Raw genomic sequence first — 104,814 nt, 5'->3', positions numbered from 1 at the left:
CTCTCTCTCTCTCTCTCTCTCTCTCTCTCTCTCTCTCTCTCTCTCTCATTTTTCATGTGACAGCATTGACTTGGCCTAAGAAAGCTTTTAGATGGGGTCCCTTTTAAACCTTCTAAATGTCTATAAATATCAAAATAAAGTGCAGTTCATGTTAATTATGTTAATTTTATTCATATTTGATTGGGATTTTATATACAACAATTCTGTTCAATTTTATTATTTATGAAAAAGTTGAACTTTTACTTTAAATTTCAACTTTAATGCTGCTAATTAGAGTTGGTAAATTAAAAAGAAAAAGTGACACTTTTTATTTTGAAAATTCTATATCAAAACAGAATGATTAGTGAAATTACAATAAAATTATGAATATGAAAATACACAAATTCCTTAAAAATTACCAACTAATGTAACTTCTTTTGAATTTCCTGTCACATATATGCCAAGACAAATTATTCTTAAGTATTTCAGACAAAGAGAATCTAATAGCATAAGCCTTCCAAATGAAATTTTTATAAATATTATCAACATATCCATTGGAATAAATTGCATTGGGAATAATAGGATGACCTCTTCCCATTTTTAGCTTCAGAGGAATAAATGAAATAATTTAATTAAGTATTAATTAGCAATGAAATGCCCCTTCTCTGATGACCATGGAAATCTTTCAGGTCTATCATGGTACTTACTTGTATAATCATAAAAACACATGGGAGTAATGAAGTTTTGACATGGAAATAAAAAGTTCATCACTTACCACTGATTTTCAAGAAAGATGGAGCACCTGATATATTTTCAAGAATATGTAATTTCTGGATATTAAGGGATCTGGATGGTATAGTTTGTTGTTGTTGTTTTTTTTCAGCCGACCTATTTACTATTTGGGGCATATGGTTGTACAATTTTGCGCATTGTCAACGTGGCCCTGACCAGGATTTGTCATACCATATCTGGAAACTATCAACTTATAACTAGTTGTCTGACATTGCAGCAGAGGTAGAATTTGGTATAGTGTAAATGGATTATGAATAGTAAATACAACGTGCCTTGAGGCTATAAAAACCTGGATTCAAGTTCTGCCTCTCACAATATTGATTTTGTAATCTTGGGTAAATAATTTAACCTCTCTGTGATTCAGTTTCCTCATCTGTAGAATGAGGGATTTGAATCTGGTTGTCCCTTCCAGCTCAAAAATTAGACTTCAGCAAAACCAATCAACATGTCAGCAAGGCTGACATACTATGTAGTGTTCCATATTCACAATTCTTCACATCTTCGAAGAGAGGGTAACAATATATTCTCATATCTCATCTTTAGAACCAAGCTGTCATTGTTATTTCAAACATTAAGTATAAATTACTTTGTTCTCATTGTTCTTTCCATTACATTGTTAAAGCCATTGCATAAATTGTTTTCCTCAATGGGCAAACCTCACTTTGCATCAGTTCATATAAGTCTTTCCTTATTTCTCTATATTCATCACATTCATAATTTTTTGTTGTTGTTCAGTCATTTCGGTTGTGCCTAACTCTTCATAACCCTATTTGAGGTTTTCTTGGCAAAGATAGTGGAGTGGTTTGCCATTTGCTTCTCCAGCTCATTTTACAGATGACGAAACTGAGGCAGTGAGTTGCCCAGTCACATAACTAGTAAGTGTTTGAGGTCAGATTTTAACTCAGGAAGATGAGTCTTCCTGACTCCAGGCCCAGAACTCTCTCCACTGCACCACATAGCTGCCCTGCAATTTCTTTCAGAGACAATATTATTCTATCAAACTCATGTGCCATAATTTGTTTATATATTGCCTAATCTATATGTATCTCCTTTTTTAACCATAATTATCATCAAAAGAGCTGGTACACTCTGGTGTTTGTCAAATTTTGTTTCTTATCTTTGACCCCCTTGGGTCATATTACTAGAAACAGAATTCCCAGACTCAGGAAAACCTGAGTATAAATCTAGCTTCTGACATTTACTATTGTGTGACCCTGTAGAAGTCATTTGACCTTTGTCTGCCTCAATTTCCTCATCTGTAAAATGAGGATGAAAATAATACCTAACTCATATGGTTCTTGAGAAGGTAGAGACAGAAACTGTAAGGTGCTTTGCAAACCTTAAGTGCTTTATAAATGCTACCTATTTGTTTTTTATTCACTGCAACATTAATTTACCGAAAAGTAGAGAAAATGATGGTTTCTTAAAGATTAAATGATTATGCATAGAGTTCTAGTTGAACTACATAATCAATTAATTATATTGTGCTTTTGGGGGACAGGGTTAATTAATGGACTAAATCTTGTTATGTATATGGAATTAATTGTAAAGAAAATATTATAAGTTCCAACAGGGCCAGGATTATGTCACATATTATTTTTGCTTTTCTATAGAAACCAGCACAATGCTAGGCACATGGAAAGCATTATTTGTTGAACTGAAATTAAATTGAAGATAAAAATAGCATTAACTGAAGTAAATAAGTGAAGGAAAGGACCCTGAAAGGCAAACTTCCCACTATGTCCAAAGTATAATGCCTATTTTGGACCTTCGTCTGCCGTCTATGAACTGTGTAACTAAATCACAGAAAAATTGGAAAAAGATATTAGAGGGCCTAGATCTAGATAGTAATCCTCTTTATAACTGACATTGTCATGTTTGGACATTATCCTTGGAGTATGTAGAATTTCTAATTAAAAAAGAAAAAGTCAAGAAGCCTCATGAAATACCAAAGAGAGAGAAGTTGACTATTGGAAAAACTTCTATTTGCCATTAAAGTCTACTTAAGTACCTGATATTAACATCCTTCTATGCTATACATTAAAATAAATATTCCTCATCAGGTTGCCAGTTTATTAAATTTCAGCATAATTTCCAGTATAATTTTTAAGCTTCATTAGGTAATTCTCTTTAATATGAGCATTCACTGAAGTCACTGGTTATATTCATAGGATAATCCCTTTGAGACTATGGATAGAAAAATTATGTTCTTTGACATGTACAAGGACTATAGGAATGTAACTGAAAAGATTTCAAAAAAAGGAAGTTAAGTTCTGAGTAAATGAAATCATGCTTCCCAAAGACAGCTAATAAAACATGTCTCCCTCTTCTCTTTAGAAAGGCAGGGAACTAAAACGTGGATGTCTGCAAGTTTTGCCAGATAAGGTCACTATATCAGTGTTTATGCTTAATTATATTTTATTGTTATTTTTGTTGCTGAAAGGAAGGGGTTTGTTATGGGTAGAAGGGATGGGGTAGAAGGGGACTTTTTCAGAAATAACTACAGCGAAAAAACAAAGGGTTCTTCTAAGAAAAACCATCATCTTCTCAATTAGGACATTTCCCATATACCTGATAAGGTGCCAGTAGTCTTCAGCACACTGCCAAAGAGGTCTGTTACACAAAAATTAAGCTTAAGATCCAAAAAGCTTAGAGGAACCAGGCAGGTTAAAGCTTTGAGAAATAAGCATAAATGACATGGAAAAAAGTCAAGTTAAGTAACATTTACTAAGTGTCTACTAGATTGTGATAAGTACTGGCTGACAAGCAACAGAAGCTGAGATGGAGTAATAAGACAGGGAAAGAACCAAGAGGGAGCAGGATCAAGGAAACCTGGAAAGAAGATATTATCCAGGGAGTGATCAACAGCGTAAATTCATGCAAAAAGGTCGAGAGAGACAGGCAGAGCCAGAGACAGACAGAGACGAGAGAAGAGAGACAGAGACAGACAGAGAGGGAGGGAGCACAGATGATAGTGGGGGCGATTTGCTAGGGAAGAAGTAGAGAGTGGCTGGAATTAAGGGGTCATGTAGAATGGATAGTTGTGGAAAAGAGAAGGGGCCCCCTTATTATTAGAATCTAGAATGAAAAACTAAATAGCAGGGGAAGAAATCAAGTTAATATGAGATGAAGAGTAGGTAGAAAAGAGAATAGTCTATTTTTACTTGTGTGAATTATGAGGCAAGGTCTTTAAGAGGGTTTGAGGGTTGGTATGCTTTAAGAAAGTTGAGAAAAGTTAAATTAGTTCAGAACCACTACTTCAGATGACAGGCTAGCACTTCAATATTGAGGGAAAGAAGATTCCTTTGCTTCACTGAGGGGTCAGTGAAGATTAGATACTGTAAATTTGTAGTGGACACAGTCAGTACAGTTTGTTGATGTCGTTCAGCAACATATGAAAAAGCGCAAAGTTGGGGGTGGTCAACGTAATCAAGTGCTGGAGTTTGGGAAGAAAGGATCAGCAACAGGACAAAAAGGGAGGGACTTAAGAGCAGATAGTGCAATACTGAGGTGATTCACCAAGGGATTGATGTAAGAAAGAGAGGAGAGTGTAGGCAGTGCGGTGTGATGGCCTAGGAAAGAACATAGCAGGTGGAGGGAATGGAGGTCACTGTGAAGAAAAGAGTAGGGATAATCAGACAAAAGGTGATATGACATTTTAAAAGATTACAATCAAATAAAGGGATTTTGAGAACTAGATATAAACTTTCCTTTCAAATTTCATCAAATACTTTTTTTTCTTGTACTACTCTTATACTCTTACTGTATTTTAGCCAGCTAAGTGGAGCAGTTGACAGAAGAGTGATGGCTCTGGAGTGAGGTATTTGAATTCAAATACTGCCTCAGACACCAGCTAGTTCTGTAAAACAGAGCAACACACTTCACTTTTCTGTGCCTCAATTTCCTAATCTGTAAAGTGGGAACAATGATAGCACCTACCTCTCAAGGTTGTTGCAAAGATTCCAATGGGATGACAAATATAAAGTACTTTAATAACCTAAAAAAGATAATTTAAGGGCTAGTTCTTATTATCGTTATACTTTCCATCATGTTTCTTCTGAATGTGCATATCCCCACACCCATGCCCACCATCACACTGTAGACTCTGTAGGGTGGTAAAATGGATAGTGTCAGGCCTGGAGTCAGGAAGACTTGTCTTACTGAATTCAAATTTTGCCTCAGACACTTATTAGCAATGTGACCCTGGGCAAGTCACCTAACCCTATTTGCCTGAGTTTCCTGATCTGTAAAAGGAGTTGGAAAAGGAAATGGAAAACCACTCTGGTATCTTCACCAACAAAAACCCAAATGGGGTCACAAAGAGTCAGAAATGACTGAATTGGGGCGGCCAGGTAGCACAGCGAGTAAGAGCACCGGCTCCAGTGTTGAGAACACCTGGAGATCGAATCCCGGGCTCAGACACTTACCACCCACCCAGAAACACCTGGCCGTGTAACCTTGAGCAAGTTACTTAACCCCAATTGCTTAGGGGTGGCCAGGTGGCTCAGCGAGTAAGAGCACCGGCTCCAGTGTCGGGATGACCTGGATCAAATCCGGCCTCAGATACTCAGCACCACACCCAGAAATAACTGGCCGTGTAACCTTGAGCAAGTTACTTAGCCCCGATTGCTTTAAAAAAAATAAAAAAAAAAAAGAAATGACTGAATAGCAAATCTTACTCTCTTTCCCAATCAAGCAATGTGCTTCATACAAATTAGGCACTGGGTGTCTGTTGAATTAAATAGAATGTAATAGAAAAGAATACCTTATGTGCCCATAAGCTTTGTAGGCAGGGTATCCTGCAGAATCAGTCAAGTAAATGGGGGAATAAAGCACCAACAAGCAATGCTTGGCTCAAGAATGTGAACTCTATGTATTGAACCTGGATGACTTTGCAGATCTGTCCATTGATTATCCTTTTCTTGGCTTTGAAATCTTTGGCTTTTTGCTCTGGTATCTATCTATCTATCTATCTTTCTATCTATCTATCTATCTATCTATCTATCTATCTATATATATATATATATATATATGTTTGAGAAAAATCAGGCTTGTTTGTATACTTAGAATGATACAATTCTAAAACTGGAAGGAATCTCAGAAAATAATTGTGACAACCTCATTTTATAAATGGGGAAAGAAGCACAGTGAGTGGAACTGATTGACCAAGATCACATCATTGTACCATCAAGGGACCTTTGTTAAATTCTTAAAACTTCATTATTTTAGATATAATATGAAACCACTTTATTGATGAAAAAAGAGATTATAAGAGATTTGGAGGACTCAATAACAATATTTTATGTTACTGTGAAAGCATTTTTATAGTTATTGAGCACATGAAAGTATTCCTGTCTCTCTTCCTTTTGTGGTCATGTTTTGTAGTGTATGAGAGAAACTTGCTCTCCAAGTTTCACAGGCTTAAGAGAAGGAAAGGAAGAAGGAAGGGAGGGAGGGAGGGAAGGAGGAAGGAAGGAAGGGAGGGAGGAAGAAATGAAAGAAGGAAGGAAGGAAGGAAGGAAGGAAGGAAGGAAGGAAGGAAGGAAGGAAGGAAGGAAGGAAGGAAGGAAGGAAGGAAGGAAGAAAGGAAGGAAGGAAGAAAGGAAGGAAGGAAGGAAGGAAGGAAGGAAGGAAGGAAGGAAGGAAGGATGGAAGGAAGGAAGGAAATAAGCATCTATTAAATGGCTACTATGTGACTGGAACTGTACTAAATGATTTCAATATATTATCTCTTTGATCTTCAAAACAACCTTGTGATATAGGTGCTATTACTGTTCACGTTTTACAGCTGAGGCGCAGACAGAAGTTAAGTAACTTGTTCAGGATTACTTGTGATGACAAGATGGATGGTCAATTGAATGTGTAGTCAGACCTGGGATGTGTTCAGAAGGCATTAACCAGAAAAAAACAGAACTTGCTCTTGATCTGACTCCCTTACACAGAAATGTTCTAGTGAAAGACAAGGCTATAAGGGGAAAAAAATCAAGAAAAGGTTCTTCAATACAGGGATCTGTTTATCTCTTTCCTTTACTTTTTCCTGTTTGAAGTGAAGGAGTATCAAAGATATAAATGACCTTGTGAACTTCAAAAGATCAGAAAAGTGAAACACCAGGTATATTAGGGTTAATATCCTAGGTTTTTCAGCAAGTCACTTGGACCAATATCAAGACCTTGAAGAATGACCTTAAAGAGATTGCCCAGCAATGAGGCCCTGCAGGATAACCAGAGGAACTGAACCCAACAGTACCTGACATAAAAACTCATCCAGATGCTATGTCTGAGTTAGAAGTAAACTAGGTAGGTTACTGACATGGATGAACTATGTTAAGTTTGTGCCCACTCTTACCAATGACAATGATGGTATTACGGAGAGTGTTAACATTTGTGTAGTAGGGAATTATTTATAACTTCTATTCTTGATGTATATTTAAATATCCATTTGTAAAAGCAAATTAATGTTAATTAAATAAATAGAACTGTAAACTAATCATTATGGACTAATGGTATAGGATAGGAGGGCAGTTAGGAAATATACTAGAATGGGTCCTTGAGCCAATAACACAGAGAAGAGTAATCCTTTCCCTTAGGGGTTTAGGTAACTGGCCCCATTCTACAACTGTGAGTTCAGAGCAGTTGCTACAAAAATAAAAGCAGATAATGGACAAAAGCATGCTATGGTTCTGTAAGAAAAGTGTCAGAGGAGTTAAAGATGAAAATTAATTAAGGCTGGCAAGTAAAACTCAGGATGAATATGTTTTTAAGCCATCTGGGGGGAAAGATCAGATAGGACTGTCTAATCAATGGGATAAGTGTAACAGAAAATGGAAAGATAGCCAAACTAACTCTTTATTTTGCTTTTTTTCCTATGAAAAGGAGTGATTTTTGTATTGGAAATGACCACATCAAAACAGTTAATGGGGAAGTGAAACTATAAGAAGTAAGGTAGTAAGAGACCAAATATTTGATAGTCATTTCAGGTAATTAGGCACAGACAAATGTATCCTAGGTTTTAAAAAATGGAGCTAGAAATTATAATTAATAAACCAGGATCTTTGAGAAACAGTAGAGACATTCCATTGGACTGAAGGAAAAATGTAATAATTTTTATTTTTTTAAGAAGAAAGTCTGTATATGAAAAACCAGTGACCTTGAATTAAATGCATGGGTAGATTATATAATGTTCTATTCAGGGCATGGTTAATGAATATCTAAATAAAGTGATCACAAAGTACAAGTTCAGCTTCAAAAGGACAGGCTATACTAGATTAACCTTATGTGCTTTTTATGACAGAACTATGAGACTGCTAAATCAGGGAGACTCTATACCTAATATTTACCAATATTCCAATGAATCTTTTTTTTAAAAAAATCTTTCATGCAACTCTTATGAACAATATGAAGAGATGTGAGCTAGATAATAACATTGTATTTATAACTGGTGAAATGTTTAGACTCAAAAGGGTGTGTATGAGGGCAGTCAAATATTTATGAAGAGCCTACTACTTGTCAAGTGCCCTGCTAACTGCTTTATGAGTATTTCATTTGATTTTTCAATACAGTCTGATGAGAAAGACAATATTATTAACCTCATTTTACAGATAAGGAAACTAAAGTTCACCAAGAGTTAAATTACTTGAAAGGTTACAGAGCTAAGCAAAAATTTGAGATGGAATTTAAACTCAAAACTTCCTGAAATCATTCAATTTCACTAAGCCTTCAGTTTCCTCATCTGTTGGACTCAACAGACTTATGATCTATTCGTTCTAAATTTTTGATACTGTAAACTCTACTACTAGACTTAAAGAGATGACTACTAAGTTATTATGGATTGCCTCTGTTTCCCAAATATACAAATTAAATGTGGTGTCTTTAGTTAATCCTCCCAGAGCAATTAATGCTTCTAGGACAAGTTTCACATCCCTGAAGTAACATAGAGGACCAGAAGGACTAGACACACAATGGTTCTGCTGCCCTCTGGTGGTGTTCTTTAATTATGTCTTGTAATTTATTCTGTGTACCACTTGAGGCCTCTGCAGCTCTTGCTAATAATTCTCCTCATGGTAACAGGTCTAGTCTTATAGTTGGGGGATGGAATCATCATGGATGTTGACAAGAAGAAAGTGAGGAGGGGGATAGTAATGATAAAGGTCAAATGGTAGTTCTTGTCATGTACCTCAGTTCTAGGTATCATATCCCACCCTGATTTTGGTTACTATTACCAAGTTTAATTTAATGTAAAAAATCGCTTTGTCTTTTTTATATTGTTTCCTCTGAATATAATAATAGATATAATATATATTACATATATATTATATCTATTATTATATAAATAATATGATATAAATAATACATAATAATATAATATCCATACATAAATTTAAATTTTAAACAGTGTTCTATTTGTATTATCTCTACATTACCCTCAACCCCAAAATCAAACCTTCCTTTACAATGGAAGTATCAGTTAAGTAAAAACATGTGATGCAGTAGCTAGATCTAACAATATATGTGACTTACTGCCCTCATGTTCTCCCATCTCAGTGAAGAAGAGAAGGAAATTTGACTCATTATCTATTATCTAGAGTCATTGATACTTTTTTAGCTATTTAGAATCCAGCTGCCATTTAGTGATGCTTTTCTTTATGTATAATAGCATTGAATTGTCCAGTAGGGACCAATCCTTGAAAGTTATAAAAAATATACTCTCCCTTATTCTGGTCAATATTGTCCAAGGATATCCAAAAACAAGCTACTGGGCTCTTCACTTGTATTATCCTTCCCATATTTGAAACATGAGGACTGTCAAGAACTTTACCCTTAGAGTCAGGGGAGGGGAAGGAGAAGTTGAAAAATAAGCATTCGGGGGGGGTTTTAATGTATGAAAATGTGACTCTTAATTGTCCTAATAGAGGAAGCCTCCCTTAATACTGCACACAGCCAAGTACCAACAACGTGGGTAAAGAGGAGAAGCAACTAATCTAGCCCTTTTACTCCTTGCAACACTTCCTCTATTGTAGAAAATAAATGTAATCATGTAAATTGTTCTTGTTCTGCTTATTTCACTAATTATCAGGTCATAGAAATCTTCCCATGTTTCTTTGAATTACTTATATTTGTTTCTTTTTGCCCTTCCCTCAAATATTCCATTACATTCACATTGATTGGCATTTTTCCTGTTATTTTTTAAAAAGGTCAATGGATAATTTGACACACATAAGATTTTTTTAATTGCTTTGGGAATATGCCCAGTAGTGGGTTTACTTGACCCACTAAACAGGGAAGTCAATTTCTTCACAGAATTCCCAATTGTTTTACAAGACAGTTGAATAAATTCCCAGGTTCATCAGCAGTATATTTTTAAGCTTGTCCTCCATTAGCCCCTCTAACAATAACTGTTTCCATTTTTGTTATCTCTTTAAAGTATATGAGGTAAAAAATTATAAAGAATTAGAACCAAAAGAAAAAAAAAACAAGAAAGAAAAAAAAAAGAAAAATAGTATGCTTCCATCTGCAGTCAGACTCCATCATGAGTCTTTTAGAGTTGTCTTCAAACGTTGCATTGCTTAGAAGAGCTAAGTCTATCAAAGTTGGTCATCATACAATGTTGCTGTTACTATTGACAATGTTCTCCCAGTTCTGCTAACTTCACTCAGTATCAGTTCATGTAAATCTTTCCAGATTTTTCTGAAGTCTACCTGCTCATCATTTCTTGTAGAAAAAATACTATTCCATTACATCCATATTCCACAACTAGTGCAGTCATTCTTCAATTGTTGGATATCCCCTCAATTTCCAATTCTTAGCAACCACAAAAAGAGCTGCTATAAATGTTTTTGTACATGTGAATCCTTTTCCCATTTTTATGATCTCTTTGGGATACAGATCTAGAAATGGTATTGCTGGATCAAAGGGTATACACAGTTTTATACCATTTTGATATAGTTCCAAATTGTTCTCCAGAATGGTTGAATCAATTCACAACTCCACCAACAGCACATTAGTGTTCCAGTTTCACCACATCTTCTCCAACATTTATCATTTTCCTGTTTTTTCATGTTAGCCAGTCTGAGAGGTGTGATGCAGTACCTCACAGTTGTTTTAATTTGCATTTCTCTAATCAATACTGATTTAGAGTGTATTTTCAAATGACTATAGATAGCTGTAATTGCTCCATCTGAAAATTGTCTGTTCATATCCTTTGACCATTTATGAATTTGGAAATGACCTTTATTCTTATAAGTTTGACTCAGTTCTCTATATATTTTGGAAATGAGACCTTTATCAGAGACATTGGCTGTAAAAATTTTGTTTCTAGCTTTCTACTTCCCTTCTAATCTTGGTTGTGTTTAATTTGTGCAAAAACTTTTTAATTTAATGTAATCAAAATTTTCCATTTGAATTCCCTAATGTTCTCTATCTCTTTTGGTCGTACATTCTTCCATTGTCCATAGAACTTACAGGTTTTCCCTGCATTCCTAATTTGTTCATAGTATCACCCTTTGTGTCTAAATTGTGTACCCATTTTGACTTCATATTGGTCTATGCCTAGTTTCTGCTATAATATTTTCCAGTTTCCCAGCAGTTTCTTTCAAATAGTAAGTTCTTATTCCAGAAGCTGAAGTCTTTGGGTTTATCAATTCAAAACAAATATTAAGCACCCACACTATGCAGAGTGCTGGGAGGAGGGGTATAAACAAAAAAAAAAAAAAAAGACAGTGCCAGGCCTGAGGGATCTTTCATTCTACTGGAAGCCAGGATAGGAATTCCAAAATATACACAGATAAACATAATACAAGAAGTTCTTATCTGGGAACCACTGAAAAGGCCCCTTAAAGTGAATCCAGTTAAAACTGGGGAACTAATCTTTCGGAGTAAATACTGAAAATATGGTTCTGCTGAGGACTTCATCTTGAATAATCAAACTAAATGTAAAAGTAGAGTTGGCTGAATAAAGAAAGTTGCCCCACCAACTAAAGAAATGTAGTTGCAGTAAAAAGAGTGACATTGACCCGAAGTGTTCGAATTGGCTGAGGAAAATTAGCCATGTCCTGTAACTCATCTATAAATAAGACCAGTTTAGAACCCATGTTCATTTGAGCATCCAGCAGAGACTCCAGCAGAAGGACAGGACTGGTTCCCATCCCAATCTAAAATCCTTAGGCTCCTTTGAAGCTCACAAGGTCTTCTACCAGCCGAATGGAGAGGGGAGGGTGGGAGAATGGAAGGACAAGTCTATGGCCAAAGTGCTCTCCTTCCCTCACCACCCTCCAATCTACTCCTCAGGGAATTTGGCTGAAATTCTCCTTGTTTGCCTGTGTTCAATGGAATATGAATCAGAAAATTGGCTGGAGACTGACCCAAAGAATTTAGGGATATATTTTGTCAGTTGATTGTCAATAAACATTAAGCATTTACCATGAGTTTATCAAAAAGTAGATTACTGTAGTCATTGAGTACTCTGTCTTGTGTACCTAACCTATTCCACTGATCGACTGCTCTATTTCTTAGCCAGTAACAAGTAGTTTTGATGACTGCTGCTTTATAATACAATTTTAGATCTGGTATGGTTAGGCCACCTTCCTTTGCATTAATGCTCTTGATATACTTGGCCTTTTGTTCTTCCAGGTGAATTTTATTATTTTTTTCCAGCTCTATAAAATAATATTTTGATAGTTTGATTGGTATGGCACTGAATAAGTAAATTAATTTAGTATAATTGTCATTTTTATTATATTAGCTCAGCCTACCAACTTATGTTTTCCCAATTATTTAGATCTGACTTTATTTGGGTAAAAAATGTTTTATAATTGTGTTCATATAGTTTCTGGGTTTGTCTTGGCAGGTAGACTCCCAAATATTTTATATTATCTACAGTTACTCAAAATGGAATTTGTCTTTCTACCTTTTGCTGTTGGATTTTGTTGGTAATATATAGAAATACCAATGATTTATGTGGGTTTATTTTATTTCCTGAAACTTTGCTCAAATTGTTAATTCTTTCAAGTCATTTTTAGTTGATTCTCTAAGTATGTCATCATAATGTCTGCAAAGAATGATAGGGGTTTTTTTGCTCATTGCCTATTCTAATTCATTCTCTATTTTCTTCTCATTACTAAAGCTAATATTTCTAGTATAATATTGAATAGCAGTGGTGATAGTGGACACCCTTGTTTTACCCCTGATCTTATTGGAAATGCTTCTAGCTTATCCTCATTACATATAATGCTTGCTGGTGAGTTTAGATAGATGTTACTTATCATTGTAAGGAAAACTTCATGTATTCCTATGCTCATTAGTGTTTTTATAGGAATGGGGTTTGTATTTTGTCAAAAAGTTTTTTTTTCTGTTTCTATTGAAAAAATCATATAACTTCTGTTAATTTTGTTATTGGTATGGTCAATTATTCTAATAGTTTTCCTAAAATTGAACAAGTTCTGCATTCCTGGTATAAATCACACCTGGTCATAGAGTATTATCTTCATGGTAAGTTGTTCTCTTCTCTTTGCCAGTGTTTTATTTAAAAATTTTTGCATCTATATTCATTAGGGAGATTGCTCTATAATTTTCTTTCTGTGTTTGGCTCTTCATGGTTTGATATCAGGACCATATTTGTATCATAAAAAGAATTTGGTAGGATTCCTTCTTCACCTATTTTTCCAAATTTCTTATATAGTTTTGAAATTAATTGTTCTTTAAATATTTGGTAGAATTCACTTGTAAATCAATTTGGCCCAGGAGATTTTTATTAGGGAGTTCATTGATGTGTTGTTTGATTTCTTTTTTTTTCTGGAATGGGTTTATTTAAGTATTTTATCTCCTCTTCTGTTAATCTGAGCAATTTGTATTTTTGCAAATATTCATACATTTCACTAAGATTGACAGATTTATTGATACAGAGTTGGGGAAAATAGGTCCTTTTGTTCTTTTAATTTCCTCTTCATTGGTGGTAAATTCACTCTTTTCATTTTTGATACAGGTAATTTGGTTTCTTCTTTTGTAATCAACTTGACCAAAGGTTTATCTATATTATTGTTTTCCCCATAAAACCAATAGCTAACATAATACAATATCTATCTAATATCATAATACAATAGCTATCTAATACAATACTGAATAATAGTGGTGATAATGAACATCCTGGTTTCTCTGCAATCTAATTGAAAGGCTTCTAGAGCATCCCCATTATAGTTAATATTTGGTCTTGATTTTAGAGAGATACTACTAATCATTTTAAGAAAAAAACAACATTTTTATAATGTTTTCTAATGCTTTTAATTGGAATAGATTATGTATTTTGTAAAAAAAAAACCTTTTCTTCATTTGTTGATAAAATTATATGATTTTTAAATATATACACATATTATTGATGTGGTCATTTATGCTTATAGCTTTCTTAATTTTGAACCAGTTCTAAATTCCTAGTATAGACTCTACCTGGTCATAGTACATGATCTTTCTGATATATGCTGTAGTCTCTGTTAGTATTTTATTTTTTGTTGTTGTTGCCTTTAAATTCAGTAGGAGGAGAGGATTCTGGGAAGATGGTACAGTAGGTCAGAAAACTCCAACCTCTCCAGACCTCCCTCACAAACAAGACAAAATAATGCCCTAGGGAGAATGTAGTACCATAAAAATAAATAAGAGTTGGGGAAGAACAGTAGTCCTCTGGGGACAAACTGTAGAAGAAGAGAAGTAAATTCTCAGGACTGAAGTTTGATGCCTATGAAGTATAAACACTTCAAGGCTAATTCTACTGAAATAGCAAGTGGGGAGCCCTGGGGCTAGCTGGATTGGGAAGTAGCCTGAGCTTCAGCCACAGGAATTTTTGACTTCTGGACAGTGTGAGGAGTCAGGAGAACAGTTCAAGAAGAAAAAACATAAGAATAATGGGACTACGTGAAAGGTACAATTTTAAAAAATGATATAAGAAATAAAGAATATTGTCCTGAAGTGTTAGAACAGGGGAAAGTAGAAATAGAAATAGAAAAAAATCCACCAGTCACCACCTGAAAGAGATCCTATGAGGATAACTTACAAGAATATGATAGCTAAATTTTCAAACCCCTAGCTAAAGGAGAAAATGTTATGAGAAACAAGGGAAAAAAATTAATATACGGGAAAGCCACAACTAGAATCACACAAGATCTAGCAGCACTGATGCCAAAAGACCACAGATCTTGGAACACTATACATTAAGGAACAAAAGGATTGCGGTTGCAATCAAAAATATCATACTCAGAAAAGTAAAGTATAGCCCTAAATGAAAAAAAAAATGGATATTCAATGAATTGCCAGACTTTGGGGATTTTTTTTCAAATGCTTTGTTAACTTCTGATTTACATCATTCATTTCTGCCAGATTTTGAGTTACAAATATTTTCCCCTTTTTTCCGCTACCCACCACCACAAAATAGTGGTCCCACAGGATATCCCCTCCTTCAATCTGCTCTCTACCATATCTTCTCCCACACACTGTTTGACTTTTCCAGTAGGGCATGGTGGATCTTTATGCTCCAGTGCCTGTATATCTTATTTCCCAATTACATGTAAAATAGTATTAATAACAGTATAAATATATACTATTATAATATATAAACATTTGATTTTAAAACTTTGAATTCCAGATTCATTGCCTTACTGGGAAGATAAGCAATTCAGTATAGGTTGTACATGTGTAGCTATACAAAACATTACCATAGTAGATATATTGTAAAAGACTGACTATATTTCCCTCCCTCCTATCACACCTCCCACTTGTTCTATTCTCTACTTTGATCCTGTCCCTTTTCAAAAGTGGGTGCTGCCAACTTCCCTCCCCTCCCCAGCCTGTCCTCCCTTTTATCACCCCCCCATCACCTTCCCCCCTACTCTTCTGTAGGGTGAGATACACTATTTAGTATGTATGTATTCAATGAGAATAAGGTTTTGCCTTTTTCCCTTCCTGTTCTTCCACTCCATTGTGTCAATTTTCCTTTGGCATTTCTATATGAGACAGTTTACCCCATTCTGTCTCTCCCCATCTCCTCTCATTATATTCCTGTCTCACCTCTTAATTTCACCTTTTAAGTATCATCCTTTCCTATTAAATTGGTCCTGTGCCCTCTATGTATACCTTTAAACATATATACACACATTCACATATGTATTCATATGCCCATATACCCTCCTATATACATATATATATATATATATTCCGTTCAACTATTTTCATACTGAAAAAAGTTTCATCAGTTACAATTATCATTTTTCCGTGTAGGAATATAAATAGTACAACTTTGAGAAGTTCCTTATGATTTCTTTTCCCTGTTTACCTTCCCATGCTTCTCTTGCTTCCGGTATCTGAATGTCAAATTTTCTATTCAACTCTGGTTTATTCATTAAGAATACTTGAAAGTCCTCTATTTCACTGAATGACCATATTTTCCCCTGAAACATGATACTCAGTTTTGCTGGGTAGGTGAGTCTTGGTTTTAATGCCATCTTCTTCAATCCCTCAGTGTAGAAGCTGCCAGATCCTGGGTTATCCTGATTGTGTTTCCACAATATTCAAATTGTTTCTTCCTGGCTGCTTGTAATATTCTCTCCTTAATCTGGGAGTTCCAGAACCTGGCTATAACATTCCTAGGAGTTTTCTTTTTGGGATCTTTCTCAGGAGGTGATCAGTGGATTCTTTCAACCTCTATTTTGCCGTCTGGTTCTAAAACATCAGGGCAGTTTTCTTTGAGAACTTCCTGGAGGATGCTTTCCAGGCTCTTACTTTGGTCATGGCTCTCAGTCAGTCCAATAATTTTTAAATTATCTCTCCTGGATCTATTTTCCAGGTCAGTGGTTTTTCCCATGAGATATTTCACATTGCCTTCTATGCTTTCATTTGTCTGGATCTGTTTAACGGCATCTTGATTTCTCTTAAAGTCACTAGCTTCCATTTGCTCCAATCTAATTCTGAAGGAATGATTCTCCTCATTGAGCTTTTGAGATTCTTTTTCCATCTGTGAAATTCGGCTTTTTAAGGCATTCTTCTCCTCATTGCCTTTTTGAGGTTCTTTTGCCATTTCAGTTAGTCTGTTTTTTAAGGTATTATTTTCCTCAGTCAGGTTGTTGACTCTCATTTCATAATTTTCTTGCATCTTTCTCATTTCTCTTCCCATTTTTTCCTCCACTTCTCTTATTTGCTTCTTGAGGTCTTCTGTGGCCTGTAACCAGCTAATATTTTCCTTTGAAGCTTTTAGTGCAGGTCTTCTGACTTCACTGTCTTCCTGCTGTTCCATGCTTTGATCCTTTTTGTCCCCAAAATAGGAGTCTAATGTTGGATTCCTCTATTTGCTTTGCTTCCTTTGCATGGTCATGTTGCCACTCAATTACTTGACTTTTGGGCTTTTTGCCACAGTAAGACTCTGCTACCAGACAGGGGAGCTTCGTCCCAAACACTAGGGTGTTCTCAGCTGCCGAAGGTATTACTTGGGTGCCCTCTCTGAAGCCTCCACATTCTCTGGCAAGCTGGTTGCACACCCCAGGACCTCCACCTTAGTCCATAATCCAGGTCCAAGCAGGTTAAAACAAGAGTGATTACCCCTCAGACTGGTTGCTTGGTCCCCCTACACTCTGCAGGCTAGGAGCTGATGCAGCCATATGTCACTGCAGCTGCAGGGCCATGGGGCCTCAGTCGCTTCTTGCCCTGGGGGCAAAAGCCAAAGCATTCCCAACTACTGGATCCCAAAGTCCACACTGCACTGACCTCTCACTTTGTCCTTAGCATCTATGTATTGATAATTCTGGAAACTGCCACAGCTGCTGGTGATCTGATGTCCCTCCAGCCGGTGGTTGGTCAGGCCTGCCCTGGGGCCAAAATCTCCAACTTGTGCAGGCTGGGTCAGCTCCCAGAGAGCTGTGCTGGCCACTTGCTGCTGGCCTGCCAAGCTGTCCTCAGTGGGAGGTTAGCTTCTCTGTGTCATTTTGTGGGTTCTGTAGCCCCAAAGTTTGTTCAGAGTCCCCTTTTACATGAAGTGGGGGAGGTGGAAGCCAGAGCACTGCAGAAGTCCTGTTTCTACCCCGCCATCTTGACTCTGCCCCTGACTTTCAGGATTTTAATTTCAAATAGACCTGAACTTAATAGAAAATTTGACATACAAGATCCAAGAGAAATATAAGGTAAACATCAAAGACCCATTACAAGGGACTCAATAAGGACATGTTGTTTACTTTTTATATGAAAAATATTAACTGTATGTTTGAGATTGTAATTTGTAATTGGTTAATTTGAAAGAAAGATTGGGGTAGAGTTGAGTATGATGTGATTCTAAAAAGTAATACCATCTAGGAAAAGGCAAAAAGAGTAATTAACTTATAGAAATGAAATGAAAGAGGAAGAACAAATACAGAGAAATTAAATGGGGGAAGAGGGCTGGTAGTTCTGAAACCTGCTCTCAGTAGGAATTGGTTAAAGAAGAAAGAATACATACACACATACATACATATGCATATGTGTGTATAAAAGACTTTAAAATTCAGAAAGAAATAAAAGGTTAAGGGGGGAGGGAAGGGGAGAGATTTTTGAGGGAATTCTACTCACACTAGATCTGAGGTAAAGAGAGAACAAAATGTACATTTAGAAGGGGGAAAAGTTTTCTAAATTCATAAAGAAGTAAGAGGGTGAGGGAATAAGATAAGGGAGGGCATAGAAGAGTGTCTAGATTAATGTGAATGGAATAAAAAGGGGAAAACATTTATTTGGAAGGCTATAAAAGTCTAAATTCCCATAGAAACAAGAGGGAAGGGGGAAAGAGTTGGGGAGAGAAAATAAGGGAAAATCTATGGAGGGAGGGAGGTTAAGTAATAGAAGGGCAAGGGAGTGAGTAGAAGGAAAGTAGAAAAGTGAGGAGCAATAGGAAATAAGACACACACAAAATAAAGTACACAGCAGAGAACAAATGAAAAACTACATGAAAGCAAAGAAAAAATAGCTCTCAACACAATGCTTAGTATTTACCATACAGGCATTCTTCAAATGGAAATTTATTGTTCTATATTTTTAATCCTCTCTTACCTTCTGCTGTGCATATGGAAATGCTTTTTTTCTTTTCTGTTAAAGTTTTAGGAGCGGCACAGAGAGTAAGAGCGCCGCAGGCCCCAGCGTCGGGAGACCTAGAATGGGTTCCCGCCTCAGATACTTGGCAGCCACACAAAAATAACTGGCAGTGCCTTGAGCAAGTTACTTAACCCCAATTGCTTTTTTAAAAAATAAAATAAAATAAAGTTTTAGTATTTAAGCTTATGTTTCTTTTTCTTTATTGTGTATTTTAGTATTTAAGTTTAAATTAAATTATTTTTTTTTTAATTCCTTAGGGATATTTGACTAGTTTTCTTTTTCCTCTATTTTTGCTGTCCCTGGTTTAGCTATCAAAATTATATTTGTGTCATTGAAGAAATCTGGTAGGACTCCATCCTTACCTATATTTTCAAATAGTTTATATGGCATTGGAATTAATTATTCTTTAAATATGTGGTATTTTATAGGGAGCTCATTTATGATTCATTCATTGTCTTTTTCTAAGAGAGGGGTTTTTAAAGTATTCTACTTTTGTTAATATGCGTAAATTGCATTTTTATAAATAGTCACCTATTTTACCCAGTTAATGTTTTATTGGCATATAATTGGGCAAAGTAGGTCCAAATAATTGCTTTAATTTCATCTTCATTAGTGATACAATCATGATTTTCATTTTTGATACTAGCAATTTGGAGTTTTTCTTTCTTTTTTAAAATAAAATTAACCAAGGATTTATGTATTATTTTTTCATAAAAGATGCGCCTAGCTATATTAGTTAAAATTTTTAAGTTTCAATTTTGTTAATCTCTTATTTGATTTTTCAGGATTTCTATTTTGGTTTTTAATTGGGAATTTTTAATTTGTTCCTTTTCTATTTTTTAGCTGCATGCCCAATTAATTGACCTGATTTTTCCTTTTTCTTGCTTTTAACATGTGTGTGTGTATGTCTTTGTGTAATAATTTCCCCTAAATATTGCTTTGGTAGCATTCCACAAATTTTGATATGTCGCCTCATTCTTGTTATAATTTTTAATAAAATATATTGTTTCTATGATTTGTCCTTTGACCTTATATCTTTAGAATTAAATTACTTTCTAAACATTTCATCTATGCTTCAAAGGTCTTTTATTGAATGTAACATTTGTTACATTGTGATCTGAAAGGAATTTAGTTTGTTTTTCTGCCTTTGATTTTGAGGTTTTATGCTGTAATACAAGGTCAATTTTGTATCACAATACATGGAATAAATTGAGTTGGAATAGGAAGATGTATACCTTTTTTTCTTTTCAGAGATCTATCATATCTCCTTTTCAAAAAATTTATTTTTAATCTTAACATCTTTCCTATTTAGTTTATGGTTAGATTTATCTACTTCTGAGAGAGGTAAATCAAGGTCCACATTAATATAATTTGCTGTCTATTTCCTCTTGTAATCCATTTAACTTTTTCTTTTAAGAACTTGGATGCTATTCCATTTGATGCATATATGCTTGGTATTGATATTACTTTTTTGCTGATGGTACCTTTTAGCAAAATGTAGTCTCCCTGATTATCTCTTTCAGTTAGATCTACATTTTTTTAAATTTTGTTTTCTCAGAGTGTAATTAATGAATCTAAAAAATTTCTCTAATGAATATTGATGCAGAATTTTTTAAATAAAATAAAATACTAGCAAAGAGATTACAAACACTTCTCATGAAAATAATACACTATAACTAGGAGTGATTTATACCAGGAATGCAGAGCTGGTTGAATTTTAGGAAAACTATCAGAATAACTGACCATGTAACAAAACTAACAGAAATCATGTAATTATCTCAATAGATGCAGGAAAAGCTTTTGACAAAATACAACACCTATTCCTATTTAAAACACTTGAGAGCATAGGAATAAATGGAGTTTTCCTTAAAATAAGTAGTATCTTTCTAAAACCATCAGCAAGCATTATTTGTAATGGGATAAACTAGAAGTTTTCCCAATAAGATGAGGATTGAAACAAGGATGCCCATTATCACCACAATTATTCAACATTGTATTAAGAATATTAGCTTTAGCAATGAGGAAAAAATGAAGGAATTAGAATAAGTAATGAGGAAACAAAATTATCACTCTTTGCAGATGATATGATAGTATTCTTAGAAAATCCTAGAGAATCAATTTAAAATCTATTTGAAAGAATTAACAACTTTAGCAAAGTCTCAGGAAATAAAATAAATCAACATAAATCATTGGCATTTCTATATATTACCAACAAAGTCCAGCAGCAAGAGATAGAAAGAGAAATTTCCCTTAAAATAACTGTAGACAATAGAAAATATTTGGGAGTCTACCTGCTAAGAAAAACCCAGGAACTATATGAACACAATTACAAAACACTTTTCATCCAAATAAAGTCAGATCTGACCAATTGGGAAAATATTAATTGCTCCTGGGTAGGCTGAGCTAATATAATGAAAACAACAATTCTACCTAAATAATTTATATATTCAGTGCCATGCCAATTAAAGTACCAAAATGTTATTCTATAGAGGTAGAAAAAAAATAAAATTCATCTGGAAGAACAAAAGATCAAATATATCAAGAGAATTAATGAAAAAAAAATGTGAAAGAAGGTTGCCTAACCATACTAGATGTAAAACTATACTATAAAGTGGCAATCATCAAAACTATTTGGTACTAGCTAAGAAATATAGTGGCAGATCAGTAGAATAGGTTAGGTATATAAGACACTAATAAATTACTACAATAATTTATAGTTAACTCCAGCTTCTGGTTTAAGGACTCACTATTAGACAAAACCTGCTGGGATAACTAGAAAATAGCATGACAGAAACTAGAAAGAGACCAACATCTCATATTGTATACCAACATAAGATCAAAATGGTACATGATTAAGACATAAAGCGTGATACCAAAAACAAATTAGTAAAGCAAGGAATAGTTTACCTGTCAGATCCATGGAAAAGGGAAGAATTTATAATCAAAGAACAGATAGAGAACATTGTGAAACTCAAATTTGATTACATTAAATTAAAAAGGTTTTGCACAAACAAAACCAATGCACCCAAACTTATAAGGAAAGCAGAAAGCTGGTAAACAATTTTTCTTCCAGTGTTTCTTATAAAGGCTTCATTTCCAAAATATATACACAATAGAGTCAAATTTATAGAAATAAGAGCCAGTCCTCAACTGATAAATGGTCAAAGCATATGAACAGGCAGTTTTCAGATGAAGAAATTAAAGCTATCTATAGTCATATGAAAAATTATTCTAAATCTCTATGATTAGACAAATGCGAATTAAAACAACTCTGAAGTACCACCTCATACCTCTCAGATTGTCTAATGTAACAAAAAAAGAACATGATAAATGTTGGAGATATGTGAAAATTGGAACCCTAATATATTGCTTATAGAGTTGTGAACTGATCCAACCATTCTGGAGAACAATTTGGAACTATATCCAAAGGGTTATAAAGCTGTGCATACCCTTTGATCCAGCAATACCACTATTAGGCCTGTATCCCAAAGAGATTGTTAAAAAGGGAAAAGGAGACATATATACAAAAATATTTATAGCAGCTCTTTCTGTGGTGACTAAGAATTGGAAATTGAGGGGATGACCATCAATTAGGGAATGACTGAACAAGCTGTGGTATATAAATGTAATGGGATATTATTGTGCTATAAGAAATGATGAACAGGCAGATTTCAGGGGGAAAAAACCCGGAAAGACTTACATGGATAAATGCTGAGTGAAGTGAGCAGAACCAGGAGAACATTGTACACAGTAGCCACAACATTGTGCCATGATCAACTAGTATAGATTTAAGTCTTCTCAGCAATACAACAATACAACACAATTCCAAAAGACTCTTGATGGAAAATGCTATCCACATCCAGAAAGATCTATGAAGTCTGAATGAGATTTAAGCATACTCATCACTTTTGTTTTTCTCATGGTTTTCCCCTTTTGTTCTGATTCTTCTTTCACAATGTCAAATGTGGAAATTTATTTAATCTGATTGTATAAGATTTTTACATATATCACATAGCTTGCTGTCTGGGGGAGGGGTCTGGGAAGAGAAGGAGAGAGAAAATTTTGGAAATTAAAATCTCATAAAAGTGAATGTTGAAAACTATCTTTACACGTATTTGGAAAAAAGTAAATAGTACTACATGGGAAAGATAAAATGGAAAATAACAAGCAATTACTCTTTGAGAAAAGTAAAAACCATCAAAACATCGAAAAAGTGCATATTTTCAGAATTAATGCTTTGTGGGTAAAAAGCTGTGTGCAGAAAAAAATAATTTTCAGCAATCTCTAGTGAAAGATCAGTTTTTGGTTGTATAAGAACCTAACCCCTTATATCCCATAGGCTCAATGCATCAACATTCAAATTTTTTTACCTTTAAGTCATCTTCTACAAATATTGCCCCCACAAAAAATAAGGATTTACTGACATACATATATGCATGTACACATACATACATGTGCATGTGTACATGCATGTGTATATCTGTACATATTACAGAAGCAGCTAGATGGTGCAATAGATAGAGCACTGAACTTAGAGTCAAGAAGACTTGAGTTCAGATCCAGTCTCAGAAACTTTCTAGCTGTAGATCCTTGGGCAAGTCACTTAACTTCTGTTTTCCAGTGGAGAAGAAAATGGTGAACCACTCCAGTATCTTCACTAAGAAAATATCATGACCAGAGGTCCATGGTGTCATAAAGAGTCAGACATGACTGAAATGACTGAACAACACAAATATATTTGTATGTATGCATGCCTGCATATGAATATGTGCTGTGTGTGTGTATAGATGGATGTAGTCTTCTTTTTTAATATTTATTTGTTAATGTAACCCCACAACTGCTCAAGTCTAGAATATTTTTGCTTAATTTTTGGTTTTTATTTTTCAAATGACAGCATTGTGACACTATGTTTCATAGTTAGAGAGAGAAATACTCCTGATTGGTGGAAGGACATCTAAGAAAATATCTACATTCCTTTTGGGGAATGTAGGGGACAAGAAGAAGCTTCAAAGGAATCCCAGAGAGATGGGTTGAGAAGAATAAAAAGAGCACAAACTTTTGAATAGTGGACAGATTTCAGAGTTATAGACATGTGGGGGTATAGGAGCCCCAATTTATCCCTTTAGCTCCAGCACCTGCAAACCCAGAAACGGATGGATGGAATCCAATCCCCCATTCCCTTAATATTCGTCTTTTTTTTGCCTTTTTTTTTGGAGGGGGGTAGGCAGGGCAATTGGGGTTAAGTGATTTGCCCAAGGTCACACAACTAGTAAATGTTAAGTGTCTGAAGCCAGATTTGAACTTAGGTCCTCCTGACTCCAGGGCCAGTGCTCTATTCACTGTGCCACCTAGCTGCCCGGATTCCTGTCTTGAGCTTCTAAATTTATTGTTAGGATAAAATGGGATAATATTTGTAAAGTGTTCTGCAAATCTAAAAGTTCTATATAAATACTAGGTGCTATAATATCATTTAATAAGACGTATGTATAATACAGAAAATCATGTTATCATTTACATTATTGTGTTATGCTTACTTCTTACTTTGATAAACAGGTTTACTACTTATTTATGATTTTTTGAAACTAGTCTATTTGTTAGGAAAAAGCTAATTGATAATGGTAAATCTAAGGGTTATATACTCCCCAGGAAAACAAATAGGGAAAATGTGTTTTATTCTGAACACATCCTACTCCTAGACTACATAGAATTCTTGAACCATAATTTTCATGGAGGTAAAAAGGAGGCACTTCCCAGCCTGGCAGTTCTGAATCCTGTTTGCCCCTCCCTCATAAGTTACTGGTAGTGGAGGTAGAGACTTCCTACTCTCTTCTAAGGTAGAAGTTACTGCTCCCTTAGGTGTGGAGGGTTACATTCCAGATCAGTTATCTACCTATGCCACATCTAGACCAGATATATTTATTTCAATAGCAACATCTACCCTATATTAGCACTAATTTTTTTTAAGATCATGAAAATATTAGATTGCTACATGGCTCTTGAATGCAAATCCAACTTCTTATTTAATTTTACCTTAAGATTACTTTTTCCTACTTATCTTCCCCACTCTCCCTAGCCCCACTTACACTGAATTACTGTTAAATATTGGTGATACTGTCCTGCTAAGCCAGCAACATAGCAGGGAGTATGTCCTTTCTTTTCCCCCCTTTCTCTTCTGCCTTATATCTCCTCCTTCCCATCCCCAGACTAATTCAACTTAATAAGCAGGATTACATCAGCAGTCTAAGGTTACAAAGTAACTCTGGAAATCACAGAGAAATAGTGAATATCAAGGCTTTTTCTAAACCCCTACTTAGCATCTATCTAGCAACTGCCAAAACAATAGGGGAAGTTTGGGGGCAGGGAAACTTTTAGTTTAGAGAGACAGGGTCAGAAGTCCTCAAATGACTCAGAATGGTTTTCACCATGGACTAATGATATAATTATATGTGTACTACAGGGTGATTGTGGAGGAGGGAGGGAGGAGTTGAGAAGGATGCCATCTCCAAATTAAATCATAGGATGTCTTAGATTAGCATGAAGTTGTTCAGATAGTAATCTGAATGCTGTATTTCTGCTCTTGTAATGCTACTTTTAATAATCAGAACCAATTACAGGGGAGAGAGGTAAACACAACTAGAAAAATAACAGCTCTATCCTAGTTTCAGCAGACTATAGTCAAAAAAACTCTGTTCAACAATGTCTTGTGCTTTTCTTAGACTCAGAGGGAATGAGGAGCAAAGTTGCAAAAAAGTAGATTTCAGCTCCATATGAAAAACATGTCCTAATGGTTAGAGCTCCCCCAAAATGGAATGGGCTCCCTTGAGAGGTAATGGATTCCCCTCTACTAAAGGTCTACGAGCAGAGACCAGATGAACCAGAGTCAAGGTTATTCTTATAGGGATTCCTGTTCAAGTCAAGTGATATATTAGATCACCCCTGAGGAAATCTGGTACCTGTTTGTCCTTGAAACAACTATTTCTCCCTTCTGTTTGCCTCAGTTCTTATTATCTGTAAAATGAGGTAGTGGGACTAGATGGCTTCTAAAGTCCCTTCCCTAAATTCAAATCCCATTAACATTATTCATAATGTAGTTCTACCTTAGTAGGAAAAAAAGGATTGAGATAGAAGATAAAATATAATTTTGAATTTTTTTTAACGATTTTTCATAAAATATGTGCCAGAAATTTTGAGGTTACCAAAAACCTGTTTTCAGCCTTTTAGGACATCTCTTCCAAGTGAAAATTCACATTTTTTCCATTGTATTTGGAATTTTCACAAACAGGAAATGGTTCAATGAGCGAAGTATTGATTCAACAATTGTATTGAAAGCTCAACAATGCCTAAATACCAAGGCTTGGAGGAGAAAGGAGACCAGTATTCCTCCTTGCATTCATGGGCAATCAAATATCAGTCAAGATTTTGATTACCATAAAACAAAACAAAAACATCCTAAAAATCCCACATTCTAATGGTTATAACAAAAGAATGAAATATCCCAGTATTTGCTAATCACAAAGCTGACCCTGAAACATTTAAATGACTTATACCTTAACTATTTCATACTACAATATTTCAAGACCTGCTAATTCTATCCCCACCCATTCAAAAATGTCAACATAGGTTCATCTTTTACTTCTAAGATTTTTAATCTACAAACAAAAAATTTTCTATCCCCAATGACCTTACCCTAAACCCAGCTACTGTTCTATCTGAAATAAATGTTCATCTTATACAGAAAGGTAATAAATCTTTACACTTATGTTGTTTGAGAATAGGAAAGGAAAAATCCGATTGATTTAAGTATTTAATAAGAAAAAAAAATCATGGTGTATGTACAGTGAAACAAACAAAATTCTCCTGTATCCCCAAACATTTTTCCTTTTTAACAGTTGGTATATCTAAATGACAAATCCAAGTCCCAAGGCTTGCTATTCATTCAAAATTATTTCATTTCCAATTTGCTCTTGTGAACTAGGCCAAGAAGTGCTAGAATACATACAAGTTGAGAAGTGTAACAGTAGTAAAGTAATACATTGTGCTTGATTTCAACAAGAAGCCAGATTGTTTTACTGATAAGTTCTTCCAACAAAGTTATTTTCATTGGGTATAAACCCTCAAAAAATATTTCAATGATAAGCACAAGAGAAAAGACAAAATTACATCTTGCTTCTTCTAAGGTCAATAGGATGTAATATATAATCATAACTTGTAGTTCAACATAGACTTTCCTAGATTGTCAAGAGGGTTACAACTATCAAATTTAAATAATCATCAACAATCATAATCAATCATCATCATCTTAGCACTTTAATCTTGAGTTTCTTTGGTTATTCATAGAATTGACATACTCCTAAGATAAGCAAACATAACCACCTTATCCTTAGCAAGCTCTCCCCAAGCCTCCTTTTTAGTGGATTTGAATTCACAATGGCTTCCCAGCTTCCTCTTCAGCAGGTTTTTCCACTTTTAAAGGTCCCCCTCAATTTCCTTCTCCAAGATTTTTGTCTTTCTGAGACTAGTCTTCTGCTCTTCAGAGTCTTCCTTAAGTGGTTTTGCTTCAGTAGGGTCCCTCTCATTCTTCCCTTCATCAGCATTCTCCTTTGGTAGCTTTTCCTCACTAACGTCTGCTTTGACCTTCTCCTTGATGCATTTTTCGTCCTCATGTACACTCAGGGGCAAAGGTCCTGTGGAAATCTTAGCTTGGTTAATCATGTCTTTTAGCTTGTTTTGGGTGTCTACCAGGGCAGTCATTTTTTTTATGAAGCTCTGCTTTTTATGAGTCAGGCAGAGCATAACATTAGAAATGTGCTCCATCTTCTTACATACATACTGAGAGGATGATACAAAGTGGACTTCCAAGGAAGCATCTCCTGTTTCCAGGACAAGGGACCTGAACTTTGTTACTTCAGCTGTGAAAATGTGTAGAATATCGATACACCAAATCAAGTAATCTTGGCTTATCTGAAAGATTTGAGAGAAGTTTTGATTATACATGAATAATAAAGTGTTTACATTATTTGTATTACATTTATAATATAAGGTCTGTGAGGGCTGGACCATTGGTTTGTTCTTCTTTGTATTTCCAGGGCTTAGAACTCATCCTAGCATAAATAGTTATGTTGGGGCAGCGAGGTAGCACAGCTAATAGAGCACTGGCCTCAAAGTTAGGAGGATCTGAGTTTACATCCAGGCTCAGATACTTGACATTTACCAGCTGTGTGACCTTGGGCAAGTCACTTAACCCCAATTTCCTTGTCTTCCCCCTTTCAAAAAAAAAAAGAAAAAAATTAAATGTTTGTTGATAGACTGACATTGTAAAAGAGCTTAAATTTTACACTATGTGTGCCTGTATGCATGTGTTTGTGGAGAGGGTGACAAAATAAGTCATGTTCAGAAGTGTTCTAGATTTTGACAGAAGGAAATCTTGAATTGATTATAGTAGTTTCTCCAAGAGATCCATTTCTTTTTAATACAATTTTATTTCATTTTCAGTTCTGAATTCTCTCCCTCCCATTAAGAAAACAAGATAAACAAAACCCATCACAAATATAGTCAGCACAACAAATTTCCATATAAGCATTAGCCATGTCCAAAAAAAAAAAATCCCAATGAGAGTATATCATCTCTATCTGGAGGTGGGTAGGAATGGCTTCTGGAAATTATGGTTGATCTTTGTATTGATCAGAGCTTAATGACACCATTTCTAAAGCTGTCAAATTATAGTAGCACTGATCTCAGATGAAAAAATCCAACTCTGACTTAGTCTTTAGGATTGCCTACAGCTAAGCAACCAAGAGATAATCATTGGAATAAGAAAAGAGAATTCTCTAATTCTAAAAAAGGTTTGATGCTACACTATAGCAGAAACATGAATAAGGACACATTACGAAGAACACTAACCTCAAGGGCAGCATAATCCAGAATGCTGGAATTATAGTCCACAAAAATGGCTTCGAAATCTGGCTCTGCCACTTACTAATGGAATAACCATGGTTAATTCACTTCAATTTTCTAGGCCTCTATTTCCTTACCTGCAGGATGAAAGTTGAACTAAATGCCCATTAAATTCTGTTCAAGGAATACCTCCATGATCCTATAAATTCTAATAAAAATGTCAAATTTATTAAGCACATGCTATGTGGCAGGCACTGAGCAAGGTGCTATAAAGAGAAAGACTACTTTTTGTTTAAATCAAAACATCCTTTCTCTTTCCTTTTCTCCTATTCAACCTGCACTTATTAAGAGAGGTTCAGCCAAGATGCCTCATTCCTCAAGCATTCCAGTTAGTGAAGGTTTCACTATGGCAATTTGCTATCATTCATTATTATGTTTGATTATGTTGAGTAATAAGGCAAGGCTCATGCCCATAATTTCCAAAGGAGAGAACAGCAAAATCAAGTCACAAGACTTCAGAAATCAAGATTGTCTTCATAAGCTCCTCTTTGGGGGAGATGACATGAAGTGTCATCCATATTCTCTTTTTACTCTAGGACAGGGGTTCTTTATCTGGAGTATATAAATGTATCAAAGAGATATACAATTATTTCAATATGCTGTTGGGTTTTTTTTAATCCCAGATATTTTAGTATATACATGTAAACACATTATTCTGGGAAGAGGTGAGTAGGCCCCATTAGATTGTCACAGGGGACCCAGACACATAGAATGTAAAGAATTCTGGTTCTAGGAATCTCTTAGCTGGGAAGTTTCACTTAATTAAATAGTAACCATAGCAATTGTAGAGGGGCTAACAAGACATGAAAGAAACTTATAAGAGACACTAGCGAAAGAGCTTTTAATGGTTGTCACTTCTTCAGGGAAAAGGAAGAAAGCAATTTATAGTGTGAAAAAAGGTAGAAATACATGCAATCCTAAAAGAGTCAGAGGACAGTACTTGTGGACCAAGAAGAGAGAGAAATTAAGGAAACTGAAGGAAATGAACATCTCCTTAGCATTAGTTGAGATCAAGTAATATCGAGAAAATTCAGATTTCTCGGTATATTTCAGTGCCGCATAACAGGAACTGGAGAGAAAGAAAACCTATCTGGAAGACCTAAAGGATTCAATGATGCATAATTATAACACTGACTTTCCTTTTCTAGTATGGTATTAATATGAAGGAGTATGAAAGACTTACTTTTGAATAGAAAAATGATGCCATCGTACTTAGGTAACTGTCTTTGACCACACTTGACAAGACTAACCTTCCAGAAGGCACTGCTGAGGACAAATATGAGAAGATGACCACCTTTTATAAGGCAGTGAGGCTTTCAAGTCTTCCTGATCCATAAATTCTTCTCACCTGTGCTAGAGTATTTAGCAGGCCAGTCATGAAAGAAAGGGGCTAATCCTGCTGAGAAAATTGGATTCAGCTCCAGCTAATCAGCTGTAATGCTGAAGATGGGGTGGAGACTAGAATTCAGAGCCTGAATCTTCTGTCAGTGATTTTTACTGAACCCTGAATTCAGAGGTATTCCTTTTTCCTATTGGGGGTCTTCTTAGAAGGGCATTTTGGGTTGTTGAACAAAACTCTGCCAGAGCTATCACTGATGAGTTAGATGGCTAGCTAGAGATAAGATTTCAGAGATGATGGAATGAATTTTACTCGTCTCCAAATTCCCTCTCCTTAACTTCTTGGATTTGACTCCACCATCATCATGCTCCTAGGGGGAAAAAGCTCATCCTTTGAAAACTCATTATCCTGAAAATTGCCTCAGCTTTGTTACTCAAACCTCATAAGTACACTCAGTGACCTTTTCCTCTCTGATTGTATGACTGAAGTATGGGAGCAAAAATCCCTTCCCATAGTTTCCATGAAAAAAGGGCTCACAATTCATCCATTTCCCACTAACTGTTCTGTCTTTAGCCTGGACCTGATTTCCTTTGATTAGACTCCACCATCATCATGCCTTCTGACCTGGTATGCCTCCCCTTTTCCATGCCTCTTGTTCAGCTTTGTTGTTGTTGATTGTTGTCTTCCCTGATTACATTGTAAGCTCCTTGACAGCAGGGACTATTTTCTTTTTCTTATTTCTATCCCTTAGAGCTTAGCACAGTGTCTGGCACATAGTAGGCATTTAATAAATGTTTGATGAACTTAATTTAATTAAACCACTTCCACCCACCTCATCTACACCTAACTTTCCACAAATACTGTTTCATTTTGTTGATTAACCTTCCCTTTAAATGTAAATATTCAAACAATGACTACACTGTGATGAATGAATAGAACAAAAATGGAATAAAAGGAGTGGGAAAGGAAATTGGATCCTGTTTGATTAATAATGCTCAAATTTGGTCCCGAGGAAGAAAGAAGTAAATTTCTTTCCCTTCCTTCTTTGCAGTTAGGGGACTATGGGTTTGGAAGTCTCTTTTTACTGTAGATGTGGTTGATATGTTGGTGAGTTTTGCTGAATATTTTCACCTCCTTCTCCCCATCCCTTTTTTTAATGAGGAATTGCCTTATGGAGAGGAGAAAAGAAGTGAATATATTTTAAAATGAAGGTAACTATCACAATTTTTAAAGGAAAATCTTCTGGGCAGGTTAAATACTGAGTTTCATCACTTTATAAACCTGAACATCAGTTTATATAATACTTTCTTGATAGATTTTGATGAGGATTGGACCTAGTGGTTTTCAAAGAACAAGAAGATCTAGAAGAAAGAAGCTAGATAGTGCTTAAAACAAACTTTGGTTATTTTACAACTTTGCCCGGTCTCTTACAAACTAAGCTTTGGAAACATTTGCCATTAGAAACAAAGTAAGTGATTTGTGACTATATAGCTATAAGTGATTTGATGACTAGCTATACATCATCAAAACTGTTTGGTAATGGTTAAAAATAGAGACCAATGGATCAGAATAGACAAAGGATAATCAGAAACAATGAAACTCATTAACCCAGTATTTGATAAAATAGAAAATATTAATCACCTAGGAAAGAACTCCTTGTTTTATTGAAAATTTCTTGGAAAACTGAAAATGAGTGGCAGAAATTGAGCTTGGACTAGCACTTAATACCATATTCTATGATACATTCTAAATGGATACATAATCTTAATATTTAATATCAGACTATATGCATTATATCAAATTTTTCTGATAAAAGTTTAGAATACAACTTACTTGAGCTATATAGAAATATATACATAAATACCTATACACAGAAATATAACTAATAGCCATTCCCCAATAGATAACTCATTAAAGGATATAAACAAGCAGTTCTCAAGAGAATTGCAAAATATATGTAACTATATAAAAGGATTTTCTAAATTGTTAAGAAGAGAAATACAAATCAAACCAATCATGAGGTTTAGCCATTTGGCCTCCTACCCTGCAACTTGGCAAAGATGACAAAAAAATCAATAGTTGGAGGACTGGAATGATAAGCACGCTAATATATTGTTGGCAGACCTGTTAAATTGTATGACCAAGTTGGCAAACTTGGAATTATGCAAATGGGATGAGTAAAATGTCTATATCTTTTGACCCAGAAACTTCATTACTGGGATTATATACCCCAAGGAAGCCATTGATAAGAAGAAAGTCCCCTTAAACACAAACATAAACACACACACACACACACACACACACATTTATAGAGGCACTTTTTGAGAACTAGAAACAAAACAGATGCTCATTGACTTGAAATGGCTAAAAAAATGTGGTAAATGAATGCAGTGGAATATTACTGTGGTATAAGAATTAATGTAATGAGTACAGGGAAACACAGAGTGAAATAAACAGAGTCAAGAACATGATATATATGACTACACCAAAGTAAATGGAAAGAACAGCCACACACCAAAAGCATGCAAAAGTGAATGTATCAAATTATAAAGATCAGGCACAATTCAAGAGAGAAGACATGAGAAGATATCGACAACCCATCCCTTCAGGGAGATAGAAGGTCCACAGGTATTATATAGTGCACATATTTTCAGAATTTTTTCAATGTATAGATCAGTTATGTTGAATTTTTTTCCTCTTTTTCATTCTTTTTGGTTTTTTAGCTTTAAAAAATAGTGTTTTTATATGGGATGGCTCTATGGGAGAAGAATATTAAGGAAACTATGATAATGTCAAAAAAAGATGTGAATAAAAACTTATTTTTTAAAAAAAGAAATGCTAAAATTAGAAGATAATGAGGAAAATCTTTTCAGAAATTTTCTTTACTAAATCTCATTTTTGAGATATATAGTGAACTGGTTCTAATTAATAAGAATGAGACTTATTCTCCAGTTGATAAGTGATCAAAGGATATGAATAGGCAGATTTCAGAGGAAGAAATGCACAATATCAATTGCCATAAAAATGTCCTAAGTAACTAACAGACAAATGCAAATTAAAATAACTTTAAAGTACTGCCCTGCAAATATCAAATTGGGAACGTTGACCAAAAAAAATGTTAGAGAGACTGTGTGTGGAAAGGGTGCAACACCCTTTGACCAAATGAAACTACTGCTAGGTCTATAACCCAAAAAGCTGAAAGAAACTGGAAACCACCCTATATAGAAAAAAAAATTTATAGAAGTTCTTTTTGTGGTTGCAAAGTATTGGAAACTGAGAGATCTTTTGGGCAAAGGCTGTACAAGTTATGGTCTATTAACATGATAGAATACTATTGTGCTATAAGAAATGATGAAGGCAATAATTTCAAGGAAAATGGGAAGACGTGTGAACTGATATGAACTTTATTGAAACTAGGGAGTAAAATCAAGAAAACATACAACTAGTGTGTTTAGAAGGAGAACCTGAGGGATGACTTAAAACCAGTTCTGGGACACATAGAGGTTAAATTACTTGCTTTTGACTACCCTGCTAATATGTGTTAAACACTGGGAGTCAAAATACTTTGAGCTTCTTTGCTTCATGTACAGAGCTGACCAGGAATTGGGATAAACCCAGATTCCACTCCAGACTGACATCTTGAGAAGATAGTTTGTATAATAGACTGCTGGACTTGGGATCAGGAATGTTAGAGTTCATAATCTGCCTCATGTAGTTACTAGTTTATTCCTTTCTTCAATTCAAGAAATATATTAAGCACCTACTGCAGACAAGCTGACAAAATGTTTCTTTACAAAAAAATATACACTAGTTGTGCAACCAGAAGCAAGTCACTTAACTTCTCAGTTTCATGTAGGAAATATTCTAAGACCATGAGTACAAACTGATAAAATCATGTGCAATATGACCCTGCATTATATCTACATTTTAACAAAATATTTATTTCCCTTTGTAAGTTAGCAGGCATGGTCAGTGCTTCAACCTTTTTTTTTCTTCATATAGAAGCACCAGAGATAGAGGGATAAATTTGATAAACCACATACAGGCAGCATCCCCAATGCTTATTGTTGGATCATTCATTTCAATCATGCCCAACTCTTTGTGACCCCATTTGGGTTTTTCTTGACAAAGATAGTAGTGTGGTTCGCCATTTCCTTCTGCAGATCATTTTAAGGCTGAGGAAACTGAGGCAAATAGGGTTAAATGACTTTTCCAGAGTCACACAGCTACTAAGTGTCTGATGCCAGGTTTGAACTCAGGAAGACGAGTCTTCCTGAATCCAAACCTGCCACTCTATCCACTGTACCACCTAGCTGCCCATACACTGATATACCTGCCCCACAAATGGGCAAAAGAGGAAATAGGACAGGAAAATAGTGTAATGCAGTAGAAAGAGCTTTGGCTCTGGAGTCAAGAGAAATGAGTTATAAATACCATCTTTGATGGACTCTGCATAAAATACACTCTCTGGTTCTCACTTTCCACAACTATAAATGACAGTGTTGAACTAGATGGCCTCAGAGGTTCCTGCCAGTTCTATATCTATAGGTCTATAAAGAAAGTATCAATATGCAGAAGCCTTTCTGTGTCTCTACTTCCTAGTTCCTTGGCCCAGTCTATGTTTTAAAATAGTAAACTATTCACATATTTCAAAAATTTATCACAAATTGGTTCATTTGCCTCCACACAAAGATTTAAGCACTGGGAAAACCTCCAAATACACCTTATGCTCCATCTTCCATTAAGATTCGGATCTAATTCCCAACTTCACATGACTCAGAAGGACAACACAAACACCTAGTAGATTAAAGGATGTTTGTTTCACCAAACTGGAATTTAAAAGATACAGCAAGAATAAATTCTCAAATGGCTAGTACTTCCAGTAAGACCTAAGTTCCATTATTTCCCTCCTTGTGCAATGTATTCTAACCACACCCAAGAGATGTTGTTGTTCAGTTCTTTAAGTCATGCCCAACTCTTTATGACCCAATTTGGTGTTTTCTTGGCAAAGATACTGGATTATTTTGCATTTCCTTCTCCAGCTCATTTTGTAGATGAGGACACTGAGGTAAACAAGGTTAAGTGAGCTGCCCAGGGTCACACAGCTAATAAGTGTCTAAGGCCAGATTTGAACTTAGGTCTTCCTGACTCCAGGTCTGTTGCTGTATCCACTGCAACAATAAGCTGCCAAGAGACTTTTTAGAAGAGCATAATCCCCTTGAAAAATAAGTGGTGGAAAGAAGAGTAAAAGCCTCATCTGTATCTATTATTCTTGTTGGTATCTCTGTTTTGATAAACAGATCATCCAAGGATTATAGGGTTTAGAGTCATTCAATATTTTTTTCCAAGTAGGTGTGTATTCCCTTTAGAACCTCCACTTAACATTCTGCTGTTCTCTTTCCACCTAGACTCTTGGGTCTCCATGGGGCTTTGTCATCCAGGTAGCAATAGATTCCAATCCCTGGAAATTCAAGAAATGGAGAAGAAAAGACCAAGAGTCAGAGAAACTCATGCTGCATACTGAAAGGTCACTAAGCACTGGGCCCTATCCAGTGTGTAGTAAATACTGCCTGACTTGGCCAAAACTATCTAGTTTCTTATTGTTCTTGATTTTTAATGTCCTATCAAAGAACTAAAGTCTCCTGATGCAACTCCTTTTATGTTAATTCTGAGTCTGTGTAAGTCTCTCTCTCTTTCTCATACACACACACACACACACACGCACACACTTTCTCCTCTGGTGAAATCCAAGTGATAAAAATATAGGAGAATTCTAAAGGTAAAATGGACATATCCAGTAAGTATGTCAACCATTATGCCTCCCTTTCCAACCTATTACAGAACAAAAAAACAAACGAACAAATAAAAAAACTAGGAAGATTCAAAGGAAACTGATGCATCTCTCCTTTCTCGGAACTTACCTGCAACCTGATTTATATTTCTTTTATGACCCTCAAATTATTCCCTTCTTTGTATGATAGTTGTCTCCACATGTTATTTCCTGTATTACACTATAAGCTCTGAAAGGCAGGGACAAAATTTTGCAAACACTTTTATTTCCCCAAGCACTCAGAACATGTTGTCTGATGCTTACAAATATTTGATTAATGAATGAATACATAAATGTATATATATATATATATATATATATATATTGGAAGAAATATGGAGCAGAATTATTTGGTGCAAGTATGAGAATATAGAATTGCCTAAGCCGATGTGATATTTGGCTAACATATCTTCCAGCTCTAAATTCTAGGATCCTATCCCATTATAACTTTTTGAAGTATTAGTATTATTCTCATGTTTGTTGATCTGCCTATTGGATTTTTTTATATTCTTTTTTTTTCTGAGTTCTAAACTCTCTCCTTTTCCCTGTTGCCTTTCCCCATCTTATTATAATGTTTGAAAACTTTTTCTAGCTTAACTTTTCTGACTCTCAGGTAAAAGAAAGACTTCTTTACTATCATTAAAACTGTAAGTATTCCTGACAGAGAATTTTCTTTAATGGCTTGTCATTTTTTTAAACAAAAAAGAATAAAAATGAAAGAGAAATTAAATACCTATAAAATTTTAGTGAGCCTCACATTTCATCTATTTTTTGAAGATTCATCCTTTATATCACGTAATCTGTTGAATTTGGAACAAAAGTCTACATAAATTATTTTCCCAAAGATAAAAAAAGGAAACCCATTAAAAGAGGGAAGAAATCCAGCATATATTTCATGGCATCCCACCGACATAAAGAGGTAAATATAAGTCTTTCCCAATGGTCATTACTGCAGTTATTTATGATAAATTGCTGAAAGTCCTACCCATATTAATTGAGCTCAATGACACAATGAAACAAACATTTTACATCATTCCTGAAGTACATGAAATACTTTTTAAGGAGCTTTAATATTCTCCTTGACACATGACTTACACCTTGTGCAATATATAGTGAATAAACAGGAAGGAGGATGCCTATGCATCCTAGGTATATATTGCTGTGCTAAAGCCCATTCTTAATGCCTTGATCTTCTCAAAGACACAGGACCTTCTTTTCCCTCCTAGCTTCCTATTACAGGTAAGACATCTGATATATGATCCAATGATATCAATTGGCTATAGGTTCTAGGTTTAGAGTTAGAAGAAACCTTAGAGATCATTTAGTCCAATCCCCTTATTTTACAATACAGAAACTGAATCACAGAAAGGGAACAGACTTTTTCCACCTTGAATGGCATCTTCTCTCTTTCACCTCAACATATGATTCATAGATAAAATATTAACGAATTGATTATTGAAATTAGTTACTTAGGTTTATTTTTATTTGGATGAACATATAAATATATCATACACACTGGAATGGATTTCATCAGAAGCAGATGACTGATGCTGACTTGACATCAAACTAGCTCTCTATCATGGTATGATGAGAATGAACAGAAGGAGGAGAAGCAATTGTCCCTGAGAATTAAATCATTGTCCTGGGGGATGAAACATAACTAATATAGGAAAAAAGAATCTCATTAAGCCAGTTTGCTTTCTATAATCTTCTTTGAGCTAATCTTTTTACACAATGTAGCAATCTGAAGGAGGATGCTGAAGTGGATAGTCAAGAAAAAGTGAAAGGACAGCGTATCAAATGCACAAGGCACTGGAATTTATTTCTCAGTTAATATATACCTTGAGCAGGCTGATCAAGAGAAGTTTATTGGGAACAGAAGAGCAGAAAATGTAAAGGTTTCTCTGGTAGGTAGAATGTGATATTTGTTCATCAAAAGCAACAACATCATTTCAGAATCTACTAGCAATTTTAAGGAAGATCATTGGATTATAGATTTCAAGCTTGAAGGGACATCAGAGGGCATCTAGTTCAGTCCTCTCATCTTACAGGTGAGGAATAAGTTACTTGCCTAAGGTCAAATAGGTAGGAAGTGGCAGATGCAGGATTTGAATCTAGCCCCTCTGACTCCAAACACAACACCCTTTACACAGTACTATGTTGCCTTAAATGTTAAAAATTCTTCTCCCATTGTCTTCCCCATTTGCAAAAAGAGATAATAACTTCTGCCAAATGTCATCTTCAATAAGGGATGCTATGAAAATGGATGAGATAAACATGGGGAGTGCTTCAAATATAACTTTCTATACAAATATGAAAATTTTCTGAATTCATTTCACTTAACAGTTCTAAGCTCTCCATTTTTTTTTACCTGAATAGTATGTGAGAGTCTCTCAAAATTTTTGGAGAAAATATATAAATTCTGGAGTGGGGGGAAGGCTCTACAGCAAGGGTTACAAGGAAAACCTTCAAGGATGAGTGAATATGTCTCATTTATCTCTACTGAAAACAGAATAAGGTGAAAGTTATAACTGAAGCAAAAAACATTTGGATTATGCACATGAATAAAATGAAATCTATGAACATTAAAAATTAGAAACAATAAATAAATAAACATTTAAGGACTTATTTTGTACCAGGTCCTTATGATAGAAACATAATAACCCCTAATCACAAGAAGTTGATAATCCAGTGGTGAAGACAACAAGGATGCCAATAAATATATACAGTATGTAGATAAAAAAAGAATGATGTCGTTTGGGAGGGAGGGGACTAGCAGCTGGAAGAAAGGTTGGGAAATGCTTGAGGGAGAAGGTGTTACTTGAACTTGAAGGAAAAAGAGGAATCTCTAAAGCACAGGTGAAGAATGACTTCTAGACATGAGGAGCAGACAGTTCAAAGGCATGAAGAAAAGAAGAGTGTTATATATGAAGAAGAGAAAGAAGGCCAATTTGACTTGATTGCAGAGTGCAAGAGTAGGATCAATGTATGAAACGTCATAAAAGATAGGTTGGGACCAGGATGCAAAAGGTTTTAACTCTAAGCAAAGTAGTTTACACTTAATTCTAGAGGCAATAGAAAACTACCAAGTACAGTAGGGGGATGATAGTCAGTTCCGTGCTTATGAAAATTCACTTTGGCAGCACTATAAAGGATAACTTGAAGTGAGGAGAGGCATTAGGCAAGGGAGATTAATTAGAAGGCTTTGGCAATAATCTAGGTGAGGTATGATAAGCACCTGGTTTAGAAAGTAACTGAAAGTAGAAAGGTGTTGAATGTGAGAGATATTACAGAAGTAGAAATAGCAAGTGATTTCATCCTTGTGAGTACAAAATCAAGGATAGTTCCAAGGTTATAAAACTAGGAGACTGGAAGAATAGTGATGCTATTTACAAAAATAAGGAAATTTTCAAGAGGGATTGATTTGATGGAAAATGTAATGAGCTCTACTTTGCACATGTTGAGATATCTACAGAACATGAGTTTGGGATGTGCAAAAGTGAATCAGTAATGTGGGACCTTGGCTCAGGGGAAAAACTGAGTCTGTTTATACAGATTGGTGAGTCACCTACATATAGGTGATAATTAAATCAAGGAGAGCTAATGAGGTCACCAAGAGAGACAGGATAGAGAAAAAAGAGAAGGACCAGTATGGATTCTTAGGGGATATCTATTAGTGGTTATAAGATAGATGGAGAACCAGCAAAGGAGACTCAAAAGCAATCAGATGGGTAGGAAGAAGACCAATAGAAAGAAATGTCATGCAAACCCAATTGCAAGAGTTTAGGAGGAAAGCATGACCAAAATTGTCACATGTAGCAAATATACTGAGAAGGATATAGACTAAAAAAAGACCATTAGATTTGGCAATTAAAAAATCATTGGTAATTTTGAAGAGATTTATTTCATTTTAGAGGTGAGTCCAGAAGCCAGATCACAAATGTTTAAGGATTGGGTAAGAGGAGAAAAAGTGGAGGCAATTAATATAGATAGTTTTTTTCTAAAAGTTTGATAAACAAAGGAAAAATTTAAGACAATAGCTTAGAAGTATGGTTAGGTTAAATGCTTTTTAAAAGAATAGGGGAGGCTTGAGTATGTTTGTAGGCAGTAAGGAAAGAACCAATAGAGAGAGGTTGAATATTAGATAAAGAAGAGGGATGACTATTGTTGCAGACTCTCATTAGAGATGGAAGGGCAAGATCAAGGTAATTACATGCAAGGAAAAAAGCAACCTTATTGTCAAAGACTGAGGGGAAAAGAGAGTGTGTGGTATGAAGTTCAAAGAGTTTTTAGATTAAAAGAAGGGTATTAAAAGATGGTAATTCAATGGCCTCAGTTTTTTCAGGTTCTCAATGAGGTCCTGAGCTGACAGAGGAGGGAAAGAGTATTGTGGGAGGCTTGAAGAGAAAAGAAAACATTTGGGATAGCTTCCTTAGGACTTGAGTTAAGTTATCAATTAGGGAGGGATAAAAGGATTGTCTTGCTGCAATAAGGGCCTAATTGAAGTTGGATAACATGGATTTATAATGTACACTGTAATCAAAGTTATATGAATTCCTCTAGCTCAATTCAACATCACATTAGCAGGGATAGAGGAAGCAAATTATAAGAATGAGTCAAGGCTGAGGTTTGTTAAGGAATGAGTGATGGTAAGACAAGGAGAATTCATTCTCAACAAGTGAAATAAATCCCCATCAATAAAATCATGAATAACTAGTTATAGTGTTGAGATGGAGAAGGGAAGAAAGTGAAGTCAGAGCAAAAGTAATAACCTGAGAAAATGCTGAGGGGTAGATGGATTAAAAGCCACAAAGGTAGACAATAATTTTAGGAGGGTTGGAGAATAGGAAGCAATGAAATACTAGGAGGTTATGGTCAAATAGATAATTGATAATTTTTAATTAAGAAAGTAGACCATTTGTGACTAGTGGTGAGATCCAAGGTTTGATCATTCCCGTACCTGGCTGAAGTAGAGTGAAATAATAGGCTATGGGACTAAGAAGATTAAATCATTGAGAGATTAGAGAGTTTGAAGGAGCATTAAAATGGAGGCTAAAGTCTCCTTGTATAAAAGCAGGAGTTGAGAAAGAAAGGAAGATGATAGGTTTCTGCTATGCACCTTTAAAAAGGAGCAAGTATGACCTGGTGACACTACACAATAGCCTCCATGATGTAGATTGGATGGAAAATATGAATTATGTGAACTTCAAAGAAGGAGATATTGATGAGTGATGGCAGTAAAGGTGGAGTCTAGAAGTGGCAGTGCAGAGGAAGGAGTACCCAGTTGTGCCTGTGGATTTGAGAGAAGGAGCCTTGAAGAGGATGCCAGGAGATGCTGGTGTCTTTGAGAGAAAGCTAGATTTACAGAAGATGAAAGGAATACAAGAGGAAGAATTTACTCATCAGGCTGTGTATATATGTATGCATATGTCTGTCTCTGTTTTGAAGGACTGAGGGGGTGCAAAGTGAAGTACGGCAAGAGCTAGAGGATGATCCTCTGGATATAGCCACATCTAAGTAAAGGTTAATAGATGAAAAGAGTTCAAAAGAAAGAGGTATATAATGAGGGGAAGTTTGCTGACTAGAAAACAGGAATCCAAAATGGGAAAAGTAGAAGGACTGGACAATTAGGAGGCTTATGTTGGGGTATAAGGGGACTGGAGCTAAGTAATACAGGGATAAAAGATTGGGAGGTGGGAGGTAGATGTAAATTGTTCCTATTATGTTCCTTCAAACCCTCTACTCCTAATTGAGTAATGCAGGGATAGGGAGGACAATGGATAGTAAGATATTATTAGCCACAGAGGTAATAAAAAGTGGTAGATGAATAATACCTCAGTCTCGGAAGGGTCTTATCGCTGGAAAAAGAGCCAGGGGTGTAGGACCTTAGCCATTCCATCACATTCTTCCTGTGTGACATGATGCTGATTATATTTGAAAGTAATTCTTGTTCTATAAAAGGCATCTTACCAGTAAATGGTTATACAATTATGGGAAAGGGACTTTTTAAGTTTAATTAGACTGGATAGTTACATGGGGAGTTCCTAGATTTGCAGCTTAGGTAAATTCCATAGAGCAGGGGTGGGGAACCTGTAGCCTCAAGGCCACGTGTGACTTTCTATGTCCTTGGGTGTGGCCTTTGACTGAGTCCAAGTTTTATAGAACAAATATTTTTATTAATGGGATTTGTTCTGTGAAGTTTAGATTCAGTCAATGACCCAAACTTGAGGACCTAGAGGGTCACATATGACCTCAAGGCTGTAGGTTCCCCACCCCTGCCATAGAGTCTCCATGGATGTTTAACAAAGTCATTGAAAATATGCTCATAAGTAATTGGGGTAGGGGTGATTAGTGCTATATTCTCTGACTAATAATGGAATCCCCTTTTCATGAAAGTGAACAAAAACATGTAAATTTCATACTGCCTAGCAGTATGAGAATAGACAAATTGACCTTTGGAAGTCTCTGCCTATTTTGTGATTGTAAGTTTGTCTTCGTGGTACTAGGGGTCAGAAGACTTTGCCTCTGGAGCATCTAAGCATCTATTCCCAGCCATTATCATCATCATCATCATCATCATCATCATCCATAGGTACCTATCACTTACACATGAGAGTGTCACATTCCACATTAGAATTTCAAGTTGACTCAGAAGTTCAATTGCTTCTGGAAAGTAAAACTTCATATAATTTTAAAAACACACACACACCAATAAATCCTACTTATTGTCTCATTTTCTTTTTGATCACTCTGACATACTCTTTATTTCTTCTCAGAGATGCTGCCCCTGGCACTTATGTGTTGGGTGATATTGCTCCAAGAGACTATTGGGAAGGTACGTATCTATCATTATGAAGCATACTCTTATGATTTCACTCCTTGTAGGATACTAGGAGACTAAGGATAAGACCCAGGTCTAGAAATTCACAATTATAACACTGAATAAATAATACAGCTACTGGAATCACTTATGTATCTGTTATTCAGAATAGCATCACAGTTACAAAGAAGGAAATTTCAGTTCAATCCAAGGAAAAATAAACACAATTAGAGTTACTCAAAAGTAGAATGATTGAATTTCCCTTCACTAAAGGTTTTCAAGAAGAGGTTCAATTACTTGACACATATAGTATAGAAGACTATTGGACTAGATAACTTCTGAGGAAACTTTCTACTTATGGGACCTTGAAAAATCTCTTCCCATTGTCCATCAGCCTGGTGTGGTGTGGTGTGGTGTGTGTGTGTGTGTGTGTGTGTTTTTAAAATAAGTGTTTTGGACTAGTTCAGACTAGATGTCCTCAAAGTTCCCTTCCAACTCTAAATATATGTTTCTATAATACCATGACTCTTCCACCTCTGAGATTTTATGTTTCTAATATCTTTGCTTTACTTAAAGGAAATCACTTTCAAAATTACAGGAATTTTTGTTTGTTCAACCCTAGGTAGATGCTTTCTTTCCTACTTTGTCAACAAGTGACCCAAAAGTCCAAGAAGAAATTGTTGGAAAATTCAATGAAATAGGAAGAAATGTAGAACCAACTACTGGGAACATGCTGAAGATAGTAAGTTTGTTTTTTTTTAATTCAAGGTTCCCTTGAATTCCACCCTTGATAGTAAGTTATGGTGACGTTCAAGTTATTACTTTAATTAGTTCTTGTGTATAGACCTTTTCAGAATCTCAATCTTGAAACCCCAGTAAGAATAGCCAAGAGAGGGGAGAATATACTTCACCTTAAAAAGAATGAATGTTGTTTCATCCCATAAAAGACTGCTTTCAATGTCACATTGTTCTTTACAGGATCCTGGGAGAAAGAAACTAATACCTATCTCTGTAACACTGTTTTTTTTTTAAATAAGAGATAGAAGTAAAGATAGTTTCGAGAAACAAATAAGGCAGTAAGAGTGACAATAGCTCACCTTTGCCTTTTAAAATCCTTGTTTTCTTTTGAAGCTCAACTCAAGGATACCTCCTATACAAAACCTTTCCTGATCTCCCCAACTGCTAAGATTTTCACCAGTAAAATTGCCCTGTATTTATTTTTACATATTTTTGTTCATACTTCTATGTGTATATATAATCTCCTTTGTTGGAATATAAGCTCCTTGAAGTCAAGAACTATTTGATTTTTGTTGAGATGCCAAGCCTATCCTGTCTAACCCTTCCTGAACACTAGGATAAGGTTCGTCATTTGAAACAACAATAATTGGGATGGTCTTTGACTAATTTTTCTCCTCAAAATCTGGATAGTCATCAGAAAGTCAACTGGCATTTATTAAATGCTTACTATGTGCCAGGAACAACTAGATCTTAAAAGCTGTATTATAACAGAATACTGACATGAGTCAATGGAGATCAAGTTTTATTGACTTTTTCTCATCAGATCTCCAGAGACAAAATTATAGTACAGGTAGCAACCTCAGAAAGCCATTGAGTCCACTCTTTCAGAGTCTAAGCTGAAATCATCTAAAAGGGGACTTTACAATATTTTTTAGACTGAGTTAGGGGTTGCTAAAAGAGTTAGTCATTTTAGTTCAATTTAACACGTTTGCTCAATATTCCTTGTATACTCTGTACTAAACCTTTTGTTAGACACTGGGGAAATAAAGTAAAAATAATTAGCTTTCTAATACTTTTCTCTAATGCTAGTACTAGGTGGTAGTCTTAACTCTACAAATAGACAGTAAGATCCCAAAAGTTTGAAAGAAAAAAAAACATATATTAAGCTTCCCTTGAATTCCACCCTTGAATACAAGAATGTTAGGCACATATATTATCAATAAATACTTTCTAATTGATTGTTTTAATTGAAGACACAGTAGAATTGATGAAACAACTTAGATTTTCTACATTGAAAGGACTTTTTTATGAAATCACTAAACAATCCACAATAATAAACTCCTACTCTTTTCTATGGAGAAAGAAGTGACAGGGCACTCCAATATCTTTGCCAAGAAAACCCTGAATGGATTCATGAAGAGTCGTATACAACTTAAAATGACTGAACAACGTTTTCTAGACTCTGTGCTAGTTACTAGGGATATAAAGGCAAAAATAAAAATACCCGATTTCAAGGAGTTTATATTCCATCAGAAGAGGTATACATGTAAAATTTGAACAATATATGTTAAAAATAAATACAAGACAATGTTAGTGGGGAGACACTAGTGGCTGGGGAGGCCAGGAAAGGCTTTGTGTAGGAGACATCCTTGAGCTTCAAAGGGAAACAGATTCTAAGAGACAAACATGAGCTGCTATTACTCTTGTTGCCTTATTTGTTTCTTAAAACTACCTATAAAGTTATCTTCCCACCACAAAACTGTAATAACACCTTGACTATGAACTTTAGATATTCTCTACTAATTGCTGGCTCTACAAGTAGGAAAACCCTTTTGGGATGTCACTACAATTCTCTAATGATTCCCAATCGCCTTCCAAATAAAACAGAAGTTCCCAACCATCATCATATTTACCAGTGACCCAATCTTACTCACCTACTTTTTATCTCTGATTACACATTAATTCTCACTGCTTTGTTTTTGTTTTACAGACTATTAAGTTCTCGTTCTTTCATCTTAGCTCATGCTGTTTAGCATTCAATTCAACCCCCCCCTATCCCCATCCTCCTAATTATGTTTTGTTTTCTCCTTCTATAACTCATAATTCAAGGTTATCCTGCCTTTAGCAAACTCAGTTAATAATAATTAGACTTTATTCCACAGAATTTTCACTCATCCAGACTAATCTTTTCTCCTCAGGATTTATTCATACAACAAGGGTGTGGGATTTCATGACTGTTAGAACTCCCTCTACCAAGACAGGCGTTGTGTTGTGCAACTTGGTAGATGTCATTAGAGCAATGATCCTCAAACATTTTGTGATATAATTTGCCAGTCTACTGTGGACTAGAAAGCAAATATCAGAAAGCTAAAAATAGACTAAAAACTAGTTCTAAACTAACGAAGCATAGTACTTGTATCTTTTTAGTGTGTGAAACAAGCAATCTTATGCCATCATATTAGGAAGTAGATAGATATGGTATTTATTAGGCCTTTACTATGTGTCAGGTACTGTACTAAGCACTGATAATACAAACAAGTAATACAATCCCAGCTTTCAAGGAACTAATGAAGGAAGACAATAATTAAAAGTTTTCTAGAAAGAGGGAAAAGTGGTATAGATTCTTGTTTCCTGGCAAGATAAAGTGACAGCTGACCAATTAGAGGTTGACATTACAGGGATAGAGTCCAAAGTTTTGGACAGGTATGGAAGAGAGATGAGGATAATGGCTATAGTACAGATGACATGGTATAGAGATGTCAGGAAATTATATCATAGTTTTCAGCTATTCCAATTCTCTCATTTCATAGATTAATAAACTAAGTTTTAAGTGATTTGCCCAGCTCATTCAGGAAAAAGATGGAGAACAAGATTTAAACTTCTGTTCTGTGATCTCAAATTTAAGACTCTTTCCACTTAACCATGATAGAGAGATAGGACAAAGAATAAAATATGATCCTTGTTCTCAAATTACTTGCTCTCTAGTAGGGGGTGCTAAAGCATGAACACAACTAAAAGAATACATAATAATAATTAAAATATGGCAGATGAATAAAGGGCATATGTCTTTCTATGAGATCAAATTATAAAGTAATCATTTTGGGGGATCAAGAAGTAGGAAAGAGGACAGGCACTGAGGCATAGAGATCCAATGGAAAAGTCGAAATGGGTGTGGGAGAAAATATGGGAGAGAGCAGATTGGAGGTGGGTATATCCTGTGGGACTGCTGTTTTGGGGGGATGGGTGGGGGAAAACGGAGAGAAAATTTGTAACTCAAAATCTGGCAGAAACGAATGATGTAAATCAGAAGTTAATAATGCATTTTAAAAAAAGAAAAAAAAGAATTAGGAAAGAGGACAGCTAGGTGGTACAGTGAATAGAGTACCGGCCCTGGAGTCAGGAGGACCTGAGTTCACATCCGTCCTCAGACACTTAACACAAAAACTAGCCATGTGAAATTGGGCAAGTCACTTAACCCCAATTGCCCTACCTTCCCCCCTCCAAAAAGCAAAAAAAAAAAATTAGGAAAGAATTTATAGAAGTAGTGTCCTTTGATCTTGGCTTAGAACAAGTGATAATATTTCAAAAGGAAAAGATGAGAGGAGTGTTTGAGGTAGAGGGATAAGTCTAAAGAAAGTTTCAAGGCTGAAAATAGGAGGCATTTGGGGAACCACAAATATTCTAGTTTTGCTGGAGAATAGAGAAGTATGAAAGGGAAAAGAAAAAGGGATTGGGGTTGGATAGTAGAAGGCTATAAATGATCTAGATAAGGAATCTGGACATAATTCCATGTGCAACTTAGAAGATTTGGGAGATCTTAGATAAATACAATTAACCCTGTGAATTAAAAATGTGTCAGGCATCAGTATGTAGAATAGATTAGAGGGATAAAAGATGGAAAATGAAAACAAGATATTCTAGGAACCTATTAATGTAGCCCAAGAAAGAGATCATGAAAGTGATAATAGTGGGGGTAGTAAGAAGATTCATGTGAAAAATATGGAGCAGATGGGACTGATAAGACTTGGTTGGATGATGTATGGAATGAAGTAGGCTGGGAAGGAAGTATTAAATTTGATTCAAAGATTAATATAAAAGTATGAGTGACCAGAAGAATATTGTTGACATTGATAGACATGGGGTAAACAAAACACAATCAGATTAAGGGTGAAAAGTGATGGATTCTGTTTTAGATTCATTAAGTTTGAGTAGTTGGTAATGGCATCATCAGCTGAAGAAAAATAAGCTGGAGAACAAAAAAGAAGTCAGAGTTCAAAGTATGGATCTGGAAGTCATTTACATAAAGATTATAGTTGAATTTGGGTGAATAGGTGAAATTGTCAACAAGGAAGATACAAAAAGAAAAGAAGGAAAAGCCAAGGGCAGATCTTTGGAGTGAAGAGAAGGGATTGTGGAGCAGTGAAAACAGTATTGGATTTGGAATGAAAACAGTCCAGTCTTAACTGTGTCATTTATTACCTACGTAACTTGAGACAAGTCACAAAACCTATGTGGTACTCAATTTCATCCTAGGAAATATGAAAGGATCATCGGATAAGAGATTTGGAGCTGGAAGAGACCTTACAGGACATCAAGTATAAGCCCTTTGTTTTACAAATAAGTAAACAGATGCAGAGGTGTGCAGTGACTTGCCAAAGTCACATCAGAAATCCCATGATTTGAAACCTAGTCTTTCAACTGTAAATCCAGTATTCTTCTCAATGTATCATGTTGGACATGAGGACCTCTAAATTTCTTTCCAGCTTAAACTCCATAATAGGGGGCAAAAAATGAATACTTATAGAGGTAGAAAACATGACATCAGAGAATGGGGTGAAGAGAAAAGGGGGAAGGTCAATAGTGTAAAATGCTATGAGGAATCTCATTTTCCCATTGAGTTCCATTATATAATAAAAAATGCATTGTGCTAAAAAACATAAACCTTAGATTTCACAAAATCATGTTTAAAAATGGAGCAAACCGGGGCAGCTAGGTGGCACAGTGAGTAGAGCACTGGCCCTGGAGTCAGAAGGACCTGAGTTCAAATCCGGCCCCAGACACTTAACACTTACTAGCTGTGTGACCTTGGGCAAGTCACTTAACCCCAATTGCCCTCCAAAAAAAAAAGGCAAAAATGGAGCAAACATTTTCAAATGCCACATTTAAAGGAAATATATATGTGTATGCATATATTTACATACATGCATATATACACACCTATATACATATTTATCTAATAAAATATTGACAGTGACATTCAAAATATTAACCATTGTATAACCAATGTGTAGCATCACAAAAATTTCTATATTGAAGTCGAACCTAGGGTGTAATTTCTAAATCAGTCAGGGCAATCATCTGTTTTATCCTAGTAAACCACATGTATTATTCCCTTTGCACATTTTGGCAGAGGTCACCTTAAGCATAAAACCAGCTTAATTCAAACTTCTAATTATATATACAAGGTAATTCTTTGGGAGGAATCTTTGGGGCGGAGGATATTCTTTGTACATTTCCAATCAAATGGATAGGAATCCAACAGCTTTATGACATGTTGGTCTGTTTCTAAGTATATTTGCCTAGTAACACATGCACAGTTTGTTATACTATACTTAGATGGGAAAAAATGGAATAAAAGCTTAGCAACAGGCCAAAATCTGTTCATACATGTTATTTGGAGGACAATAATTTTAAAACTAGAGAGGAACTTTAAGATTACCTTACATCAGGGATTCTTTACCTGGGATTCATATTTTTAATGTATTTTAATACTTTTATTTCAATATAATTGATATCTTTTGTAGTCCTATGTTTTTCATTTTATACATTTAAGAACATTATTCTGAGAAAGGGGCCTATGATCTTCATCAGGCTGGAAAAAGGGTCCATGATATAGAAAAAGTTAATAACCTCTGTTTTAGGCTAACATCTTCATTTTATAAATGAGGAATCTAAAATCAAGGCAAGTAAATGGAATGGAACCAAATGAAATCAAATATAAAACATTCATTAAGTACTTAACATGCACCAAACACTGTCTTAAGCATCAGGAATACAAATAGAAAAAGCAATTGAAGGAGACAACACAGATGGGTGAGATCATGTTCAAGTTGGAAGAGCCCAGTGGTTATTAGGAGAAGCAGCAGGGAAGATGGAAAGGCCTAAGGGTCTGAAGGGCAGAATAAAAAGTCCCAGTGGTTCTCAGGGCACAATGGAAGGGGAGATGGCAAGTCTTGGTGATCGTCTATTTTATCTCAATGATTGTAATTGGTGAATCTGTGAATCTATGATCATCAAAGTGGTACAAGTGACCATGTCCATTTGGCTTCTAGGGACCTGGGGAAATGGAAACCTATAACCATTCAGGAAGCAGAAATTCTGGTGTGATATGAGTAGATGGTGGTTAAGGTATTAAAGAGAAGCTCCTCAGAAATCTGTCCAGCTCTTGGGAGAAAAGGGAGAGTCAAGAATAATAGGTTGGAGTTCTCACACTTGTCTGGTGACCTCTGCCCTCTGGAATCTGGAAGTGGTATCTAGATAACCAGTGTCAGGTTGAGGTCATTGGCAAAAGGCATAGAAAAGTTCTGGAATTGTGTCTGATGTAGTTTTGTTGAGAGGTATCTGTATTCCTTGATGATGAAATTTACTGTATCTTAGCTCCATTTTACATGATATACTTTTGGCTCAGTAAACAAACTTCCAGGCCTGTATTTCAGGAAGACTCATCTACATGAGTTCTTGTCTAGTCTTAGACACTTTTCTGTGTGACCCTGGGCAAGTCACTTAATGCTGTTTGCCTCAGTTCCTCATCTGTAAAATGAGAAGAAAATGGCAAATCATTCCAGGATCTTTGCCAAGAAAACTCCAAAGGGGTCACAGAGTTGGGCATGACAGAAAAATGACTAAACAACAACCACAAAACTTTTAAGGTATATCAATGTCCTTTTCATTTAAGGTTTGGAATCCAGAAGCTGCAAGAAATGCCAGAAGCTGGGCAGAGCAGTGTACTTTCACCACCAGCCCTCCTAATGAAAGAACTATTGAAAGTATGTAAAAACAAACTACAGATATTTTAAGGGAGACAGAAAAAATATTGGTAAACCAAACACAGGATATTCAAACTACAAAAAGGTTGGGGAAAAGGTCAATATCTTACTCCCACTTATTTTCTAATTTATTGTTCTAATGGAGGGCAATGTATTTTATTTTGCCTATCAAAATTAAAGATTGTTCACTCCAAATTTACCTTAATGTGTTTAAGATGATGGAGGGAGAAAAGACTTTGTAGGTCACTCATAGTACAAGCCTCTTCATTTTTATAAATATGGAAGGTGGGCCTAGAAGAATTTAAGAGAGTTGCTCAGTGTTCCATAAACATTAAGCATTAGATGTGATTTGAACATAAATTTTCTAACTTAAAAATCATTGTTCTTCTTCCTGTATAATGCTGCTTCCTGCTTCCAGTAATCTATATTGAATTTTCTTTATTTTTAGATGCTTCTTGCAATGAAGTTTATTACATGTCTACATCTCCCAGATTGTGGCTTGATATAATCCATTTGTGGTATAGTACTCTTACAAAATGGTATAGTAATGTTACAGAGTTCCAATATGGCACAAGAGTGATGAATACCACTCACCTTAGTTCATATAACCAGGTGAATATATAAAGATTTGGTGTCCATGAGAGTAATATCCACTATTTTCTGTGTCACTGAAGTATTTCTAAGTAATTGCTAATTCGTTAATAATACTCCCAAGGAGATAAAGACGAATATTCACTTGTGAATTATGAATTAAGTTTATATTATATGCACCAAGCACCTGAAACACAAATATAAATGCAACCCATTTTCAGAAATCAAGAAGTTTACATTCAGTTGAGAGTGATAGAGGAGGAGGATATAAGTACACAGAGAGTGAAGTGATGGGGTCAGAGGAAGGATCCAAAGTGTTCTAGAATATATGAAGAGAGAGGAAACACTTTCAGTTGGGAAAACTTCAAAGGCAACATGGAGTAGATAACACCAGAGATGAGCCTTAGGCAGAAATGAGGACAGAATGAATTGTGGTATGGGAGGTGTGGGTTAAATTATTTTTTTTTTCAATAAAGAGACTAAAGATGGAATTTTGTGTCTGGGTAACAGTTAGCAGTCTGGATTGGTTAAAACAAAGTGGCTAAAAAAAACCAGTAAAGTGAAATTGAGTAACTAAACAAGATGGAACTTGATTACAGAGGACCCTAAATGTCAAGCTAAGGAATTTTTATTTTGTCTCAGAGAGAAGAGATACCCACTGATAGCTTTTTAAGCAAGATGGTGGCATGGTCAAACCTATAGGAGCATAGAATTGGATGGACCTGTAATTTCAGTGATATAAGGGACAGCCAGATGAGAAAACTCCTTTTTTACCACAAGCCAGCATCTTCAATGCAACTCAGAGTCTTCAAGCTTTTCTTAGAGTACATAGAAATCCAATGACTTTTCCAGGGTGATAGAGCCATTATGTATCAAAGGAGAGACTAGAATTCTAGTATTCATGACTTCAAAAATGGTTCTTTCTTTACTCAGCCACACTGCCTCTCTGATCAAGTCTATGTCTTCTAAAATTTATTTTTGTGGCTATATGAAGAATGGATAGGAGAGAGGAGAGATTAGAAGTGAACAGTCATAAGGCTATGACAACAGCCTAGGCAAGTGGTGATAACTACAATGATGGCTATGGTAGGTCAGAGGAGAGGACAGAGGCAAGAGAGGTGGACGATGACGTAGAACTCATTGAAAGATTTCATAAGGATGAGTGAGAGGTAACAGTCATGAATGATTCAAACATAAATAACTGGAGGTAGTCCCATCAATAGAAATAGAAGATGCTTAGTTCAAGTTTAGACCTATTTAGCTGCCAGTGGAACATCTAGATAAAGATGTCCAGATTCAATTGACCATGAAGGACTAGATTTCAAGGAGGATAAGAGGGATGGGTATGTAGATTTTGGAGTCATCTGATCAGAAATAAGCATTATATTCACTAGAGCCAAAGGAGAATGATCAGGAGAGATACTCGAGTTGGATAGATAGGTCTGGGAGTTATCAGAATAGAGATGATACTTAAATCTGTAGAAGCTGATGACATCACCAAGAGATGGAATATAGAAAGAGAAGTGAGCCCAAGGCAGATCACAGTTAATGAGCATGATATTGATGATGAATCAGTAAAAAAAAAAAGGACTTACAAGGAGGGGTCAGATAGATAGTAGGAGAACCAAGAGAATGGCATTACCATGAACACCCAGAGAAAAGAGTATTTATGAGGAGAGAATGGTTGGCAGTGTCAAATGCAAGAGAAAGGATGAAAAAGATGAAAATTAAGGGGGAAATTAGATTTGGTGATAAAGGGGATTCTTTTGGAAAGAATAGTTTCAGTTGAATGATAACTCAAAAGTCCACTAGGGGAGGAAGCAGGGAAAAGGAGTATAAATAGTTTCTATCTCGGAGTTTACCTGAGAAAAGCGAGAGATATACAGGAGAATAGCAGAGAGGATGGTATGCAGTAGTGAGGGATTCTTAAGGAAGAGGGAGACTTAAGCATGAGGGTAGGCAAATGTGAAGTAACGATTAGACACAGAAAGGTTGAAGAATACAGAGAAAAAGTATGATTGTAAGTACACTCTGTTGAAGAAGAAGGGAAGAGATGTCATCCAGAATGGAGACAGAGATGGCCTTGACAAGGAGGAGGGGTTCAATAAAGGAGAGAATGGGGGATAAGGTTAAAATGTTTTGGGATTATTTTGTTTTGTGCGTTTTGCTTCTTTTTCTTAGTTTATTTATTTATTTTTAGCTTTCAACATGCATTTCCACAAGATTTTGAAGTATGAATTTTCTCCTCATCTCTTCCCACCCCAAGATAGCTAGCCTACTGAATACCCCTTCTCCCAGTCTGTTCTCTCTTATATCCTCCCCTATCTCCCCCCTAACTTTCTAGTAGGGCAAGATGGATTTTTATAGCTCAGTGCCTGTATATCTTATTTCCCAGTTGCATATAAAAAACAATAAAATGTTTTAAGATGTATAGGAGAGAAGAGGGAACTAGAAGGGAATGATCTCTATTTCTTTGGTAAAGTGTGAGGCAAAGTCTTCAGCTGCATGTCTGGAGCAAGGACGTGGTGAGGGAAGATTGGAAAGAAAAGTTTTGAACTCCTGTTTCCAGGAATGATACTAAGAATCAATGAGAGAGGAGTGAAAGGATTTTCTTGCTGATATAGTGAGACCTCTTGAGACTAAATGACTTAAATTTGTCATGGAAAAATTTACATCCAAATCTATACTCTGCTACTTTTGAGGGGCTTGAACTAGATGTCCCTTCCAATTTCAAGATGATACCACAGTTGTAACCTGCCCAAGGTCTTAATTTCCTCTCTTGTTAATGAGGCCAATAATCCATTCTCTGTCTAGATCCGAGGACTGATGAAAGGCTTAAATTAAACCACATATGCAAAATATCTTATGAGCTGTCATATTTAATAAAAGAAGTTGTGATTACTGCATAGCTATGGTCATGACTTTTCTGTATTCTCTTTTGCCCAGAAGCCAGAATTTGGTTCTTCTATTATTCAGGATGTGTGACTATAGTTTTGGGGTCAATTGAAAAAAAATAAAACAAGAATCCTTCTGATGTATATCATGAGTAATTAACAATCAGCCTAAATATAATTCCTTATCATCAGTCTCCATGTGTCAGAGCTTAGTTACCTGGGAAAATCTTTTAAAAGTATGCTTCTTAGGGGCGGCTAGGTGACACAGTGAGTAAAAGCGACGGCCGGGAGTCAGGAGGACCCGGGATTGGTTCTGGCCTCAGATACTTAACACCCACACAAAAAAGCTGGCCATGTAACCTTGGGCAAGTTACTTAACCCCAATTGCTTTTTTAAAAAAAATATATGCTTCAGGGGCGGCCAGGTGGCTCAGCAAGTAAGAGCACCGGCTCCAGTGTTGGGATGACCTGGATCAAATCCGGGCTCAGACACTCAGCACCACACCCAGAAATAACTGGCCATGTGTAACCTTGAGCAAGTTACTTAACCCCGATTGCTTAAAAAAAAAAGAAAAAAAATATATGCTTCTTAGCAGCAATTTCATTTTTTTCCATCATACCTACCCCAACACCTGATACACAGTAGGATTTTATTAACTTTAACTGAGTAGTATTTTGCTACTAAGGGGTATAGCATATATTCATATATATATATATACATATATGTATGTACATATATGTATATGTATAGCCATATTTTTCAAACACATAGATGACACTAATGACCCTCAACCATAACCCATCCTTTTAAAACCTTTTGCTAATTAATTTATTCCTTTCTGACTTGTGATGAAAGACCTGCATTTACAAGTTGTCTGGGTAGAGTAGGAGCATAGATCCAGAGTTGGTTATGATGGTTTTAAATTTAATAAGCACAGTCCTTTAACTAGTACACAAATTAGCATTACTAAAGTTAAACTCATTCTCTAACCTCAAACCAGAGCTAGATTTCACCATCAGGGACAATGGATCATAAAATCACCCATCTGGCAAAATAAGGAGGGATTATAGAACAACAGTTGCTCAAAGCATACCTAACTCTATCCTTCTTTCAATAGATGGTGAAAGTCAGTTCACACCAGATTGGTTGTGCATTTGCCTTCTGCCCTGAAAGAAAATTTGAATACTTTTATGTTTGCCATTCCTGTCCTTTGTAAGTATTTGTGAACAATTCTATTAAGGTGCATTAGTTTCCTGAAATGCAGATTCAATCCACCAACCAATAGGAGTATTTTCTGGACAACAAGTAACATAATATATAGCAGAAAGAGCATTATATCTGAAGTCAAAAGATCTAGATACAAATCCCACCTTTGTTACTACCTGAATTATTTTGGACAAATCAATCATTTCTCTGGGTTCTATAAAATGAGAAACTTGAACTAGATGACCTCAACGGTCCCTTTAAACTCAAAATTTATGATGCTGTCAGAATTTTTATGCAATCGAAAATTTTTACCTTTATGGAGGTATCAAGGAGTCATGGATAGAGTGCTGAAGTCAAGCCTCAGACAGTTGCTAGCTGTATGAGCTTGGGCATTTCACTTAACCTCTATCTGCTTTAGTCAGCTCCCCAGGACTAACTGACTAGTCACAGATCATTAGGATCTACCTTTAGGCAACTCTCTAATTGACTAGTAATAGATCATTATGATCTACCTTGATGAAGAGGGAATTCCAAAACTGGGAGTTCCTTGGCTGACAAAATCACATAGTTTTCAAGTATTCTTCTAGCTTAGACCATATGTATTGTATTGTGAAGAGGATTAGTCTCAAACCATGTAATGAAGACATAAAGTGTCTTATAGTCTCATAATAAGAAATCAGTAGATAGAAGTGTAATTTTTCATTATATTCTATACCCTTTGGGGAGATGTTAGCTGCAATTGCATGTAGTTTTCGAGGTACAACACCAATGAAGTTCTTTGGAAAAATCTCTGGATTTGAAGACAAAAGCCCAGGATTCAAGCCCCATCTTTGTCCCTAGAGGCAGTTTCAAATGCTGGATATTGGTTGAACTTGGAGTAAAGAAGAGTTCAAATCCTCATTTTAATGAGATTGGAGGGTAAGAACATACCTGAGTAGAAAAGGATATAGCCCAAGCCATATTAGAAATGTATAGGTGTGGGGCGGCCAGGTAGCACAGCGAGTAAGAACACCGGCTCCAGTGTCAGGATGACCTGGAGATTGAATCCCGGGCTCAGACACTTACCACCCACCCAGAAACACCTGGCCATGTAACCTTGAGCAAGTTACTTAACCCCAATTGCTTAGGGGTAGCCAGGTGGCTCAGCAAGTAAGAGCTCCAGCTCCAGTGTTGGGATGATCTGGAGATCGAATCCTGGGCTCAGACACTCAGCACCACACCCAGAAATAACTGACTGTGTACGTTGAGCAAGTTACTTAACCCCAATTGCTTAGAAAAAAAAAGAAATGTATAGGTGGTTCTGTGCCTAGAGTGCTGGACTTGGAGTGAGGAAGACCTGAATCAAATCCTTTCTCAGACACTTACTAGCTGTGTAGCCTTGGGCAAGTTATTTCACCTTGATGAAGTTACTTCAGTTTTCTCATCTCTGAAATAAGAATAACAATTGCAGCTACATAGTGAAGTTGTGAGAATAGAATAGAATACTATTTGTTGAGTGCTTTCCAAAGTGGAAAGCACCTATATAACTGAAATTGCTAGGTAGATGCTTGTTATTACTTTAATACAGAAGTCAGATGTTGTGCCATGCTGCAGTGCATCCAAAAAGGTGATCAAGTAAACCAATCCAGAGAACTAAATAGCTGTATTAGAACAAAGGTCAGAAAAGTAGCTTAATATGATGATGAGCAGCACCTTCAGATAACACTGTGAAGAGAGAAGAATGTGGTAATGGCAAATGATCATTTGTCTTACACAAAATCTCTAGTTCAGATTGTATCTTTCTTATAGTAATCTTTCTTCACACAACTCTCTCAAAATTGCTGAGGTCTCAAACACCTGTTTGTGTTTGGAAGCTGTGATTGTCATGTATACAGTGGTCTTTGAGCTCTTAGCACAGTGCCAGAAGATAGTAGGTGCTTAATAAATAGCTATTGAATTGTACTGAATAAATTTTTATGTTGACAGTTCATTTTATCTCACGTGAAGTAGGGTTGGAAAAGAATGGACTAAATCAGGGCAGACATCTTCATAAAGCACATCAGGAAGACATGAGAAATACTAGAACTGAGTAGAGTTTGCAAGGGTAGAAGACCAATTTTGTTTCCAATCCCACCTTCCTTGAAAAGCACACACATGTTTCTCCAAAGTTCATATAATCAAAGATTTAGATTAAAGGGGAACTTAAGGCTCATTTAGTCCAAGTTCCCTCACTTTTACAGGTAAGGAAACTGAGGCCCAGAGAAGCCAAAGGATTTCTCCAAGATAAAATACAGGTAACAAGTATCAGAGAAGGAATTAGAATTTGGGTTCTGTGAACTCTAATGAAGCATTCCCTCCATACCATGCTCTTTCTTAGGCAGATGCAAAATTTCTCCTTACCATTCTATGATCTGGAGCAGAAAGGAAACTTTAATATGCAGGGATCAGGAGCGCTCAGTCATTTTGTGTATATCAAGGATTCCTTTGGCAATCTGATGAAACCTATGGATCCCATCTCACAATAAGGTTTTTAAATACATAAAATAAAACACATAGGAGGATTGCAAAGGAAATCAATTATATCAAAGTACAGTAGTCAAAATATATTTTTATAACGTTCACAGACCTCCAGGTTAGGAACCCTTGTATTTATCATATAATGAAAAGAGAATTGGTCTTGGAGTTCACATCCTGGTTCTGACAGTTTCATAATCTGGAAAAATCATTTAAGCTCTCTAAGTGAAAGTTTAATTATCTGGAAAAAGGGGGGTGTAATAATTCTTGTACTACTAACCTCTCATTTATTTGGGGGGCAAGTGCTTTGTACAAAGGAAAGCACTACAGAAATGTGAGTGGTTGTTATCACTGTTCGTTATCTGTGAAGTGCAATTCCAAAGTGAAATTGGGTTCTGTTCCTTCTGAAAAGTCACGTAAAGTAGGTAAGCATACCCCATTCTATCAGATTAATGAATTTATATGGATACAAATAATATTCATAGCATATTCCCTAGAAAGTAGGGAACCTTGGTATATACTTGATGCATGCTAGTCTTTCATCCGTCCAGTATCTCTGATTGATCAAATTAATGTTCAAAATTATTATTGAGTTTTTCCTTTCTAAATGTCAACATTTAATTTCAACCATTTTGTGGGACCTTTTTAAAATGACACACACACATCTACTTTCTTAAATAGATAACATGATCCTTTCCTTGATGACTCAGGGCTATCATGATTGATATCAATTACTACACTGGACTGAAATGCAATAAGTAAAACATTGGGGTACCTGAGATTTCAATGTCTCTTTGCCTCAATACTCAATGATCTCACACTGCTTTGAAGAATGTTTTTTGTTATTTGTTATTAATGAAATTTCTCATCTATTCTCTTGCTGTCAAACTGTCCTCTCACTTCCAATTCTTCTCAGTATAACTGCTTCCCTTCCCCCTTACTACTTCTAATCTGATTGGCCTAAGAAATCATACCAGCAAGCTTATTGGAACAGTGTCAGAAATAAGAAGGAAAAGGTCCCTTTGGGCCTCTCCTATGAGTAAGAAGCATCAATTTCTATCTGCATTTATAGTTTCTATTTGGCTTCTTAGAGACTTTCTTTTTATTCTTTCTAACTCCTGCTAAGATTGTGGGTTACACATAGCTGAGATGCCCTTGAATAAACGAGATATTGGGATATAATATTTATATTTGGTTCTATTCATTTTCCAGAAAACTGATTCCAGGTTCTCCAAACACACCTTATGCTAAAGGAGCATCTTGTGCTGAATGCCCTGTATCTTGTGACAAAGGACTATGCAGTAAGTTTTGGACAAAGAAATAATAATTAAGGGAAGTCCAGTTAAAAGAAAGCTAAGCAACACAAGTTGTTCTATTGTTTCCTGGCAGTATTGTGCAGTAAAAAGAGTGCCAGATATAGAAATATGGGTTCTTCTCTAGTCTCTACCAGTAACCCTGATTGCCTCATGCCTGGACTATTGCAATAGGTTGCTGGTTGGTTTCTCTACTTCAAATATCTCTACACTATTCATCCTCCATTCTGATTTTCTTAAAGCTTACATCTGACTAAATCACATTTCAGTAACCATTTAATAAACTCCAGTGACTCCCTCTTGCCTCTAAGAAGACATATAAAATCCTCTGTTTGGCTTTTAGAACCTTCCCCAATCACTCTTGTTCATACTATTCCAGTTTTCTTACTTCCTCCCCTTCATGAATTCTGCCATCCAGTGACACTGACTTCCTTGCTGTTCTTTCCTCATAGCAATTCATCTCCCAACTCTGAGAATTTTCATCTGAAGCTCCCTCATCCTTCCTCATCTCTTCTACTTGGCTTCCCTGGCTTCCTTCAAGACTCACCTAAAATTCCACCTGCTGCAAGAATTCTTTCTGATTCCTCCTTAATCTTAGTGACTCCCCTCAGAGATAACCTCCCCCCCTCCAATTTATCCTGTGTATATATTTTGTGTACACATAGTTTGCATTTTGTCTCCACCATTAAAAGGTGAGGTCCTTGAGAACCAGGAACTGATGCAACGTAAAATAAGCAGAATCAGGAAAACAAAATACAAAATGACTACAGCAATACAAATGAAAAATAAAAACATAATTTGAATAATTTAAAATATAATGACTATGCTTGTTCATGGAGAAGAGATGAAAATGTATCTCTTTAACTCATTTTTAAGGGTGGGAAATTATGGATGTATAACATTGCATATCCTGTCAGACTCAGTTGATGTGTTTGTTAGTTTTGCAGGTTTGCTTTTCTTTTTTCCTCTCATTTTTAAAGTGTCATTTTTGTTGTTGCTGCTGCTGTTGTTGTAGGAAATGATTCTCTGAATATAGTAGCAGGGATGTGCATGTGTTTTTGGAAATGACTATGAGATACTTGAGAGCAGAGACTGTATTTTGCCCTTATCTGTATACTTACCACAGTATCTGGTACATAGTAGGTCTAAAATGATTTGTGAGGATAAAAGACAACAATATTTTGAGTAATTATTATTAATTCATATTGATCCAAGATATAGGGAATATTTTCTAGAGTTGTATTGCTGAGAAAGCATGGAAGATTAGTTGGTTACTGTCAGGCATTTAAGGTCCTGTTGTCCTCATATAGATGAGAGGCAGTGTAGAGTATAGAGAAATAGTCTTTGAATGAGGAAGAGTTGGGTTCAAGTCCAACCTCTGACACATTGGCTGCATGACCCTGGACAATTCACTTAAACTTGCTCTTGGCAGCTCTCTAAGACCATAAGTTCCAAAAAAAGACCTAACCTGCATTAGTAAATGAAGTTCCTTCACTCAGGAGGTTCTCTTACTCATGAAATTGAAGGTCAATTCTCTATTCCTATGTCTATAGACAAGGCAACAAAAATGCAGAGGGTATGAGTGACTTGTCCAAGGTTATACATATTTAAGAGGAAAAAAAACTAAAATTCAAGTCTCCTGATTCCAAGTACCATCATCTTTCCCTAACTGGCATTGTTTGTGGTATTCATCTCCCTTTTCATGCCAAAATTTAACATTTTGAAAAACCCCATCTTTGAACAGCCTCTTAATCCAGTAGGAAGCTTTTTTATTTTTTTAAAACAAAGCGTGAATCTAAAAATCACATAATAGTTATATCCAGTCACTTTCTACTATTCCCATTCCCACTGTTAGCAATAGCTGATAGAAAAGGATGCACTGGGAGCAAGAACATACTGGGAGACCAGAAGACAGCAAGTTTTAAACAAGAGTTGAACCTGAAAGGTAAGATGCAGTATAGAGAAAAATAAGGAAGAAAAAGGAGAGAAAGAGAGAGAAATAGAGAGAGAGAGACAGAGAGAGAGACACAGAGAGAGAGAGAGAAATGAACAAGAAACTAACAATATGAATCAGAGTCTGTCTGTCATCCCACATAGGCAGGGCCCTTTATCAATGTCACTGAGCTATGGGCCAGGAATTTTTTGAGATACGTAATAGAAAAGTTCAAGAGGTGAACTAAAGGCTAAAAAGATGAATCAGAAAGGAAGCTGGGAAGAACAAAATAACGGAGGCTCCTTCAGAGGAAGAAGCCTAGTTTAATGTTTTTCTATATATATGTCCTTAGTGCCTAGAACAGCAGTTAACATAGCAGAAAATTTGCATATGTTCACAAGAATCATTTATCTAGAGCTACAAGGAACCTCAGAGACCTAGTGCAACCCTCTCATTTTACAGATGAAGAAACTGAAGTCCAGGGAACTTAAAGAACTGGGGCCAAGTTTGCCCAAGTAGTAAATATCAGAAGGAAGATTTGAACTGAGCCTCCAGCTCCAGAGCCGGTGGTCTTTCCAATATATCTGTTTAGTAGATTTGAATTAAAGCTTTACAAGGAAAAAAAACAGAGAGCTTTGCATACATCTTGTGTATTTTAGTTCTAAAGTAATTTTGTGGTGTGAAAAGTCAAGAATCCTTTGAAATTCAACACTAATTATTGCTTAGGGTCAAAATCCTACTTTGCCACAGGTAAATTTTAATCACATTTGAAATCGAAAATTACTCCAAACTCTTTGTTTCCAAAAAATTTGCAGCCATTTTTGCCTCTCCATTTAAATGGGTTGTTCAAAATGAAGTTTTGTCCTTTGACTATTTGCATATATTCTTATAATTAATGTTTAATTCATTGGTTTCCCTGGAAACCTTTGGGGAACAGGTGGAATCACTAACCATTTTGACTATGTGACAGGTGGTTTGGCCAGTAAAAGATGATATGACATGTTCAGCAATCATGGGACAGACACCCATCAGGTATAAAGAGAACATTCACTGTTGCATGGCAGGGGAAATGAATTCCTGGATCCCAATATAAGAAAAAAGCAAGATGTGAGTGCATTATACCACATTCACATTTGCAAATTAGGGCTTAGATGAGCCCAATTTTGCATTTTACATATTACAAAGTATGCTGTGGCTTTGTAAGAGACTTAAGATTTTAAAAGATGATCAAAATGTTCCCTTTGGGAAAGAGAATGATTGCTTATCACTCACTCATTATCTCTTCTGAATCTCACACCAGTCTTTTGAGGTAGGTGCTACAAATAACACTATCCCTATTTTACAGATGAAGAAACTGAGACTGAGATAAATTAATTTATTTTCCTGAGGTCACACAGTACATAGCAAAACTAGACACAAATCTAGCTCTTCTGACTCTGAATTTATTTTTTCTCTACTTCATCTTAGGCCATTTTTAAACTTAAATAGGAATTCAGGAAATTTTAGCACTTTTGAGGAAGTATAAAGAACTAGAAATAACACCAAATTTGGAATTCAATGAACTGTGTTCAAATCTTGACACTACCTGTGCAGCCTTGATTAAGTCAATTTCCTTCTCTGGGTTTCTGTTTTGTTTTGTTTTTTAATTTTCATCTGTTAATAAAGAAGATTGGACTGATTGATGCCTAAGGTCCCTTCCAGGTCCAAGTCCTATGAAATAATCAACTTCTTTATTTAAGCAGACATTTGATTAGCGTGTGTCTAATGGGATCTTACAGTTTTAAATAGCTTAACAAGTTATTTAATCAATGATATAAGGGTGTGGTCAATAAACTGAATAGCCTTGGAGTATAGAAAATGGATTCAAATCTCATCATAGATGATGACTATCTGTATGACACCAGCAGATGACTTATCCTCTCTGTGTATCAATTTCCAAATCAATAAAATAAAGGGAATAGGCAATAACTTCTAAGGTTTCTTTTACTTCTAAATAAATAACAGTAGGATGTCAGTGTCCCAGGCAACCAAAATTATAAATTGTAGATGAGTTGATAATTTCACTGAAAGTTCCTTGGAGAAATTAATTTTTTTTCTTTCAGGTGACCCCTGCATTTTAGGGAACATCCTTTATTCTAGCTGTTCTACCTATAAGGAAAAGGTGGGTCATTGTGATTTCAAATACAAGTCTCTGACTATAATCGCTGTCTGTAACTATTCTTTTCTCATTGTGACTTAATTTCATTTAAAGGATGTGTTTTTTCTGAGTTTTTTCCCTTACCCTTAACCTCACAATAGTTTTTTTTACAATATTGATATATTTTATTACTTCCTTCATATTTTTTATAAACCTAAAAATCAGGGCATATGGGTAGAAGAGAAAAAAATGCAATTTTTGGTCAAAAGACCTCAGCCTTGAAACCACTGTATTAATATATTTCATATGGAGGATTTGAACACAACCTGAACTAACAAAGAAGTCATTACCTCCTCTTATTTTGGAAGATGTCTTTCTTCTCAAATACTAGGACTAAGTGAAATAATTAGGATGTGCCTACTCCTAGACCCTGTCTCTAGACTGGTCACAAATTCATTATCTCAGCAGATTGTTTTTTTCTGTAATATTCAAGAGCTCTAGGAAGTCATCACCACAACAGTAATTCTTTCTTCCACATAATCCCTTTTCATGTCCAATTTCCATCATTCCTATAAGAATTTATATCAATTTTTTCATTCTGTCCTCAGGGTTATAGGTCACATGGTCCTTTTTGAGTGTGAAAAAATGGCTAGTCAAAACTTCAGTCTTTTCTTTTTCAAGGCACAAAATCTCAGTTCTTTCTACCTTTCCTTACTGATTCCTTCATTTTGTGTTTCAATCCCTTTCAGCATTGTTCAGTGGACATTTGTAATTTCTAGGCTTGTATATGCTGAAGACATCTATGATTCTAAAACTGTGGGGATTCTTTTAAATTAGAGAGTTCATAGTCCCCTTTGCTACCATCACCAACTCCACCACCATCCCCAACTCCACCCCCATCACCAACTCCACCCCCATCCCCAAATCCACCCCCATCCCCAAATCCACCCCCATCCCCAACTCCACCCCCATCCCCAATTCCACCACCATCCTTCTGGTCCTTTGTATATCTTACATTGATTGATTTGAAAAATGAAGTTTTTATATGAAATAATATATATATATATCACATAGTTATTTTAAAATTTATATATCTTTTAAAAAATATATAAAGTCCAAATGAGCTGTGTATTCTCTCTGAGTTCAATCCATTTAAGTCTTTATTTGACTTTTACTGAGCACTACCATGTGAAAAATTCAGCATAGATCATAAAAGCATTGTTGGTACTTACATTCCAAAAGAAATGAAATAAACAGAATTTTTTAATCATTTGAGCAGCTCCAAAAATAATGGAAGGCCTATTTAATTTTTATAAACATTCATTCACTTATCACAAAATAGTTACCCTAGATCAAGGTTCTTAACATTTTGTATATGATTTGCCAGTCTGGTGAAACCTATGAACCTCTTCTCAGAAGAATGTTTTTAAATGCATAAAATAAAATAGAAGAGATTACAAAGGAAACTATTTATATTGAAATGTAGTCAACAAAAAAAAATTTCACTTCATTGATAAACTAAGTACCTCTGCTCTATAGGAACAGACTTTTGAAATGGGCTTTGAAGGAAGAAAAGCAAGCTTTGTTTATCTTGGAAAGAACACTGGCCTTGCGTCAGAAAGCCTAGATTCTAGTTGTGCCTGTGTGACTTCCAAGATATGTGACCGTTGGGAAGTTAACTTCTCTGAAACTGTTTCCTCATCTATAAAATAGCAACAATATGGCATATTCTCTGACAAGATAGTTACACAGAGTAGAGAAATCATATGGTCTGAAAGCACTATATGCATATGAGCTCTCATTTTCAGTGAATTTCTTTTACACTCCTCTCCCATTTTTTTTCCTTTTGATTAGACCTTTAATTTCATCTATATAGGAAACTCCCAGTGAGGAATTTTCTCTACTAATACAGATTAGCAATTCTTTTGCAATTTACGAGTTTTAGAGGGTTGTCTTGGGCAGTAAAAAGTTAAGTGGTTTGCTCATGGCCGTACAACCAATAAGTGTCAGAGACAGGATTTGACTTGGTATTTCTGAATATGAGATTTGCTCCCTATCTACTACAGGCAACTAGGTAGCACAGTGAATAGAATGCCAGGTTTAGATTCAGGAAGATTCATCTTTCTGAGTTCAAATCTAGCCTCAGACACTTACTAGCTATGTGCCCTGGGCAAGTCACTTAACCCTGCCTTAGTATCTTCAAATGTAAAATTTGAGCTTGAGAAGTAAATGGCAAACCACTCTAGTATCTTTGTCAAGAAAATCCCCAGTGGGATCATGAAGCATCAGATAAAACTGAAATGACTGAATAACAAATTCTATCTACTCCACCAGTGGTGCCAAACTCAAATAGAAATAGGGGCCACCAAACCATACATAAGGATCCCTTTAGGACACATATTGACTTAGAAAAATTTGCTAATATATTAACACATGAAAATCAAATAGAAACTACATTTTAAACTTGTTTGGGCTATTCCTTGGAGTGCTGTGTGCTACACAAGGGCTGCAGTCATGTTTTGACATTTCTCCACTATACCATGTTACTTCTTACCATATTATACATATGTATCAAAATTCCACTGATACCAACACTATTTAACAGAGCTATCTGTGACTCTTGCATGAACATAGGAAATAAGATCACTAATTTTAGTTGTATTTCTTTTTTTTAATATGATCACCCCAGTGGTATGACTCCATGGGCAAAATGTTTTTTGAACTCTTGAACTTTGATTCATATTTGAATGTTCTGCTGATTAACAAGTGATCTGGAATATAGCATCTCAGTTTATTCAACTGTAAAACATGTGTCAGAGTGAGGTGGCAAGCAGAACTATTGAATTATTCCTATTTGCCTCCCTCCACCTAACTACTGACTCACTGCCTAGATGAGTTTTGTGGTATATGCTTTCCTTCTTTTCTCTGAGACATTGTGAAAGGATCTATGATTCTATCTTTTTTAGCTCTAAGCCCCCAGAGAGAGAGAGGGACTGCATTCTGTCAAAGTACCTCAGTGTTACATTTCTCTTTCTCTCTTCTCTGGTGATGTTTCTCTCTCAGCTGCATCCTCCCAACTTCATTGCCAATAAGTAAACCCAGACTTACAAATGCCTGTGGTTAAGAGTGTTTATAAAGGCAAATGTATAAACATGTACATATGTATATATGTTGTGAAGTAAACATTTCAAAAAAGTAAGTCTGGTAAGTCAAATTCTGCCAAAACAAAGAAAGGCAAACAGACTTTCCCTGGGCCCAGTGGGAAAAGCTTCAGGTTTCCATGAGCAAGCCCAAAATGAGGAAGGACATAGAAAATTATGGTCTTGGCTTGTGGCCTTGGCATCTATACTGGGGAAGGGGTGCAGAATGCATCCCAACACTTAAGCCTAATCAGCCAAAACAGTCTTATTTCATTCATTCATTTGTTCATTAATTAAGCCTTCTGACTCTTTCCCTTGTGTTGCCTGCCTTTACCTGTATTTCTATTTTCCCAACTCTCTCTCCATGTAGCTATCCAGGGCTGGGTTAGTTCTCAAGTCTGGCTTCTGCCAGGACTCCCTTAAACTCACTGGCACTCAGAGGGTTCTGCGTCTTTTAAAAATCACCTGGAAGCATGACTATTCATTTTTTCTCCTTCATCCAATGTTATTGCTCTCTTTCTAATTCACTCAAGAGACTTTTACATATCACACAAAGGGCTATATTTTTTTCAGTTAATTTAATAGCCCTTTTCCAGCCCTATTTTTCTTGTGATTAGTTCTGTGAAATCTTAATTCATTTGCAAGAGGATAATACCCGTCAATAACTTGTTTATTTAATTAAAATAAAAACTCCAACATTATTCTAAGCATATCTCAAATGACTATGTTGTCATTTTTTTTCTATTTAGCAGATAATGAATAGCATATCAACCAATCAAATTACAGGTCCCAGTGCACCCAAGGTAAGTAGCCAAGTCTAGATTATAATTAAGAATATCTGATCTACATTTTCTAGGTCAAGGAACTTTATTATCCTCTATTACTCTCTTGTCAGGAAATTCATCTTTATTCCTCTTTTAATTTTAAAGCCAGAATCTTCATTTTCATTTTTTTCAACTCATAATACATCAACCCAAAGGGAGATTGTCAATAAGCACAATGAACTAAGAAGGATGACAAATCCCACTGCTGCAAACATTCTAAAAATGGTGAGTCAAATTCTTTCAGATTCTACAAATTAAGAATTTGTTGAATAGCCACGTCATAAAGGGTACTGAAGTCATATCTGGTCAGACTATATCTAGATTACCATGTTCAGCTATAAAAACCAAATTTTACAAGGAATATAAAACTGAATTTCATTCAGAAGAGGGAAATCATAATGGTGATGTTTGTGGAAACCATGCAATATAGAAAATAGATGAATGAACTGATAATATGAGCTGGGGTGGGAGGAGAATCATGATCACTGTATTTAATTTTTTTAAGGTTTATCATTCAGAAGAGGGATTAAGCCTTGTCTACCTTGATCCTTGAAGTCAGGGCAGATATCAGTTCACATGAGAAAGAATATTCCAAGCATTAGAGCTGTCCAAAAATAATATAGCTTGCTTTCTGAAGGAATGATTACCCTATCACTGAAACTAAATGGTGTTGGAGAGGAATGTCAGGGATTTTTATAATGTATTCCTATATTAGATCAAAGGTTAAACTAGATAACCTCTAAAATTCCCTTATAATTCTATGATACTGGGGAATTCTATGGATAATCTAGATTTTTGAAGTGAAGATTGGCTTTTGTTGACCTTTCATTTTTAACCTCATTTCTAAGTAGGATTCTTCTGATACTACATATAGATTAGTTTGGAAATCTACCAAAATATTGAATTTGTCAGTGAGCTTACATCCAGGTTTCCATAATCAGGTCCTTAAGGCAATGCATTAGCAAAGCTCAATTGTAGTGTTGGTGTTGATGTTGCCATTGTTGTCTTTAAGGATGGTTATGGAACAGAAGCTTAATCTGATTTTAAAAAAATCACTTCTGTGTTATATGAACCTTATAGGTATTCTTAATACCCTACGCAGCTACTGAGAGTTGATTTATCCCCAACTTCTATTACAAAAAATTGTCATCTATAGGAACACTGTTACAATACTGAAATTGCTAGTATCTATTCTTCAAAAAAATCTTTATTTTGTTTATATACAAATGTAACCTTCCCTAATAAAACCTTAAGAGAAGGGACTATTTCACTTTTGTCCCTGCATTCTCAACACCTAGCACAATGTCTGGAATATATTAGGGGCTTATTAAATGCTGATTGGTTGTATATTCTCCCCACCAAAGCAGATAACATTCACTAACCCTTAGTATGTGAGTTTTCAATATGTGGTACACATAGCCCCAAGGGGCATACGAAGCTCTTCAAGACAATATTTGACAAATAACTCTATTGTCCTATTTGAAGTTAATTGATCCCTTTATCTTATTTCTTATGTGCAAATGCATAGAAAACTCTAGAATTTGTTTCCTCTTATATTGAATAGGAGGAACAGGAAGATTTATTGAAAGCCAAAAGGCAAGAAGTGTGAAAAAGGTTAGAAATCCTTGCTTTAGTAGATATCTTTATGAGTTGCTATGGCCAAAGGGGAATAAAAGCCCATCACCCTACATCTAATTCCTTCTGGTTCTCTGAATTTGCCTAGGCTAGTGCTTTGATAATTGAGCTTCATAGTCTTTTGCCAGCCCTAATTTGAAATATAAGCAGCCTGAGTTTGGAAATAGAAAAAGTAGTGCTATTGCTGAATCAAGGGATATAGGTAGTTTAATAACTCCTTGGGCCTAATTCCAGATTGCTCTCCAAAATAGTTAGGTCATTTTACAATTCTACAAGCAATAAATTGGTTTCCCAATTTTTCTACATCCTCTCCAACATTTGTCACTCTCTCCAATCATTTTAGCCAGATAAAAAGTGATATCTCAAGGTTGTTTTAATGTGCATTTAGATTTAATGATTTAGAGCATTTTATACGACTATAAATTGTTTTAGATTTCTTCATTGGAAATAGAAATAAAATTTTAAAGAACATCAATAGATAAAAAAGAAAAAGAGTTTCCATTCCTCAATTTTCATGAAAGGTCAGGCATAAGATGATGAGGCATCAGAATGGAGCTTTACAAGAAATATAGGACCTGTTGTGCTGAATTTCCATCATGTCTTCTCTATTTGCATAGCCATAGGCCAAGCTATTCCAGAGAGACCTAGAGTCATAGAAAAAAAAATGTCACATTACTGCTCTAAAGATGGAGTCTGATAAAGACAATTGGTCTCAACCAAATTATTTTTTCTGCTGAACTGTATAGAATGCAACCTCAGAAAATATTTGGCCTAATGACTAAACCTCTAAATAAAGCAAAACTTCTTTAGTTGTAAGACAAGAGGGAACAAGGGGACAAAAAGTTGTCTATTTAATGTCATCTTTTCTTGCTATATAAAGCCTTTCTACTGACATTACATTTGAATATTTTCTGTTGTAATTGTCCAATTTCTGTGTTGCATGGCTCATGGAGACATGGAATAAAGAAGCTGCCCTGAATGCTGAGAACTGGGGAAAGAAATGCACCCTTTCCCATAGCCCTGGAAACAAAAGGAAGATTAGTTGTAAGTAAGGTTTCACTCTCACTAAAAGTCACATATCTATCAAACTTCTATGTTTGAGGATGTCATTAAAATAATGCTGAGTTATCATTCATATTTAAATCAGAAGGAAAGGTAGTGGTGGGGAGGGAGTTGCAAAGAATTCATTTGTGAGCTTTTTCATCATCCCATTTCTGAGGAGATACTTTTTCCCTTCATTCTGTCTTTTTCTTAACTGCCTTTTTTTGTCAATCAGTCAACAAACTTTTAGTAAGCATTTACTGTGTGCCAGGCACTTTGCTAAGTATTGAAGAAACAAAGAAAAGCAAAAACAAACAAAAACTCCATCCAGCAAATATTTATTGTTGTTTATTCATTTATTTATCTGTTTGCTTGCTTGTTTATTAAGATTGGGTCTCTCTTACATAGAAATGTGTTTTGCATGACTAGATATGTATAACCTTTGTCAAATTGCTTGCCTTCTCACTGAAGGGAAAAATGGAAGAAGGGAGAGAATTTGGAACTCCAAATTTGGGGAGGGGGAATGTTAAAAGTGTTTTACATATATTTGGGGAAAAATAAAATACTAAATTAAAAAAAAAAGATTTGATATATCTATCTTCTCTGGGCTAGAAGAAAACAGATATTCACTGGCCAAATCCCAATACTGATCATCCCAAAAGTGTTAAACTACTCTGTTTTCATTTTTTGACCTGGGCCTACTTTGAAAGCCAGGTGGTCCTCCACTGCAAGGGGTTTCACCATATTAATCCTTGACTTTTTATGGACACCTGCTTGGTTTCAGCCTTACTGAAGCTCACAATCCCAACTTAAGGTATCCACCGTCCTCAATCGTCCCTGGCAGCAGAGTATGTAAGTAGTCCACCATGCCTGGCTTATCAACCTACTCCTGGGTTGAGAACATTTATTATTATGAATCCTTAAGAGGGAAAAAATAAGGTCCAATAGCTGTGAAACAGCTTAAAGCCTCAAATCAGGACATGGCATCTATACAGATAACTCTAATACAAAATAATGCATACTTGCTTAAGAGAGGTGAAAAGTGTTGTGTGATGTGAGAGGATACTACAAGGATAGAGTACCAGGCCCAGAGTCAGGAAGACCCAAATTCAAATCCAGTCTCAGTTAATGGGTAAGTCACTTAAACTCTATTTGCCTCAGTTCCCTCATCTGTAAAATGGGGATAATAATAGCACATACCTCAACAAGGTTATTACTGCAAGGTTGTTGTGAGGACCAAAAGAGATAATAATTTTAATGCTTAGTATAGTGCCTGCCACATAGAAGTTACTATATAAATGTTTATATATGTATGTATGTATATGTATGGAGGGAAAAGGCATTTTCAACTGGGGGGATAGAGGAATGCTTTCAGGTGGAGGAGGGATTTAGGCTGTACTTGAAAAGAGAAAGGACTTCAACAAGAGTGGAGGGGATTCCAGGCAGAGAGAGACCTCGGAGAGGGTAGGATATAAACTGGGGGCATCAACAAGTCCGGTTTAGTTGGAACACTATTCAAGTGGAAGGGAAGAGTATGAGAAGAGGTTGGGAAGGCCAAAGGTAAATCTTTAAATTCCCCTGCTAGAATGTAAACTTCCTTGAGAACAAGGAATAGCTGACTTTTGTATTTATATCCCCAGTGCCCAATGTAATGACTGACACACAGTAGGTGCTTAACAAATGTTTATTGATAGATCAGTTTTTCTTTAAATGCCAGGTTAAGGAGTTTGGCATTTACTTATTAAGCAATAACAAATGAAGGAAAGGTTTTGAGCAGAGAACTATAAGAGGAGATGATAAGGAAGAAAAATTTGGCAACTCTGTGAAACATAGATTTGAGTGAAGATGTAGAAAAATAATACCTTGTTAGAAGACTATTTCAATAATCCATGTGAGTGTCAATGAAAGCATATATAGGGTTGGGATATCATAAGTAGGAAGAGAGAGTTTAGTTAACATTATGTAGGTGTAGAATGAAGAATAATTATAGTCAAAGATAATTCTAAAGCTTTGAACATATGAAATAATAGTGGTGGTACTAAAGTGGCAATATTCGAAGCTATGAGAATGAATGAGATTACCAAGAGAAGGAATATAGAGGGAGGAGGGAAGAAGGACATTCAAATGGTTGGAAACCTTCAGTTGTTCCTTATGATCTACCACATCAATCAACCAATCAATAAACATTTATTAAACACTTATTCTGTGTCACTTTCAAGGCCTTATATAATCTGTCTCTACCTTATTTTCTTATTTTCTACTGCATCTTTATTTTTTTCTACTTATTTTCTACTGCATCTAACAAATACCATCTGTTCTTTTAGGTTTGTCTCCCTGCTGTCCTATAAACATGCAATATTTATTCCCACCTTTATGCTTTTGATATTTCTTTGAACTGTTTTGTTTTTTCCTTGATGTTCTTTTTTATATTGTCTCCCCAATTAAATGTTAGTGAACTCCAGCAGGTCAGAGACCATATGGTAGACCTTCCTTATGTTCTCCCAAAGATTAATCATTTTCAAGCCTGAATTTGAATGAGAACATGAGAAATTGAGGCTAAAGACTGATAGAAAAATTAAGGTGAATATGATTCACCCAATATGATCAAAACTACTTCCAAATTCTAACATGGAATAAATATATATTTGGATAATAAGATGTCCAAAATGAAGCAATCCAAGAAAATCACATTCCATTTTGAATATTCATATTATTTTAATAATTATTTTAAGAAAAACCCCTATTAAGTCCCTTTGGGCTGATGATCTGATCTGCCATCTTCATATATATATAGAGAGAGAGAGATATATGTATACATCTTTTTTTCTTTCTAGTTGCTGGCTGTGGGGAAAATATCTACATGTCCACAGCCATCAAGCCATGGTCAGATGTAATCCAAGATTTCTATAATGAAGTGAAAGATTTTCAATATGGATATGGACCTACAAAAAAAGCTGTAATTGGTCATTACACACAGGTATAACTGTTAGCAAAGAAGAAAAAGAAATGTAGAATGAGTTTATTATAACTTCTAGGAATTATTTACATATTTTTCTCCTCATTTGGGGTTTTCCTATTGGCATTATTAAAGGGTAGGCCAAGTGAACTTTAACTATTTTTTTTGCTTTTTTTTTTGGAGGGCAATTGGGTTTAAGTGACTTGCCCAAAGTCACATGGCTAGTAAGTATGTCAAGTGTCTGAGGCCGAATTTGAACTCAGGTCCTCCTGACTTCAGGGATGGTGCACTATTCACTGCACCACCTAGCCACCCCAAACTTTAACTATTTAAAGTTAATAGCACCATACTGTTGGAAGATAGCTCAGAAACTGCCTAGTTCAATTCCCTCATTTTATAGATAAGGAAACTGATCCCCAGAGAGTTTAGTGATCTTCACAAGGTCACATATTATCAAGTACCAAAGGTAAGATTTGATCCTATGTACTCTGAAACCCAAGTCAGTACTCTTTCTGCTATACCAGTCCAAAAGTCACACATTTAAAAGCTCTCTTCTTTCATAGAACAGAAGCTATAATTTATAGACATAAACATCATCCCTTCATCTTCTGGTGGTCCATAAACAGTAATCAGATGATGTGATTTTAATTTCTTCCCAGAATGGACTGGTTTAAATAGTTGTTTTAGGAGTAAAATGATAGGAAGATCTCATAACAATTTCTGTTAAACTTTCTTCTAGCACTATGATGCTATAGTTAATTTTTTTTTAAATCTACATTTCCTTTAGGCCAGGACTCAGGGTGGAATACTTAAGAAGAAGGGGCCCATGGTATTATTTTATGCAATTTTAGTTTATATTTTTGGTCTGTGCCTATAATTTCAGCAGTTCAAGGAACTCTCAGTGTGGAAACATTATTCATGTGAATCGGCAACTTGTCTCTAACTTATAATCTTTCAGAATTTCCTTGGGCCTCTTTAAACTAGCATGTCGAAGACAGACCTTGTACGTAAGTCTTCCTCACTTTAAAGCCAGCCTTCTATCCATTACACCATACTGCTTCTCATGGTATTTTATATGTGTTTTGGTCTGGACCTACCTATGATTTCAATAGTATAAGGAATTCCTTTGAGGAAATTCTTTCTACCAATGCTGATTGGTAACTGTTCTAAATGTTTTACAACATAGACTCAGAAAGTTGCCTGGGTTTATTTGAGGGGATGGGAGGTTGAAAAGGTCAGGTATCAATAGTGACGCTAAAAAAGAAAAGGAGGAGGGCCATTTTAACATTTTTATAAATGCATAGACATTAACAGAATGAAATTCAGAAGGAAATACATAAAAGGAGGGCAGCTTTTCAATTTAAATTTAGAATATATATATTATATATACATAGATATGCATATATACACATACATACACACATATATACACATATGTGTATATATGATTTGTAAATTAGACAATTTCCATACACACATATCAGAACACCAAAAGAAGAATCTATATGAAATCATAAATCTCTACTTTGTGCTACTTGCTTTAAGAAGATAAATATAAATATAAAAATAGATATGTATGTAAAGTAACATTTATTAAGAGCCTCCACTGTGCAAAGCACAGAAGATCTCACAGCAAAAGTGAAAAAGTCCCTGCCCTCAAGGGATATGATGTGAATCCAAGTCTCTCCTGACTCCAACTTCAGTAATCTTTCACAATGTATAATTAGTGTGCGTGGGCAAGTATAAAAAGAGTTTTCGATAATTAGCTCCTTGGAAAAAGCCATCCTGCTTCATTTAAAATTACCTTTTTATCTACAGCTTGTTTGGGCAACTTCTCACCAGCTTGGCTGTGCCCTGACCCACTGTCCCCATGAGAAATTCCAGTACTTCTATGTATGCCATTATTGTCCAGCGTAAGTAGAGAACAGGAATTCATTTTTTAGGGTGGGAGGATGGAGTGGGAAATGTTGATGAGTTAGATGCCTCTGGTTAATTATAGACTTAGTCCTAATGAACCCAGAGGAATTTCTTTCAAAGAATCTGTAGAGGAGGACACATGGTGAAATGAGTCATAGTCACTAAAGAGTTGTGTGACCTTATATAAGTCACTTTGCTTCTCTTTGCTTCAGTTTCCTTACTGTTAAAATGAGAAGTCTGACCTATATGTTCTCTAATAGATCTTCCATATTTGATATTCTAGGATTCTACATGCTATTCACTTAACTCCAGGGGCTTCCAATGGTCTCATGGAATGAAAAATCAGTAAAGAGTGACTCTTCCATCATTTTAAATATAAATATATATATATGACCCTCTTTCTACTTTCTCATTATTTCTTTTGTGCAAAGAAAAAAAATGAGAAGAGAACTGAGAGAATTTATATTATCATGGTACCTTAGAGATGGAAGTCAGCCATTCCAACCCCACCCTCTTCTTACCGATGAGAAAAATAAGGCCAGAGATGGGTAGTGACTTGCCCAAAGAAGTTAGCAGCAGAGCTGGGACTAAAAATTAGGTCTCCTTACTACCAATAGAGTATTCTTTCCAGTACACAATAACCCTTACAAAGAAGGTGGTGATGAACCACAAAGAGAGAGAAAATAAACACATACTATATCTACTTAAATTATACTAAGGAAGAATTTGTAGATAATTAATGCTGTAAAATATTGGAATAGGCTAGCAATGTGAAAATTTTTCCATAAGCCTTTTAAAACTCCATGGTTCCCTCATCAACTCGGAATATCAATTTTTTTGAATGACTATAAGGAAGAATCTTTTTCAATCAGAGTGGAGGTATGGACTTTCAAGGTGTCTTCTGGCATCTCTCTAGAATTACATATTTCTCTGAAAGAGAAAGAGAAAAAAAGAGAGAGAGAGAATTTACTCAATTTCAAGTACTGTGTCAACCTCACAAATTTACCCTTATTACTTATTTTAGCACTGAGAGAGTCTATTGGTAAGGAAACTAAGGCATATAGGTAAAATTACTTGGCTAAGGTCACATAACTACTCCATGGAGACATTGAATCCAGATCATTTAATCCCTATGCTAGTTTTCATTCTGTTTCACCAAGGCACTAAGTCCCTCATGAATGAATCCACACAGCAAATTCTATAGGTGGATCTCTAAAAGAAGGAAATTCTTTGAGGCACTAGGATCACATCTTTTATACTTTCCAATATACATGCCTAAGACACTGTTGTACACATCAGGGCACTTAAATATTTGAAGTGTTAATAATAGCTCGTTTCTATGTTTTACAAAGCTCTTTCCTCACCATAACCAAATAGAATAGGTAATAGAAGTATGGGTTTCCCTATATTTCAGATGAGGAAACTAACCCTTAAAGAAATTAAGGGATTTGTCCAAAATCACACAGCTAATAAGTGGTGTAGTCACTCAAACTCAGGTGTTCTTGGGCAGCATGATTGAAGAACTTAAAAGAAAATTATTTAGCAATGAAAAGATTATAGGAACAGAAGAGTAAAATCATGACTTGCTTTTATCTTTAAAAAGAAATATGGTGTGCGGTACATAGCGCTTATTCCATAGTGGGTACTTTAAATAATGTTCATTGATTGATTTATTGACATTTCTAACTTCCAGGGGCAACATCAAGAGATCAGATAGACCAGATGCTCTCTACAAACCTTATAAGAGAGGGAAAGCATGCAGTGACTGTCCAGATCATTGTGACAATGGATTGTGCAGTAAGTAATTCCCAGTGAGAGTCATAGAGCCGTTATACCTTCATGCTATTCCTGTTGTTTTCCCTCCCCTGCTTTAACTAATTCTTACCTGCCATTTAAAGGGCAATTCATATGCCACCTTGTACCTTTCTTCCTCCTGGTTAGTCATGGTCTTTCCCTTCAAAACTTACACAGCACTGTGTTTTGCAACTCTTGAATGAACTTATAAGTCAGCCAGGCAATGAATATTTGTGCAAGGCACTGTGCTAAGTGTTGGGGATGCAAAGAAAGATGAAAGACAGTCCCTGTTCTCAAGTAGCTCACTATCTATTGGGGGAAGAAAGAACTATGTACAAATGAAATATTTACAGAATAAATTGGAAATAATTAACAGAGGGAAGACATTAGAATTAAGGGGTTACAGGAAAGGCTTTTATATACTATAACTATCTTTCAAATAATCACTCAATCAATAAACATTTACTAAGAACTCATCATGAACCAGTATTGTGTTAAGGGATACAAAAAAGGTAAAAGACTGTTCCTGCCGTCAAGAAGTTTATAATCTAATGTAGGTGATGCCAACTGAAGAGATTTGTGCAAAGCAAACTATATGCAGGATAAATAGGAAATAATTAAACCAGGGAAAACACAGGAATTGAGGGTTAAGAAAACCTTCACTGTGATACATAAATGGATACATATGGAGCAGCTAGGTGACAAAGTGAATAGAGCACCAGTCCTGGAATCAGGAGGACCTGAGTTCAAATCTATTCTCAGACACTTAACACTTATTAGCTGTGTGACCTTTGGCAAGTCACTTAACCTCAATTGCCTGCCTTCCCCCCTCCAAAAAGGCAAAATAAAAAAGCTTCATATCATTGAGACTTAAAGAAAGACAGGGACTTCAGTAGTCAGAGCAAAGGAGGGAGAGTGTTCCAGGTATGGGGGATAGCCAGAGAAAATGCCCAAAGCAGAGTGTCTTTTGTGGAACAGCCAAGAAACCAGTATCATTGACTCAAAGAGTTAGAAAGTAAGGTGTAAAAAAAGAGTAGAAAGGTAGGAGGGGGCTAATTTTGAAGGACTTTAAACACCAGACAGAACATTTTGAATTTGCTCCTGGAGGTGAAAAGAAGTCACTAGTGAGAGAAGACAGCAAAAGATTGTAGGTATCAGTAGTGTGAGTGTTACTAAAGGGATAAAGTTCTTTAAAATGAGATGAACTGGTGTTAAAGACAGAATTTGCCTCCTTCATAATTTGGATTGAACCATCCTTCATCTGAATGATAAACTGAAGTATATTGGGAAACCCAGGAAGGAGGTATGGAAAGCTCTTCTCTTTCTGAGCTTGGGATCATTCAATGGGAAAAGAAGCAAGAAGTTAATAGAGCACCAATATGTGGGTGGGTGCTAATTTATAGAAAGTACATGCTTAGGGATGTGTATGAAATATTTATATCCTGATGGAAGAGCACACTGTTCAGATTATTATTGTTGTTGTTTTTGTTGTTATAGATATGTTCTATATATTGTGATTTATGTATCATACATATACATATATAAAACACATTTTTAATATAATGATTTTACTAAAATGCAACTAGGTGGCACAGATAGCGTGTCAGGGCTGAAGTCAGAAAGACTTCCTGCATTCAAATCTGGTCTCAGACACTTACTAGCTGTGTGACTCTGTGTGACCACTTAACCCTGTTAGCTCAGTTTCCTCATCTGTAAGATGAGCTAGAAAAGGAAATGGTAACCCACTCCAGTATCTTTGCCAAGAAAACCTTAAAGAAGATCACAAAGAGTTAGATATGACTGCAAAATGACTAAACAACAGGACCCAGTTCACTATACCATGTAGCTGCCTATCAGTTAGGGGAAAGTGGAAAGAATAGAAAGGGGCAGAGAAAGGACAGGCAGTCAGTGGGAAAGGAGAGCTCTACTGAGTAAATACTAACAAATGATGTGTAACAGAAAATTAAGCTGGTTTCTGAGATATGAAACCCTTTGGTACATAAAACACTTGGGGCTAGAGGAGAGAGGTGTTGTGTTGGGTTTTTTTTTCATTCCATGAGGTCCTGGGTTCTTAGAACCCCATCTATACTACTACAGTAAAATTATTTACTCAGTAAACAAAGATGCTTTAAAAAAAACTGAGACTCTTTAGGGGCTTTAACATGAATAAATGAAAATTCAAGAATGAATGAATGAAACACATTTATTAAGTTCTTACTATGTGCCAAGCATTGTGCTAAGGGCCAAGCATCAAAAAATGAAAAGACAGTGCAAGTTATAGTAATTCACCTACTGAGCTAAGTAGTCACATTTTTTATCTGGCTTTTATTTTCATTCAGCCAATCCCTGCATGCATGTGGATCATTACACTAATTGCCCTAAATTAGCGAAAAGTGCAGGATGTGATAATACTATAAAAGAAATATGTCAAGCTACCTGCAAATGCCCGACAGAAATCAAATGAAGTCTCTATCTGCGGCAAGATCTCATCTGAAGTACAAGTGTTTGACTTGAAAATAACACATTCTAAAAGTGAATGTGTGTCACTTGGAGTGAAATGTATGTTTCTTCTTCAAAGTTGGGAATGGTTTCTTACTCTTGTATTAGCATCATTAAAATGTGATTTTGACCTTTGAATGTATCCATGATCTCTTCAGCATGGCCACTTCTATTACCAGTGACTAAAGCCCAAACGTGTGATTATTGTCCATATCTATATATAAGTTCTCCATTGTTGATCTTCTAGTCATTTCACTAAAGACTCTCCTCTAAGTGTTTTAATACCTAGTGGAATATCAAAGAATATCAAAAAGAAACTGTGAAAAAAGTGAAAAAGAAAGAAGGTTGAGAAGTACCAGATCTTAAACAATCTCATAAGGTAGTAATTATCAAAACTATATGATACTGGCTAAGAAATAGAAAGGCAGATTGATGGAACAGGGTACAAATACAATTTGCAGCAACAAATAAATGTAATGACCTCATATTTGACAAGTGTGAAAATTTTAGACTTGGGGATAAGATTTCATTTTTTGTAAAAACAAAAATTGCTGGAAAAATTGGAAAGTAGTGTGGTAGAAACTGAACATGGATCAATATCTTTTGCTATTTACAAAATAAGTCAAAATGGATACATGAACTAGATATTAATAGAGATATTACAAGAAAATTAGGAGAATTACTTATCAAACTTAAAAATAGGAAAACAATTTATAAATAAGCAAAGTAAGATGTAAAATGGGTAATTTTTATTACATTAAAGTTAAAAGGTTTTGTATAAATAGAACAAATGTAGCTACAATCAGAAGAAAAGCAGAAAATGGGGGAGGATTTAAAGACAGTTTCACAGATGCAGGTCTCATATCTCAAAAATATAAAGAACTTTGTCAAATCTATAAGACTACAAGTCATTCCCTCATTGATAAATAAATGGTCAAAGGATTTGAATAGGCAGTTTTCCAATGAAGAAATCAAAACAATTTATAGTCATATGAAGAAATACTCTAAATCATTATTGATTAGAGAGATGCACATTAAAATAACTTTGAGATATCATTTTGCACCTATCATATTGGCTAAAGTGATTGAAGGGAAAGCCACAAATGTTGTAGGGGATATGGAAAAATTGTGACACTAATTGATTGGTGGTGGAATTGTGAACTGATCCAATCCTTTTGGAAAGCAATCTGGAATTATACCCGAAGAGTTATTAAACTACCTATACCCTTTGACCCAGCAATACCACTGCTAGGTCTATTTCCAAAGATGATTAGGAGAAAACAAAATGAACCTATAAGTTCTAAAATGTTTATAGCAGCTCTCTTTGTGGTGACAAAGAACTGGAAACTGCAGGGATGCCCATCAATTGGGAAATGGCTAAACAAGTATTTAGTATATGATTGTGATGGAATACTGCTGTGCTATAAGAAATGATGAGCTCAGTGATCTTAGAAAAACATGGAAAAACTTTCATGAAGTAATAAAGAGCAAAATGAGCAGAACCAAGAGAACACTGTACATAGTAACAGCAATATTGTTTTAAGAATGAGCAAATAAGTCATTTTGATTAATATAAATACCCAAATTAACTATAAAGAATATATGAAGAAAGATACTATCTATATCCAGAGAAAGAACTGATAAATAGAAGTATTTATAGAATAATTTTACATAAATAGAGTCATCTGTGGAGGGAAGGAAGGAGAAGAAAAAAGGAGAAATTTTACATAATATTTTATGTATTTAAAAGTAATAGCAATTTGTACATAATAGATTTGCAGTTTCATGTGTAATTATCTTTTTTATTATACTGTGTTATAAAAAAAATTTATTCCATAAATTTAAAAATAATTAAATAAAAAAAAGAAAAAAGAAAACACACCTAGTGGATACCAAGGCTATAGACAACTTATGCATCCCTCACGTTCATTCCATGACAAGCCACCAACATTCTCTTGTCATATATGTCCTTCTTGCCTTTATATCACTTGTTGAGTCCAAGTCTTAAGTGATAATATGCTTCAGCCTTCTTATACCCATTATTCACTTTTTCATTGACTCACCAGAAATGATAAAGAGTAACGAAGTTTTATGTATATATGTGTGTGTAGATATATATGCACATGTATGTATGTGTTATGATATTATAGATATATGCTTTTTGTTGATTGAAAATCTCCGTTTCCATGGGATTGGAAGATAGGTATATCTTCTGACTTTAAAAAAATGGACAGGGATAAACACACTTTTCTGGAGAAGAAATGTTTAAGGAGAGGGCAGAGGGAAAGGAAGCTAAACAAGGGCCAGTGCTAGTTCAGGGTGATTTAACATTTTAAGAAAACTCCAAAGGAGTGACATTGCCCAAGTTTGCAACTGACACCAAGCCCTTCCAGGTGGTAAAAACCAAGCAGATGGAAATATATCACAAAATCACGGAACGCTCAAGTTAGAAAGGACTTAAGATATAATACAGTCTCATTTTTTTTTTCATTTTAAGGATACAGAAATTAAGGTCCATAAAGATGAAATGACTTTCCTAAGGTATGGAAAATCTGCCAAGAGCCATGCAAAAGTGTGTAACAGAGTATCAGATAGTTTCAATGTGGCCGTAAATGGGGTTTGATTTAAGGGAAAAAAATAACATAAAAAACTCATAACCCTAGCCCCTCAAACCTGTCATTCCCCTAGCTTTTCTATCTATTTCTACCACAACATCATCCTAGTTACTCTGACTTACAACTAGGAGTCATCTTGGCTCTTCCCTCTCCCTTGTCCTCTATATTCTTCCAAGTCCTGTAGATTCTATTCCCACAATAACTTACCTACTGATTCTAGTCCAATTTATGTAAGCACTTCTGCTTCTCAGTCTACTGCTCTTCCCTTATTATACATTGCACTTGCTGAATAGTGGACATCATATTGTATTCTTGGTCAGGAAGACCTGTGTTAACGTGTCATCATGGGTATCGACCTCTTTGAACCTCAGTTTCCCCAGCTGGAAATGGAGATAGTCATGCCCATAGTATCTACCTCATGGAGTTGTTGGGAGGTTCAAATAAAATAATGTAGGCAAAACCTTTGCAAACTTTAAAGCTGATGAATGTTAGATATTAGTGCAGGGATAGGACTGGATTTATTATTTCATTAGTAAAGAACACGAGGATGAGTAATCTACCTTTACCAATGCAAGTCAGCAACTTGTAGTCTTGGAGAGATGCCTACAGCATGACTTCTCAACCTTTTTTCCACTCCTTTTTTTTGTGTTTTGGCAACATCATTAGCATTGCATGGCCTGAGGGCATGCACAGTGCAAAGTGTGATTACTTTGTGTTCAGAACTTAGGCTGCAGTGAAGTTGACAGATGCAACACAGGCAGGTGCTGCCAGAAACACCTCAGAGTCATTGTGCATTTGATATTTAATTAATTTTTGGTCATTGCATGTTCAGAACCCATTTACTGTTGCCAAATTTTTCATGATCCCATAGGAAGTCATGACCCACAGTTTAAGAAGCAATGGCCTAGAGCTCTGAAAGACTCAGTGACCTACTCAGGGTCATGTGGCTAATATGAATCCTCCTATGCTCTAGTGTGTGCCATTAATTTGTACCAAAATAATCCCATCATCATTAATCTTTCAAGGGTAAATTTCTACCAAGTGTCCGTTCTACCAATATCAAATTCCAAAGTAAAGAAGTCAGCCAATCAAAGAGTATTTAGGGAGTGTCTACTCAAAGGTAGACACACTATAATATACTGAAAGGTATACTCAAAACTGCTAGGCAATAAGAGAAATTCAAAGAAGTATAAGATACAGCCTTTGCCCTTAAGAACCTTATGTCCTGGGGCAGCTAGGTGGTACAGTGGATAGAGCATTGGCCCTGGAGTCAGGATGATCTGAGTTCAAATTTGACCTCAGACACTTGAAGCTTGGTAACTGTGTGACCCTGGGCAAGTTTCTTAACCCTGATTGCCTCAACAACAACAATAACAAAAAAGAAGCTTATATTCTAATTGAGAAGATATTAACATTTCATGAAGCAGTGAATAAATTATAAGACACTTCAGTGCTAAAACTTACCATAGGGACTCAATGAAAGAGAAATTCAAAAGAAAAGTTTACTTTGAGCTAAAATATCTAGAGAAAAAACTTCATGAATAAAAACTTGATATGGATGCTTTAGAATGGGTAGGATTTACACAGGTAGGAAAAAATAGAAGGTAATCTGCTTTGCAGAAATAAGGGGAGCAAAGATAAAGAGGCAAAAATTCACATTGATATAAGTGTACAAGCCATGAAATTTCAGCAGAGGAGCTTGAATTCTATGAAGTGGGCATTAGAAAGTTAAATTACTATTCTTTTGCTGTAGAAATTATAGTTTTAATGATGAGCAGTGTGACTTTTTCCCCTTGAGAAAAAAAATAAATAAATGTGAATCCAGCTCCAGAAACATGAGGTAAACTGGGATAAGATGCAAAGAATTGCTCTCAGAATTAGATCCCCTTTCATTTACTCCCATCAAATCTTGTGAGTGGATTTGACCATGGCCCTGATTCAGCACCACCACCAAAACTATCATAGAGACTAAGAGGCCTTAACTCATTGAGTTTGCTTTACCATATATAGCTGGGTATGAGGGACGGCACCACATATATTGCCTTCCTCCCAGAATTCTTGCTGGAGTCTGGAGACATGGACACAAGCCAGGAAACTGTTATTATACTCAAGTTGGGAGTGGGGACCAGAGAAGTGATTGTTGAAATCTAATTCAATTCAGCAAACATAGAAGGAAAGCAAAAAATCAGAAACACATTCTTGGGAGTAGGGTAGAAAATACAAGAGAATCCATCCAGGGAAGCATATATGCAGAAGGTCCTGGATACATTTCAACCTACTCTTCCATCAAGTTGCATCTAATGTGCAACTTACACAGATGGACTTCAACTTACTCAGAAGCTTCATGTAAAGTTATAGATGTTCATCAGAAATACTGTAGCTCCCTCTGGCGGTATATTTAAGATCTGACATCTCAATATTCAGAAGTAAAGAAAAAGTCATTCATAGAGAGATTTGGTATTTTTGTTTGTTTTTTTTGTTGTTGTTGTTGTTTATTTTGGGAAGAGTAACAACTTTTACTCTTTGATACAAAGGAAATTCTATATGTGTCATGTGGTCTACCTGTAAAAAGAAATAGACAAATTAGATGATTACAAAACCCCTTCCAGTGCTTAGTTCTATGAACTTATGAACTAGCACCAATAGGTGAAAGCTGTTATTGCTGATCCTTCATTTTTAAAGAGAACCAATGACATTATGGGGTGAACTACTAAATTGTGAGTGAATGGATTTAAGTAAGACAAAGTTCCACAAAGTCATCAACTTCACTCTCATCCACAGTCTTCAAAGTCCAATGGCAAGACAAAAGTCAGGGTGACTAGCAATGACCTGGGATGCAGTGGATCAACTTGGCATCTCCCATGTATGATCAGACTCAAAATGCCCCACAGTACAAGTTTGCTTCAGTCACCTTCATGGGTATTGGAACAATCCTCTGGGAAACTCTTCACATGCTTGGGGTAGATATCCCCCTAATTCACATTTGGGGTGTATGGGTGTAGGTTAATGGAATATAAGGTCGGATTCCCCATTCATTAACAGGCCTGTGTAACTACATGTGTTACCTTTTTTCCTTGGAACAGGGGCCTTGTTCCCAGGTCTAAGGTACACAGGTATTTCAGTCATGGATATCTTGCTACTGTTGACATCTAAAAAGGTTTGGTTAAAGGAGACAAGCAAATAGCGATATACAGTAACAGAATTTATTCCCCAAAGCTAGCATATTCTTGCACAAGGAGCCAGGAGCTGAGTTTTGACTGATGAACAAAAGGATGAGAGAGCTTAAGTACATTTTAGGACCATCCCAATTCAGGGTGGCTGTGTCACAAAATTTATGATTCCCATAAATGTTTAATCATTGTATGAGAAGGGAATTTTCTTAATTGAATAAATGGTAAATACAATAAAACAAGAGAGTTGACAAAGTATCAATTGAAATTATGATTCAAAATATTTGTGTTTTCTTTACCATTAACATTCCATAACATGGTATATGTTCAGAAAATATTAAGATAAGAAAAAGTCCCATTATTCAAGTTAATGCCTCAAGTTGAGGGTCTCGTCCTTAAGGGCCATAAAGTAAGCTTTTTTAACATAAGGAGAGGTGTTTCCTGAGAGCAAGACGAAACTGGATATGTTTGGAATTCATGACCTCTGATGGCTGTTTTAAATCCTACTCCAAGCCTTATCTAGTCTCTGGAGTGGCTGACACAGAAAAAAAAAAAAGAGCCTTTTTAAAATGAGGCAAAGCCATCTGTTTGATTAATTCAGACTTTGGTGAAAATACAATATTAAGTGATTATCATTACTTTGAGCTCTGTCCCAGTTCATAGCTGTGACACATCCTGAGTCACATAGAGCCCATATTCAGGGAGCTTTATATTGCCTTGGGGGAGGAGCTTGATTAGTAGGGAGTTTGCTTATAGGGAGGTTTGCTTGCAGGATGTTTTTCACATCTTTTGGTACTGAGCTAATTAGTCACTGAGTCCCATGGGTTGTGATGCCTTCTGGTTCTGAGCCTATTAGTTGAAAACTATATATACTGGCAGGTTGGTATTTTACTTTGGGGCTCACTCATGGGAAGAATGTTTCTTTGTGATTTGTTCAGATGAGACTCTGGGTAGCCATTGCTAAGGGGCCCCCTTGGTTATGAATGTGAGCCCAGATGTTTATGCTCCCTGGTCTGGTGATTATGTATCTATTACTTTGTTTAGACAGTTGGAGCTCTGCCTATTGGATTCTTTCTTGGATATTCACTTCTTTCTACTTATCTGTCTGCATTGTTTAATTAAAATAAGATTGTTGACCCCTTTGAAGCTGTCTTTCCTTTAGAAAAGCAGATTAAAGAAGCTGTGTTAGCAGCCCTCTTGTGTGCTGATGTTATAGGTCTTACACCTCCACAGAAACCGCAAGAATCATTAATGATACAATGAGATGTTCATGAAGGACTAATACCTCTAGTGGAAGGATTTGCTAAGCCCTTTTCAGGGCTGTTTATCCACCTTTAGTATCCACCTGTCCTGTGGCTGCAAGAAATTGGAGCACGTGCAACAACCATACCCCAGTAAGCCATTTCTGCAGACAGACTAAACCAGGTTGAGGGTAACCTACATGCCTCAAACCTTTATAGTGAAAGTTACAAGAATATGTAAGGGGACATGAAGTGCAATGGATAAAAATAGCAAGGACACTTAGAGGCAATAAAGTATTAGCCTACTTAGGCAGAAGATCTTCCATGATCACATTCTTCCACTTGAAAATTAACATAAGGCTTAAATTGACTGGTGTGCTTTTCTGTTCCTAACAAACAACCTCCCACCATCACAATAATAATCCACCACAAAATAATAATGAAAATAACATTTATAAAGCACTTTAAGGTTTGCAACATCTTTTGCATATGTTAATTCATTTAATCCTTACAACATCTCTTTAAGGTAAATGCCATTGTTATCTCCATTTCCCAGATGAAGAAGGTAGGGCAAAGAAAGGTTAAGTGATTGTTCAGAGTCATAAAGCAAGTGTCTAAAGCAGGTTTTCAACTTAGGTCTTCCAGATTCCAAGTCATAGGATCTATCTATCCACAGGGTCACCTAAAATCTCTTGTGCTTTTGTTCTTTCCACTAGTTCTTTCCAATATGAGACTGAAAGTTATGCCAGTTTATTAACTATCACTATCTTTTTACTTCTATTTTCCTCGGCCCCCAATTCAATCCTTTCAACATAGACCATTATTGAATCCATCAACTGGGGAAGAAAAAAAACAACCCTCCTGGATAGTGTTGCATGACTAACTATCCTTTTAGGCATTTCTCAGGGAATGCCTTGTAAACTGCTGCTTTTCCATGGCACATGGAAATCAATCAGATCGCAAGGGCTACAAAGAACCCATTGTACTGCAAGAGAATCTGTATCTTTACTAGCTTACTTCCTTATTCAGGAAAAACTTAATTGAAGGGGCTTTTCTAAGAGCTATTAAATAGACCAAGAGGGTGTCATACGTGTGTTCATTCAGAGAATATCAGAGTTGAAAGAGTACAGATGCCATATAGATGATTTCTTTTTCTTAAATATGAATCCTCTTTTTAATGTACCTGAAAAGCGGAGGCTTCAAATATTGTCTGTCTTCCTAGGTAGGCCAACTGTACTTTTGGGTAACACCCACTGTTATGTGGTTTTTTTTTTTTTTTTTTTGGTTTGGATGTTTGGGGGGGATTGGAGGAGGACGCATGAAGTAGATATATGAAATTGCAATTAGCCTTCTTGTAATCTTCCATTCATTATTCCTAGTTGCACCTCAAGTAGAACAATCTAATGCCACTTTAAATCAAGAATTCTTTATATTCTTGAAGACTGAAGACTCCACCTGTAGTGCCAATGAAGTATTTTACAGCGCCCGTGATCACAATAAAGACCATGACTATAAATATCGCATGACGTTCAATCGCAAAATATACCAGATTCTCCAGGCAGAGAACAGAAATGAAACATTTATTTAGACACCAGAAAACTGAATCCCAAAACCAGTAAACCAATTCCATCATAGTACCAAAGATATTAAGAAGACATAATGCTGAGAGCCACAGCATCCTTCAGCCTTCCCACAAACCAATACAAGATCAATATTTACTTTACAAGCCTATCTGACTCCTTGCCTGAGGTCCTTCTCTCTCCCCCACCACCTGGCTAGCTCTCACTACCAGCTTCCTGTGGGCTCTGCTTCTCTTCAGCAAACTCCTCCCATCACAGGCTCCATGTGACTACATTCAGCCTATTAGGGGGCAGAGTTTACTTTCAAAGCAGGGGAGGTCTTCAAACTCTCCCCCTCCCCCATCTATTAAGGGGCAGGGAAGATCTTCAAATTCCCATTCTCATTACCTCTGGCCCCAAGATCTTTCATGTCCCTTACATAGCAAAAGTACATTAACAATAAATGAGAGTTTGGGGATAATTGGTGGAAAAACTGGTGTCAACAGAAATTTGCAACAATATAACAGGGATAATAGAAAAACTTTGCACATAAAACAATAGCTTAGGGTGGGAGCTTGGGCACAAGCACCCCATCCTTCCCTCCTCGAACAAATGGGGCTCAAAATCTTGGGTTAAGGGGTGAAGTTCTCTTCTCCAAAGCTACTTCAAGCTGTCCCTGTGGAGCTGTCCCTGCCCCAAGAGGTCCCATTTGAGAGGTCAGTTCTTTAGCTGCCATCCAGAGCTTGGTCAACACCAGGTCCAGAGGTGGCACATCAGTCATGGACAGGGGGTGACATCCAGCTTAAGCGATTAGGCATCTGCAGGTGGATGGTACTGAGACTGAAAGAAACAAATCTGGCAAACAAGTTTAACAGACAAAAAGTCAAAAAGAGACAAATACAGGATCAGCTGTGATTCTGGAGTCCATGGACTCACTATCATAACGTCATTCACGGTAGAACATATGACACTGTCCTCCTTGCTCTATTCCAATGACTTGATACACTGCCACTAATTCAGTACATTGACCACTCCCACCTATTCCAGCACTTTCTTTAATCTGAGTCCCCCTGAAGTTGTGACAAACTTGGATACAATGGTTCAGGAGCATCCGTAGGGGCAGTTCTCACTTCTCTATTCTGTCTAACATCAAGCCCATTTTCTTGATACATTTTGTATAGTTCATTAGTTGGAATACCATCAATTTTTCTTAAATCAACCCTGCTCTCAATAGAGCAATAAACAGTTCTTTTCTTACCAACCTATTCTGACTTTGAATCCACCAGCTATTTACTCTTCTCTCTGGAGGAAATTTATCATTTTCCCATTCTCCTAAGTCAATTAGCCATGAAATCTTATCCAGCACCTCTGAAAGAGGGTGCCCTATTTCACCAATTAGTAGAGTCAGAAGTAGGCGCTTATAAGCAGGAGGAGCTATCTTCACCATGACATTTCTACGAAGAACTGCTGAGGGGATTTCATGTTACATATCTGCATCTCCAGCCATGATAGCAGTTTCCATTACTTCTAGGCTCCATGTGACTACTTTCAGCCTATTAGGGGGCAGAGTTTATCTTCACAGCAGGGAAGCTTCCTGTGGGCTCTGCTGTACCCTTAAGCAAATTCCCTCCATCACAGGCTCCATGTGATTACAATCAGCCTATTAGGGGGCAGAGTTTACTTTCAAAGCAGGAGAGGTCTTCAAATTCTCCCCTCCACCCAGATCTATTAAAGGGCAGGGAGGTCTTCAAATTCCCATTCCCATTACACCACCCCAGATCCCTAGCAAAACCAAGGTCTATGGATAGATTTCAGGTGACCTATGATTGTGCATGATGTAACCTGTATACTTTGGCTTACTTCCCTTAGGGTAGTTAAACTGCTACATCTCCCTCTTTGTGTTCTAGTGGGCACCAGGAGGTAGCACCCTTGGGGCTGGGGTGTCTGTCTTTAATGTCATTAGCTTGATCCTCCATTCTGGGTGTGTTCCCCATTCTGTAGACCACCAGTCTCTACTGCCTCATTATCATTTAGCCAATTAACATCAATTAGCTTTTAAAAAGGAATATTTATGTCCAAAATACAGCAAGAACAAATGCAAAACACATCTCCCCAACACCTCCCAGGCACATTCTTCCCTCCACCACCTCAGTCTCAGGGGAGAATGGGTTGAAATTTTACAGAGTTTCTTCATAGTACTAGACTCACCAAGTTCATTTCCAAATGAGGCAATACTACTGGATGAGCCGTTAAAAGTTGCTCTTTGTTCCTTGACCATCATTCTGATCTGGCTGCAAAACTGGCATGGAATTGATTGAAATTCCCAAATCTTAGACTTTTTGGATACCTGGAGGCTGGCTCTCCTGACTTTTCCAAAATCTTGATTAATCTTCTTCATCTAAAATGAGCCAGTCCCTACAAATGCCAAGCTAGATAAAGAACTAAGTCCCATATTCAAAGGAGCACATTATGAAACTCTCCTTCACAGTCTACTGTGTTTCCCCGATAATAAGACACTGTCTTATTATTTTTTTGGACAAAAAAACACCAGAGGGCTTATTTTCAGGGGGGGGCTTATTTTAATGAACATTGACAGCAATTTTAATAAACAGGTAAATGTGAACAAAAAAATGTACCTTTATTCAATAAGCAAATCACTGGGGAAGAACAGGATGACGCGCTCACTGCTGCAGCTCTGATTGGATGCAGCTTGGAGCGCGGCGTGCGTTTCACGGGGGAGGGGGGGGGCGGTGCATACAGAGGGTACCATAATGTAGCGTGTAGCGCAGGGGATCACCTTCACTACAGTAACAATCTCAATAGGGCTTATTTTCGGGGGAGGGCTTATTTTAGAGGAATCTTACACAGTAAGGGGAGGGCTTATTTTCAGGATAGGTCTTATTATCGGGGAAACACGGTAGGTTTAGAGCCCAGAGGGGACAGGTAGAAACAGAAAGAAATTTCCATGGGGCAAGAGAAGTGGCATGTAAATGACAACAGTATGGAATAAGGGTAGACAAAGCAGAGGAAACCATGCTGCCAAAACAATACCTGACCAACAATTCCTGAGGTTGGTTATGATCATGAAAAATGATAGGAGCAAGCATCTTGTACAGCAATTAACCAAAGGACAGAGAGAACGTTAAGCAATCTACACGGAGTTCTTTCCTTAGTAAGTGGAGTATTTCCAAGAAATTCTAGGAACAGGTATAGGAAAGTCAAATAGAAGAGACATTTATAATATGAAATGGAAGCAAAACAATACAAAAAAGAAGAAAAAAAGACTTCACTCCCTTATTTCTCTGGTTGTTTCCACTGGGAAAATGAATGAGATTCTCTTAGAGATAGCATGATATATTGGAAAGATCCCTGCCTCTGGATTCAAAAGACTTGGGTTCAAATAGTTTCTAAGGTCCCTTTCAACTCTACACTTATGATTTTTTTAAAACACAGATTTTCTTGATGTCTCACCCTTATTCCTAGAAACACTGGCTTTTTTTCCTCATCACTTGCTGGATATTTTTGACATAATTATATTCTTAATAGCTATTATTAACCTGGCATTTTAAGTTGCAAAATTTTAAAACTTTTCTCATTTGATCCTCACAAAAATGCCTATAAAGTAGGTGTAAACATAGTAGTAGGAGTAACAGTAGTAGTAGTAGTTGTAGTAGTAGTAGTAGTAGTAGTAGTAACTAACATGTATGTAGTGCTTACTATGTCAGGCACTATGCTAAATGCTTTACAATTATTGTCTTATTTTAGACCCCCAAAAACCCTAGGAGGTAGATGTGGATGCTGTTCTTATCCTCATTTTATAGATAAGAAAACTGAAACTGAAAGAGATCAAGTGTCTTGTCAAGTTCACCAGATAATAATACTCACATTTATGCTGCCCTTTATAACTGACAAAGAGCTTTCTGTACCATAGCCCTGTGTGGCAGATATTGCCAGAATTATCATCCCCATTCTACAGATGGGGGAAGCAGACTCAGAGGGGAAACATGACTTGTTCATTGTAACACTGGTAAGTGTTAGGGAGATCAAAGCCAAAGAAAACTTAGTAATTTTAACAGTTAATGATGCCCCTCCACTCCTGACTCACCACCATCCCCACTTTATTCAGACTGTCATATCCCCAGCCATCCCACACCACAAAGAAATATCTGGCGATTCCCAACTGTGGAGACAACTCACCTATTAATATATTAGAAGGATTGACTTTTTTTAAGATAGCAGAGATATGATAGCCCATTTTTCTCCACCAGGTGGAAGTCTTATACTAAAATCAATAGATCACAAATGTCAAAAGCAAGAGACAAAATGCCAGTTTGGGTGAATGTTTTCTATGGGAAAGAGTGTTCTTGTGCTTTATTGAGTAAGCTACAGGTTTTAGAACTTTAGTTTTAGCATAAGTCTTCTAGACCCATCACTGTAATGACTAGAGGGTCAGCCTGGGGACCAGAAAGTCCTAGGTTAAAGTTCTGTCTCTGATGAGACTACCCCTAGAATCTTGGGCAAATTACTTCCCCTCATTGACATCACTTTTCTCATCTGCAAAATAACATAAGATTGAACGAGATGGCCTTTGAAATCACTTCCAGGTCAATACTATTATCCTATGTATCTATGATACATACTGTCTGTGTAACCCTGGGTAAGTCATTTAAGTTCTCAGTGTCCAAGTAAACATCTAACACTTTAGGTTGCAGAAGAGTTGCAAGGCTGCTTTGGTAGATGGAGCTTACTCACCAGGAGTTCCTAAAATGATAAAATCACACGTTTGGATAAAGAAATTAATTTGCATAAGTAGTTTATGTCACTTCAACCATTTGAAGATTCATGATGTCATCATTATGGGGGTTTCCTACCTTGTTGCATACCTTGACCACTACACTCTGTAGTCACAGGTTTTCCTAAGTTTCTGGGACAAAAAAAATCCATCACTGTTTGGTGCCCAAGACTAAATATAGAACTTCAAATGTGACTTGACTTGACCAGAGTTAAGTAGACACTTTCATTCTATACATTATGCCTTTTTAATGCAGCCTAAGGTTTTGGAGTTTTGATTGTATTTTATACTGTTGACTGATATTCATTCAGTGAACATTTATTAATTACTATGTTCAAGGCACGTACTTAGAATCTGGGGACACAAAGACAAAAAAAAAGTCCCACCCATCAAGGAGCTTATATTCTATTATTCTAGACCACTAAAACTCCCAGATCTTTTCAAAAGAAAGAGCACTTCTTCCACCCTGTATTGGCAAAGCTGATATTTTTTAAACATAAGAATAGAAATTTACATTTTTTTATTTTTAATTAATTATTTTTTAGCTTTCAACATTCACTTTCACAAGATTTAGAGTTACAAATTTTCTCCCTGTCTCTCCCCTACCCCCACCCCAATATAACAAGCATACTGAACACCCCTTTCCCCAATCTGTTCTCTCATGTCCTCCCCATTCCTCCCCTTACTTTCTTGTAGATCAAGATGAATTTCTATACCCCATTGCCTGTTAGAAATTTACATTTATCCTTAATTTAATCTTATTCTTAATTAATTAATATTCTTAATTTAATCTTTGACTACCTACCTATCCCTCTAAGCTTCATGATATCTATAAATTCATTGCACATATCATCTATGTTTTCATCCAAGTTTTAATTTAAAAAAAAAAGTAGAACTGGTCCAAGGACAAATTCTTTCAGCATTCCACAAGTGAAGTATGCACCGACCAATAAATGACTCTTGATTCATGGTCTAGTCATTAAGCTATGTTTAAAATCAAGTAACTCTGGAACTCTTCAACAGTCTAACCCATATTTTTCCACCTTATCTAAAAGAATAGCGTGAGAGAATTTGTTTAGTGATTTAGAGAGAGAGAGAGAAGGAGGGAGGGAGGGATGGGGAGAGAGACAGAGACAGACACAGAGAGACAGACAGACAGAAACATAGAGACAGAGACAGATTAAAAGCCATACTGACTTTTAGTCATCACTGATTTTCTTAAGTATCACAACCCTTTACTCTTAGTGAGTTATACTAGAACTTTTTTCCAGAAAAAAGTCAAGTCATTGGTTAGTAGCTTTTCAGAACACCCTTTCTTACTTTTTTTTAAAATTAGGACATTAACCCTTCTCCAGTTTTGTTGTATCTTTTCTATTTGCTAAGATATATCAATGACCACAAAAAGTGGCTCACATCATTTAAATCTGTCAACTCTTTCAGATTTGAATCTAGCCAACAAGGAAAGCAATGAAATGGTAGGTTTGTGAAATTTGGGAGGAAGTTTCTCTGTCATCTTAAAGTTTACATTTGCCAAGAACAAGTATATAGTCAGACATTGAACCCCTAACTTTAAGTAAGCACATTTTAAAAGATTCAGGAAAAGGGGATAGGTGTGATCCCCTCATCAGACTCTAAATAGGAGTGTAACTTAAAAGTGATATAAGACTCCAAAAAAAAACCTGATCTTAGCTAGGTATGGTTTTCATCTAATGAAAACCTATGAAATATATTCTGCTAAGACCTTGTAAGACTGATCAATTTTACTTTAAACTGAACATGAAAGAGGAGAGAAAAAAATCCATTTGTATATATGCACAAATCAAGATACAACAGAAAGTACAACATAAAAGTGAAAATAGTAGAAAAAACAGTAATTCACAAGACATAATATCCTTACAAGAGGGTGCAATAATAAACTCACAGAGAGATAGATAGATAGATAAAGATAAAGATATATATATATATATATAAATAAAATAACTTGAGTAAAGATCTTAATTCAAAGAGGTAGATTATATTTCTTAGGGTTTTTTGACACTTAGATGACACAAAGATTGAATTATGGGTATGAAAAGGTACACTTTATTAAAAAGGAACAAAAAAAGGGAAGATGATTGAAATTTGTAAAAATGATATATTCATATGAGGAAACCTATTGAAATTTTGGAGAGGTATTAAAGTGGAAAGGATTTGACTGGGGAACCAAAAGTGACTTGTCTTAATATGATAAAAATCAGTCAATCCCCCTTTCCTTCCCCCCCACCAAAAAAAAGGAAATAGATAATGAGTTAAGGAAGAAAACTGTAAACTTGACCAGGAAGCATGACATAGTGATAGAGAACTTAATCTATCTGCTCATCTACTGGAGAAGGACAAGGCAAACCATTTCAGTATTTGCCAAAAACAACAACAACAACAAAATACATGGACACTATTGGCATGCTATTATCCACAGGATCATGAAAAAGTCAGACACAACTGAATAACCGAACAACAGCAACAACGAAGGGGAAAACAGGGCGTCATATGACAGTATGAATTATACCAGAGAGTTTAGAAAAGCTTATTTCAAACAGTTCCCAGAAAGGATAAATGAGCATAGATAATGTGTTGATGTATTTTACTTGACTATACATTACTTGGAACAAGGGAAGAATTCTATTTGGGGAAAGGGTTGGGGGTAGATGGAGATTGTGGGTAGTGATAGTGAAACAAAAAAAGATGAGAAAAGAAAAAATGAATAATAATTCAAAATACACATAAGAAAGCAAAATTAAATTTAGAATTTGGTACAGACAATGAGGAGGAAAAGGGAAGAGAATAATCATGTATATATCTCCACAATGTGTAAGGCAGTGTGATAAGTAAACACTTTACAAATATTATTGCATTTGATCCTTACAACACATAATTATTCCATATATACTTCTATTTATCAGTTCTTTCTCTGGATACAAAAAGCATCTTTCTTTATATGTCCTTTACAGTTAATTTGGGGGTTTATAATAGTCAAAATAACTTACTCACTCAAAGTTATTTCTAACACAATATTATTGTTACTGTATACAATGTTCTCTGGTTCTGCTCATTTCACTCTTCATTATTTCATGTCTTTCCATGTTTTTCTAAGATCATTGAGCTCATCATTTCTTATACCACAGTAGTGTTTCATCACAATCATATACCACAGTTTATTCAGTCATTCCCCAATTGATAAACATCTCTGCAGTTTCCAGTTCTTTGTCACTACAAAGAGAGCTGCTATAAACATTTTAGAACATACAGGTTCTTTTCCTTTTTCCTTAATTATCTTTGGAAATAGGCCAACCAGTGGTATTGCTGGGTCAAAGGGTATAGGTAGTTTAATAGCTCTGGGTATAATTCCAGATTGTTCTCCAAAATGGTTGGATCAGTTCACAATTCCACCAACAATGAATTGGTGTCCCGATTTTTTCACATCCCCTCCAACATTTGTTATTTTCCCCTTCAGTATCATTTTAGCCAATCTGGTAGGTATAAAATATCTCAAGGTAACAACATTCAAATTTGCATTTCTCTAATCAATAATGATTTAGAGCATTTTTATGACTATAATTGCCTTGATTTCTTCATTGCAAAGCTGCCTATTGATATCCTTTGACCATTTATGAACTGGGGAATAACTCACCTTCTTATAGATTTGACAAAGCTCTTTTGTGAGATATGAGATTTATATCTGATAAACTGTCTATAATTTTTCCCCGATTTTCTGCCTTCCTTCTGATCTGGACTACATTTGTTCTATTTGTACAAAACCTTTTAAATTTAATGTAACTGAAATGATCCATTTTATACCTAACTTTGCTTTTTATCTCTTGTTTATTCATAAATTGCCTATCCCTGAGTCTGATAAGTAATGTTACATGTTCTTCTAATTTTCTTGTAATCTCTCTCCTTCTTATATTTGTCACATATCCATTTTTACCTTATCTTGATAAATGGTGGAAGATATTAATCTATGCACAGTTTCTGCCATACTGCTTTCCAGTTCTCCCAACATTTTGTTTTTACCAAATAACAAATTCTTATCCCAAAATATTAAGTTTTTATCCTTGTCAAATATAAAGTTATGTCTATTTGTTGCTGTAAATTATATGTCTAGTCTATTCCATTAATCTACATTTCTTTTTCTTAGTCAATGCCAGAGCATTTTGATAACTAATGCTTCATAATATAGTTTAAGATTTGGTGCTGCTAAATCTCCTTCCTTTACATGTTTTTTTTATTATTATTTCCTTTGATACCCTTCACTTTTTTATTTTTTCTTAAAGAATTTTATTGTTATTTTTTCTAATTCAGTAAAATAATTTTTGGTAATTTAATTGGGATGACATTAAATCTATAAATTAGTTTGGGTAAAAGTATTAAGATAGAAATTCTTAAGATAAGAATCAATGTCAAGGCAACTAATAGGAAATCGATGATTAGCAAGGTTGTTTTTGCTATTGTTATTGTTTCATTATCTGTTCATCATTTTCTTTCCTATATATCTGTTGTAAATGATTTTTCTGGGGCCACCTCTCTGACTATAATAGGTTGGGAGTACCCAGAGAGTGACTGACTTCTCTCCCCTCAGGTTTTATCATGTAACCTTAAAGAGCTGGGTTTGTAGTTGTATTGCTTGTGAGTCCCTGACAACATACTCATCATTGTAAATCAAAATCAGTTTGAACTCTTTCTGCTTTTAGAAAGGGGATTTGCTGAGAAGATATAGAAAAAAAAAACAGTTGGCACAAAGAAGTCCATCCAAACCAAGGACATACTCTTGCCCTGCCCATACATGGTCCTGAGGACAGTGGGCTCAAAAAGGATAAACACAGAGACGTAAACATGAAGGTAGCATATACAACCAAGAGATATCAGGTCCTGGGAATCCTGCTCTCCTTTCATGGGATTCCCCTGAAGTTTCCCTTAGGTATAGCTCTTTGATGGACTCCAAGGATCAATGCCCTTCAAGAGTCCCTAGCTGGTATGTTGTTCCATCGCAAGGCATCAAAATCCCTGAAGTTGCCATTAGCCTTGGGTGGCTATATTTCCACATCAACCTGTACACATTTCCTCTGACATTGGCCCCAGTCACTCCAGCAGCTGCTGCTACTGTCCCAATCATCTGTGAGACTTCTGATGGGACTCCTGGGTCTCACAAATTCACATGATTATCTAGACTCTCACCTCTGAGAATACTAATTCACCTATTATGAAAAAATATACACAAAAGAAACAAAGGCATCATGTGCTTATGGACACAGAGCAGCCAAATAGAGGAACATTGCCACCTACTGTCTCCCCAACCCAGAAGCTCGCAACAGTCCTTGCCTCATTCCTCACTAAGAAGGACAATAAAAGAAACGTGGATGTCCCTGCTTGGGTTGTGCTTTCTTTATGCACATAATTCCAGCTTGGACAGTCCTGAGTAATCAGTTCTTCTTATTCTGTAGCCAATTAGAAAACTTCACCTTTACATACTAACTCTATATCACCATTGCAAAAACTGGCTCCTCAAAGTTTCCATGTGGACTGGATGCAGGGAAAGAATATGTGCATTTTTTAAGAGTTGAGCCCTCACTGCCTATTGGCTTTCATTACACAGTAGGAGTTTCAAAAACCTGAGGCCTCTGAAATTTTCCAAGATCTACAAGGTTCATCTTATTATAGTAAGTTGCATCCTCTCTGGATACTAGTTATGTCCTTTGTCTTTACCAGTGCCTTACCCTAGGATTTTCTGTACATTTTCCATACCCTTATATTCCCTATTTGTTTTATCTAGGCCCATGTCTAATGTCTCCCTGACTGACAACAGATGTAAGAGAGCATGCTGACTGGTCTGAGCAAGAAACTGCACACTCCCTAAAAAACTCACATTGCTCCACTGCTTCATTATATCACCCAGATGGCAGTGGAGGTGATTATAACACAGGCATCCCACAAGTGACTAGGGAAAGGGATGGATCATCTCAGGCAACTTGGCTGCCTCACCTGCAAAATAAATATTTCATCCAAAAACAACCAATGAAGAACCACTGTTAACTCCCCACTTCTCTACAATTTACATTGGCCTTTCATCACTAGACAGCTAAGTGACGCAGTGGATGGAGCACTGGGTTTGGGGTCAGAAACACCTTAATTCCAATACTTCCTCAGACACTTACTAGTTATAAGACCAAAGTCAAGTCAGTTGAGCTCTTAGCCTCAGTCCTCTTATATGTAAAATGGAGATAATAGCATATACCTCACAAGGATCAGATAACACAGACACACTTACAATGCACTTTTAATGCACTTTACAAACTTCAAAATGCTATATAAACGTTTCATATCAGAAGGAGGAGGAGAATAATGACCTTAAGACACTTAAGAGTCCTGGTAATCACCTTGGGTCTCATTTGTTTCCCTTGTTTTTCCCTCTTTTCTGTCCCTTCATATTTCATTTTAGGCCTTGAGTCTCCCCTTGGGTGAATTAAAATGCACTGGCCTTATACTTAAATAAATTCTCTGCTAAATTCCATAATTGCTCTTAAACCCCAAATATTCCTGAGCCTATGCTCCAATTCACCATCAGCTTGAGCCCTAATTCAGTAAGGAATCTCTAGTGTCAGACAAGCCTTTATTGAATAGTTCAAGACTGCTATCTTTTGTGCTGAGGAACAGCTGAATTCCCAGAAGATGTTGGGAGGGTGGAATTCTGGGCTTAATAAATAGTTGTAGGTACTTTAAAGGGGATATCAATTTTCAGACATGTGCTAAAAGAGCCTTCCCTACACTTTACTTTAAGATCATAGTCACAAAGAGAAAATCTGATGGCAATTAAGTGAGAGCAATGGGGACCCTATCATGAAAAAACACAGAGAAGTGTTGAAGGCAGGCAAATGTGAAAAATAAATAAATAAATAGCCATTTAGCTCATGTCAATCCAAGATTGGTTCAGCTCTACCCACACTTCCTAGTTCAGCTAAGTACCAGTCTCACTTAGAGCTTCCCGAGGAAACAACTCAAGTTATTTGCTAAATGCCAGTAGGATCCAAAAATATAGTTTACATCATGCTTTAAGTTCACAAATTTCCTCCACAGCCTCTTCCTCTGATTCAATGACTCCTCTTAGAATTTCCCTTTAAGGAAGGTGCCTGGGGTTGGCAATTTCTTTATTTCTCACTTGGCTGTACTCCTCCAGACTTCTCCATTATGCCCTTGCACCAGTACCTCCCTTCCCCATTTTTTCAACATTTTTTTGTGTTGCCATCTCCCTTAGAACACAAGTTCCTTGAGGGTAGGGACTGCCTTTCTTTTTGCTTGTATTTGCATTCTCATATTTTTTTTAGCACAGTGCCCAGGCAGATAGTAAGTGCTTAATCAGTGCTTGTGTACTGACTGACAAAAAAGCTTTCCTCAAAATCTTGTAAGGCCAGGGTGGGGGGAGGAGGGAAGGTGGAGCACAGAAAGATGGTGGAGTAGGAACAGAACTTCCTAAGGGCTCCAGCTTCCACCTCCTCCAATTCATGTAAAAGGTGACTCTGAACAAACTCTGGAGCTACAGAACCCACAAAATGACACAGAAAAGCTAACCTCCCACTGAGGACAGCCCAGCAGGCCAGCAGGAAGCAGCTTGCCAGCACAGTGTGTTGGGAGCCAAGCCCAGCCACATGCCAGCCCAGTGTTTTAGCCTCAGGGTGGCTACACCCAGTCACCAGCTGGAGGGACTTCAGATCACCAGTAGCTGTTACAGTTTCCAGAATTATCAACCCATAGATGCTAAGGACAAAGTGAGAGATCAATGTAGTGTCGACTTTGTGAACTGGGAGTTCAGGAGTGTGGTCAGGCCTTTACGCCCTGGAGGGAGAAGCAGCTGAGGCACTGCGGCCATGCAGCTGCCACCATGTGGCCGATTCAGAGCTCCTTGTCTGCAGATTGTAGGGGGACTAAGCAACCAGTCTGAGGGGTAATCACTCTTGCTTTAACCTGCTTGAATCTGGATCACTGTCTAGGGGGGAAGTCCTGGGGTGTGTGTCCAGCTTTCCAGAGCGTGTGGAGGTTTCAGAGAAGGCACCCAACTAATAGCTCCAGCAGCTGAGTAAAACCAGCAATTTGGGACAAAGCTCCCCTCTCTGGTAGCAGAGGTCTACTATGGCAAAAAGCTCAAAAGTCAAGTAATTGAGTGGCAACATGAGCAAATGAGGGAAGCATGGCAAGCATAGCGGTCTGACTCTTGATTGGGGACAAAAAGGATCAAAGCATGGAATAGGAGGAAGACAATGAAGTCAGAACTCCTGCACCAGAAAAGCTTCCAACAAAAAAATAAGCTGCTTACAGGCCATAGAAGAGCTTAAGAAGGATTTTGAAAACCAAATAAGAGAAGTGGAGGAAAAATTGGGAAGAGAAATAAGAATGATGTGAGAAAATTATAAAATGAGTGTCAACAACCTGACTGAAGAAGATGACACCTTAAAAAATAGACTAACTCAAATGGCAAAAGAAGCTCAAAAAGGCAATGAGGAGAAGAATGCCTTAAAAAGCCAAATTTGCCAGATGGAAAAAGAATCTCAAAAGCTCACTGAAGAGAATCATCCCTTCAGAATTAGATTGGAGCAAATGGAAACTAGTGACTTTATGAGAAATCAAGATACAATTAAACAGATCCAAACGAATGAAAAAATAGAAGGCAATGTGAAATATCTCATTAAAAAAAAAAACACTGACCTGGAAAATAGATCCAGGAGATATAATTTATTATTATTATTATTTTTGCCTTTTGGAGGGCAATTGGGGTTAAGTAACTTGCCCGAGGTTACACAGCTAGTTTTTTGTTTTGTTTTGTTTTTTTGTGTGGGTTTTAAGTGTCTGAGGCCAGAACCGAACTCGGGTCCTCCTAACTCTGGGGCCAGCACTTTACTCACTGTGCCACCTAGCCACCCCCAGGAGAAATAATTTAAAAATTATTGGACTACCTGAAAGCCATAATCAAAAAAATAACCTAGAAATCATCCTCCAAGAAATTCTCAAGGAAAATTGCCCTAATATTTTAGAACTAGAGGACAAAATAGAGGTTGAAAGAATCCACTGATCACCTCCTGAAAAAAAATCCCCCCAAAAAACTTCTAGGAATATTATAGCAAGGTTTCAGAGTTCCCACATCAAGGAGAAAATATTACAAGCAGCCAGGAAGAAACAATTTGAATACTGTGGAAACACAATTAGGATAAAATAGGACCTGGCAACTTCTACACTAAGGGATTGAAGGGCTTGGAATATGACATTCCAGAAGTCAAAGGAGCTAGGATTAAAACCAAGAGGACTTTCAAGTATTCTTGATGAAAAAACCAGAGTTGAATAGAAAAGCTGACATTCAGATACCAGAAGCAAGAGATGCATGAGAAGGCAAACAGGGAAAAGAAATAATAAGGAACTTATCAAAGTTGAACTACCTACATTCCTACATAGAAAAATGATAATTTTAACTTGGGAAACTTTTCTCAGTATTTTTCTCAGAGAATATTTGAAAAGAATAGAAATATATATGTATGTGTGTGTGTGTGTGTGTGTGTACACATACATATATATGTCTATGTAGAAGGGTATATGGGCATATGAATACATATGTGAGTGTGTGTATATACGTGTACAGGTATACATAGAGACAGGGTACAGGACCAGTTAAATAGGAAGGAATGATACTTAAAAGGTGAAATTAAGAGGTGAGAGAGGAATATAATGAGAGGAGATGGGGAGAGTTAGAATGGGGTAAAATATCTAATATAGAAGAGGCAAGAGAAAACTGTTACAATGGAGGGGAAGAACAGGAAGGCAAAAGGGAATAAGTCAACCTTATTCTCAATGAATTTGCCTTAGGGTGGGAATGACATACACACTAAATAGGCTACCTCACCCTACAGGAGAGTAGGGGGGAATGGGACAAGAGGAGGAATGATAGAAGGGAGGGCAGGCTGGGGGGGAGGGAAGTTGGAAGCACCTACTTTTGAAAAGGGACAGGATCAAAGTAGAGAATAGAAAAAGGGGGGTGGGTGGGATGGAGGGAAATACAGTCAGTCTTTCACAAGATATCCACTATGGAAATGTTTTGCATAGTTACACCTGTACAACCTATATTTAATTGTTTATCTTCCCAGTAAGGTTGGATGATGAGGGAGGTGGAGAAAGAATTTTGAATTCAAAGGTTTAAAATAAAATGTTTAAAAATGCATATTATTATTATTTTACATGTAACTGGGAAATAATATATACAGGCACTGGGGCATAGAGATCCACCATGCCCTAATGGAAAGTCAGAGGGAGGATAGGGGAAGATACAGGACAGAGCAGATTGGGGGAGGGGATATTCAGTGGCATCGCTGTTTTGGGGTGGTGGGTAAGGGAAAAATGGGGATAAAATTTGTAACTCAAAATCTTGTGGAAATTAATGATGTAAACTATAAATTTTAAAAAAAATCATCTCTGAAAAAAAAAATCCTGTAAGGCATTTTCATTTTGCAGTTGAGGAAAATGACACTGGGAGACTTATCCAAAATCTCAGTGAGTGTCAAGGTTGAAACTCAGTCTTCCATTTTACAGAAATGATTAATAACCAATGATCTGGGGAGATTCAGATTTCCCCCTTTTCTTAATCCTCACTTCAGAACCTCAGTCTCTGAAGGTTGAGCTAATCTTCTCCTCTACCTAAACCCCACCCAGGTGGGGCAGCCACTGTCGTTCTGCCCAGGCTTGGGTGAGGCATAAATTCTTTAAATAGATTGCCCAAGGCTGGGGAGAATTTAGAAGTGAATGACATAATCAAAGCTCAGGTCTAACCCCACACTGTAATATTCATTCTCCCATTAATTGTGTGGGGTGTGTTCAGGGAAGACTAGTACCTCTGGTGTGATGGCTGCTGAACCCTTTTGAGGGCTGCTTTCCACCTGTGGTGTCCACCTGTTCTACCCAACTATCACATGTGGCTCCAAGAAGCTGCAGCATATGCAGCGGCCACACTCCAGTAAACCATTTTGGCAGACAGACTAAACCAGGTTGAGGGTAACCGAAGGGTCTCAAATCCATTGGTGAGTTAGGGGGGTGTCTACCCAAAGCATGTGAAAACTTCCCCTGGAGTAATGGGTGGATGAGAACAATTTATTCCAATGGTCATGAAGGCAGCAGAAGCAGGTGCTATACATTGGGGTCTAACATTGAAGACACCAAAGTCATTCACTGTATCTTGAGCCATCACCAGTCATCTTGATTCTGTCCTGTCACTGGACTGTGATGACTCTGGAGGAGAGAGTGAGGCCTGAAAACCTTGTGCAACTCCACCTCATTTAAATCCAATTTACACAGGAATCAAAAGACATCACCCAATTGTTAACCAATCAGAGTTGATTGACATCCTTTTGAACACTCCTATTCCAAAAGAACATAAGAGCCTTGAGCCCACCATGATGATTGTCTTTGATTTAAGGGAGAGAAGGCCAAATGACCATCCTTTTATCAAAATGCTGGCATTATTAACAAAATTATTAAATTACCCAAAAAATTACATCTCTTGAACCTTTTTAATTGGCACACATCTTCTGTCAAAGGTCATTTTATCCAAATTCACATTTTGCAAATGAGAAAACTGAAGCCCAGGGTAGTGGTTAAAGCTCTTGCTGAAGGTCACACAAGTAGCATGTGTCCAAGATTGGAACTAAACCTAGAGCCTCTAACTCCAAAGTCAATGATCCTGGATAGTAGTCAGCAGTGGGACCATGTCAACGGTACGAACCCAATGGGGTTTGAATTAAAATCGAAGAGTAGTGACAAATACCTATGAATGTGATTTTCCCTGATGCAGTCAGCACCACATACATCATCAGAATATTTACCCAAAAAGTCATTCAGAATTTAATCTATACATGTATAGCTGCCTATTTGAGCAAACTTGTTTTCATACAGAGACCAAGATGCAAAGATGTTGGTTGTTATTAGATAGCCCTAGGAATTATAGGGCTGATGTTTCCATAATGTCATTGTCTTTGGCCTGTGCAGATGGTACCCACTGATTTATTTTATCTTGCCCCATTCCATTTTGCCATGGATGGCATAAATGAGGGTTTGTCTACATAGTATTTAAGTACATTGGTAGAGGAAAATCGGACCTTTTTGTAGAACCAATTAATAATTCTTCATTTATCAATTGTGGAATGGCTCTTATTTTTTTTAAATGTGACTCAATTCTCTATATGTTTGAGAAATGAGGTCTTTATCAAAAAAACTTCCTTTTTTTTTTCAGTTACTACTACTGACTATTTCCCTCTACCCTATTTGCTCCCCTCCTTATTCTATTCTCTGTCTTCTTCCACCCTATGTAGCAGCAAGCACACTAGCATATCAAGGATGACTGCTAGCATAGGTTCTTTGATCTGCTTTTCTAAAGCAGGGAAGATCTTCAAATTCCCTAGGTCTATTAAGGGGCAGGGAAG

General features: G+C 36.2%; 2 protein-coding genes across 2 annotated transcripts; both read left to right on the top strand.

Annotated features, from left to right (window-relative positions):
• Positions 1-37,158: 37,158 nt before the first annotated feature.
• On the top strand, positions 37,159-51,454 carry LOC138148123 (cysteine-rich venom protein natrin-1-like). Its single transcript, XM_069070741.1, has 6 exons — positions 37,159-37,217; positions 42,485-42,570; positions 42,755-42,813; positions 43,421-43,540; positions 50,492-50,582; positions 51,031-51,454. The coding sequence occupies exons 3-6, from the start codon at positions 42,757-42,759 to the stop codon at positions 51,204-51,206; spliced, it is 444 nt and encodes a 147-aa protein (XP_068926842.1). The 5' UTR covers positions 37,159-37,217; positions 42,485-42,570; positions 42,755-42,756; the 3' UTR covers positions 51,207-51,454.
• A 1,182-nt stretch (positions 51,455-52,636) lies between these two features.
• LOC138148048 (cysteine-rich venom protein VAR8-like) lies at positions 52,637-86,003 on the top strand. Its single transcript, XM_069070691.1, has 7 exons — positions 52,637-52,747; positions 67,039-67,092; positions 67,219-67,338; positions 72,584-72,766; positions 74,564-74,658; positions 76,356-76,459; positions 85,903-86,003. The coding sequence occupies exons 1-7, from the start codon at positions 52,637-52,639 to the stop codon at positions 86,001-86,003; spliced, it is 768 nt and encodes a 255-aa protein (XP_068926792.1).
• The last annotated feature ends 18,811 nt before the right edge of the window (positions 86,004-104,814 follow it).

The sequence above is a fragment of the Petaurus breviceps genome, unplaced genomic scaffold, assembly GCF_028583685.1.
Source record: "Petaurus breviceps papuanus isolate PSGF00001 unplaced genomic scaffold, PetGlider_PUasm1.0 90822, whole genome shotgun sequence".
NCBI lineage: Eukaryota > Metazoa > Chordata > Mammalia > Diprotodontia > Petauridae > Petaurus > Petaurus breviceps.
This window is presented reverse-complemented; position numbering and strand designations above follow the sequence as displayed.

Bases quoted from the DNA above. Each gene is read 5' to 3' on its own strand.
- LOC138148123 (XM_069070741.1), top strand. From the start codon at position 42,757: ATGCTGCCCCTGGCACTTATGTGTTGGGTGATATTGCTCCAAGAGACT. The intron at 42,814-43,420 runs GTACGTATCTAT...GTTCAACCCTAG, and splicing joins TCCAAGAGACTATTGGGAAG to GTAGATGCTTTCTTTCCTAC. The intron at 43,541-50,491 runs GTAAGTTTGTTT...TTTTCATTTAAG, and splicing joins CTGGGAACATGCTGAAGATA to GTTTGGAATCCAGAAGCTGC.
- LOC138148048 (XM_069070691.1), top strand. From the start codon at position 52,637: ATGATACTTAAATCTGTAGAAGCTGATGACATCACCAAGAGATGGAAT. The intron at 67,093-67,218 runs GTAAGTAGCCAA...TTAATTTTAAAG, and splicing joins CAGGTCCCAGTGCACCCAAG to CCAGAATCTTCATTTTCATT. The intron at 74,659-76,355 runs GTAAGTAGAGAA...TCTAACTTCCAG, and splicing joins GTATGCCATTATTGTCCAGC to GGGCAACATCAAGAGATCAG.